The 144179-nt window shown below is 34.4% G+C and overlaps 7 protein-coding genes, 3 long non-coding RNA genes and 2 pseudogenes across 11 annotated transcripts in view; 10 read left to right on the forward strand and 2 right to left on the reverse strand.

The window, feature by feature from the left end:
* Positions 1 to 8498: 8498 nt before the first annotated feature.
* Positions 8499 to 9187, forward strand: LOC131602556 (ABA-responsive protein ABR18-like; annotated as a pseudogene).
* A 2992-nt stretch (positions 9188 to 12179) lies between these two features.
* Positions 12180 to 16456, forward strand: LOC131602565 (ABA-responsive protein ABR18-like). Its single transcript, XM_058874714.1, has 2 exons — positions 12180 to 12256; positions 15814 to 16456. The coding sequence occupies exons 1-2, from the start codon at positions 12229 to 12231 to the stop codon at positions 16260 to 16262; spliced, it is 477 nt and encodes a 158-aa protein (XP_058730697.1). The 5' UTR covers positions 12180 to 12228; the 3' UTR covers positions 16263 to 16456.
* Positions 16457 to 39672: 23216 nt separating this feature from the next.
* Positions 39673 to 40997, forward strand: LOC131602575 (UPF0235 protein At5g63440-like; annotated as a pseudogene).
* Positions 40998 to 54939: 13942 nt separating this feature from the next.
* On the forward strand, positions 54940 to 55709 carry LOC131602584 (ABA-responsive protein ABR18-like). Its single transcript, XM_058874738.1, has one exon. The coding sequence runs from the start codon at positions 55029 to 55031 to the stop codon at positions 55503 to 55505; it is 477 nt and encodes a 158-aa protein (XP_058730721.1). The 5' UTR covers positions 54940 to 55028; the 3' UTR covers positions 55506 to 55709.
* Positions 55710 to 60320: 4611 nt separating this feature from the next.
* LOC131602594 (ABA-responsive protein ABR18-like) lies at positions 60321 to 61097 on the forward strand. Its single transcript, XM_058874749.1, has one exon. The coding sequence runs from the start codon at positions 60410 to 60412 to the stop codon at positions 60884 to 60886; it is 477 nt and encodes a 158-aa protein (XP_058730732.1). The 5' UTR covers positions 60321 to 60409; the 3' UTR covers positions 60887 to 61097.
* Positions 61098 to 71659: 10562 nt separating this feature from the next.
* LOC131602602 (ABA-responsive protein ABR18-like) lies at positions 71660 to 72431 on the forward strand. Its single transcript, XM_058874761.1, has one exon. It carries the CDS (start codon positions 71763 to 71765, stop codon positions 72237 to 72239), a length of 477 nt encoding a protein of 158 aa, XP_058730744.1. The 5' UTR covers positions 71660 to 71762; the 3' UTR covers positions 72240 to 72431.
* A 6878-nt stretch (positions 72432 to 79309) lies between these two features.
* LOC131602611 (ABA-responsive protein ABR18-like) lies at positions 79310 to 80161 on the forward strand. Its single transcript, XM_058874772.1, has one exon. It carries the CDS (start codon positions 79410 to 79412, stop codon positions 79884 to 79886), a length of 477 nt encoding a protein of 158 aa, XP_058730755.1. The 5' UTR covers positions 79310 to 79409; the 3' UTR covers positions 79887 to 80161.
* A 9028-nt stretch (positions 80162 to 89189) lies between these two features.
* Positions 89190 to 89730, forward strand: LOC131602623 (uncharacterized). The gene is made up of 3 exons (XR_009284117.1): positions 89190 to 89282; positions 89372 to 89467; positions 89553 to 89730. It is a non-coding gene; the product is annotated as an uncharacterized LOC131602623 (long non-coding RNA).
* A 3043-nt stretch (positions 89731 to 92773) lies between these two features.
* On the forward strand, positions 92774 to 93588 carry LOC131602629 (ABA-responsive protein ABR18). The gene has a single exon (XM_058874788.1). It carries the CDS (start codon positions 92859 to 92861, stop codon positions 93333 to 93335), a length of 477 nt encoding a protein of 158 aa, XP_058730771.1. The 5' UTR covers positions 92774 to 92858; the 3' UTR covers positions 93336 to 93588.
* Positions 93589 to 116319: 22731 nt separating this feature from the next.
* Positions 116320 to 117038, reverse strand: LOC131602635 (ABA-responsive protein ABR18-like). Its single transcript, XM_058874801.1, has one exon. The coding sequence runs from the start codon at positions 116965 to 116967 to the stop codon at positions 116491 to 116493; it is 477 nt and encodes a 158-aa protein (XP_058730784.1). The 5' UTR covers positions 116968 to 117038; the 3' UTR covers positions 116320 to 116490.
* A 21395-nt stretch (positions 117039 to 138433) lies between these two features.
* LOC131602643 (uncharacterized) lies at positions 138434 to 140228 on the reverse strand. The gene is made up of 3 exons (XR_009284119.1): positions 140104 to 140228; positions 138959 to 139036; positions 138434 to 138877 (listed from the first exon to the last, which is right to left on the reverse strand). It is a non-coding gene; the product is annotated as an uncharacterized LOC131602643 (long non-coding RNA).
* Positions 140229 to 141376: 1148 nt separating this feature from the next.
* Positions 141377 to 144179, forward strand: part of LOC131602650 (uncharacterized) — a 4609-nt gene continuing 1806 nt past the window's right edge. Inside the window, exons 1-3 of one of the 2 annotated variants that reach the window (XR_009284121.1) lie at positions 141377 to 142118; positions 142203 to 142312; positions 142579 to 142747. This is a non-coding gene — a long non-coding RNA (uncharacterized LOC131602650). Of the gene's footprint in view, positions 142313 to 142578; positions 142748 to 144179 lie in introns of both variants that reach the window. The other variant, XR_009284120.1, reaches the window with a different exon arrangement.

Here is a 144179-nt window from a genome sequence, read left to right on the forward strand (position 1 = left end):
TGAATGTTTTTTTTTACATTTATTAGACTTTAGGCCCTGAGCCTACCCTTGTCGATGAACACCAGAAATCTTCCAAAGATAGGGAACTTTTGATAATTATTGCTCCATTTTTGTGAAAAAATTATTGTTTTTTAAGTTATTTAAAGGGGGTTTAAAACCCCCGCAATCTATCTCTTTTTCTTTAAAGTTAACTTTAACTGACGTGGCGTGACACGTGGCATACCACATAAGCCTCCGTTAGTGGAATCTAACGGGAGGGACCAAAAATAGGGATGGAAAATTTTGCGAGGACCATTGTTTGAAGAAAATTTTTGTAGGGACTAAAATTGAAAGTTGCCATATTTATAGGGACTAAAAACATATTTAACCCTATTATATATAGATAAATATGTATTAATCATTGATGAGGTTGTTCCCGTTAAAATTTTAAATTTTATAAATGTCAAAAAAATTGTATGATTAATAAAAAATATCATACAATTTTGATACTATTTATTCATACATTACTTATGTTTCATTCAATTAGTATTTATATTGAAGTTCATTTCATTCATTTAGATTATATGCTTATTTTGTACCAAAAAATATGCGATTTTACTATCAACTTATAGATTGAAAACTCTATACACTATTTTATAATAGTAATAAATTATCTTGTTCCCGTTCATAAATATATAATTATTTGTTATGCGATTCTCATATTTAATATTTCATTGTCCTTTCATTGTGAAAATATCTTTCTTCTTAATTTAAACCAAGTCATAATCTCATATAAAATTATAGGCTATATTAAAACTGGAAATCAATATATTTGATTAAGATATATTGAATTATTTAAAGTTATTTAAAAAAATTATTCTATATTTATAATTTTAAATAAAAGGATATATTGTTGAAGTAATTGATTCAACTAATAACATGAATATTTTTCTGTTTTTGTTTTTTCACAGTATCAGTAAAATATTTTCACCCATAATACTCAGCTCTAATTATAATTAGAGAAGTTAAATAATTATTATTCAAGTTAAATTAAAATAATAAAATAATTTCTAATATTAAATATAATTATTATAATTAGTTTTTATTGTATTGTAATTAATCCATTATAGTTAGAGAAGTTGAATAAATATTTTGTGTAATGTTTTATCCAATTTTCTCCTTTTTTTTTAAATACTACTCGCAATTTGTTAATAGTTGCGGATAAAGAGCTTTGTTAATAATGGCAGATAAAGAGCACTAAACCTGTTTAATTTGCGGATTTATGCGTAACAATTAAACAGAGCGCGCAGATTAGCCAGCATAGTCAACTCTAAATATATTTAGAGAAGTTAGATAATTATGTTTCAAGTTAAAATAAAATAATATGTGCTATAATAAAGTCCATAAATTATAACGTGGATTTATTTAAATTTATCACCAATATATTTAGAGAATTCATATCATTAGTCAAGTAATATTTAAATAATAAAATAATTTATAAAATTAATCTTTATTAGTTATGTATATTTATTTCTATTCATATTATAAATAAAATGTAATTGACATTAAAATATAATCATGATTTATTATAGCTCATTAAATATTTATATAAATTTTAAAAATTTATATTTAATTATTAATTAATAATTTTTTGTTATGTATATTTGTTTCTATTCATATCACAAATCACAAATAAAATAGCAATAAACTAAAAATAGTTATACTAACTATCAAGAATAGTTATTTATCCAAGATTTCTAATATATAAAATCATTCAAATTTAAAATATTTCATATATAGATTTCTCCAAAATAGCATTTCATTATATATACTTATAATTTTTATTATAAAACATAAAATATTATATTTGTATGATATATTCATGTAAATGTCATAAATATACATTCAATACTATTTATTTTCATTATTTATATCACCTATTTATATCATAAATATACATTCAATCCTATTTATTTTCATTATAATGTTATCAATTATAATAGTGTTAAAAATTTATTTTCATTTATCAAATTATCATCAATTGCATTAAATGCATGTAGCCACAATCTCAAAATCATAAAACAAACATTTTTGTAGATATCATCGGGTGAGATAACATTTCTTGCATTTGAAAGTTCACTATAGAAAATAACTTGTGCAGTGTGTTTCAAGTCAAGTAACTGGAACCCAAATGAAGGAAGTAGAATTCCAAAGAAGCTTACAACAGAAGGTGCACAACAAATGAGATTTTTTTTCATTTCATCATCATGTATATCTATGTATCTATGGAAGGAGGATTGTTGCAGGAATTTTCTTCATCATCATTGTCATCAACTTTGGAGGCTTAACATTGATTTTGAGACAATCATCAAGGTGTGGACACATACCGCTATCAGCATCGTCGCTATCAATATGAAGTACTTCGTTTTTTTGAACACAATAGAGTTTAAAAGAAATATGTGCAATCAGACCTGTTGCACCATACATGCACTGCTAAGCTTTCAACAAACCACTTTCGAAACGGGACGCCACGCAGCAACGCCAAAACCTACACGATTGACACAAATGCGATTCGAGAATCATAGTTTCTTTTATAGTGAAATCTCAATATATATATATATATATATAATAATCAATTTAGATCAAAGGATAAATAGAAAGTAAAAACAAATTTATAATGATTGTTTATTAATCCTTGTAACAATTTCTACATTTGTAACTCAAAATCAACATCTGTGTGTGGATGTTTGTAGATGAAGTTTTGAATGTCTTGTTAAATAGGAACAATAATTAGAACAAAGACATTTGTAGATGAAGTTTTGAATGTGTTGTTAAATAGGAACAATAATTAGAACAAAGACATTCCATGTATAAAGGAGTGCTTTAAAGAATTAAAATAAAGCACAATTAACCTAAAATCAAATAGTATCCAGGCTAATAATGATTAATCATTTCACAGGTGATAAAATGTTATTATAATTACTCTTTTGGTATGTAACTAAATCTAAATGATATTTCAATGGCAGGTGTTTCATTGTAGATTCGATTTCTCCCATGTTTCATTGTGTTCAATGCTGCCCAAATAACAGTGAGGCCAATATACATACACAATAATAGCCAAAGTGCTATAACACTTCTATAGTTGCAACAACAGATTGTACCAAATCATATATCACGAAACAATAGCAGTCTGTTAAAATTCCACTACATTGAAGTCGCTAGCCGATAAAACTGCGTCAAACATAAACTAAACAACCTAACATCTCAGAACATAAAAATGACTCTTAATATAAAACATTGCACCTGTTAATAAAATTGGTTACTCGATTAAGTAAAACGAAATAAATACGAATAACAGAAGAAAAACATATATACCGAATTCGGTAAGAACATAGTCCCTTCGTCGAGAGCCCGAACTTCATCTTCCAACTTGGATACCAATTTTTCTATGTCATCCTATATATAGCTCAACAAAATTTATTCAATCAGTACACCATAATCGTAACAAAAGGATCAAGATTTACAATATGGAGTAGAAAGGGATGGATTAAGAAACTATCTTAAAACTATTAGCAGCAGTGTAAAAAAAAAAGGGCAACATGAAATGTAAGCATTATTAACGATACCTGTTACTGCCTCTGTATCAACAGCAGTGCCCGCTCCACAACAACTTGTCTTATACCGGATGAAATAAAATTTCAGCACCACACTTTTTCTGCAGTTGATGCTTCCATATCTTCCATTTGAAATAAAAAAAGTTGACAAATTACAAAGGAAAAGCTAAGAAAAATCGAAATAAAAAAACAAAAACAAACAAACAAAGAGATTGAATTGTCATACCATCCTTGCAACAAATTGAAAAACATCGAAATTGCAGAAAGAATCGTAATGAGGTTTGCAAAAAATTGAAAAAGTCACACATCAACCATATCGAACTCGAGACCACCAAACTCGCCACCGAAAACGCACCATAATTGATCTACCACCGGAAAATCGCACCCTTCTGTAAAACCGATGAAAACGTCAGATCCGCTGTAACGTCAAAAACCCCAGATTCGTCGCCGTATCAGATATTTTGGTTGGTACCTTGTTTCTCCTTTTTTGATATCGCAGATTCTCCTTTTGAAACGATTTTGAAACTGTTACTTCAATTGCATGAATATAGGGAAGATTAGAAGTGGAAAAGGGAAAACAATAAATCATAATGATTTGGGTGGAAGCGGTTTGGAACGTGGATAGGCAGAGAGAGTAAAGAATGTGTAACGGCAAGATCATGAGAGGTTGAGAAGTTGAATGCAGAGAAGTTCAATGATCAAGGAAGAAACTGCCGCAGCCCACAATTAAAACTAATGATCAAAAGGCAAAAATTGGAAGAAATGATGTGGATTATTGTGGGAAGAGATGCTGATGTGGCATAGCTTAGAGATGAGCAAATGGTAGACTCTTCTTATATGATAGATTAGGAAATGAAAATAAATATGATAGGCATTTACTTTCTTAGTAGATTTAAAAGTAAAATATACTAAGAATAGCTCATGAATGGTGAAAAGGATTCTGGAATTGCGGGATCAGGTGCAGTACATCCAGCCTATATGGGATCGTATTTTGTTAATAAATAATAATATTAAAAATATTTATTTCATTTATATAACTTCAAATAAAAAATTTGGTATAAATAATAAATATATATTATATAGTTATTGTTAAAAAGTATATATATATATATATATATATATATATATATATATATATATATATATATATATATATATATATATATATATATATATATATATATATCTTATATTTATATATATAAGATATATAAATTAAATAGTCTCGACCATAAAAAATTTAATAACCATGTTTTCGATTAACCTATTTTTTCAATTAATTTCGTTATCAAAATTTATACGAATATATTTGATATAATTTGGTAATTGCTATTAAACCAAATATACAGTGGAAAAACATGTTTGCCCCGTCGGATATGCCTATAATTTTTATAATTATAATTGATTATAATTTTAATTTTACAATTTCTATTAACAAACATTATAAAATAAAACATATAATACAAAAAAAAAAACATATAGGTTTAGTAACAAATTAAAATTGATAATAATTTGATTAGATTTAATGAATTGAATAATATTATGTTTGTTAAATTTGTGTAGTAATTTAGAAGTTACATGCTATAGTAATTTAGAAATCGTTTAACATATGAATATATGATCTCTAACATTTGTTCAAATTAAGTAAGTATTTTATCATAAATTATGAATATATTACTATAAATTAAAATTTAATATTTTTTTTGAATTTGCTTCCATATTTCCCTTTCTCCCGTGTTTGTTGGAATTTTGATCAATTATATACCAATTATAAACATTATTATAATAATGAGCGTACATTATAAATGTTACAAAAAATAATATTACAATCCTCTCATAAATTAAAAATATTAATATATTTTGGTACAAATTAAAATATTAATATTAATCTCATTATACTAAATTTAAAATTTAAATATTATTTAAATAGGGTAACAATTAAAATGAGAAAAAATAATTTCCTCAAGTGTTTACTCACATTTAAAAAGTAATGAGGATTTACAAATTATTATAGTATGTTATATTTTATTATTATTATAGTATGTTATCATGATGATAGAGGTTTCAATCTTGTAAGACACTGTTTCTCTTTCAGTTGGTTCATTTTGTAACAAATAAAGAGAATTATTTGTTAGGTATGAAATAAGAACTCTAATTTGATTTAGTTTAGGTTAATGAAGCAATTTTGATACTATCCCGATACAATAAATTCATTCCATTAGTGTTAGACCAAAATTGAAATCCTCATTTATTTTAGGTGGGAAATAATCAAACAATTATACATTATCTCTTCATCTACTTTTAAAATTATTTGAAGCGGAATATTCTAGAAAATTTACTATTAAATAATTATGGCAATAATTTATTTATGGCAATTAATTTCAAAATAAATAAATAGAGATGGGAATTAATTTCAAAATAAATAAATAGAGATGGGAAAGATAATATTTAAATAATTTTGATAAAAACAAAATAAAAAATATTTATTATTAGTCACCTCAACATATAATCAATTTTGAATTAATAGTTGATGATAATACATAAAATTATTTTTAAAATAACTTGTGAGATTGAACATTTTAAAAATAATAAGTTGTGCTTTGAAATAATTTTAATGTTTAAAGTAAATTCATAAAATGATTGTTTGATAAATAATTTATTATTATAGTAATTTTAAAGCATTTAAATTTATACTATCTTGATTATTTTAAAATAATTTGATTTGAAAATTAAGATAGATCGAATTTGAATATAAAAAAATAAAAAAACTAAATGAAGTTGATAAGGAGACAAATTAAATATATCAATAAAAAACATGAAGTTAAGAGTTATGAAGAGTTTTCAAAGAAGGTATATGTAGAAGGAATGGATGATGATTATGAAAGATAATGAAAACATTGTAAAGTGAAAATTTTTTCTCCCAATAACGGCTACATAAATATGAAATAAAACATTATGTTTTTGGAATACGTAACGTACAAAGCCAAGTAGTTGTATAAGGTTTACGGAAGGTTGAATATGGTAATTTTATTAAATAATAAATTAGTGTGATAAATTAATATTGTCATAAAAATGTAATTACTCATAAATTTAGATAATCAAGATAATAGTAATGACAAATTTACCACAAATTAAAAAAGGCAATGACATATTCCTACATATATTTTTTTAAAACTGTGTGAAGTATAATTTTTTTAAGACAAATACGTATATGAACATTTTTTTAAGATAACATAATATTTCTAAACAAAGTAGCATGGTCTGTCTTCAAATTTATACGTAAGAATTAAATTATTAAATAATAATGCCAAAACTTTCGTATAAGAAATATGTTAATATAATTAAAAATTATTTATTATTTCAATTCTTGTACCTCAAGGATTTCTCAAAATTTGAAATTGATTATGAGGCATTCTTTTGGAAGATACACTTGATCTAATAATTAGGTTTTTCTAGGTACTATAAGTTGTAAATTAAAATTTAAATAAAAAATATTTAAAAAATAGTAATTATAAATATGAAAAATAATAACAACAAAAATAATAACAAAAATAATACCTTTTGAACTGAAAATATGATTTGACGTATGACAGTAGCTAGCAAGGACTGAAACTAATTGCAGTAGGATCAAAGAAAGGAAAGTACGTTACATTTCAAACAATTTACATTAGGTTAATAAACACGATTCTTTAAAAAACTAAATGGTTCAAGGGGTATGCATAAAATATGGATGAGGATTAAACTAAATGGTTCGGCTCATTTTCTGCATAAAATGACATGAATGACCAATTTCCAGAAACATATAACTAATTTAAAGAGTTTACATCTAAATGGATTTGTATTTTATGTTGGACAGTTTTTTGGAAATTTCGTATGGGTATGGAACATGATGAAGATGCAGAACAACATTACCATAATGCTTTTTTGGTTGAGGATGATGTGTGAGTCCGTGGACATAAGGGCAATTAAAGGGTTTTGCATAATTCAAAGAAGAGGAAGACTGAGAGGCTCCAAATGATAAATGTTGAGTTTCAATGTAGATTTTTAAAAAAGGACTCAAATTTATTTTTTCATGGAGGTTGTTTTGCTGTATTCCAAGGAATTTTGCACAATTCCAAAAAAGTTTTACATGTTAGTAATGATGGAAAAATATAAATGGATTAATAAAAGTTACCAAATGATTAAAAAATTTATTTATTAATTAAAGTATTAAAGGAGATGCAATTACATCTATGTCCCTGTTTATCACCCTCAAATTAGTGATTAGACTTAGAGGGATAATGATAGAATTTTATATGTCATCTACTTTATTATATTAAAAGTAGATAAACGGTGCCTCGCATTAATACTTTCTTTTGAGGCATTAAATTCACAACACTCTCAATGCCAAAGTACGCCATTGTTGAATTTCTTTCTCGAACTTCTTTGAATTATTTAACAATAAACTATTTAGTTTTCCAGTAAAAAAATATTGTAGAATAATTTTAGAATTTGTAGAATTTTTTTGTTTTAATAATCTATCATTTCTAAAGTTCAATCCGTTATTAATTAGAGAATTATCATTGATATTTTCAGTTATTATAATAAAATATAAAATAAAATATTAAGTGATTAAGAATATTAAAGTAAAAGAAAATAGTATAAAACACAATAAATCTTATTAATGATTTTGGAAGTGTGACATGTAAAAAGGAAAAGAAGGAATAATAAAATATAATAGCTTGTAACTGATCGTACATATTATATATTGGTTGGGAATAAAGTTTAGCAAAGAAAACGTTTTCTTAAAATAAGTAAAATAGTCAACAAACTCACACTAGCGGCCGCGGCATAAATTGAGTTCGGCAGATAAGGCAGTGCCTATAAATAGAAAACCATCCAATGCTAATAAGTCACACAAACACACCAACAAACATACATACATACATACATACTATCTTCTTTTACAACTTCATCTAATCAATAAGCATTATGGGTATTTTCACATATGAGAATGATACCACTTCTACCGTTGCACCTGCTAAGTTATTCAAAGCTGTGGTGTATGATGCTGATGTCATTGTTCCTAAGGTTGTTGATTCCATCAAAACTGTTGAAATCGTTGAAGGAAATGGTGGTCCTGGCACCGTCAAGAAGATCACTTTCGTTGAAGGAGGACAAACCTTGTATGTGTTGCACAAAATTGAAGCTATTGATGATACAAAGTTTGAATATAATTACAGTATAGTTGGAGGATTTGGTATATCGGACATAGTTGAAAAGATATCATTTGAGGCAAAATTGTTTGAATGAAGGTCCAAATGGAGGATCTGTTGGGAAGATGAGTGTTAAATATCATACCAAAGGAGATGCTAAGCCCATTGAAAAGGTAGTTGAAGAAGGCAAGGCTAAGAGTGATGCTCTTTTCAAGGCCATTGAAGGTTACGTTTTGGCCAATCCTAATTACAATTGATGATCATGATGCTATATCATATCATCACTGTCCTTGCTATCTAGCTTTGTTGGTGTCTTCTTAATACAAGTTATCTTCCAATGTAATAAAGTATTCTAATGTCTTGTTTGTTGCTTTTAATTATCAAATTTGAGGTTTGTTATCTTTGTATCTCACGTTATCAATAACTTATAATACAAATGAAAACATATATATCTAAGCATTCTATTCGTACACCATATTATACATCTACACCTAATTTACTGGTAACACAAAATTGATTAATTGAGTGTATAAAGTTGGTTAATATAATTTATTGTTTGGTTAATAACAACTCAAATATTAAAAATAAATTTTTATTTTTAGTAGTAAAACAAAGTTAGTTAATAAAGTATAAAATATTGGTTAATGTAGTAGTGAAGTTGGTTAATAAGCACTCACATATTAGAAATAATTTTTAGTAATAAAATAAATTTGATTAATGAAGTAATTAAGTTGGTTCATCAAACCGTTTTTATATCAGTCTTCTTTAATCCAAATAGCATTTTTTAATAAACACTCTAAATACGGTGTAGTGTATATTTTGAGTGTATGAATAGCATTTTTCATATCTATAATAGTTTTGTTGTTAAATTTAATAACTAAAAAAGTTTATGACCATTAGTCTAACTTTACAAAAAAAAATATTCTACCCGTCCCAAAATAAATGTCATATTTTAAAAAATTATTTGTCCCAAAATATTTGCACTACAACAAATAACGTTTTTCATGACGAAACTTTCACAACGTACAAAACAAAACCACACGTACATGTGAACGGAGCGAATTATTTTATTTAAAAATATTAATAAAACTGTTACCTCTAATATTTATAAATCCGACATAAATATATCAATAAAACTATTACCTCTAGTATTTATAAATCTCAACTCCTAATATTTAATGTTATATATGGAATAAAAAAGGTGCCATTATGTTTTCTAGATTTTATGTCGGATATGTTACCTCAGTTTTTTTTAAAACTAAGATAAATACTCCTTAATTTTGTATTCTTTTGACGATCGAAAAGACACATTTTTTATATATATTTGACGCCGACAATCTACCTCAGTTTTTTAAGTTTAACCGAGATAAATTTTCTTTTAATTTTGACACTCGGGTCCATTTAATTCAATTTTTGATCCTTAACGAAAGAACACTTCTTCAGGAGCTTAGCCAACGAAAAAACACTTCTTCTCCAATGAGCTTAGCCAACGAAAGAACACTTCTTCTCCAAGAAGCTCCGTGGTATGTTCTTGTTGTTCTCCAATATTGTTGTTCTTGTTGTTCTCCATTACTGTTGTTCTTGTTGTTCTCCGCGCATTATTTTATTGTTGTTGTTGTTGTTGAGAAGCTATATATTTATACTCTTTTTTTTTTAATTTTATTTTCAGAGGCTTTATTTGATTATGGATCGTATTTGGATGAAAGCAAATAGATTAAGTAGCGAGTATGAGAAATAATTGTTACAATTTCTTGATTTCCTAGAAAAAAACTTCATAACAACAATAAGATTTTTTGGTGACCTTGTATGAATTGCTATAATATGAGAAAACATCCAAGGGATGTTATATTCAATCATTGTGGTTGTGATGAAATTATAAAGAAAGTAGTGTTCAAAATCATGCATTTCACTCAAGTAACTCGTTTCTCACTTCTTCGCTTGGGTACTTTGAGTATGTGAGTTTTTGTAATGAATTTGACACCCTGGAACTCTAACACTAGAACTCCTATTTATACTAATATAAGAGTAATTGCCTGCAACGACTTTTTTCCTAAAAGTCGACACATGTTTGCTACATCCTTTTCCCTTCGAATCGGCTTCCACATGTTCCTTTGGATAAAACCAAAAGACAGTTATTTGCTATTTTTCGCGCCAATTGCTGTTGTAGAAATCTTGTGCTAACTTCTGATGTCGAAATCTTGAATAAATAATCTTGAGTCAAACTAAGTCTCAACTTCCATCATACACTTGAGACTTCGACTTCTTAAGTTGAAAGGACCATGTCAAAATGTTCTTCCAAACTTTTAAATTTTACTAAAATTTTCTCTAAACTTTCCTTTCACACGTTGAGGACGTGGAAAATTCAGACTAAGACAAACATAATTGAATGTGAACCATCTAAATCTTAAATATATCATAATTCATCTTTATCGAAAAGAAAAGAACGTAAACTTAAAAAATAAAAACATATTAAGGGCCCATTTGTTTTGGCTTTTTTTAAAAATGATTTTTATAGTGTTACCAAATTTTGTGAAAAAAATCTTTACAAAGAAACTTTTTATAAAAGCTTCAAATTAAAATTTTGTTTGAATAGTTATTCTTAAAATGTGATTTTAGGTATTTCATCTATTTATGGGAAAAAAATTTGGATATCAAAATTTCAAAAAATCACTTAATTTTTGAAGCTACTTCAAATAGATTTTCATAAAAATCATTTTTGAAATACAACTTTTTGAAAAAATTATGATTTTACTAAATTTTGGTCTTCAATTATGTATGTTTATGTTATAAGATGTCAAATTAAGTGTTTCATTTTAGAAAAAGCGAATATAAAAAAACTTATAATATTTTGAAAAACGGTTTTAGAAAATCTATTTTCAAAAATACAAAGAAAAAATCTATTTTTTTAAAGCTGAAACAAACTGGCCCTAAATCTAAAATTTAAAAAATAAAAAGTCTTTTTCTAGAAAGGAATCATTAATTTTAGTCCACATTACACGGCATGAATATATACGTATCACTTCTTGTGCTCTTTTTATTTAATTATTACATTTGGCTTTTTTTCTATAATAAAAAATTCATAACATTTGCTGTAAACAAACAGTACACAATTGTTGAATTTGATCCGTCGAACTTGATTGAATTTGAATGCAACGTGTATGAAGTTAGCGGTATTATCTTTTTATTATTATTATCATCACTTTATTATACCAATTTATGTAGCAGCATGAATGTTGATAAAAGAAAAGTATATAGATAATGGTTTGTGACAGAGAGTCAACAAAGTGACACTAACAGCGGGGTCATAAATTGAGGTTGGCAAAGAAGGCAGAGTGCCTATAAATACAAACCTTTCCTATGCTCATATTCACTCAGACCAACATACATTCATACTATCTTCTCTTCTTCTCAAACTCCTCTTTACTTTACAACTTCGCATTATGGGTATTTTCACATATGAGAATGATACCACACTAGTACAAAAATGTTAATTTACACCCGTTTTTTATTAAATTTATACCCATTATTTTTAATAAAAATCGGGTGTATATCCACAGGGTGAGAAATGTCTAACGAATTTACACCCGTTTTATTTTAAAATTATCGGGTGTAATTGGGCGTAATTACATTTTTAATTACACCCTGTTTTAATAAAAATCGGGTGTAATTGGGCGTAATTAGGTTTTTAATTACACCCTGTTTTAAAAAAAATAGGGTGTAATTGAGCGTAATTACGTTTTTAATTACACCCTATTTTAATAAAAATCGGGTGTAATTTGGCGTAATTACGTTTTAATTACACCCTGTTTTAATAAAAATCGGGTGTAATTTGGCGTAATTACGTTTTAATTACACCCATTTTAATAAAAATCGGGTGTAATTGGGCGTAATTACATTTTAATTACACCCTATTTTAATAAAAATCGGGTGTAAATATGTTCTTAATTACACCCTATTTTAATAAAAATCGGGTGTAAATACGCCATTTATGAATGAACAATTATATCTATTTACACCCTATTTTATATACACCATTTAGTTATATTTCATTTTCAGTCATAATATTGCAAATACTATAAAAATCATACACATAAAAATCATATTTTAACTAAGTCAAAATATTTTTCATATTAACCAAAAAAATATACAAAATCATGTACAGTCATAATATTTCAAGTATTATAAAATCATACACATAAAAATTATATTTTAACTAAGTCATAACACTTTCTTCATATATAATTTTACGCCATGCTTGACGGTTAATTTCGGTGTTCTCTAGTTCAATTGAATCCAACCGCTTTCCACATGTAGCATTGGATTCATCCATGGCCAAAATACCACGCCTTGGAGATGCAATTGTTTTCTGTATGCAAAAAAACAAGACACAAAAAATTATTACAAGAAAGTGTTATTACAATAAAGAGTCACATGTATCAATGGTATATAGCTCAGATGTGCATTTTAACACGCTAATGCTTTGCAACAAATATGAAGGTTTATTCATTTTTTCAAATTATTACTGATGTTAGCATGTCAGTGTCGGTGTCATGTCATTATGTTTGATGCATTTTAACACGCTAATGCTAATGCTTTGCAACAAATATGAAGGTTTATTCATTTTTTCAAATTAAAATGCAGAGATTGTTAATAGTAAAGAATCAAATTGAGAGGTGGACTACATGGAAAATATAACAAATATTGAGTAGTAATTTCAAAACCGTCCTTCATAATAATTGTAGTTTCAGTTCTAAGCTGTTAAGTGCCAAATGAACATGGGTTCTAAATTCTAATCATTTATTAGTTTATACCTGAAGGTCCAAGAGAGAAGGAACAAGGGGTTCCTCCATATTTGCTGCTAAAGATAAACATGCAAATGATAGAAGTTGCAGAGACCATCCATTTGATTCCTGTTTAACAATGTAATCATTGTTCAATTAAAAGTAGAAATTCACTAATTCTTTTCAAACTTTAAGGCACAAAAAAACTAGAACCAAGAAAACAATTATCTTATCTAAGCTTTGGCCAGTTTGATAGGAGAGATAACCATTCAAGTTTGCCTTATGACGTCACCACCGTATCACATTATCAATTAATCTAATAATAATGACTGGGTCTTCAATTACCTGGTAAAATCAACAGAAATGAGTAAAGTACAAAAAACTCACACTTTAAAATAGGATAGAACAAAAAAAACAACAGCAATGTAGAAAAAACAGCTTGATGATTTGAAAATTCCCACTTTCACAATGATGGGAAGTTGGGTATCATGGCATTTCTTTGTGCCGCATCGAGTAGTATGAGATGCTCAGTAAAGTAGCTAAGTGGTTTGATTCTTCCCCATTAATAGTGACCTTTGTAGGCTTTGTTTGGAAGTTGAGGAAAAGGGAAGGATTTGCCAAAAAAGAGGAAGGAAAAGGGATATAGCCCCCTTAAAGACTTTTTGAAGTAATTAAACATGAAGATGCAATGTCCAATGAGAGAGCCAGGGGTGGCAAACAACTGAACAAACATAGTTTGGTTTATAAAGACAAAATGAAAACAACAGCAGTTAAAATTTCATACCGTAGCATGTCCAGGGCCAAGTTGTGGAGGTGGTCCATACTAAACAACCTGAGTATCAATACCCATTAATAGTGACCTTTGTAGGCTTCAGATATTACATTTTGCACTCTTTTGGGGCCAGAGAATAGATCAAAGTCATCGGTTTAAGAAAAAATATATCAGAGGTATAACCTGGAGACACTGATAGATATATGAAGAAACATCTTGACCATAAAGAAGAAGGTTAAAAGAAACATAAAGTTTCCAAAGAAGACATCCATCATCACCTGCCAATGAAAACCATAAAACATTAATCAAAGTTAGCATAAAATTCAGAACCAAGTAATTAACGAAAAGGTGATTTTAACGTTCATATAACTTAACTTTGCAACACATTGACACTAGTGAGGAGTAGCTCATTGATGAACTCGATTTACTTTTGCTGCTTTCCAAGATCAAATATCTGTCTTCAACAAATTGTACAAAATTGATTTGTCATTACCTGAAGAGCTTTGTCATGTCTTCTATACTTTCTCAACTCCTTGGCAATTCTACAAAGATCCTATTTTGTAAGAGGTTTACCTTCATTCTCCCACTGATTCAACACAGGACAGAAGCAGAACCCAATTTAGGGTTTTTCATCATCGAGATTCTCTTGTAAAGAACACCCCATTTACTAGAAGGTCTTCGCTCAAAATCAACTGTACCATAGTTGTGGACTTTTGAAATGGAACAAGTCAACGAGAGTCTTCCTCTTCTCTGGTAAATGTAGCGGACAAAGTTCTCAACATGCTAATAGTAGACATAAGTGTCATGTATAAGTTGAGTACAAGCATTAGCTTCGTGAAAGGAACTGAGAGCTTCGTTGTCGTCACCATTGCTGAGTTTCGTTGGGTTTCGTTGATTGTTCAGAGAGTGGATTGAAAAATGGGTTTCGCTGGGTTTCGCTGAGTTCCGTGAAATACATGCATAATGGGTTTCGTTGGGTTTGGTTAATATTTTGTTCAGAGAGAAAAATGGTTGATAAATTATTGAACATAATTCTTTAACGGGTGGATTGAAACAATAGGAATAATCAATAACTCCACCGAAAAATGGTTGATAAATTATTGAACATTAATACTTTAACGGGTGGATTGAAACAATAGGAATAAAACATATTAAATTCAAAAAGAAAAAAAGTTTAATTAAAATATTTTTTGGCATTTTTTATATAAAAAGAAAATCCAATTAATCTAAAATATATTTTTAAGTCTATTTAAATTTACGCCCGATTTTTAATTTAACGGGAGTAATAGATATTTAAATATAATAATATTTTTAATTTACACCCATTTTTAAAAAATAGGGTGTATATTTCCACACGATCAATCATAAACTAACACTTTATTTACAAAAGTGCCACCGTGTTTCTTATTTACACCCGTTTTTATTATATTGGGTGTAAATTTTAAAATTATATTGTTCATTTTGCACTAGTGCCACCTCTACCGTTGCACCTGCTAAGTTATTCAAAGCTGTCGTGCATGATGGTGATTTCATCGTTCCTAAGGTTGTCGATTCTATCAAAACCGTTGAAATCGTTGAAGGAAATGGTGGCCCTGGAACCGTCAAAAAGATCACTTTCGTTGAAGGAGGACAAACCTTGTACGTGTTGCACAAAGTTGAAGCCATTGATGATGCAAAGTTGGAATATAATTACAGTATAGTCGGAGGTTTCGGTATATCAGACGCTGTTGAGAAGATATCATTTGAGGCCAAATTGGTTGAAGGTCCAAGTGGTGGATCAGTTGGGAAGACGATTGTTAAATATCACACCAAAGGAGATGCTAAGCCTATTGAAAAGGAAGTTGAGGAAGGCAAGGCTAAGGGAGATGCTCTTTTTAAAGCCATTGAAGGTTATGTTTTGGCAAATCCTAATTATAATTGATGATACTAGCATATCATCACTGTCCTTGCAAGCAAGCTTTGTTGGTGTCTTCTTAATATTAGTTATCTTCCAATGTAATAATAAAGGGTTCGATCTCTTGTTGTCTGTTCCTTTTGCTTGTGAACTGTGAGGCTTGATATCTTTGTATCCCGGCCACTTTATCAATAATCAACAACTTAATACAAATGAAAACATATCTATAATAGTTTTGTTGTTAAATTTAGTAACTAATACAAATTTATTATCTTAATTCCAACTTTAAAATTTTTGATGTAAGTTCAAACAATGCTTCAACCTTGATCTTGATAATGATTTGTTGAACATATTTGCTATAACCTAGAAATCTACCACGTCGGATTTGGAAGAATCTCAAGAACAGATTCACAAGATTATGATCACTCTCTCTTCAAAACATGTTCAGAAACTCAAAAAGATTTGAGGTGATTTGGTATATTTGAATAAAAATGGGAGTGAGATAGATATCCATGCTAGTACAAGTTGCTTAATCATTTTAACGCTATGTTCCAAAGGTTTGACAGAGGAAACTCTTGACGGAAGCAGTTAGGAGATTTGAAAGACGATTTGAAACAACAAAAACAATTCAAAATAGCTCAAATGTTGAAGACACGTGGGAGCAGACTAGAAGGATGAAGCCCACGTATGGGATTACATGTCAATTTCTGCGAATTTTTGTTTATGATCTTTAGTCCAACTTTACAAAAAAAAAGTTATTTATATTATAGATTCAACAAACATATACTTTTGCCGATATGTGATAAACACATGTGACACTTTTAATTAAAATAGTGGTGAAAATAAATACAAACGATAATTGTGGAAAAAGAAACAACCAGATAAATGACGTCAAATAATAAGTAAGTGAAAATATAATGAATTTATTTATGCAGTTCGATTAAAGTGATCTTTGTATCGAAGAGAGTAACTCTATGATTCACTATACCTCGAAAGTTATTATAAGAGATTATAGTAAGAGTTACAAGAAAATAAACTTTGGGATTCTCAAACTAACCCGTATTTTAAAACCAAGTGTTTTCCAATCTCTTTAACTCTTAATAAAAGAATTATAGAAACCCAGAATATTTCTCAAATCCCATTGATAATTAATGGTTATTTTAACAAGTGTACTAAAATGTCTCTAAGTAGTAAAATCTAAATTTTTTCCATATTGATTGTGCGATTTCAACACTGCAATTTGAAAGTATTAAAATTGTTAACTTTGACGAAAGTGATGACTATGATAAAAAATTCCTAAAAAATAGGAGATAGGTTTATTCGTCCAACGGTATAACAGATTCCTCAAGAGAAACAAGCTCAAACGTTCTGACAAAGATTTGATACATTTCAGAAACATTCACCCGCTCAAGAAGGAACACAAGAAAAAGGACGGTGACATTACGTGTTACGAGTGTGATAAATCAGGACACTATATAACTACCTGTCCAAGTCTCATCAAACATCATAAGAAGAAAGCTAAGGAAGTCTACAAGAAGAAAGGAAAGAATTCCAAAGTTCGTAGAGCCTATATTGTGTGGGAAGAAGATGATGGGAGCTCCTCCTCAGAAATTTGCTCAAGTTCAGATGATGAGTGTGCCAACCTTTGTCTGTTGGCACGTAAGAAAGGTGAAACGTAAAAGGTATATAATTTTGCAGTATGCAATGATGAGAGACTAATATGTTATTTTTAATAAAAACTAACACACTAAACTAATGTGCTTTTACACACAGACTCATTACACAAGCTAACTTAGGGAACAAGTTAACTTAAACAATTAGACTTAACAAACAAGACCAATTTGACATGCACTCCTAGCATTTCGACTACTGCATACTTGAGCATACTTCGACTACAACATTTGAACAAACTTCGCCGACATGCTAAAATCCTGTCGAATTGTCGAACCAATAAGCTACCCTTCGACCATACTAGAGTTCGATCCAATATATCATAAATCTCCACCTTGAAAAAAACTCTATAACATCAAGGGACAAACAATCTTTCTTCTTGCAGCTTTTTCAACTGCATACAGTGAAAAAATTTGCAACATGACAAAGTCTTGGTGATCATATCAGCAACATTGTGATCTGTATAAACCTCCAACACTTGGACTTCTCCATGCTTACCGCACCAATTTGTTGTGAAATAAATGCTAAGAACAAAGTATTGTATGTTTCTTTTATTGGCAAGAAACCCACAAGGGTAGAAAAGAGGGAAGCAAGAAGAACACAATGAAATTGGTTATACACTATTATTCTTTACTTTCTCTTTGAAACATGATTACAAATGTTACAGAATAACAAATAACCTATCTCACTATAATTAGGATTTGCAGTATGCAATGATGAGAGACTAGTATGGTATTTACAATAAAAACTAACACACTGATAAGTGACTGTTTACGGTGATTTCCGGTAAACAACCGCTAGTCTTCCAAACTATAATAAATATGATTTGGTTACTCGCAGGATCGACTAGATTGATCCTAGAACATAGTCAAAAAGGTTGTTATTCATGATAGTTCAAATCATGTCTTTGATTGGCTTGTCTCGAAATAAGAAATGTTTAATCAAAGAAATAAAGATTAACAATCACCTTGTTATACACGTAAATACAACATCAGCGAAAGATAAAATAAAGATAAGATATAAGACAAAACTGTAAAGTGCAAGAATCTTAAAGTACAGAAACTTAAACGCTTCGAAATCAAATAAAACGAAAACAAAGAGTGCAGGAATGTAAATGGCAGGAAGTAAACGAAATGCAATAATATCAAAAGATACTTGAATAAAGGAAAATGCAAATGTATTTAAATTGATGGTGGTGTCATACGTACATTTCTCAGCGAAACTTGTTCTCTTAACACTTGATACTTGAGCAATATGTGAGTAATTTGTACAAAATGAACACACGGAATCCTAACATTAAGACCCTTATTTATACTAGTTTCGACCCTAACGGTCCTACGCTAATCTAATACCACGTTGCCCATAGAAAATCCAAGGATGCCATCTGTCTTCGTGCGGTTACATAAAACTACTTCGAAATTCAAATCATCCCGCCTGAATCTTCTTTCGACGCGTGGCAACATGATCAGAATCAAGAATACCACAGAAATACGCTAAGCATCAGTACTATGCATATTTCGTAAAAAACATCTAAGTCCCCAAAGAAAATTCCTTTCGAATTTAGCTTCAGTGCTAACTGTCTCCGCTCCAACTTAAACCATCACTTTCGAACATGGCCATCAGTAGCCATTTTTGATCTCAAAAGATGGTCATCAGTAACCATCTTCTTACGAATTTCAACCTTCGAAAGATATTCTTCCCAAACGAAATCTTCAGCTAACAAATTTCCCCCAATAAATGCCTGTTTCGAAAACAAGAGAAATAGGCGTTTCTTGTTATAATAAGATTTCCTTTTACTTACTTCTTGGAGTTCCAAGACTATTGACTGACGTCACAATCATTTATGACTCTGTTTCCAAAACGTCTTGTCATTTTCAAAGATGTCTTCTCATAACTTACATTCCCATGTTCTGGTCTTACTTCATGATCATTACTCCTATATACTAGGAGTAAAGCTAATAATTATTCGACCGCCGTTGGATTAAATCAACACCTTCCGCGTGTCTCTTGGCTTTTACCCAAAAGATTTGAAAGGGTTTCCGTTAAACCTTTAAATACTTGAACTTCCACCTTCATATAACTTTCACTTCTATCTCCTCATTCTCTTCACAGAAAAGAACATCTTCGGTTACATTCAAACCCATTTCCAAAATCAAATTTACCCATGGCGTCTTCTTCAAATGTTCTTCAACCTGTTCTAAAACTTCAAAATCCTATGAAGACAGGGGATCAAGAACACATACCAAATCCAAATAATGCAGAGGCGTGCGCCATCTATGCTTCTCAGGTAATCATTCCCTTTGAAATTTCTGGAAAAACTCATGCCTTCATGGGTCCTTTACCAGGAGAAAATAACTCTGCTTTGAACAAATTCTTTCCTGCTTATTATAAGACTAGGCCTTTAGTTAGCAAGAATAGGATAGATGATGAAGGCCACCCAGTCTCAGCAAACCCTGATAATCCAACAGAGACCTCAATTGAAACCCCTCTGGCCTTAGAAAAAATTAGGTTAAACTATGTAACCAATTTTGTGAAAGTCTTTAGGTCAATCCCGTTAGCAAAGGATCCTGACCTGTATTACGCTTGGCTAACGAAGGTAGAAAAGCAAAAAGCGCCTTTCTGGAAACAGCTAGGGATTTACGATTTAATCCAATTATCCAAAACAGGTTTAGAATATAACCAAACCATGTTAGTAGCGTCAGTTTACTTCTGGGATGCTTCTCACAATACTTTTCACCTTCCTTGCAGGATGGTTACCCCTACCCTCTTCGATGTAGCTGCTATTACAGGGCTTCGACCAACTGGGGAAACCTTCGACCCTAATTTCATGGATACTGACACCATTAATTTTAACGAAGCCACAGTCACCTATACTGCCTTCATTCAACAATACCATAATGAAACGGACCCAAACGTTTCTGACGAAGAACACATAGCTTTTCTAGCACTTTGGCCCTCGAGGTGTGTCTTTTACTCTAGGTCCATACAAGTAGAAAAAAGATATCTTTGCATGGCTAACCAGCTAAATGCTGGGATAAAGTTAAACCTAGGCCAGTTAATCCTAGGATTTCATTATGAGAATCTTGGTGAGGCAACGGACCTTGTTAAGAACTACAAAACAGGGCCTCTTCTTTTTGCTGGTCCTTTCTGGCTGTTGCAACTATGGCTTAATGCCACTTTCGAGGCTCACCTCCCATATAAAAATGTCGTTGATGAAGAAAGTGAAACCATAAAGGATCGAACAGTAGAAGGAACCAGATTGGCTTACCTAACTCCGAAGGAAGAAAGTGGCAAACTTCGTGAAACTTTCCTGGCATTCATGATGATGTTCGCTGAACGTCATCAATTCACTCCTTCGATGGCTCCATTCGTACAACTTAAGGTGGGTTCCGAATGGTTTACTCGAGAATTTCCAACCACTTCTCCTGATCAACAAGCTGAATCTATGACCATCTGGGTCGATGCTGTGTTGTCTCGCATCGATTTCACTCGTTAGTTCCTCAGGTTGAGAACGTTGTTGTGAGAGTTGATTGTGTTATTTCAGATTATGATTCGAATTCTGCTTTTGCTTCGTCTTATAAATCTCATGGTCCGTTCTGTAATCTTTTGAGGTTGGTTTTTGGTGGGATTGCTAAACCGATTCAAACTATCTGTCAGTTTTTGGGTCCCAAGAGAGGTTCGTCTTCAACGAATTTGGGGAATTCGTCTTCTTCGTCTTTGCCACTTGCTGTCGGTAGTGAGGATGATGGAGATAGTGGTGTTACGCATCACTCACCTACTCAAGATTTGAATAATTTTAATGAGATTCGGTTGCTTAGGATCTAGCTTCCCAATGGGGAGTTAGGGATAGAGGATGGGGTTTTGTTGAAATGGAGAACGTATTGGTTTTTGTGGATATAGCAACTAAGGGTATTAATATCATTGTATTGGCTGAATATATGATGTGGAAATTCAATTTATTAAAAAGTTACAAAAACACTGTCACATCATACTTTTTGATGATGTGGCCTGATAAAGGGCCAAAATGAAATTTTTGAAATTTGTTGAGGTCATTCTTGCAACTTTTTTTTTTGACATGGGATTTTTCAAACCGACTCCATATGGCAGGGGTGAAAATAGGTATTAACCCTTTTTCATATTTATAATAGTTTTGTTGTTAAATTTAGTAACTTAAAAAAGTTTATGACCATTAGTCTAACTTTACAAAAAAAGTACTATATCCGTCCCAAAATAAGTGTCATATTTAGAAAAATTATTTGTCCTAAAATACTTGCACTACAACAAATAACGTTTTTCATGATGAAACTTTCACAACGTACAAAACAAAACCGCAGGTACATGAGAGCGGGGCGAATTATTTTATTTTAAAAAAAAATTAGTAAAACTGTTACCTCGAATATCTTTTGCCCTTGTTCGCATTTCTTTTAAAGTTTAGGCACAATTAATTGTTGTGGTGAGTTATGATATCCCACAATGTTGATATTGATTGATATGATGGAACCTTTTCCACTTGAGAGAGTTAGTGGCATACTTGTTGATTTTATCCAAGTTTGAGCCCTTCTTTCATTGATGATGCAAAGGATTCATCTGTGCTCATGTTTAAGATCAATGGCTGAGTATTCTCTCCTATGATGATAAAGTGTTTATTCCTTTTAAAAATTTCCCTTTTAAGTGGAACTACATTAGCTCTGACTTCTCCATTGCACTAAGGAGGTATGTAGGCACAAGACGAAATGTCTTGCCGAACTTACTTTAAAATCAATAAACCTTTTCTTTTTGCACACAATATCTTTTTAAACACAAATTTTCAAAAAAGGTTCCTGTGGAGTAACACATATATGAGGGGTGCTTACAACCTTCCCCTTGTATAATCAACATTCGTACCTAAGATCTCTTTTTGTTGTTTTTGTTTTAAAAACTTCTTTTTAGGTTTATTTATCTCTTTTCCCATTTCCTCTGGAAACAATAAAGCGCGGTGGCGACTTTCACTGAAATAATGAGTCAAGTCAATCTAATGGCTTCGATATCAAATTTTCCGCCGCTACACATGCATACACAATGTTGAGAGAATTTTATGCATGAAGTTATAAAAGAACATGCAATGGGTCATACTGCGCGTGCCCAATTTGTTTACTGTGAATTTCGGTAAACAAACACTAGTCTTTAAAAGCGTTACTTCCAAGATCGATTAGTTAATCCTAGGACATATGTACATAAACTCTTGTAAATTAATTTGAATGCTTAGTGTGAAATAGAAAACTCCTCTAACTCCTATGAAGACTTTAATGTAAAATTGCATAAAGTAAGGAATTTCGTCGTAGTCGAATTGTTGGTAAAAGTAATGCATAGGAGGTAAAGGAATTGCTGTAAAGAGAAAAGTGGAAGTAAAGGGATTTTGCTTAAATATAAAGAAAGTGGTGTTCAGAATCATGCATTTCACTCAAGTAACTTGTTTCTCACTTCTTCGCTCGGGTACTTTGAGTATGTGAGTTTTTGTAATAAATTTGACACCCCGAGCTCTAACACTAGAACTCCTATTTATACTAATATAAGAGTAACTGTTTGCAATGAATTTTTCCTAAAAGTCGATGTAACACCCCATATTTTCTAATTTTAATTTAATCGGAAATTAAATTATTTTTAGAATTAATTGGTATTTTCATCGAACTAATTGGAAGAATTATGGAGTATTGGTCTTTGGGCCAAGTGGGGGTAATTAGTAATGAGGGGGGTGTTAAGTGTTGAGCCCATTACTAAGTTATGCCATGTTTTAATAAAACAAGGAAATAAGAGAAAATTGAGAAATAGAGAAGGAAAACCTAGGAGGGAGAGAAGGAGAGTTCATGGAGAAAAGAGATTTTCGCATTCATGGTGCAGCCCTCACAAAATGGGTCATAACTTTCTCCTCGTAACTCCAAATCAGGTAATTCTAGAAGATTCGGATTCTACACGAAATTTCCTTCGATTTGATATATTAACTCGTATCACGGAAGTTCTCAGTGAGGGAGATAAGCGGGTTTGAAGATTGGAGATTCTTACTGAAAGTGATGAAAAGAGGCTTACGGGTTTGATGGAGAAGAAGGAGAAAAGTCCAGATTCTTGGCTAAGGTAAGGGGGGACTCTTTCGGTTAATTTCTATTATGTGATTATGGGTAATAGGATTGACTAATGTATGATTCGGTTCGATTGGGTATATTGGGATTTGATATTGTTAGGTATGTCATAATTTGGGATAATTGATGAATTTGTATAGATTGTTGGTTATTGATGTGTTGTTTTGATGTATAATGATGTGTGATGAGAAATTCGATGTTTGTATGCCTGTATATGATGTGTGGAATCGTTTTTGGGTGAAAAGGATGTGAAATCGCAGGGTCTGTCGCAGACTTGGGATTTGCTGAAATCGCAGGTCCGCTGAGCGGAGGTCCCAATGTAGTTCGCTTCTGTTTGACGTTGCTAGTGGTCCACTGAGCGGAGGTCTGAAGGATTTCGCTTCTGCCTTGCTTCGCTGAGCGAACCTTGCTGAGCGAGAATTTTCTAAAACTTTAAAATAACGTATCTTTTGATCCGTGAATCATTTCTTAGTGTCGTTTTGGGCGTTGTGCAAGTAATTAAATGTTTTATATGATGAATATGGGCAGTAGCCGACTTTATTTATTTAAAACTCGATTTAATTACTTGATGAGAATTGAACATTGTGTGCATATGAGATAGGTGTGACAATGTATTTGATGTGATGATGAATTGGTTGTGATTATTATTATGATTGTGATGAATGCATGACTATTTGAATGATGTTGAAAACATATACATACTTATTCGGTGATGTGGTGTTGAGATGAATTGTTCATCGTGATTCGGTGATGTTTTTAAGTATGTTATGTGTGATTCATTCATTCATATGCATTTGATGTTGGATCCCGGTGATGTTTGGATCGTTGGTGGACATATTTCCCATTGTGCGGAAATTGTGTCGGTGGGCCGTATCTCGATGGGGTGTAGATCGGTTAGGTGGATTGATTCCACGGTTTATTGGTACCACATGCATAGTGTCAGTTGTGTCATATGCATTTTGTCATAACATGATTGTATGGATTTCTGTGTTTTATGTTGTAATCTATTATTGTATGAATTGATGAATAATAGATGTGAATCTGAATATATGACAAATTGGGTGAATGATATATTATGATGTTTTGTTGCTTATGAATGCATAACATTGATTAATTGAGAATGAGACTCACCCTTACTTGTTATTATTTTCAGATTGAGGAGTAGCGACATTAGTGCTTGGTGAGGATGACTCGTAGAGTTTATCCGTTATGTTGGGTCGTGTCGGTCATGCTCTGATCTGTAACACTGGGGAACGATAGTTTTAGAGTTTTTATGAGATTACTCTATTTTATTTGGTGTTGGATTATATTTCCTTTTGGTTGTATTTGATGATGTTTCGTATTCCGCTGTGATTAACATGATTATGTTTTGGTGAACCGTTTCCTAATGAAGCATGACTTTGAACTTAGTGGAATTATCTGTTTTAAATAATTGTGGAACCCTTGTGTGTATGTTTTACTCTGATTATTTTTTTAAAATTGCCGTGGGGTTTAGAAGGGTGTTGCAATAGTGGTATTAGAGCATAGTCATTCATGTGACTAGAGTCTTGTTGTTAATTTTTCCTTTCGGTATGCGACATGTGTGTGAAACACTGTTGGTACTCAGTGTGTTCTAACTGTTTGCCTGCAGAAGTGGGATTGAGACTAGTGGGGGAGAAGCTATGCTTCTCGGATATGTCTCAGATGCAAGGTGTTAACGTGATGCAGAGGGCAGCAGTACTAGAGTGTGAAGTTATTGTTTTCTGAAGTGAAGGTGACATGGGCTGTAGACTGTGGTTGTTATTTCAGTTAGAGTGCCTCGGAGTAGACGATGGTTATTTCTGGAAAATGGAATTTTGAAGTTGTGATGCTTCAAGTGCTACTGATGGACTGTGATGTTGTCGTATGAGTAGCCCTATGTGAAAGGTCGTTGTTGAAGCGATGATTAAATAAAGTATTGTCGTAAACCTTGCCGTAGGATTACTAGTAAGTAATTGAGATGATGGTAGAGGTTATCGATGTTGTTGAGAATGTTTTGACGCGCGAGTAATGCGAAGAGACGAGTATGATCTCAAGGATAAGAAGGTTGATGATGGCGTACATGAATTTGGTTTCGTGATGTTGCAGAAGACGAAATTTGGCGATGGGATGTGCTGCTCAAGTTATAAGAATGTTTGGAAGTGAAGAGATATGATAAGGAGCTGTTTAGAATGTGATTGATTTGGAGATGATGAGTTTTAGAGCGGAATTTCTGTAAGAGAAACGTAGGACAGTTGTTGAATCGTTATGAAACTTTGAAAATTCATAACTGGAGTTCTAGACATCCGATTTGAGTTCCTTTTGAAGTGTCGGAAAGCTAACGAGATGAACTTCGTTATAAAAATGGTTGCAGCAGCTGTAACATATTTAATTGTGACAGGATGATGTTGGAAAGAGGTGAAGTTGCGGTTATGCCTGTTCTTAGAACTAGACGTGTTTGTTGGTACGGCACGGAATATCAGTGTCAGAGTTGAACAAATTGAAGGAATAAGTAGAAGGTTTGTTGGGAAGCAATTTTAGGAGTTAAATGTACCATTTGAGGAGTTGTGGAGATATCACTTAGAGTGTCGCTGCAAGATGTCGATGTTGCATTTTGGATGACGTTGGAAAATTCATATCTTGAGTTCCGAGCGGGATTAATGTGCTGTTTGAACCTATGAAGAGGAGAGGTTGTAACACCCCTTTTTACCCCATAAATAATAAGCATATAATCAGAGAATAAGCATGCATATAATTAAAAAGGGCGTCACATCGACGTTTTCAAAAACTAAAAGCTTTTAAAAACCGACAACATTTATCCACAAAATACAATACACCTGGTCATTTCAAATAACACCTGACATATAATCATAATTCATCCAGAATATGCATTAACAGCGGAAAGTAATACTCGTGTGTTTCATATAAATGATACATGTCCCATACCATGATCATATCTCCATAAACAACTCATAAAATAACCATAATCATAATAGTTGGCCCAATGCCTCTCAACAACAAGTAACCAATTAAACAGGTTCACAAGTTATAACAAAATACATAAACAATTAGAACATGAATTCAACGTCTAAGCTACCCAGTGTTACATGACCAGAGCATTGACTCGCTACTTAATTACCAAGCAAACTCAGAAGAAGCTCCGACTAGGTCACACGCAAGCTACTAATCGTTAAACCTGCATTTGGTGGTGACGTCATTCGGTCTCTAACCTATACTTCATTTCCATTTCATTTTCATAAGTATATGAACACATGAGTATTCATTTCCAGTATTAATTTTGGTTTAAACTCCCAATTTTTCTACAGATTTCAATATACTAAACAGAAATTAAAACACATTTTTTTTATAAGATTCAACTATGAACAAATATAAATATGTTAATCTACCAATTGCCCCATTATACTAACCCACAATGATTAGAGATTCTCCCCCTTACCTCTTGATTTCTCCTCCAAAACCCTAGCTCCTCTTCTTGTTCCTCTCCTCCACTTCTATTCTTTAAACCAGAAAATGAAAAATGATGCTTCTCCCCCTTATTTCCTCTCTTACTATCTTTATTTATTATATTGGGCTTCAAATGAATAACACCTCCTAATTGCTTATAAACCCCAACAAATAGGCCTAATTGATAAAATAGAGTAGTCAAATAAATAATTATGCTCCAACAAATAATATTATTACCCTAAATATTATTTCCCGATTAATCCAATTAACTCCGACTTTATCTCAATTAAATAAAATTCCAATAATAATATTATTTCTAATATTATTTCTAATATTATTTCTCTACATATTCCACGTTATTAATTCTTCGATTAACCAATTAAATTCCAACTTCACTTAATAATCCGAACACGTTTCTCAACAACACCGACAATCTAATTAATTATCAAACTTCGTCCAAATTAAGTAAATAAATATTTATTTAATTTAATTAGCCAAATAATAAAATTCGGGCTGTTACAGAGGTTATGTTCTACCTTATGGGAGAGTTATAAATACAGTAGAGTGATCCTATAAAGAGAGATTTTGAAGTTGGTTAAGGAAGTGTGAAACTTGTTGAATAGGAATGCCTACTACCGCGATTGTTTGAAACGAAGTTGAGTAGTATATGTTGTTGATGAATAAGTTGATGAGATGTTCGGTAATAAAGATGATTTGAGTGCCGATAGATTTTAAGTGAGGGGTGGATTAGTAGAAAAGGTGAAATAAACTTTAGAACCGTTTGTGGTATATTGTGATGCGTCACTGATGAGTTTGGGTGGTGTATTGATGCAAAATCAACAAGTAGTAGCTTATGCGTTGAGTAAGAAGTCTTTAAATATGTTGGTGCTGATGGTGAAAGAGTTGGATTTAATTGGACAATTTAGATATTTGAGATTGATATGTGAAGGTACTCCTAATAGTGTTAGATTGGGTATACTAAAGCTGACTAGTGGTATTCTTGACGAGATTAGAGGAGGTTAGACAACTGATGTTGAGTTGATCGATAAGATGACTTTAATTATAGAGGTAAAGGCGGTGGATTCAGAATCGACGAGCATAGTATAATGTGGTTTGGTGATCGGGTTTGTGTTCTTGATGTTTTGAGCTTTGAAAGAATATTCCAGAAGAAGGACACCGTAGTAAATTATTGGACTATGACGATGTTAATGAGTTGAGTGCAAACTCAGAAGGGACACTATTATGTAGTAACGACAATTTATGCTGAAATGTGGTTGTCAGCTATCTATTGACAAATTGAGGACTTGATCACCCTTAATCTCTTGTTGATAGTAGGCGAAATCATATAAATAGAATGAACTTGTTTTGTTACCTTAATGGTATAAGATGTGATGGATACTAAGCCGTAAAGAATAAATCACTCACCATGTTGTATGAACTTATGAAGAAGTGAATATGAAAGAGTGCAATATATTGGATGATGACCTAAGACGGGTAATCAGAGTCGTGCAGCGAAAGTGTGATGTGAAGTTGTGTTGTGAGTACTACTCATGGGCAGTGAGGAATTAATATGTCGGGAGCCTACGTAGAGAACATGTATTAATCTATATGTTTGATTTATAATCTAGTGGATGTAAATGAAGGATAGAAAAACACTTAGAAAGGGGGGGATTGAATAAGTGTGACTTTAAATCTTGGACGATAAAAATAAATTGCACAATTATTTTTATCCTGGTTCGCTGTTAACGAAGCTACTCCAGTCCACCCCCGCAGAGATGATTTACCTCAACCTGAGGATTTAATCCACTAATCGCACGGATTACAATGGTTTTCCACTTAGTCCACGACTAAGTCTTCTAGAGTATTCTGATCACAACTTGATCACTCCAGGAACAACTGCTTAGACAACTTCTAAGACTTTTCTAGAGTCTACTGATCAACCTGATCACTCTAGTTACAAACTGCTCAGCCAACTGCTAAGACTTCCTAGAGTATACTGATCACACGATCACTCTAGTTCCTTACAACTTAATGTAATCTATTCAAGAGTTTACAAATGCTTCTTAAAAGCTATAATCACAAACTGTGATATTTCTCTTATCGTTTAAGCTTAATCTCACTAAGATATTACAACAGCAATGTAGTGAGTTGATGAAGATTCTGAGCTTTGATTGAATAGCGTTTCAGCAAGTTTATTTTCGTTCAGAGTTGTTAAGAATGGGTAACCTTGCTTCTCATCAGAACTTCATATTTATAGGCGTTGAGAAGATGACCGTTGAGTGCATTTAATGCTTTGCGTGTTCCGTACAGCATTGCATTTAATGTTATACGCTTTTGTCAACTACCTCGAGCCTTGTTCACGCTGTGTCTACTGACGTTGCCTTTAGTAGCTTTAACGTTCCTTTTGTCAGTCAGCGTAGTCTGCCACCTGTACTTCCTTCTGATCTGATGTTTGCGAATACGACGTTTGAATATCATCAGAGTCAAACAGCTTGGTGCATAGCATCTTCTGATCTTCTGATCTTGAAGTGCTTCTGTTGCGTGATACCATCTTCTGATCTTCAGTGCTTCTGATCTCATGTTCTTCTGATGCTTCCATAGACCCATGTTCTGATTCTGCTTCGACCATCTTCTGATGTCTTGCCAGACCATGTTCTGATGTTGCATGCTGAACCATTTGAGACACAACTTCTGAGCGCTGAATTATGCGTACTCTTTATATATATTTCCTGAAAGGGAAATTGCATTGGATTAGAGTACCATATTATCTTAAGCAAAATTCATATTATTGTTATCATCAAAACTAAGATAATTGATAAGAACAAATCTTGTTCTAACAATCTCCCCCTTTTTGATGATGACAAAAACATATATAAATGATATGAATTTGCGATCAGAAAGAGTAGACGGCAAAAGACAAATTACACAGCTATAGCATAAGCATATGAATATGTCTCCCCCTGAGATTAACAATCTCCCCCTGAGATAAATAATCTCCCCCTGAAATAAATACTCGAAGAACTTTGATAAAAGACTTCCCTGATTATTTCGGTAGAGACGATCATATAAGCTTCTGCCTTCAGAGAATTCATAGCTTCTGACTTCTGCTTCCATTGGACAGCTTCAGAACTTGAATTTCTTTAGATCCTTAGAACACTCACAGCTTCTGATTCCTGCTTCCATCGTGGACAGCTTCAGAACTTGAATTTCTTTGATCTTCAGAACATTCACAGCTTCTGACTTCTGCTTCCATTCAGGACAGCTTCAGAACTTGAATTTCTTTGATCTTCAGAACATTCACAGCTTCTGATTTCTGCTTCCATTCAGGACAGCTTCAGAACTTGAGTTTTCTGGATCTTTTAGAACATTCACATCTTCTGATTTCTGCTTCCCTCGGATAGCTTCAGAACTTTGAATGTCTACCAATCATCACTTCATGCTAGATTTGTATCAGAACATTGTTGAATGTACCAGAGCATCATCAGAGCATCTCTACATCCTGAAATGTTACAGAACAAAAACTAAACGACAAAAGTCAGCATGAACGAGTTAGAACATAAAATGTATGTTTGAACACATTATATGTATCAGAGCCATAACATTATATGTATCAGAGCAAATAGAATTTTGTCAGAACAGGATAGACAATGATATTCAAATTCTATTATCAGTGCTTCTGATTCATTCTTCTTTCTTGCTTCTGATCTCTGAAGCTTGACAGCACTCAGCTTGCTTCAGTTTCCAGGAGCTTATTCCTTTTACAGAATAACGCTTCTTATGGTTTTGCTTCTAGTGTTTGCTTCTGAAGATTCACTTCACTTCTCTGTACCTGCAAAACACTTAAACCATATAGAACTTGCAGTTCTTGTTAGTGAATGTGTGGGAGCCTCTTTACCCAGCAACTGATAGATTAATCAAATCATTTATCATTTATCTTCTCCCCCTTTTTGTCATATCATCAAAAAATAGAAAAGATTCAGATGAATAAAACAGAACACATGGAGGAAGAAGATGATTTCATTAAGGTTCAACCATTGGGTACAGAAGTACAAAATGAAAAGGTCAGATGCACAGAAACAAAACAGATGCAAAGAAGAGAAAGAAACAGCATAGACTCAATCTAAGATGGCCCTAGTCTTGACAAGATCTTGGCCAGCATCTCTTTCATCTCGTTGTTGTGTCCTTCTTGCCTCTCAATGAAAGCATCATACTTGTCATTGCGTGAGCTTTGCTCATCCTGTCTCCTCTGAATTTCTTCTAGCGTTTTTGAAAGACGAGAAGGTTCATCAGAAGAAGCTTCACAGCTTTGATCTACAGGAATGACAACTTGATCTGCAGCTTCCATAGAAGTATCATTTGCTGGGATATCCTCAACAGGGTCTGATTCAGCAACATGATCTTCAGCATCTGCTTCTTGCATAGAAGCATCTCCATATTCTGCAGCAGGAATTTCCGAGTCTCCATTCTCAAGTGCCTGAAGAATGACAGCTAGATTCCTTGGAGCAGAAGGACCTTCAACTTCTGGTGGGTCAACAACTTCTGGAATGACCAAGTTTGGATCTTTCTCAGACGGGTTTTCCCTCAGATAGTCAAAGAGAGTCTTGAAATCTCCTAGCAGAACAGGATACTCAGGAATCCAGATAACCATGTCCCTGCATGGGTTTGCTTCCATTGCAGCAGCCAGTCTCAACTGTTCCATCTCATCCACAAAGGGCTTCTCCTCAGTAGCAACACAATTTCTGAGAGGATGGTAGTATATACCATTATCTCCCTCCAGAAGGTAACCAGGGTAACCAGGGGCAGCAGCCACTAGTCTTTTCTGTACTGCTATTGCTTCTACTTGAAAATCCTTGCGAAATCTTCTCCAGAGATTTCTTGTAGAAACATCATCCAGACCATTTAGGAATGCATCCTTCAGAAGATCTAGACTGCTAATCACCTCAAGTCTGAAAAGTTCCAGGTAGGTATAGGGTTCAGGTTCAGGCGGATTGAAGGTGAATTTGTAGTCAGGATAGAGAAGACAGTAAGGTTCGGAATTTTCGATAGGTAAGGGATGAGATATAGAAGTTGGAAGTACGGTGGATGAGGAAGAAGGGATATCTGAGAGAATGATTGATGAGGATGGAATATCAGAAATGATGGATTGAGACGAGGATGGAGTGTTTGTAAAGGGAATTGGTGAGAGAGATTTATCAGAAGGAGTTGGGGGAAGAATACTTAAAGGTGTGGGGTTTAGAATGGGAGAGGAGGAGGATGATGGAGAAGGATTTGGTAGAGTGAAGTTTACTTTTGGTTCAGATGGAGGTGATTGGAAAGATGGTTTAGGGACAGAAGGAGGTGGAGTAAAGACATTTCTGGAGATTTGTACAGAAGAAGAAGAAGATCTGGTTCTGCGAAAGGAATCTCTGATCCTTTTATCTCTTCGTTCTTTAGAGTCCACCTTGTCAGGATCATAGGTGACCCTCAACTTCTTGGCTCTCTCAGCCTCATTTTCTTGTGCCTTTCTTTTTAGCCTTGCCTGACGTTCCTTTTTATCCTTCTTCAGAATATCATCTTTGGATGGAAGTACTCTGCCACGGATCCAAGCAGGATCAACGTCTGATTGCTTCCTCACACAATCTTCCAAGTAAAACTTGACAACTTGATCAAGTTCTTTATGATACAAAGATATGAATCCTTCAACAGCAATTCTTCTTGACAGAATGTCAGGAAAGCTTGTGCACATAACAGGTACATTCTTAATGACTTCCAGTCCGAACAGATCAACACCATTGAAGATGGGACCTTGAGTTACTCCAAGAAAATGCGAGGCATTACAATTTCTGATGGAGTCCACCACTTTGCTTTCAATCAGAATGTCTGAAATCATCCTTCCGAAAGGAATGGTTGTTCTTGGAATATGAGGGTACTTCGCCCTTTCATCTTCTCTTGAATCAAAGATAGAGGTTTTCAGATTCTCAAATAGAATATGAGAGATGTTGATCTCTATCTTTTTTCCAATGCAGAAAAGAGTATACTTGTGAGTCGGACTGATGTAGGAGGAGCAGCGCATCTTTTTTCTATGGTGAAGAGAACCCAGAATAATCTCAGCCCATACTTTATAAAAAGGCTTTAAGTTGCCCGTAAAATGAGAATCAGTTCCAACAACCGTAGAGATTTGTTTTTCAACTAAAGTCCAGTCAACTGTATGGGGTTGAAACTCAGACCAACCTTCTTCATCATCAAGATTGTACAGCTTTCTGATGAGTTTCTCAGTGATAGTCACTTCATGCCCTAGCACGAATGAAATGATGGCAGTTGGGGTAACTGTTGCATGTACCCAAAACTCCTTTACAAGTTCAGGATAAATTGGACCAACCAATCTATCAAGATATTTAGACCATTCTTGCTCAAAGATTCTTGCATCACACTGAAAGCCATTTGCTTTAAGGTTGTTGACGTCCACAGCCGATTCACATAGAACTTCCAGTTCTTTCGTGGGTATTAAGCATGTTTTCAACGGAGCATCATTTTTGCTTAAACGGTTCTGTGTGGAAGTGATACTATCTTTAGAGATTGATGAACGAGAAGATGGATTCATTATGATAATGCTTTGAGATCAAATCAAGAACTAGGGTTTGAAGAGAGATGCAACGAGGTGAATGCACAAAAGAGAGAGAAAGAGAGAAAAAGTGGGAATGAAGATGAAGCGGGTTATTTAAAAGATTTAAAAAGAAATCATTATGCATTTAATGAGAAATGACATTAGGAGAGAGAACACAGTAAATGAAATGATTTAATACAGTTACCTAGGTCGGCGTCTTTTCAACTGCACGTTTTGTACAAACCGTACAGACACGTGTTCATCATCAGATAATAGATGACAGCTGTAAATATCAGAGAGATTTTACGCCTTCAAATTCTGATTACTGCTTCTGAAATGATCTAATTTCTCTTCTGGAAATACTCCTTCTGAAGTGCTGATATAAGTCTGAATGATCTTCTGATCCATTACTTCTGATGTACACAGCTTCTGGAGGTTCACTTCTTTGTTCTGCAGCTTCTGATAAGACAAAACTGTATCTGCAGAAATTCTTAAGCTCTTTGATTCATCAGAAACAAGTTTATCATCAAAACAGATGTTTATTGATTTGTCCACAATCAATGTTTCAATGTTGTATATTCTGTAGCATTTAGAGCATTCAGAATACTCAAGAAAGAAACATCAAAGCCTTAGAGGCAAACATCATAGATGGTTCCAAGACTAATAAGCTTCTTTTCTGAATTCCTACAAACATAGTTTCTTCAACAGATTTAAGAACCAGAACTTGGAAGACAATCTTTCTTCCCTTCAAGTGTTGAGAGCAACTTGAGTCCAGGTGTCATGTCATGTTGAATGTTGTCTTCTTTGTTATCAAGAGAATCTGCAAAAGAAATAATCTTTTTCTTTGGTACCCACATCTTCTTGGGTCCTTTCTTGTTAGATTTTCTCAAGTTCTGATTGAACTTGGGTTTGACATTATAAGCAATAAGAGGAACAGCATGATAATTTTTAATATGAGTTTCATGATATTTCCTGGGTTGTGTCACATGCTTCTTGGTGTGTGTTATGTGAAAACTTTGTGCATGTGAAGTGTGCCTAATATCATGAGAGTGGCCATACTTGAACTGATCATACAATGGCTTGTATGTGAGTTTCATTTCATCAACAGGTTCAAGTTTGTATGGGGTTTCACCCTCATAACCAATGCCAACTCTTTTGTTTCCAGATACGGCATATATCATAGAAGCTAGCTGACTTCTGCCAATACTTCTAGATAAGAACTTCCTGAAACTTAAATCATATTCTTTCAGAATATGGTTTAGACTAGGAGTGGATTTTTCTGAATTAGAAGGAGATCCAACATCATTGGATAATTTTAAAAGTTTATCTTTCAATTCAGAATTTTCCAATTCAAGCCTTTTTGTTTCAAATTCAAATAGCTTTTTCAGCTTTTTGTATTTAATACAAATCTGAGACTTGGATTCCAGAAGTTCAGTTAATCCGGAAACTAACTCATCTCTAGTAAGTTCAGAAAATACCTCTTCAGAATCTGATTCTGATGTAGATTCTGATCCGTCATCTTCTGTCGCCATCAGCGCACAGTTAGCCTGCTCATCTTCTGAATCATCTTCTGACTCATCCCAGGTTGCCATAAGACCTTTCTTCTTATGAAACTTCTTCTTGGGATTCTCCTTCTGAAGATTTGGACATTCATTCCTGAAGTGTCCTGGTTCATTGCATTCATAGCACATGACCTTCTTCTTGTCAGATCTTCTGTCATCAGAAGATTCTCCATGTTCAAATCTCTTTGAACTTCTGAAGCCTCTGAACTTCCTTTGCTTGCTCTTCCAGAGTTGATTTACCCTTCTGGAAATCATGGACAGTTCATCTTCTTCTTCAGATTCTGATTCTTCAGGATCTTCTTCTTTGGCCTGAAAAGCGTTTGTGATTATAGCTATAATCACAAACTGTGATATTTCTCTTATCGTTTAAGCTTAATCTCACTAAGATATTACAACAGCAATGTAGTGAGTTGATGAAGATTCCGAGCTTTGATTGAATAGCGTTTCAGCAAGTTTATTTTCGTTCAGAGTTGTTAAGAATGGGTAACCTTGCTTCTCATCAGAACTTCATATTTATAGGCGTTGAGAAGATGACCGTTGAGTGCATTTAATGCTTTGCGTGTTCCGTACAGCATTGCATTTAATGTTATACGCTTTTGTCAACTACCTCGAGCCTTGTTCACGCTGTGTCTACTGACGTTGCCTTTAGTAGCTTTAACGTTCCTTTTGTCAGTCAGCGTAGTCTGCCACCTGTACTTCCTTCTGATCTGATGTTTGCGAATACGACGTTTGAATATCATCAGAGTCAAACAGCTTGGTGCATAGCATCTTCTGATCTTCTGATCTTGAAGTGCTTCTGTTGCGTGATACCATCTTCTGATCTTCAGTGCTTCTGATCTCATGTTCTTCTGATGCTTCCATAGACCCATGTTCTGATTCTGCTTCGACCATCTTCTGATGTCTTGCCAGACCATGTTCTGATGTTGCATGCTGAACCATTTGAGACACAACTTCTGAGCGCTGAATTATGCGTACTCTTTATATATATTTCCTGAAAGGGAAATTGCATTGGATTAGAGTACCATATTATCTTAAGCAAAATTCATATTATTGTTATCATCAAAACTAAGATAATTGATAAGAACAAATCTTGTTCTAACAGTAAAGATGTTGTGCCGAGGAATTAGAACTCTTTTAAATAATTTCCGAGATGATGAACATATTATTATGGTTGTACGTGGTTGACGAGTATGCATTCGGAGAAGTTAAGACGATGAGTTGATACTATATGATGCTATAATAATTTTGTGTTGTTGAAAGGTGTTATTGTAGATTTATAAATATAATGAGGAATTATACTCTATGAAGGAAGAAGTTGATTTAATCCTTAGAGAAGGGCGAGACTCAATTCGAGCTATTTTGTAAGCAATGGTATATTGAGGCTGATGAGTGTGATTATGATTACTTGTGTGTACTCGTTCTGATGGTTAGGATGTTTAAATGGAGGGAGTAAATCAAGGATTTGTTTTTGGATGCGAGCAAGCATTGCTGAGTGGTAAATTAGTACCATGGATGGTAAAGAATGATTTTTAAACGAATGAGTAAAGAGAATTGGAATTGGGAAAAACTAAGAAATCTAATTGGGGATGATGATTGTAATGAGTAATAAGGATAGTGCAGCAAAAGCGGAATGTAACGTGTTGGATAATTGCTGGTGTGACTTGAGAGGAGTCCGATAGTTGAAATTCAATGATAGAGGAATATTGTTATCGAGTTTCTTGAAGGAAGCGGTTAGTGAAAAGTGTAAGTATTATTTTATCGCTCAGATGGAAAAGTGTGTCTAAGGTTGGTGAGTTCGGTAGATGGTATGCATTACTGCAGTGTTGATCAGGTGTGATCATACCATGGATTGAGTAATTATATTATTCAGTTATTGGGCGTATTGTATGGGTCGGACCTCGATGTTTCATTGTCGTTAACCTTTTCGAGATACAGTGAGTGGTACGCCTTTAGGTGGTCGAATGCGACGTAAGAGCTGAGATTGAATGCATGAGACATGCTTTCTGTTGGTTATGTCAGATGAATCTTGAAGATCGACTAGGGAAATATTACTTGGGAACTGGAGAGTCAGATGAAGGACTCCTATCCGAGACTTTTCACTTGAAGTATGTTTTCAAGGACGAAAACTCTTTTAGTGGGGGAGAGTTGTAACACCCCATATTTTCTAATTTTAATTTAATCGGAAATTAAATTATTTTTAGAATTAATTGGTATTTTCATCGAACTAATTGGAAGAATTATGGAGTATTGGTCTTTGGGCCAAGTGGGGTATTTAGTAATGAGGGGGGTGTTAAGTGTTGAGCCCATTACTAAATTATGCCATGTTTTAATAAAACAAGGAAATAATAGAAAATTGAGAAATAGAGAAGGAAAACCTAGGAGTAAGGGTGGAAATAGGCTAGGCTAGGCTAGGCTTTAGAAGGCCTGAGCCTGGCCTACGATAAACTTAAAAGGCCTAAGCCTGGCCTAAGGCCTATCATAGGCTCAGTTTTTTAGCCTGGCCTGGCCTTTTTAAAAGCCTGTCTTGGCCTGAAAGCCTATTTAAAAAGCCTGTATCTTATTAAAGTTTTCAATTAATCTGTATAACTTAAGAAGTCTTGTAGGTCGACCTATATATACATATATAAGTGAACCTATTTAGCATTTGTTTTATATATATATATATATATATATATATATATATATATATATATATATATATATATATATATATAAGGTAGCCTATTTAGCTTTTTCTTCCTAATATATTTGCATACATGAACCAACTTATTTAACATACCTCTAATATATATGAAAATATAGGCCGGCCTATAAGGCTTCATAGACTTTTTTAATAGCCTAAGCCTGGCCTATTAAATAAAATAGGCTTTTAAAAAAGCCTAAGCCTGGCCTCTTTATTAAATAGGCCTGGCCTGGCCTAGGCCTATGTAGGCTGGGCCGTAGGCCCCTGTAGGCCGGCCTGGCCTATTCCCACCCCTACCTAGGAGGGAGAGAAGGAGAGTTCATGGAGAAAAGAGATTTTCGTATTCATGGTGCAGCCCTCACAAAATGGGTCATAACTTTCTGCTCGTAACTCCAAATCAGGTAATTCTTGAAGATTCGGATTCTACACGAAATTTCCTTCGATTTGATATATTAATTCGTGTCAGGGAAGTTCTCGGTGAGGGAGATAAGCGAATTTGAAGATTGGAGATTCTTGCTGAAAGTGATGAAAAGAGGCTTACGGGTTTGATGGAGAAGAAGGAGAAAAGTCCAGATTCTTGGCTAAGGTAAGGGGGAATCTTCCGGTTAATTTCTACACTACTAGAAATTTGGCCTACGGCCACGCTAAAATTTTCCACAGCTCAGAAACTGTGGCCACATATATGATTTGGCCATGGTTTTAAAAGCGTAGAATTATGTTATAAAATATTGGATCCAGAGTATGAAACTGTGGCCTTTACTTCAATTGGCACAGTTATACAACTGCGGATATTTTAAGCCACAAAGGAAAACTGCGGCTTTATAATTTTGACTAAAAACTATGACCCAAATCCAAAAAATTAGTCCCCGCCATTTTTTCCCTCTTTTCTTTTCGTTTCCCTCTTCTTAATAAATTTTTTTTATAATATTTTTTAATTAAAAAAAGTATTAAAAATATAAATACAAGTTCTCATTTAACCCTAATTTTTCCTCTCCCCCCTCTCAAGCCTCAATCGCCGTCTCCATCATCTCATTCTGACTTTCTCTCTTCATCTTGTTCACGACCAAAAGAAAATTTAAACTCTCTCCTTCCTTAAACCGGTTCTCTCTCTCACGATTTCGAATCTTTCTTTTCTCTAAATCCACTTCCTTCAAGTCGGAAGAAGAAGAACTCTGTTATCCACATAGTCGCTGCTGGAAGAACCCTAACTGTGATACCTCAGAAACTGTTGCAGCCATGGTGAAAACTTTTCTCTCTCTTTGAATTTGCATTGTCGAATCATTCACTCCATTGTTAGATGATTTATTCCGTTAATTTTGCAGGAAGATGTTGAACCCTAGGTCGCCGCACAAGAGAAGAGAGAATGCCGAAGAGGACGACGCATACATACTCAAGCGAGGATGCGGCTCCTGAAGGCCCTAACTCCGATCTCTTTGTTTATTACTGCAAACACTGCGCTTCCCATGTCCTCATCACTGGTTTGTTCCTTTCTTTTTCTTCTTCAATCCAATCTCTCTTATAATATCCAATTTATTTGATTGCAAAAAAAAAAAACTAACCTAGAAACTGAAAAGACACACAATTGCAAAAAATGCCTAGAAGAAACACTGACAGAGCATACGTATTAGACAAGACCAAACATCTTGCTAGATTCACTATTCACGAAGCTGGTTAAAGCAAGGGGAAGGCAAAGTCGAGAAACAATTCTGTATGAATTGTATTGGCTGTGGTCTCTTTGTTTGCTATCGTTCTCAACAGGATTTGGATTCTTCCACTTTTATTTATGTACTTGACAAAGCACTCAGTACTGTTGCTGCTGAAACCAACCCCCAGGATGCACTTGTTCCGCCTTGTATTTCGAATCTTGAAGGTGGACTTGTTCAACTTGCTATTGAAGTCGAGGATCGTGCTCCCCGCTCCACTATCACAAGTATAACTAACTAACAACTTTAATGCAAATATGTTTTGTTGCTTGTTTTTGTAATTGGTAAACATCTCATGTTAGTTACAAGACTGTTTTTGTTTCAAAGTCTCTAACAGCTTCACATCATTGGATACATCTATTTGAAGTGCTAATGGTTCATTGCTTTCTTACTAAAACCATTATGGATATTTATAATCAACTTTTCTGTGTTAGGAGTAAATGTCGATGATGTCTGAGTCTCTGTTGCTGCTCCTGCTGCATGTGGAGAAGCTAACAATGAACTTTTGGAGTTTATGGGAAAAGTATATATCTCTACCCTCTTTCTTAATGACAACAAGATTTCCTACACATGATCATTCTTGAACTCTCTCTTTCCTTAGAATGGCATTTATTAGTTAGTTACCATTGACAACATATGACTAAATTTTTGTTTATATAGGTTTTGGGTTTAAGATTGAGTCAAATGAGTCTTCAGAGAGGATGGAATAATAAGTCAAAGCTTCTTGTGGTGAGTTAAATTACTATCAATTATATCACCTTCAAGTAAAGTATATCTTGCATTTGAGCATTTTCTTTCTCAAAGAAACATATATGTTATACTGATCCTCAGACACAATTGATTTCTAATAGACAAGTCATTTGATTAATTTTGACCATTTGACAATCATTTAAGGTGGAGGATTTGACTGCTAGGCAAGTTTATGAGAAACTTTTGGAAGCTGTACAACCTTGATGTTGTTTCTGTGCACATTTCATACTAGGTGTTGTATCTCTTTTTTCAACAAAAACAAGTTTGGGTTTTGAACTTCAGTTGTATTTATTTAATTTTAGCAAGAGACATCCATTAGTGTATTGATGCTGTAACACTGAATTAACATGCTTGTCTTCGATTTGAACTGCTCAAATGAATTCAATTTTGTCTTAGATGTGTGCTTATTTCGACTGGTGACTTGGTAATGAACTCATATGAAGTAGTTATATCTCTGGGCATTTGGTTTTTCATGGGGATTGAATTCAAACAGTCAGATTTCCACTCTTTTTCTGTATTGACATACTGTCTTGTGTTGTATATGGCTGAATGTGTTTGAATTGGGATGTTCTGATTTTGAGTGAATGTATGTGTGGGCCTTTTGTGAATGTATGTAGGATCTTTGTCTTGGTTTTCCTTTGAAGTATAAATTTTAATGGATTTGCTAGAGTATTTCCTGGTAAGCTTCTATATTGTGATTGCACTTTAATGTAGTAATCATGTATCATGTGGCTGTTTGCTTATATTAAATGTTTTAAGTATTTGGCCAAAGCATAAGTATGAGATTGTGAAACACTTGCAAGCTAGGAAACGCATTTGCAGAATAACCGGTGATGGAGTGAATGATTCATACTTGAGTATTAATAAGCAATGTTTACTGCATACTTGAGTATTAATTGGCGATGCTTGTTCACGGATATACAACTATGCTTCATTGTGTTCTTGCTTCTTTTGTGTTCTTCAACTCTATCAGAGATGGGTGTGCAAAGAAAGGGATCAGTAGCTCAACAAGTATGTCTTACAAAAATATCAATCAATTTATTATTTATTATTCCTTTATATGATATCCAGGATATGTTTTGAATTTTGATTGATCTATTTGTTAGGTGCATATCACACAAGGTGATTATGAAAGAAGAGCAGTAATCGTCTCATGGGTGACCTCGAATGAACCAGGGTCCAGCCATGTACAATTTGGCACATCACAGAAAGAGTATCAAACTAGTGTAAAAGGTGCAGTTTCAAATTACACTCTCAGCTAATACAATTCTAGTTACATTCATCATTGTCTTGTTGAAGGCCTTAAGGTACTTGTTTCAAATTAGGAGAGTAGAATTATCATCTGTGTTTTTTTTGCTTGTAGATTTAATGATAAGGAAGTTCAGAGACATGAAGCTTGTTCCTTACAAGATTGTCAACAAGGATGGAAAACCATACATTCAGGTCAGAGTAAAGGATGGTGAGACCAAGGTCTTCAGTCCTGAGGAAGTCAGTGCTATGATTCTGACTAAGATGAAGGAAACTGCTGAAGCATTCCTCGGAAAGACAATTCGTGATGCCGTTGTTACTGTCCCAAGTGAATAAGCCAACTACAATGTTCCTCATGTAATCTTGATTATTTTCTTTCACCTGTTGTTTTTATTCTAATGTTTATTGTTTTCTTTTGAAATGTACAGCTTATTTCAATGTACAGCTTGTCTTTGATCTTGGAGGTGGTACTTTTGATGTCAGTGTCTTGACAATTGACAATGGTGTTTTTGAGGTTCTTGCTACAAATGGAGATACCCATCTTGGAGGTTAGTTTTTGCTATATAATAGAAGAATAAGACAATTTTTACTTTTTATGAAACTTTATTCTACTGTTAATGCTTGCTAACTCTGTTCCATTGTTTACTAGGTGAGGACTTTGATCAGAGAATAATGGAGTACTTCATTAAGTTGATCAAGAAAAAGCATGGAAAGGATATTAGCAAGGACAATATAGCACTTGGCAAACTGAGGAGGGAGAGTGAGCGTGCCAAGAGAGCTCTCAGTAGCCAGCACCAGATCCGTGTGGAAATTGAATCACTTTTTGATGGAGTTGATTTCTCCGAGCCACTTCCCATGAAAATATCTGCTGTTTAGTGTCTTATCTCAATGAAATTTTGATTCTGCCTGACCTAAATAATGTATTAACTGTTAGTTTGCGGGTTATATTTTCCCGTGTCAATAGAAAACACATTATTGAATTTGGGATGACTCTTTTTTGAGAGAAACTTGTGTTTAATTTAGCTCTTGTTTTGTAATTAATTAGATTCTAATCATCAATATTATTGTTATATATATGTATATATATATATATATATATATATATATATATATATAATGACATATTTATGTAATGATACAGAAATAAACCGTGGCAAGATAAATGGTTTAGAAAGCATAACATATAACAACGGTTTTAAATAGGTGGTCATAACCAAACCGTGGCTATATCTTGAACTAATACTGTGTCGTAAACGTTAAAATGAAACCGTGGCTTTACAATATAGCCACAGTTATTAAGTCATGGCAAATACAAACCGCGGCCTTAATCAAGTTACCTAAACCGTGGCCTAAAAATGCCACGGTTGTAAAAATGGCGTGGTCTATACCAAAAAACCGTGGACTTTACTTTTGGCCACGGCCGTATACTCCACCGTTGGATTTCCGTGGCCGAATCGTGGCCTCAGCGTTACGCCACGGTTATTTTGCATAAAGCCTCGGTTTTCTGGGCGTGGTAGGAGGCCTTTTTTTCTGTAGTGCTATTATGTGATTATGGGTAATAGGATGGATTAATGTATGATTTGATTCGATTGGGTATATTGGGATTTGATATTGTTAGGTATGTCATAATTTGGGATAATTGATGAATTTGTATAGATTGTTGGTTATTGATGTGTTGTTTTGATGTATAATGATGTGTGATGAGAAATTCGATGTTTGTATGCCTGTATATGATGTCTGAAATCGTTTTTGGGTGAAAAGGATGTGAAATCGCAGGGTCTGTCGCAGACTTAGGATTTACTGAAATCGCAGGTCCGCTGAGCGGAGGTCCCAATGTAGTTCGCTTCTGTTTGACGTCGCTAGTGGTCCGCTGAGCGGAGGTCTGAAGGATTTTGCTTCTGTCTTGCTTCGCTGAGCGAACCTTGCTGAGCGAGAATTTTCTAAAACTTTAAAATAACGTATCTTTTGATCCGTGAAGCATTTCTTAGTGTCGTTTTGGGCGTTGTGCAAGTAATTAAATGTTTTATATGATGAATGATGAATATGGGCAGTAGCCGACTTTATTTCTTTAAAACTCGATTTAATTACTTGATGAGAATTGAACATTGTGTGCATATGAGATAGGTGTGACAATGTATTTGATGTGATGATGAATTGGTTGTGATTATTATTATGATTGTGATGAATGCATGACTATTTGAATGATGTTGAAAACATATACATACTTATTCGGTGATGTGGTGTTGAGATGAATTGTTCATCGTGATTCGGTGATGTTTTTAAGTATGTTATGTGTGATTCATTCATTCATATGCATTTGATGTTGGATCCCGGTGATGTTTGGATCGTTGGTGGACATATTTCCCATTGTGCGGAAATTGTGTCGGTGGGCCGTATCTCGATGGGGTGTAGATCGGTTAAGTGGATTGATTCCACGGTTTATTGGTACCACATGCATAGTGTCAGTTGTGTCATATGCATTTTGTCATAACATGATTGTATGGATTTCTGTGTTTGTGTTGTAATCTATTATTGTATGAATTGATGAATAATAGATGTGAATCTGAATATATGACAAATTGGGTGAATGATATATTATGATGTTTTGTTGCTTATGAATGCATAACATTGATTAATTGAGAATGAGACTCACCCTTACTTGTTATTATTTTCAGATTGAGGAGTAGCGGCATTAGTGCTTGGTGAGGATGACTCGTAGAGTTTATCCGTTATGTTGGGTCGTGTCGGTCATGCTCTGATCTGTAACACTGGGGAACGATAGTTTTAGAGTTTTTATGAGATTACTCTATTTTATTTGGTGTTGGATTATATTTCTTTTTGGTTGTATTTGATGATGTTTCGTATTCCGCTGTGATTAACATGATTATGTTTTGGTGAACCGTTTCCTAATGAAGCATGACTTTGACCTTAGTGGAAGTATCTGTTTTAAATAATTGTGGCACCCTTGTGTGTATGTTTTACTCTGATTATTTTTTTTAAATTGCCGCGGGGTTTAGAAGGGTGTTACAGTCGACACATGTTTGCTACATCCTTTTCGTCTTCAAATTGGCTTCCACGTGTTTAGGGTCGGTTCTTTGAATTTGGGTGCCCTGGGCGAATCAAAAGAGTGGTGCCCCAAATTTTTTTTAACAATATATACATAAGGATAAAAGAAATAATTGGATAAAAACACATTTTTATTTGACATTGTGCAAAAAGAATACAAGTATGGATCTTTGAATCAATATTTATACTACATCAAAATATAAATTACTATAAAGAGGCTTATTCTTCTTTTTCTTCTTGATCCAAACTTTTTTCCTATAATTTTTTTTACCAAACCTTCAAAATTATTTAAATATCATTCTCTTAGCTTTTTTTGTTACAAAATCATTAATAATATGTTCATAATCAAGGTTCTTCAAAAAATTATTTTCAATTGGAATCAACGCAATACTGTTTAATCTATCTTGTGACATAGTAGATCTCAAATAAGATTTTAATAATTTTAATTTAAAAAACTCCTTTCAGCAGATGCAACACTGATAAGAATAGTCAATATTATTCTATAAGCTATGCGTGCATTAGGAAAACAATTAAAAGTATTTAAAGAACTTAATATCATATAGCTTGATTTTGATTCAACTGTTAAAACTTCTCTAATAACTTTCAGTTTTTCAAACAAAATTTCACTATCAAGATCAAGATAATCGTCATGTTTTAAACAAGTTTCAATATGTTTACAACATGTTTCCAAGTCTCTATCAAATAATGATCTAAACCTTTCAATACTAAATAAGAATCCAAAAATATTTTCATATGTGCTATATTGCTCAAATCTTCTATCAAGTGAGCTGTCATACCCCAAAATTTGCCCTCTTGATTTTATTTCTACGGGTTTACGCTTTGCATATTATTGGCGTAACTGTGCATTTATTCATACGTACAAAAAGAAGAAGCCCAATCTTACCTTCAAGAAAGCCCATGACCTCAAGGGAAGCCTTAATCCCATTGCTTTATATATTTATTTTTATGATTTTTATTAGTATTGATTTGAATTTTTTTTATTTATTCATTTCAAATATTAAATAAATTATAAAAATATGGAATATTTGGATTAAACCACAAATTATGTTTTGGAACCACTTTAGAAGCCAATAAAATCTGATTTCCAAGGGCAAGAAACGTGTGGGATTGATTAGGATTTGGTTGATTGAAGAACTAAAAGAGAAATTTTCAATCTTCATTAAAAATCAAATTGCAATCATCCAATTAAAAAAGATTTGATGCAGTTCTTTGACCTAAAAACATTGTGTATAAGTATCACAATTGGTCCAAGGCATGGGATTTTTTCAGAGGCACAAGGATTGCAGGCCAGAAGATACGTACTGAACCAAGCCACGTTACAACCCTTTAAAGTCCTAATTGAAGCATGGTTAGTTCGAAAGCATACTGTCACCAAAAGGTATCCTGACTCCTTAAGGTTTACCACAAATGCTGAGTTGATATCCTGTTCTTTACAAACATCACGTTTTATAAATATCACGCTTTTACATCTCTTGTTTTAATGTTTTTCAAAAACTCAAGACAAACGTATGCATTGCATCTCATGAATTCATTATCAAACAAATTTTGCTACATAATTTCAAATGTTAGAAACAGAAAGAATTTGCACAGGGTACAACTAATGACTGAAAGTTATCCCGACAGACAATATTACTCCAAAAAGCAATGTCCCCTACGTATACAAGGGGCATGACACGTTTTTCCCAATCAATCTGGGGCAATCAAGTCAAGATTCCAAGAATCTCTCAAAAGCCAAACAGTCAGGGGCATCACCCTAAGTTTACGATTACTAGGGGCATGTCACCTACAATATACACTTCATAAAGTCCTCACTAGCAGGGGCAGATCTATGCAAGTCCAGTTCAACATCTTGATCAATACTCAGTGGCGTGTCCTGAATCGAGTAGTAAGTTACTATGATACTGGGGGCAACTTTCAAGACACCCACATCTCCACACAAAGCCAGGTTCATAAGATCATATCCCCACAAAGTAGTCATTAAGAAGATGTCTTCAAAAGTTCTCGTCCCGACACAGATATGGGTCCCCAACAGAGTTTACATCTTCAACACTGTCGTTTCTCCAACACTTTGCTCTTCACCAACATGGTTTATTAATGTCTTTATTCCCAATCAGGGTACATCAAGTTACTGATCATCCCCAAGCAAGAATCATAAATCCCCAGCTGTACTTCTTCAAGACAAAATCAAACGACAAAATCACAATGATACAGAGATTTATTTTCTCAAGATACTCCAAATAGCATAAATCACTTTCATACATCATGTGTCATAGTAAATTCATACATAACATACATACGCCTCATTGCCTATGCATAACACTTTCATTCATAAACATTACAATACATGCATCACAACATTGCATAAAACTAATGTTCCTTTTTCAGCCTACTTCTACAATCAAATAAACATTGTCTTCTAGATATAGTGCAGAGATAATCAAATCAAAGATTTAATTCTGACGCTCATTCAAGATGGAGATTTAGTTCTGATACGTAATTTTGGATATCTTCCAAAGATAGCTCAGAGATAATCAACACATATATCTAAATTCTGATACTTAGTTCCGGATATTCTCCAGAGATAGTTCAGAAATGATCAAGACGAAGATTTAATTTTGACACTTAATTTTGGGTATCCTCCAAAGATAGTTCAGAGATAATCAAGACAAAGATTTAATTCTGATACTTAACAGTTCAGAGATAATCAAGATAGTTATTTAATTCTGACACTTAATTTTGGGTATCCTCCAAAGATGGTTCAGAGATAATCAAGATAGTTATTTAATTCTGACACTTAATTTTGGGTATCCTCCAAAGATAGTTCAGAGATAATCAAGATAGTTATTTAATTCTGACACTTAATTTTGGGTATCCTCCAAAGATAGTTCAGAGATAATCAAGATAGAGATTTAATTCTGATACTTAACAGTTCAGAGATAATCAAGATAGTTATTTAATTCTGACGCTTAATTTTGGGTATCCTCTAAAGATAGTTCAGAGATAATCAAGATAGAGATTTAATTGTGACAATTATTTCGAAAATAGTTCAGAGATAATCAAGACATCGATTTAGTTCTGATACTTAGTTTCGAGCATCCTCCATGAATAACTTAGATCTAATTCAGTTACTACGAACGGTGCTGACATGATCAATCTCCAATAAACTTTCTCTCAAGGCTTCGATGGCATCTTTAAGCCCATCTCCAACAAAAGTCCCTACTTCAGTTAGGGCAAATTTCTTGGTATTCTAGTGTTCAATCATCTTCCACCTTCAGATATCGACTGGTGCACAAACCACTCTACATCTTCAGGTTTAAGATAATTGAACAGGGGCAGCTGTCATACCCCAAAATTTGCCCTCTTGATTTTATTTCTACGGGTTTACGCTTTGCATATTATTGGCGTAACTGTGCATTTATTCATACGTACAAAAAGAAGAAGCCCAATCTTACCTTCAAGAAAGCCCATGACCTCAAGGGAAGCCTTAATCCCATTGCTTTATATATTTATTTTTATGATTTTTATTAGTATTGATTTGAATTTTTTTTATTTATTCATTTCAAATATTAAATAAATTATAAAAATATGGAATATTTGGATTAAACCACAAATTATGTTTTGGAACCACTTTAGAAGCCAATAAAATCTGATTTCCAAGGGCAAGAAACGTGTGGGATTGATTAGGATTTGGTTGATTGAAGAACTAAAAGAGAAATTTTCAATCTTCATTAAAAATCAAATTGCAATCATCCAATTAAAAAAGATTTGATGCAGTTCTTTGACCTAAAAACATTCTGTATAAGTATCACAATTGGTCCAAGGCATGGGATTTTTTCAGAGGCACAAGGATTGCAGGCCAGAAGATACGTATCGAACCCAAACAAATTCAAGAAAAGCTTAAAATCAGTCTGAGAATTTGAGGGAGATTCAAGGACTTCTGAAGATCGAAACAGGTTCCTGGAGTGTTGGTGATTATCTCCCAATCGAAATCGAAGTCCAATACCCTTGGAAGAAGCATCCACGAATTCACGGTTTGCTCTTGCATCTTTCAACTTTCGATTTTAATGTTTGTGCATCATAAACGAATTTCAATTATATATGTGTGTTTAGATTAATGTTTGGATGCTTCCTGTATAGTTTGATTTTGTTTTCGACATAAATTAGAGGAATCACCATTATTAGGGTTCATAGTTATCAAAAGAGGGATTTTTGTGTAGAGACAATTATCGGCCAAATTAATGGGCTCATTGAATTCGTGATGTTTCGTATACTCGATCTGGGTTGTTGCTTTGTGCTTGTGGGTGTTAATTTGCAGGATTGGGAGAACGAGACCTATGGCTATGGCAGAAAACCGTGGCTAAAAGTCTGGTTTTTTGACAAAACAAAGGTTGAAGATGAACAGTAATTGGCGCTGTGTCTTTAAAATTTATTAGCGTCACTTTTTCTGTTATATTGATCACGCTCCAATCTAGTATCAACGAGCAACAATTGGCTCAGTGGTGCAGGCGCGTCCAAGTTGCGCGTGATGTCGCGGGTTCGATCCTCGTCCAAAACATATTTTTTCTAATGAATTAACCACACAGATCCCATGTATGCCAGCAACGACAGCCTACCATACACCCTCGGTCTATAGCCATCAGATCATCTTAGCCCCAAATCCAACGCACCTGATCCTGCAGGTGCACCATAGGCCATCATAGAGGCGCCACACCCAATCCTGAGCTAAGTTTCCTCTTTTTATTTATTTTCTATTTATTTAATAACTAGTTTGTATATATATTATTTATTTATTTAATAAGTTGTCTTTTAAATATTCTTTAAAACAAAACTTCCTTTGAATTTTATTTTTTCCTTTTCACAAAAATATTAAAAAATAAAAATATTTATTAATTTAATTATTAAATAATTTTTATTTGATTAAATGTTTAAATTAATTTAAATATCTTTATTAAATGATAAAAAATACATTAGAGTTAGGTAATTTAATCGCAATTCGATTTTTACCGATTTAATTGATGGGGTTGAAAACCAACAATTAATTTATTTTGATTCTATTAACCATGGCTAACTTGTGCCCTAATCAGGGTTTGCCACGATCATTCCCTACACTGAAATCTTTCCTTTGTGCATTTTTCAGGGTTTGCTTTTCGAAATTCTCCGACTACGCGCTAAACCAATCAAAAAGCTAAGTTTCAATCTTTATTTTATTTATTTATTTAAATATTATTTTACTTTTAATTCATGCTTTATAGATTAAATTAGGATTTATTCTTAAATGCCAATGAATTGTCCATACACTCACTTCCTATTATCTTCTTGCTAATTCCCAGATGTTCAGAGTCAATGCTTCAGGCAACCCCCGACCATAAACCTTCATCAATCGAAGCTAAGTGTCTTTACCCTTTTCTTGTATTTTTACTTTTATTGATTAGGGTTAGCTTCGTTCGCTTCCGAACCGATAATGCACTCACCCTATTTTTGCTTTATGTTTTTGCCACTTTTTCAGGGTTTGTCAATTGCCAAAGCTACGAGTATCGGTAACCCTAAACCTTATCCTCAATTATTACTTGTGTTAAACCTTCTGCTTTTAATTATATCCACTGGTTTCATTGTCCCCTCCCCCATATTACTGTTGTTATTGCCTTATATTATCTGCGTGGTTAGTAAAATAGGGAGTGACAACCATTAAATTGAATTAGCCTCACTAATTTACAAGATAATATAATTGAATATAATCACGTGATTGGTGCACACACGCACGCTTTTGGGTAACCCTCTCTGTTGCCTTGTTGCCTGTTGCCTGCCTTGTTGCCTTGTGTTTTTGCAGAATAGCCAGTCCCTCGAATATGAGGATACCTCAGCCATGTTGCCTCGATAAAAGGTCATGAGACCCTAAAAATGATGCTGCCTTCGATACACTAACATGACCTCGACCCTCGAAAGTTGCCCACGAATAAGGCTGAGGTATCTTCTGGTTGCCTACGAAAGGCTATTCTGATCTTTCCCCTTAGACTACCTGCCCCTCTATGGCATGGGTCAGTCTTTGGGCGAACGATATCTCGATGACCCTTCAACCTCCAAACGAAAGGCTTCCTGCCCTCTTATGGCAAGGACTGACCCTTTCATTCTGAAAGGCTAAAAAGAGACCTATCATCTGAGTTTAAGGTAATTGCCCCTAATTGCCTTGCCATGCTCTATTTTCTATATTCTTTCTCAAAATTCTTCAAAAACTGGCTACGCTCATTTTACGAGCTAAAGTCCATTTTTTCTTCTTTCATCTACATTTTCTGAAAACGAGCAAGCAAAGTAATTAAGAGCCCATGGCAAACCATGGATGCAAAGGGTGCCTTACACCTTCCCTTTGCATAAATTACCCCCCGAACTTAGATTTCTTTAAAAGGTTTTTTTTCTGTTTCTTTTTGCCTTTCTGAATTTGTTTGGATAAAATAAAAGTCGGTGGCGACTCATGCTTAACCGCACATTTCGATTATAAAAGTCAGTTCATCGTATTACATGAGCCAATTGTTTGATCTATAATGTATAAGAAATAGTGATTTCGGAAAGACTCTTTAGCAGACTCAAGATTCAGTTGTGTGGGTTGATATGGATTTTCATCATAGTGTTGTTTTATACGAATTTTACGTTTTTGAATAAAAACACATTCACTCTCCATTTCATTCCCAATCTTTTCAGCACTAGCCTTAACATTTACAAATCCATATTCTCTATATTTTTTCAAATATTTGATTAAACCTTTTACTATTTCTATAGCCCCATCAATACGCATGTCTTTTTTTTACAAACTTTTGCTAATATCATTAACAACTGTTAACAATTCAAACCGAATAATCATAACTACTGAAAATTTAAAGTTTTCAATTCCATGAGTTGCTAAAGATTTGGCTTCACTCTTAATTTTGAGATCATTATCTCGTTCAGCTAGTTTAAGTAGTGCTTCTTTTTCCTCTGAAGTTTGAGATTTAATTGCATATACACTATTCACACGACTTTCCCAACATGTTTGTGAATAGTTTAATAGTTAAACCTTTCATATTGTCTCTAAGAATTTACCAACATTTTGTCGAATGAGAAAATACAGTATAAATACGTTATAACACTCCAAAAATATAGTATAAATACAGTATAAATACATTAGCAGTTTAAATTAATACGTTGCATATACTACTTATCTCACGTATGCTACTTAATCTTATCTCACTTAATTGCCCTAAAAAATATTTAATAAAACCTTTTCAAAATTTATAATATAGTTTGAATCCTAAATTGGCACGATTAGAAGATTTCTAACCTATCAAATAACATTATCAATAATTTAAAATATTCTTTATAATATTAATTGATTTTATTCTACTTTATATTTTATTTATGGGTGGTTACATTCTTTTATTAATTTTGACTTTATAGTGCCCCCATAATTTTGTTAGTCAGTATTTTTAAAAAATAAAATTCTAACAAGTAATTTTATATTAAAATTTTTCTTTTAATATATAGGGGTAAAAACATTTCTTTGGTGCCCATAAAATTATGGGGCCTTGCGCCCCGCGAGCCCGTGTTCAAGGCCACCCCTGCATGTGTTCCTTTGAATAAAACCAAATGACAGTTATTTGCTATTCTTCGCGCCAACGGTTGTTGTAGAAATCTTGTGCTAACTTCTAATTTCGAAATCTTGGATGTGTTGTTGACGTCGAAATCTTAAATAAATAATCTTGAGAGTCAAACTAAGTCCCAACTTCCATCATACACTTGAGACTCCGACTTCTTGAGTTGAAAGGACCATAAATGTTCTTCCAAACTTTGAAATTTTACTTAATTTTTCTCTGAACTTTCCTTTCACACGTTGATCTCAGTGATGTCGAAAATTCAGACTAACACAAACATAGTTGAATGTGAACCATCTAAATCTTAAATATATCGTAATTCTTCTTTATCGAAAAGAAAAGAACGGAAACTTAAAAAATAGAAACATATTAAATCCAATTTGGATCTCGACAACATGTTAAATGGCAGTCAATTTTGCAACCTATTAATGGCCATTAGATTCATCAAACAACTTATTATAACAAATATACTAATTGTTTTGCAAATTGCTAAATATATTAATCAAAAAGAAAATAATTATTATGAAATCAAATATTCTATCTCTCAATAATTAATTAATTAGTGATTGATAATTCAATTATATATATTTTTTATCCTTTTAAATACAACAACTTTTATTTTAAATTCATCGATAAAATCAATCAATTTTTAATTTAAGATTCCTTTTAAATTGTAGTTTATATATATTTTTTTAACTCATTTAAAAATTTCTTTTAAATTTTAGTTCATATAAATTTTCAATACTAATTTTAGTTCCATTTTAATAATTTAATTTATATTAATTTATTTGTAATTTTAAAATGAAAATTAAATTGATAAATTAAATATTAATTATTTAAATTTAAAACAACATAAATATACTAAAAATTAAATAATTAAAATTATAATTTAAAAATTAATTTAAAGATTAAATAATTAAATATAAAAAGTTCAATGGTAATACCTAATTAAGTTTTTTTTAAAGAAAAAAAATACCTAATTAATTAAAAACCAAAAACAATTAATTAGAGGTCGTGACAAGTTGACAACCTATAAATAGTGAAAAATATGTATCAAATTGCACCTAATATAATAATTAAAAGCTAATCAAATAGTCTTGAAAGCAAAAAAATTGTATCCAACGTTCACAAGTTGATCATAATTGATAGCATCTCATCACTTCATTATAGTTGTGAATTGGTCAATGGGCCATTATCAAATTGTGCCTATAATTATTTAGGTATTACTATTGAACTTTTTATATTTAATCATTTAATCTTTAATTTAATTTTTAAATTATTATTTTAATTATTTAATTTTTAATATAATAATGTCGTTTTTAATTTAAATAATAAATATTTAATTTATCAATTTAATATGCATTTTAAAATTACAAATAAATTAGTATAAATTAAACTATTAAAATGGAACTAAAATTAGTAATGAAAATTTATATGAACTAAAGTTTATAAGAAATTTTTAAATGAGTTAAAAACAAAATATATAAACTACAATTTAATGGGAATCTTAAATTGATTTTATCTATGAATTTAAAATAAAAGTTAGTGTATTTAAAAGGATAAAATATATATTTTAAAAAAATATAAAATTGAATTATCAATCACTAATTAATTAATTAATTATTGAGAGATAGAATATTTTATTTCATAATAATATTTTTTTAATTAATACATTTATCAATTTGCAAGGCAATTAGTGTATTTATTATAATTACTTGTTTGATGAATTTATTGGCTATTAATAGACTGCAAAATTGGCTTCCATCTAACATGCTGCTGAGGATCCAAATTGTATTAAATCTTAAATTCAAAAAATAAAAAATCTTTTTCTAAAAGGGCATCATTAGTTTTAGTCCACATTAGACACAAGAAATTCTACCTTTGATTCATTATTTAATTCACAACATTTGATGTAAACAAACAGTACACAATTGTTGAATTTGATCCGTCGAACTTCATTGAATTTGAATGCAACGTGTATGAAGTTAGCGGTATTATCTTTTTATTATTATATACATCACTTTATTATACCAATTTATGTAGCAGCATGAATGTTGATAAAAGAAAAAGTATATAGATAATGGTTTGAACAGAAAAATAATATCAATGGGCCAACAAATTGTCATGTTTGTGACTGAGAGTCAACAAATTGACACCAACAGCCGGGTCATAAATTGAGGTCGGCAAAGAAGGCAGAGTGCCTATAAATACAAAGCTATCCAGTGTTCATAAGTCACACAACCAACATACATTCATACATAATATCTTCTTCTTCTCAAACTCCTCTTTACAACTTCAAATCAATAAGCATTATGGGTGTTTTCACATATGAGAATGATACCACTTCAACTGTCGCTCCTGCCAAGCTATTCAAAGCTGTGGTGCATGATGCTGATGTCATCGTTCCAAAGGTTGTTGATTCAATCAAGACTGTTGAAATCGTTGAAGGAAATGGTGGTCCAGGCACTGTCAAGAAGATCACTTTCGTTGAAGGAGGACAAACCTTATATGTGTTGCACAAAATTGAAGCTATTGATGATACAAAGTTTGAATATAAATACAGTATAGTTGGAGGATTCGGTATATCCGACATAGTTGAGAAGATATCGTTTGAGGCCAAATTGGTTGAAGGTCCAAATGGAGGATCCGTTGGGAAGATGACTGTTAAATATCATACCAAAGGAGATGCTAAGCCCATTGAAAAGGAGGTTGAGGAAGGCAAAGCTAAGAGTGACGCCCTTTTCAAAGCTATTGAAGGTTACGTTTTGGCCAATCCTAATTACAACTGATGATACTATCACTGTCCATGCTGCCTTTGTTGCTGTCTTCTTAATACATGTTATCTTCCAAATGTAATAATAAAGTGTTCGATCTCTTGTTGGCAATTCCTTTTGCGTGTCTGAGGCTTGGTATCTTTGTATCTCAGTTTATCAATAACTTATAAGTTATCATACAAATGAAAGCATATCTATAATAGTATTATTGCTGTTAAATTTAGTAACCAAAAAAAGTTTATGGCATATACTTGTTTAATATATATTTTTTCTGTAACGGAGAATTTGTAGATACAACCAACATATAATTGTGGATATGGAGACAAACACATGTCACACTGAAAAAGAAGTACAAATGATGTTTATGGCAAAATAGAGAAATGTTAGCAACACTCTCTTTTCAACACTCTTAATAACACTAACTTTTTTATTGGTTGAAACATGTGTGGATTCTACTACTTTATGTGGGATTTATTTCCAAAGTGAAAGACCCACACATTTTTTAACCAATAGGAAAATAAGTAGAATGTTGAAAAGAGAGTGTTGCTAGCACTCCTCGGCAAAATAACAATGACAACTATTTTTCTAGAAAGGCATTCTCACATTACTTCAAAAATTGTTATAAGAAATTACAGCACGAGTTAATAAAAAAGTCTTTTAGAGTTTTCAAACTAAACCTTATTTTATAATCAAAATGTTTCTTAATTTGTTCAACTCTTAATATAAAAATTATTTATATTTAGATGCAACAAACATATACTTCTGCCGGTATGAGATAAATACATGAGACACTGACAAATGACATCAAAAAGTAAATGAAAATATAAAGAATTTATTTAAGCAATTCCATTCAAAACTATCTTCTTATGAGAAAAATGGTAATTCTCTAATTCACCTATACCTCAAAAGTTGTTATAAGAGATAAGAGTTACAATAAAATAAACTAGGTTACTGTTAAAGTGTTGTACAAGAAACCTAGAAATTGGGAGAGTTGACGAACTTTACCTATACGTGGTTTTTCCTTACGCAAAAACAGCTAAACTAGGTAAATTTATTTTGGATCAAATGAATGTGTGCATGAATACTCTGAAGCGTCCCCTTTTTCTACACCTCTTTTTTGCAATACCTCCTTAACGCTAATAACATTCGTCATGTTCTTGATGATATGCTGGAAGGTACTAAATTATTTGATTCATTTGTTGATAAATTGATGAGGTACTACAAGGATAAAAAATGATGGTACTATTAGGCTGTCCATGGAAAGTCTTATGATGACAAGTTTGTTGCAAATGAAGATGCTCTGGAAGGTTGTGTTCTCGGAAGGCCCTCTGCTCCTTCTACTTTATTTGCCCAACTTGTTATTGCACTAGATGCATTGCCTCCTATTGTGAAGGCCTATATGGATGTTGGTGTTGATAGATTTCAGACTTCGGCCCGTCTAAAACAGGATCGCCTCATTGCCTATCTTGATGCTGAAGTTAATGAAGCTAGAGCTGTAGAAGACCATATGGTTACTAGAGAAGACCATATGATCACCTTGGTTACAAGAATCAAGTAAGTTGTTGAGTCCCTTAAGGGTTCAGAATTTAACCTTGATCTTGATTTTGACCATGCTCCTTATTCTTTCCCATCCAACCTTCTATAGCCTAGCCTAGCATACCATATTATATCATATCATCATTTGCATCATTATCACTTATAATTATTTATGTTTTTTTTTCCAACTTTCATGTATATGTTGATCATTGTTATTATTTTCGTACTTTTTGGATATTGATATTATATGGCTGTTTTGGATAGTGTTTTGTATGGCATAATTTGTCTATTATTCTAGTTTGGTTGATGTTCTATCTATATTGTTGTATGCTAGTTTATTGCGTATCTTGTTTTTTTTCCTGAAAGTGTGTTGATTGTGCATTAATAAGTTCAAGTATACTATTTCTATATTAAATTAGTTTTTTATTGTATGACATTTTGTATAGGCTAGTACCTCATTTTGGATTCATCTCTGTGAGTCGTGTCTGTTTTTGACCTTATCTATTTTTGATATTTGTCTAAGGGGAGAAAGGATAGCGATATTATCTTGATATTTACGCGCATTAAGTGTTTAATGCAGGGGAATTATATAACTTAAGATTCCATGTGTGTAATATCAATTGTTGTATGCTGTTTAAAAAGTCCTGAGTCAATTTCATCTTGGAACACAAATTTCAAAGTTCAACTATCACTCAAATAAAATAAAATAATATCCCAAGTTTTCCAAACTTCAAAAAAGGGAAGATTAAAATTGCATTGTAGCCGGTATCATTATTTTGATGTTTCGTCAATTATTTATTCTATGTGTGTTTGTAATTTTCTTTATCGCACTTGTTTTATTTGTTTGTAATTTGCATGTACCATTTATTGGACAAGTGGCTTCAAGCACAAGAGGAGAGGGTGAATTGTGGTATTCCAAATTCGCAATTACTTTTGTGATTTTTGAAAATGTACTTAAAATTGTGTTAGTAGTTTCTTAAAGGTAGAGTATAATAGCTAAAAGTAAAGAACAATAAGTAAATAGCGAAAATTAAAGAGGACATGGGATAGAGAGATTACACCATATATTTATACAGGTTCAGCCGAACATTGGCTTACTCCTGCCCCCAAGAGATCTTTTGGAGATCTTGACTATAAACTTTAAACTTTTACAGGTTATATCCACAAACCTTAATACAATATGATCTTGCAATTTTACAGGATTATCCCCTACACAGGATAGCTTTTACCCAAGGCTAATCTAACAAACCTTTAAAGATTTTCAGGCTTACCTCAACAATTAAACAAAAATTTTCTTACAAAGCTCAAGAAACCAAGATAGAGATTATATGACTAATTTATCTCACAAACTAAACTTAGTCTCTCAAAAGTATCACACTCTTAAAAATTAAACAAACAACATGACCACTTACAAACTCTTCCTTATAAGTAAAATTTCACTCAAAAGCACTTAGGAAACTTAAGTGACAAAGAAATATTTCTAGGTAGAGAAGAGATAAAAATAGAGAGAAAAATTCGAAAGAAAATATAAAGGTTTGGATAGTGACGTGAAATGTAGAGGAGGCAAGCCTCCTTTATATAGGTAATGAAAAATTAGAAAAGAAAATGATCCATGGGCAGAATTAATGATTCAATCGATTGGCATAACGCTCCAATCAATTGGAAGCCCTAAAATTAATTGATTATGATTTATGAAAAGAAAGAAATGATTCATAGTCGTTGCAATTCATTAAGGTGTTGTCCTAGTCGTTTGGTTAAACGTTTGGCCCTTCTCTAATCGATTGGCTTAATGCTTCAATCGAGTGATTAGCTCAGAAAAGTTTTCCCAATCGATTGGCTTAAGTCCCTAATAGATTGGTTAGTTCCAAAAATATTTTAAAAAATAGGGAACAATTCCTTAATCACTTGGCTCTTTTTTTTTTTTTTTAAATTAAGATGTAAAATGGTTAGAAAATGACTTTGTGTGGGTGTAGCTTGCCTTAGAAATTAGCGGCTACTCCCTTATTTTTACAAAATTCTAGCTACTCAGAAAGACATAGCCTGACAAGCTTTCATACTTTCTCTCTTCCATTCCTATTAGGCTACAAGATTCTTTGGCAGATGTATTTATCATATAGACACTTCAATATTGTGTCTTTTCTTGATGTGGCTTTAGATGTTTTTTTAGTTGGGTCACCATCAGAGTTGAAAGTTATTTTTATCTACTATAAGAAGAAGATTTGATTCTGCATCTGGCCTTATGTTTTGATGATAACATTACATGATATCTTAGAGAAACAATTTAGTACTCTAACAGTTTCTGTCTAATGTGTAGCTTTTGCTAACAGGTTCGGACTCTGAAAAAAAGGTGTGTGACGTCATCAGGTTCTGAACTCAAATTGAAATAATTTGACTTATAAGAAATTTACAACCGTATATGCTCGCCTAACTAGATGGAGTTAGTAAGGTGCCCTATTTTTCCCTATTTTTGGCCTCTCTCTAGTTAGGCGAGCCTATGGTCTCGCCTAGAGGCCTGCCTCAATATTTTATTTTTACGGATATATTATATATTTTTTTGGAGTCCCTTTAATAAATTTATCATAAATTTTAAATATCAGAATTCACTCCCGCTTCCTCACTCTTGTATTTGAAGTCATTTAATAAAACATATAACCAGCCTGAACCATAATATTAAAAAAATCTGGACTTTTAAATTCAATGAAAAAAATTAATGAAAATCTCATGAGAAAAAAATTATTGATAAAGGAGTTTATTGAAGGGAGTAAAGTATTTTAGTTATGTGTCTTGTGATTATTATTGAATTCACAACATTCAAGGCAACCAAACTCTAAATATAAGAACCAAAAGATAGAGGAGTTGATTGAAGTATTTTTATCATGGTTATTATTTCTCTCTGTTTACATGAATTTTTTTAGCATTTTTTTTCATCAAATTAAAACTCCCAATCAAACAGTATTTTTTTAGCATTTTTTATCATGGTTATTATTATAAGTTAGAACGCCAAATCTAAACTTATATTATTATATAATTTAATTCACAGTATTCGATGCAAACAAACAGTACACAGATGTTGAAAATGATCCATTATCAAAATTGATTATCTAGAATGTTGATAAAATGTTGAAAATGATCCATTATTAAAATTGATTATCTAGAATGTTGATAAAATAAAAGTGATAATGTATTTTTGGCCTGTGTGAATTTGTTTGTGATGGTGAGTCAACAAATTCATGCTAACAGCTGAAGAATAAATTGAGTAGGCAAAGAAGGCAGAGTGCTTATAAATAGAAACCTTTCCCATGCTCATCATACACACCAACATACACACTATCTTCTTCTCAAACTCCTCTTTATTTAACAACTTCATCTAATCAATAAGCATTATGGGTATTTTCACATATGAGAATGATACCACTTCTACCGTTGCACCTGCTAAGTTATTCAAAGCTGTCGTGCATGATGCAGATGTCATCGTTCCAAAGGTTGTTGATTCCATCAAAACGGTTGAAATCGTTGAAGGAAATGGTGGTCCTGGAACCGTCAAGAAGATCACTTTCGTCGAAGGAGGACAAACCTTGTATGTGTTGCACAAAGTTGAAGCCATTGATGATGCAAAGTTGGAATATAATTACAGTATAGTCGGAGGTTTTGGTATATCAGACGATGTTGAGAAGATATCATTTGAGGCCAAATTGGTTGAAGGTCCAAATGGAGGATCAGTTGGGAAGACGATTGTTAAATATCATACCAAAGGAGATGCTAAGCCCATTGAGAAGGAAGTTGAGGAAGGAAAGGCTAAGGGAGATGCTCTTTTCAAAGCCATTGAAGGTTATGTTTTGGCAAATCCTAATTATAATTGATGATAGCTAGCATATCATCACTGTCCTTGCAAGCAAGCTTTGTTGGTGTCTTCTTAATATAAGTTATCTTCCAATGTAATAATAAAGAGTTTGATCTCTTGTTGTCTGTTCCTTTTGCTTGTGAACTGCGAGGCTTGATATCTTTGTATTCCGGCCACTTTATCAATAATCAACAACTTAATACAAATGAAAAGCATATTCCATATAACAATTTATTATCTTAATTCCAACTTTAAATTTTTTGATCTAGTCCAAACAATGTTTCAACCTTGATCTTGATAATGATTTGTTAAACATGTTTGCTATAACCTAGAAATCTACCACGTCTGGTTTGGAAAAATCTCAAGAACAAATCCACAAGATTATGATCTCTCTCTTCAAAACATGTTCAGAATCTCAAAAAGTTTTGTGGTGATTTGGTATATTTGAATAAAAATGGGAGTGAGATGGATATATAGGTTAAGTACAAGTTGCTTAATCATTTCAACACTATGTTCCAAAGATTTGATAAAGGAAACTCTCAACGGAAGCAGTTAGAAGATTTGAAAGACGGTAAAACATTAAAAGCAATTCAAAATAGTTTAAATGTCGAAGACACATGGAAGAAGACTAGAAGGTTGAAGCCCACATAAGGGAGTACATGTCAATTTCTGGAGAAAAAAATTTATGATCTTTAGCCCATTTTTTAAAAAAAAAACTTATTTATATTATAGATACAACAAACATAAACTTTTTCCGATATAGGATAAACACAGGTGACACTTTTATTTAAAATTGTGGTGAAAATAAATACAAACGATAATTGTGGAAAAAGAAACAACCAGATAAACGACGTCATATTATAAAAATAAAAATAAGTGAAAATATAATGAATTTATTTATGCAATTCGATCAGAATGATCTTTGCATGGAAAAGAGTAACTCTCTGATTCACTATACCTCAAAAGTTATTATAAGATTATAGTAAGAGTTACAAGAAAATGAACTTTGTGGTTTTCAAACTAACCCGTATTTTGAAATTAAGTGTTTCCCAATCTCTTTTACTCTTAATAAAAAAATTATAGAAACTCAAAAGGTTTCTCAAATCCCATTTGTAGATTCTCTGTTTGTATGGTTGACATTAATTTTAGTAAAACAAATTAGACAGCAACATGTTGAATATAATGTTTCAACATTGCAAAAAATATATGTTGAACATGATATTCTATTTAGTGCAACTGGTATAACATGTCAAAAAGATGTTCTATGCAGGATCATCCGACATCGTGACTAAGTGTTAAGTTGGGCTTCTGGATTTTGTTTAAATTGTTAGAGATGCAGAATATTTGGAGAATATTATGCAATCCAATACAACACTTAACCTAAGGATAAAAGATTTTGTTGTGAATTCAATGCCAAGAACAAAGTATAAAACAAGGAAGAATAAAGGACAAGGAAGAAGAGGAACACAATAATTGGTTATAACTGCTATTCTTTCACTTTCTCTTAAAACAAGATTACAAGTTTACAAGAATAACAAATAACCTCTCTCACCCTAAATTAGGATTTGCAGCTTAGTAATGATGAGAGACTAGTATGCTATTTATAATAAAACCTAACATACTAACTAATGGGCTTTTTCAGCAAGGCCCATTACACAAGCCAACTTAATAAACAAGCTAACTTAACAAATTAGGGTTTAAACACTAAAACCTAATTTAACATGCTAACAACCCTAGCATCTTCGACATCTGCATGCTAGACCCATCTTCGACTACAGCATGCACACTTCGACACCAGCATGTGAACAATCCTTCGACTTCATGCTTAACCCTGTCGAACTGTCGAACCAAGAAGCTACCCTTCGACAATACTAGAGTTTGATCCAATATCTCACAAATCTCCACCTTGGACCTAACTCTACAACGTCAAGGAACAAACTAGCTTTCTTTATGCAGCTTTATCAACTGCATACAGTGGAAAAACTTGCAACTCGGCAATGTCTTGGTGATCATATCAGCAGCATTGTCTTCAGTCGAAACCTTCAGCACTTGGACTTCTCCACGCTCGATTACTCCTCTGACGAAATGCAGCCTCACATCAATGTGCTTAATTCGCTCATGATAGGCTGAATTCTTCGACAGGTGTATTGCACTTTGACTATCACATTTAACAGTGATACCTCGACCTTGAAGTTTCAGCTCCTTCGCAAAACCTTCAAGCCACAATGCTTCTTTCACAGCTTCAGTTAGGGCAATATACTCCGCTTCAGTGGTTGATAGAGCAACAACCTTCTGAAGTGTTGCTTTCCAACTAATTGCAGTGCCAAACATAGTGAAAACATATCCAGAAATAGATTTTCTGGAATCCATACAACCTGCATAATCAGAGTCGACATATCCTTCGATTACTGCTTTACCATCTTCACCCAAGGCTCCACCATAAATTAGGACTCTATTCAGAGACCCATTTATGTACCTTAAAATCCACTTCAATGCTTGCCAGTGAGCCTTTCCAGGATTCGCCATGTACCTGCTTACAAGACTTACTGCGTATGCTATGTCGGGTCTAGTACAAACCATAGCATACATCAAAGAACCAACTATATTAGCATACGGAATGCTATTCATATAGGCTCTTTCGACATCAGTACTGGGACACTGATCAATACTCAGCTTGAATTGAGGGTTTGTTGGAGTCACAACTGGCTTCGAATTCGACATACCAAACTTTTCAAGAATCTTCCGTAGATATGCCTCTTGAGATAGGCATAACTTCGACTTCTTTCTATCTCTTCGAATGTCAATTCCAAGAATCCTGGAAGCAGCTCCCAGATCCTTCATATCGAACTCCTTATTGAGTTCAGCCTTCACCCTCATCACATCTTCAACATTGTTGCTTGCTATGAGAATATCATCCACATAAAGCAACAAAATAACAAATGAATTACTAGGTCGAAATCTGAAGTAAACGCAGTGGTCGAACTGACTTCTAATGAAACTTATGCGTGCCATGAACTTGTCGAATCTCCTATTCCACTGTCGAGGAGATTGTTTCAGCCCATACAAAGATCTCTTTAACTTGCACACATAATCTTCCTTCCCCTTTTCGATATACCCTTCAGGTTGCCTCATCAGGATCGTTTCATCTAGATCACCATACAAGAATGCAGTCTTCACATCCATCTGTTCCAGTTCAAGATCGAACTGTGCCACCATGGCAAGCAACATTCGAATGGACCTATGCTTCACAACAGGAGAAAACACATCATTGAAGTCGACACCTTCTTTCTGAGTGAAACCCCTTGCAACTAACCTTGCCTTGTATCTTTTCGACGTCACTCCTTCAATTCCTTCCTTAACTTTGAAAATCCATTTACAGCTGACTAACCTTGCCCCAGCAGGTTTCTTGATCAGTTCCCAGGTATGATTATCATGAAGAGATTTTATCTCATCATCCATGGCCTTCAGCCATTCAGTATTATTTCGACTCCTCATAACTTCCTTATAGTCTCTAGGTTCTTCGTCTAGAACCTCACTTGCAGAGATTAAGGCATAAGCTATAAGATCTGCATATCCAAGTCTCTGAGGTGGCTTGATGACTCTTCTCGACCTATCTCTCGACAATAGGTAGTCATCGTCAGTTTCCTCAACTTCAGCATCTTCTGCTTCTTCTTCGACTTCATCTGGGATATGCAATTCAGCATCAACATGCTCCACCTCAACAGGAATCTCTACCTGTTCCAGCTCTTCTGCACTTCGATCATCATCATCAGTTTTCTTAAAAGCCATTTCAGCTTCATTGAAAACTACATCTCGACTGGTGATACACCTCCTGTGACCTGGCTCTAGGCACCATAGCCTATAAGCTTTGACTCCTTCAGGGTATCCCATGAACATGCATTTCAGAGCTCTAGGTTCGACCTTGTCTTGCCTAATGTGAGCATAGGCTATGCAGCCAAATACTCTCAGTTTGTCGAGATCTGGTGGATGTCCCGACCAAACTTCTTCAGGTGTCTTCATATCTAACGCTGTCGAAGGACATCTGTTTATCAGATATGTTGCTGTCGAAACAGCCTCAGCCCAGAACACCTTCTTTAAACCGGCACTAGTCAACATGCATCTGACTCTCTCCAAAATAGTTCGATTAAACCTTTCAGCCAAACCATTTTGCTGTGGAGTACCTGCAGTAGTTCTATGCCTTGCAATACCAGAGGCAGCACAAAAACTGTCGAATGCCTCATTGCAAAATTCAAGGCCATTGTCGGTTCTCAACCTCTTGACCTTTCTGCCAGTCTGATTTTCAACCAGAGTCTTCCAACTTTTGAAATTCTCAAAAGTTTCATCCTTAGTCTTCTGGATGAATACCCATAATTTTCTGGAATAATCATCTACTATGGATAGAAAATACCTTGCTCCTGAATGTGATGCACACCTTGCAGGCCCCCAAAGATCAGCATGGATGTAATCAAGGGATCCATGTGTTCTTTGTTTGCCTTTGTTGAACTTCACTCTGCAAGATTTTCCAAGTACACAGGGTTCACAAAACTTCAGCTTTTCGATTTTGTCTCCACCAAGCAGATTTTGTTTCCCTAATTCGACCAGACCCCTTTCACTGACATGGCCCAATCTCATGTGCCAGATTTCTGTTTTCGACAAAGGTTTCGTGGATGCAACATTTGTCGAACCACTTACAACTTCAGCCTCAAGGGTATACAAGCCTTGTTTCTTCACGCCTCTCAAGACTTCCTTCGAACCCTTCATGACTCTTAGGATACTTTTCTCTCCTTGGAAAACATATCCTTTCTTGTCGAATTCACCAAGAGAAAGCAGATTTCTCTTCAAATCAGGAACATACCTGACTTCAGTCAATAACCTTATTGACTCATCATGGATCTTGAATCTCACAGATCCAACACCTGCAATCTTGCAAGCCTTGTTGTTTCCCAGCAATACTGATCCACCATCTTGATCACATAATTCCTCGAACAAGTCTTTGTTTGGAGTCATGTGCCAAGTGCAACCTGAATCCATAATCCACTCCTTCTTAGAGTCACTGCTTGAAACCACAAGAACATCAGATGATTCGAAATCATCTTGAACAATGGCAGCGTTGCCATTATCCTTACCTCCATGATATTTCAAGCGTTCAGGGCACACCTTTCTTGTGTGACCCTCCTTCTTACAATGGTAGCATCGAATGCCAGATGCTTCGCCACTGTAAGTCTTCGACTGGCTTTTGCCTTTCTTCTTGTCGAACTTACCATCCTTTCGTAAGAGTTTTCCTTTAACGGCCAAACCTTCGCCAACAGTCGAAGGTTTATGCTCCTTTCGTTCATTCAAGTCCTTAGAGTACAAGGCTGATTGAACTTCTTCAAACGTCAGGGACTCCCTTCCATACAAGAGAGTTTCTTTGAAGTGAGCATGTGATCGAGGCAAAGAACACAATAGTAACAGCGCTTGATCTTCATCATCGATCTTCACATCAATATTTTCAAGATCAAGGATCAACTTGTTGAACATATCCAACTGCTCAGCCAATACTTTGTCTTCAATCATCTTGAATGAATACAAAGCTTGCTTCAGGTAGAGTCGATTTACCAGCGATTTGGTCATATACAAACTTTCAAGTTTCACCCATAACCCTGATGCCGTCGTCTCCTTTGATACCTGCCGGAGAACCTTATCACCAAGGCTCAACAAAATTGCGATGTGTGCTTTCTCGATCATATTCGTCTTCTCCACTGCCGTCAATTCTGCATTCATGGCTGCCTCTCCCTTCAACGCTTCCAAACAACCCTGCTGAACCAGTAGAGCTTTCATCTTCAAGCGCCACAGACCGAAATCATTCACTCCGGTGAACTTTTCAATCTCATACTTTGTTGAAGGCATCTTCTCCACGCTCACCGCACTAATTTGTTGTGAATTCAATGCCAAGAACAAAGTATAAAACAAGGAAGAATAAAGGACAAGGAAGAAGAGGAACACAATAATTGGTTATAACTGCTATTCTTTCACTTTCTCTTAAAACAAGATTACGAGTTTACAAGAATAACAAATAACCTCTCTCACCCTAAATTAGGATTTGCAGCTTAGTAATGATGAGAGACTAGTATGCTATTTATAATAAAACCTAACATACTAACTAATGGGCTTTTTCAGCAAGGCCCATTACACAAGCCAACTTAATAAACAAGCTAACTTAACAAATTAGGGTTTAAACACTAAAACCTAATTTAACATGCTAACAACCCTAGCATCTTCGACATCTGCATGCTAGACCCATCTTCGACTACAGCATGCACACTTCGACACTAGCATGTGAACAATCCTTCGACTTCATGCTTAACCCTGTCGAACTGTCGAACCAAGAAGCTACCCTTCGACAATACTAGAGTTCGATCCAATATCTCACAGATTTTATCTGTTTAAAGAGATTTGGTTGGCTTTTAAATTTGGATAATATTTAGGAAACTAATGATTGAATATCTATTTTCATGGAGAATATCTCGCAGATCTCTAGCAGTCTCCCTACTATGTTTTGAAGCCCGAGTCCAGACCAGATGTGTGATATTAATAGCAAGCTACAACCCTTTTGAAGAGCAGAACTTACAGGATTAGGTTAGAGTTTTTCCTTTTAATGTGAGTCTCTCTAATATCATGTTGATATAAGAGTAGGACTGTTTATGGTTGTAAGTTCTGTCATGCATTCATAAGCTGTTAAGTATTGAATGTATGTGTGTCACTTAGGTATCATTGATACAGTTATCTAAGTGCGTGTTGCTTGTGTTTTAAGTTATTGTTCTTGATCAAAGCTTTTAAGAAAGGTAAAGTATTTGTTGATTAAGGGAGTTTTAATCGTGTATTGTTTGTAATTGACAATTGTTGTCCAGGGCCGTCAATATCAGTACCTCGTGTAGTTATTGTGAGACATCATTGTGGTGATTTGAAGTGGGAGGGATTTCTCTTTTATAGGAAGTTCTTAGGTAGAAGTTGCACTAGGAAGGGATTAAGTGAGAAGTAAGTAAACCGGAGGTTGTTTGCATAGTACTTTGAATTGATACTACTAATAGTGAATTTCCTTCCTGGCTTGGTAGCCCTCAGAGTATGTGTTATTGTACACTGAATTGGGTTAACAATTATTTGTGTTCAGTTGCTTTCTAGCATTATTTTTCATTCATGTATATCTGTTTGTTGTATGCTGTGTCAGATCAAATGTCCTAACAAGTCGTAAGACATCTTGAGTCTTAAGGCCGGAATATGATTATTTTAGCAAGTGTACTAAAATATCTCTAAGTAGTAAAATCTATTTTTTTTTCATATTGATTGTGCAATTTCAACACCGCAATTTAAAAGTATTAAAATTGTTAACTTTGAAGAAAATGATGACTTTGACAAAAAAAAAAACTCCTAAAAAAGAGAAGATGAGTTTATTCGTCCAAACGGTACAATAGACACCTCAAGATAAACAAGCTCAAACATTCTGATAAAGGTTTGATACATTTCAGAAATATTCACTCGCTCAAGAAGGAACACAAGAAAAAGGATGATGCGATTACGTGTTACGAGTGTGATAAATTAGAACACTATAGAACTACCTGTCCAAGTCTCACCAAACATCCTAAGAAGAAAGCTAAGGAAGTCTACAAGAAGAAAGGAACGAATTCCAAAGGTCGTAGAGCCTATATTGTGTGGGAAGAAGATGATGAGAGATCCTCCTCAGAAACTTGCTCTAGTTCAGATGATGAGTGTGCCAACCATTGTCTGTTGGCACGTAAGAAATGTTAAACGTCAAAGGTATATAATTTTGATTTTGATAAATATTCTTATAGCGAATTCTCACAAGCTTTTTGTTGTGAAATCGATGCCAAGAACAAAGTATAATAGGTTTCTTTTCTTGGCAAAAAACCCACAAGGGTAAGAACATGGGAAGCAAGAGGAACACACTAAAATTGATTTTAAACTGTTATTGTTTACTTTCTCTTTGAAACAAGATTACAAGTGTTACATAATAATAAATAGCACCTCTCACCATAATTAGGATTTGCAGTATGCAATGATGAGATACTAATATGCTATTTATAATAAAACTAACACACTAAACTAATGAGCTTTTACACACAGACTCATTACTCAAGCTAACTTAGGGAACAAGCTAACTTAAACAATTGGGCTTAACAAACAGGCCCAATTTGACATGCAATCCTAGCATTTCGACTACTGTATACTCGAGTATACTTCGACTATAACATGTGAATAAACTTCGACGACATGCTAAAATCCTGTCAAATTGTCGAACCAAAAAGCTACCCTTCGACCATACTAGAGTTTGATCCAATATCTCACAAATCTTCACCTTGGAACAAACATTATTACATCAAGGGAACAAACTAGATTTTTTTTCTGCAGTTTTATCAATTGCATACAATGGAAAAACTTGTAACTTGGCAAGGTCTTGGTGATCATATAAGCAGTATTGTAATATTTCGAAACCTTCAACACTTGGACTTCTCCAAGCTCACTGCATCAATTTATTGTGAAATCAATGTCAAGAACAAAATATAATAAGTTTCTTTTCTTGGAAAGAAACTCATGAGGGTAGGAAAGAGGGAAGTAAGAAGAACACAATGAAATTGATTATAAACTATTATTATTTACTTTCTCTATGAAACAAGATTACAAATGTTATAGAATAACAAATAACCTCTCTCACCCTAATTAAGATTTGCAGTATGCAATGATGAGAGACTAGTATGTTATTTATAGTAAAACTAACACACTAAATTAATGGGTTTTTACACACAAACACATTACACAAGCTAACTTAGGGAACAATCTAACTTAAACAATTGGGTTTAACAAATAGACCCAATTTGACATGCAATCCTAGCATTTCGACTACTGCATATTTGAGCATACTTTGACTACAACATTTCAGGACTTCAACTACATCATGTGCACACACTTCGACGACATGCTAAAATTCTATTGAATTTTTGAACCAAGAAGTTACCTTTCGACCATACTAGAGATCGATCCAATATCTCAAAATTTTAATGATATGAATTCGGATTCTATAAATGCTTTTAAGAAGATTTCTCTCAAAAAAAATTATTATGACACTTGAACAGGAGATAAATAACCTTAATCCACTTTAGATTATTTTAAAGACACACATATATCTCTAGTTGATGAGCATTATAACGTTTCTAACACTTTAGTTGAAAAGCTGGAAAAAGAAGAATGTGTTAAATGTCCAATTTTAAAACTTGAAATGGAAAATCTCACGGATAATTAACTCATGCAACTTCACTATCTTGTTCTTGTTCTAGCTCTTCAAGTGATAGAGGAATGATTTTCATAAAAAACCTTCGTGTCACTAAGATAAATAGAAGAAGCATTTCATCTAGAGCTATTTATCATTATTGTGGTGATAAGGGACAGATTAGGCCTCAATGCCGCATTAGGAACTTCCAAGTTCCAAATGGTAAAATGGTATGGGTTCCTAAGTGTACCTCAACTAACCCTAAAGGATCCACTAGTTTCGAACTTAGATTGCCTATTTGATTGTTATATCAAATTCTTGTATCCGCAAAAAGATTATAATTTCTAGATAGCAGTTGTTCACGACACATGACGGGAGATGCTACCATGATCATCAAGTTTGATGAGAAGGAAAGCAATAATGTCATGTATTTGGGCAACGCAAGAGATAAAATATTAGGAAAATGTATTGTGAAAAATTCCTCCACAATCATCATTAAACATTGAAAATGTGCTTTTAGTGAAATGACTTAAACACAACCTACTTAGCATTAGCCAATTATGCGACAAAAGGTACACTGTTATTTTTTATACTCTTAGTTGTTTAATTGAGCATAAGACAATTAAGGATCTTGTGTTTAAGGTTTCTAAGATTTGATAATGTCTATATGCTTGATCTAGATGACATGTTAATGCATGAAATGATTGTGCATTTTGACTTATTAAATAAAATAGCATCAAAGAATCTAGTGATTGATCTTCATAAAATGAAATATTTAAAAGACAAATTATGTGATGTTTGTCAAATGGAAAAGCTAACGAGAGTGTCGTTTAAATCAAAAAAAGTTGTTTCCACATCAAAATCTCTCGAGTTTCTCCATCTAAACTTGTTTGGTCCTTCGCGAACAAGAAGTTTAGGAGGAAAATATTACGGATATGTAATTGCTGATTACTACTCTAGAATTAATTGGACATTATTTTTGGCTCATAAGGATGAAACTTTTAAAACATTCGTTAATTTTGCTAAGTTTGTCTAAAATGTTTTTAATTTAAAAATTATCACTCTGAGTAATGATCAGGGTGATGAATTTATTAACTATTAATTTCAAAATTATCTCTATAAATATCTCTATAAACGCTCTTTGAGTGTTGCCGTGATCAGATCCTAATGAGCTCTCCGAGTCCACATTAAACAGCATGAATTTATAACATTTAATGTAAACAAAAAGTACACAATTGTTGAATTTCATCCGTCGAACTTCATTGAATTTGAATGCAACGTGTATGAAGTTAGCGGTATTATCTTTTTATTATTATATCTATATACATCACTTTATTATACCAATTTATGTAGCAGCATGAATGTTGATAAAGAAAAGTATATAGATAATGGTTTGAATAGAAAAATAATATCAATGGGCCAACAAATTGTCATGTTTGTGACAGAGAGTCAACAAATTGACACCAACAGCCCGGTCATAAATTGAGGTCGGCAAAGAAGGCAGAGTGCCTATAAGTAGAAAGCTATCCAATGCTCATAACTCACACAATCAACATACATACATACTATCTTCTTCTTCTTCTTCTCAAACTCCTCTTTACAACTTCATTATCATATTACCAAATCAATAAGTATGGGTGTTTTCACATATGAGAATGACACCACTTATACCGTTGCACCTGCTAAGTTATTCAAAGCTGTGGTTCATGATGCTGATGTCATCGTTCCTAAGGTTGTTGATTCTATCAAAACTGTTGAAACCGTTGAAGGAAATGGTGGTCCTGGAACCGTCAAGAAGATCACTTTCATTGAAGGAGGACAAACTTTGTATGTGTTGCACAAAATTGAAGCCATTGATGACGCAAAGTTTGAATATAATTACAGTATAGTTGGAGGATTCGGTATATCGGACATTGTTGAGAAGATATCATTTGAGGCCAAATTAGTTGAAGGTCCAAATGGAGGATCCGTTGGGAAGATGACTGTTAAATATCATACCAAAGGAGATGCTAAGCCCATTGAGAAGGAAGTTGAGGAAGGCAAGGCTAAGAGTGATGCTCTTTTCAAAGCCATTGAAGGTTATGTTTTGGCAAATCCTAATTACAACTGATGATGCTATCACTGTCCTTGCTGGCTTTGTTGCTGTCTTCTTAATACATATTATCTTCCAATGTAATAATAAAGTGTTCGATCTCTTGTTCTCAATTCCCTTTGCGTGTCAACTCTGAGGATTGGTATCTTTGTATCTTAGTTTTTCAATAACTTATAATACAAATGAAAGCAATTTTTTTTTTGTTGATAAGCAATGATTTTATATCAAAGAGCACTAAAGGTACTCAAAACAGAATTACACACATAATAGAATATCCCACTAAAGCACTATTAGAGTTACTTTACAGTTGCATACACGCTATTGGAAAATTGAACCATTCATAGAAAGAGCATCCTAGTTTCTTTTTACTTTCAATAGACATCCACCACCAAGTAAACACCTTAACATTGTGTATAATTTCATCCACATCTCCCACTGCATTATTGAAAATTATATGATTCCTTTGTTTCCAAATGCACCAGCACACTGCAACCCATATAACTCCAGCCCTCTTAGCAGATATATTTTGCTGTAAAGCTTCACACCATTTCAAGTACTTACTACAGCAATCTGCTCCACCATCTATTGAAATTTAGTAACAAAAAAAAGTTTATGGCATATACTTGTTTAATTTATATTTTTTCAGGAGAATTTGTAGATACAACCAACATATACTTGTGGGTATGGAGACAAACACATGTGACACTGAAAAGAAGTACAAATGATGTTTCTGGCAAAATAGAGAAATGTTAGCAACATTCTCTTTTCAACACTCTCTCTAACACTCACTTTCTTATTGGTTGAAACATGTGTGAATCCTACCACTTTATGTGGGATCCATTTCCAAAGTGAAGGGCCCACACATGTTTTAACCAATAAGAAAGTAAGTGTTAGAGAGTGTTGCTAGCACTCTTCGGCAAAATAACAATGACAACTAAACAAAATGCTTCAAGTAATAAAAATAATAATAAATGAAAATACAAAGAATTTGATTATCGTATTTGACTAAATCAATCTATTTCTCTAGAGAGGCATTCTCACATTACTTCAAAAATTGTTATAAGGAATTACAGTACGAGTTAAAAAAAATAGTCTTTAGAGTTTCCAAACTAAACCTTATTTTATAACCAAATGTTTCTTAATTTGTTCAACTCTTAATATAAAAATTATTTATATTTAGATACAAAAAACGTATACTTCTGCCGGTATGAGATAAACACATGAGAAACTGACAAATGACGTCAAATAATAAAAATGAAAGTAAGTGAAAATATAAAGAATTTATTTAAGAAATTCCATCAAAACAATCTTCGTATGAGAAAAATGGTAATTCTCTGATTCACCTATACCTCAAAAGTTGTTATAAGAGATAAGAGTTACAATAAAATAGACTAGGTTACTATTAAAGTGTTGTACAAGAAACCTAGAAATTGGGAGAGTTGATGAGCTTTACCTGTACGTGGTTTTTCCTTATCCAAAAACAATTCAATTAGGTAAATTTATTTTGGATCAAACGAATGTGTGCATGAATACTCTGAAGTGCCCCCTTTTTCTACACCTCTTTTCTGCAATACCTCCTTAACGCCAATAACATTCGTCATGTTCTTGATGATATGCTGGAAGGTACTAAATTATTTGATTCATTTGTTGATAAATTGATGAGGTACTACAAGGATAAAAAATGATGGTATTATTAGGCTGTCCATGGAAAGTCCTATGATGACAAGTTTGTTGCAAATGAAGATGCTCTGGAAGGTTGTGTTCTCGGAAGGCCCTCTGCTCCTTCTACTTTATTTTCCCGACTTGCTATTGCATTAGATGCATTGCCTCCTATTGTGAAGGCCTATATGGATGTTGGTGTTGATAGATTTCAGACTTCGGCCTGTCTAAAAGAGGATCGCCTCATTGCCTATCTTGATGCTGAAGTTAATGAAGCTAGAGCTGTAGAAGACCATATGATCACCTTGGTTACAAGAATCAAGGAAGTTGTTGAGTCCCTTAAGGGTTCAGAATTTAACCTTGATCTTGATTTTAACCATGCCCCTTATCCTTTCCCATCCAACCTTCCATAGCCTAGTCTAGTCTAGCATACCATATTATATCATATCATCATTTGCATCATTATCACTTATAATTATTTATGTTTTTTTTTCCAACTTTCATATATATGTTGATCATTATTATTATTTTCGTACTTTTTGAATATTGATATTATATGGCTGTTTTGGATAGTATTTTGTATGGCATAATTTGTCCATTATTCTAGTTTGGTTGATGTTCTATCTATATTGTTGTATGCTAGTTTATTGCGTATCTTGTTTTTCTCCTGAAAGTGTGTTGATTGTGCGTTAATAAGTTCAAGTACATTATTTCTATAATAAATTAGTTTGTTATTGTATGACATTTCGTATAGGCTAGTACCTCATTTTGGATTCATCTCTGTGAGTCGTGTGTGTTTTTGCCTTTATCTCTTTTTGATATTTGTCTAAGGGGAGAAAGGATTGCCTTTATCTTCTTGAAAAAATCATGAATTCTAATATATATATATATATATATATATATATATATATATATATATATATATATATATATATATATATATATATATATATATATATATATATATATATATATATATATATATATATATATGTAAAGTATGTAAATGACAAAATTATTCTGCAAGAACATATATTAAATTTGATAAAAAATAAAATTAGTATTTATATTTTTAAAATTTTAATAATTATTTTATTTTTAAATATTCTAATTTTTTATTTTATTAAATTAATTATTAAGATTTTTAATTTAATATCAAATTAATTTTTATTTATATTTTGTCATATTTAATTTTTTATTTTAAATTATATTTTATAGGGGGACAATTAGTAAATTATTTTCTTATCCTATCCTGCCGGATTCTAACCCAACTCATATTCAGGATAACAATTTGAACTAGTGAGGCAGGATATGATAAGTTTCAGGATTAACTTATCCTATCTTGTTGTGTCAACAAACACTGGATTCAGATAGGATATGATACAAATATCATATCCTGTCTTTTATCCTGCGCACCAAACGGGTCATAAGTGTTTAATGCAAGGGAAGTAGATAACTTAAGATTCTACGTGTGTAATATCAATTGTTGTGTGATGTTCAAAAAGTCCTGAGTCAATTTCATCTTGGAACACAAATTACAAAGTTCAACTATCACTCAAATAAAATAACAATAATATCCCAAGTTTTCCAAACTTCAAAAAAGGGAAGATTAAAATTGCATTGTAGCCTATAATGATGTTTGTAATTTTCTTTATCGCACTTGTATTATTTGTTTGTAATTTGCATGTACCATTTATTGGACAAGTGGCTTCAAGCACAAGAGGAGAGGATGAATTATGGTATTCCAAATTCGTAATTACTTTTGTGATTTTTGAAAATGTACTTAAAATTGTGTTAGTAGTTTCTTAAAGGCAAAGTATAATAGCTAAAAGTAAAGAACAATAAGTAAATAGCGGAAATTAAAGAGGACATGAGATAGAGAGATTGCACCATATATTTATACAGGTTCGGCCGAACATTGGCTTACTCCTGCCACAAGAGATCTTTTGGAGATCTTGACTATAAACTTTAAGCTTTTACAAGTTATATCCACGAACCTTAATACAATCTGATCTTGCGAGTTTACAGGATTATCCCCAACATAGGATAGCTTTTACACAAGGTTAATCTAACAAACCTTTAAAGATTTTCAGGCTTACCTCAATAATTAAACAAAAATTTTCTTACAAAGCTCAAGAAACCAAGATAGAGATTATATGACTAATTTATCTCACAAACCAAACTTAGTCTCTCAAAAGTATCACACTCTCAAAAATTAAACAAACAACATGACCACTTACAAACTCTTCCTCATAAGTAAAGTTTCACTCAAAAGCACTAAGGAAAATTAAGTGACAAAGAAATATTTCTAGGTAGAGAAGAGAGAAAAATTCCAAAGAAAATATAAAGGTTTGGATAGTGGCGTGAAATATATAGGAGGCGAGCCTCCTTTATATATGTGATGAAAAAATTAGAAAAGGAAATGATCCATTAGCAGAATTGATGATTCAATCGATTGGCATAACGCTCCAATCAATTGGAAGCCCTAAAATTAATTGATTATGATTTATGAAAAGAAAGGATTCTTAGCCGATGCAATTCATTAAGGTGTTGTCCTAGTCGTTTGGTTAAACGTTTGGCCCTTCTCTAATCGATTGGTTTAATGCTTCAATCGAATGACTAACTCAGAAAATTTTTCCCAATCGATTGGCTTAAGTCCCTTATAGATTGGTTAGTTCCAAAAATCTTTTAAAAAATAGGGAACAATTCCTTAATCACTTGGCTCATTTTTTTTTTTTTTATAAATTAAGATGTAAAATGGTTAGAAAATGACTTTTTGTGTATGTGTGTAGCTTGCCTTAGAAATTAGCGGCTACTCCCTTACTTTTACAAAATTCTAGCTACTCAGAAAGACGTAGTCTGACGAGCTTTCATACTTCCTCTCTTTCATTCCTATTAGGCAACAAGATTCTTTGCCAGAAGTATCTATCATATAGACACCTCAATATTATGTCTTTTCTTGATGGCTTTAGATGTTTTTTTAGTTGGGTTACCATCATCAGAGAGTTGAAAGTTATTTTCATCTACTATAAGAAAAAGATTTGATTATGCATCTGACCTTATGTTTTGATGATAACATTACATGATATCTTAGAGAAACAATTTAGTACTCTAACAGTTTCTGTCTAGTGTGTAGCTTTTGCTAATAGGTTCGGACTCTGAAAAAAAGGTGTGTGATATCATCAGGTTCTGAACTCAACTTGAAGTAATTTGACTTATAAGAAATCTACAACCGTATATGCTCGCCTAACTAGATGGAGTTAGTAAGGTGCCATATTTTTCCCTATTTTTGGCCTCTCTCTAGTTAGGCGAGCCTCTGGTCTCGCCTAGAGGCTGCCTAACGAGTTTTTTGTTATCGTCTTGTGGAATTTGTGCTTTCTTTGAGGATTTCAACTATACCCATGATATCACAAGTAGAATGTTCAAACTTGTGTTTATCTTATTTTTATGATAAATTTATTTGATTTTCACGTGATTTCTTGTATTTTAAGTTAATAAGTGCTTATGATAAATGACTAAATTTGAAACTTATCAAAATATTTAGTTGTCGTATAGTGCAAGCTTTGTTGAAACTCCCTGGATATAGTTGCTTTGGTGGTATTTGTGTGGAATGATCGCATAACATCCTTCTAACAAGTTTAATATTTTATTTTTCCGGATATATTGTATATTTGTTTGGAGTCCCTTTAATAAATTTATCATAAATTTTAAGGTGGCCTCTAGGGTGAACCATCAAGTAAGTGATTCACGGTGGACCATTAATATGAATGGTCAAATTAAATAGTTGCACTATTATCTTACAATATACCACCTACATATGATTTTTCTTCTTCTCTTTCTCATTTTATTCTTCTCTCTTGTTCATCTCTCAACTGCAATTCTCTCAAATCAGCATCATATTTTTTCCAGTAAAAAGTTACCAATAAGATTTTAAATAATCAACAAAACATTATTAAAAGAATCAACAAAACCTTTGCAGTAGTGTATCTTTCATCTATGTTCAAAAAAGTCTTGTTAATGTTATTTTGATTTTCTCTACTGTCATAACTTACTCTTTGTTCATAGTTTATGGTGCATCTGAGTTTTATGAAAGAGTAGTCTATTTTAACAAAATTCCCTTTCAATGGATAATTTTAAATCGGCATTTCTTTGTCTGTATTAAGAAAGTAAATTATTGGTTTCCGAGTCATGTTTTTCAATTTCTATTTTGATAACTTTTGTTATATTTTTTCTATCTCGTCAATTTTTAATTGATTTTTCTAATGGATATAACCGTGGCTGACATAATCTACTATGATAATGGTTAAGAAAATTTTACTATTACTATGATAATGGTTTAATTGAGGACTCTTGAAGTCACTCAAAATTGTTTGAAAGTATTTTGCAGCACTGCTTTTAATGGAGGTTGAATATGATTGATTAAAAATGAGTTTTTGAATTCAACTTTCAAAACAAACTAGTCTTATCATGCAGTGATTGAAAAATAACACTAAATACACGTTTTCATTTAAGAAACACAAGAAAAAGAATTGGGGGCGGTGAGAAGAAATAAATCAGTTAAGTTGATTAATTGAATTCAGACGATTGTAAGTTTTATTTATGAATACCACTGCTTGATTTCCAGCTTTTAATTTGAAAGTTAAAGAGGATAAGTTTAACTTTAAACAAAAATTTGGGTTCAACTACCATCATGATTGTGTGTGAAGAAGTGTAGGTATTCATTTTCTTTATTAATAATTTTAAACCGTTAAATCTAAAGGTATTTTTATCATGATTCACCGGTGAGGGATTTAATTCATCCCTCACTCTAGACATCACCAAAATTTTAAATATAAAAATTCACTCTCCGCTTCTCCACTCTTTTATTTAAAGTCATTTAATAAACACATATAACCAGCCTGAACCATAATATTAAAAAATTTGGACATTTAAATTCAATGAAAAAAAAAATGAAAATCTCATGAGAAAAAAATTATAGATAAAGGAGTTTATTGAATGGAGTAAAGTATTTTAGTTATGTGTCTCGTGATTATTATTGAATTCACAACATTCAAGGCAAACAAACTCTAAATCTAAACATAAGAACCAAAAGATAGAGGAGCTGATTGAAGTATTATAAGTTAGAACGCCAAAACTAAACTGATATTAATATATCATTTAATTCACAATATTCGATGCAAACAAACAGTACACAGATGTTGAAAATGATCCATTATCAAAATTGATTATCTAGAATGTTTGATAAAATGTTGAAAATGATCCATTATTAAAATTGATTATCTAGAATGTTGATAAAATAAAAGTGATAACGTGTTTTTGGCCTGTGTGAATTTGTTTGTGACGGTGAGTCAACAAATGCATGCTAACAGCTGGGGAATAAATTGAGTAGGCAAGAAGGTAGAGTGCTTATAAATAGAAACCTTTCCTATGCTCATTATAAGTCACATACTAATACTTTACTTTCTTCTTCTCAAACTCCTCTTTACTTTACAACTTCATCATTATCATATTATCGAATCAATAAGCATTATGGGTATTTTCACATATGAGAATGATATCACCTCTACCGTTGCACCTGCTAAGTTATTTAAAGCAGTGGTGCATGATGCTGATGTCATCGTTCCAAAGGTTGTTGATTCCATCAAGACTGTTGAAATTGTTGAAGGAAATGGTGGCCCTGGAACCGTCAAGAAGATCACTTTCGTTGAAGGAGGACAAACCTTGTACGTGTTGCACAAAATTGAAGCCATTGATGACGCAAAGTTTGAATATAATTACAGTATAGTTGGAGGTTTCGGTATATCAGACGCTGTTGAGAAGATATCATTTGAGGCCAAATTGGTTGAAGGTCCAAATGGAGGATCAGTTGGGAAGACGATTGTTAAATATCACACCAAAGGAGATGCTAAGCCAATTGAAAAGGAAGTTGAGGAAGGCAAGGCTAAGGGAGATGCTCTTTTCAAAGCCATTGAAGGTTACGTTTTGGCAAATCCTAATTATAATTGATGATACTATAGCATATATCATCACTGTCCTTGCAAGCAAGCTTTGTTGGTGTCTTCTTAATATATAAGTTATCTTTCAATGTAATAATAAAGGGTTCGATCTCTTGTTGTCTGTTCCGTTTGCCTGTGAATTGTGAGGCTTGATATCTTTGTATCCCGGCCACTTTATCAATAATCAACAACTTAATACAAATGAAAAGCATATTCCATATAACAGTACTTCTAAATACATGTTAGCTTCCAATGTAATAAAGTGTTCTATTGTCTTGTTTGTTCTTTTTGGTTCTGAACTTTGAAGTTTGATATCTTTCTATCTCACTTTTATCAATAACTTATAATACAAATGAAAACATATCTAAAATAGTTTTGTTGTTAAATTTAGTAACTAATACAAATTTATTATCTTAATTCCAACTTTAAATTTTTTTTAAGTCCAAACAATGCTTCAACCTTAATCTTGATAATGATTTGTTGAACATATTTACTATAACCTAGAAATCTACCATGTCGGATTTGGAAGAATCCCAAGAGCAGATCCACAAGATTATGATCACTCTCTCTTTAAAACATGTTCAGAATCTCAAAAAGATTTATGGTGATTTGGTATATTTGAATAAAAATGGGAGTGAGATAGATATACATGCTAGTACAAGTTGCTTAATCATTTCAATGCTATGCTCCAAAGGTTTGACAGAGGAAACTCTTGACGGAAGCAATTAGGAGATTTGATAGACGATTTGAAACAACAAAAACAATTCAAAATAGCTCAAATGTCGAAGACACGTGGGAGCAAACTAAAAGGATGAAGCCCATATATGGGATTACATGTCAATTTCTGCGAATTTTTATTTATGATCTTTAGTCCAACTTTACAAAAAAAGTTATTTATATTATAGATTCAACAAACATATACTTTTGCCGATATGGGATAAACACATGTGACACTTTTAGTTAAAATAGTGGTGAAAATAAATACAAACAATAATTGTGGAAAAAGAAACAACCAGATAAATGACGTCAAATAATAAGAATAAAAGTAAGTGAAAATATAATGAATTTATTTATGCAGTTCGATTAAAATGATCTTTGTATGGAAGAGAGTAACTCTATGATTCACTATACCTCAAAAGTTATTATAAGAGTTATAGTTTATAAGAAAATAAACTTTGAGATTTTCAAACTAACCCGTATTTTAAAATCAAGTGTTTTCCAATCTCTTTAACTCTTAATAAAAGAATTATAAAAACCCAAAGTGTTTCTCAAATCCCATTGATAATTAATGATTATTTTAACAAGTGTACTAAAATATCTCTATGTAGTAAAATCTAAATTTTTTCCACATTGATTGTGCGATTTCAACACTGCAATTTGAAAGTATTAAAATTGTTAACTTTGACGAAAGTGATGACTCTAAGAAAAAAAACTCCTAAAAAATAGGAGATAGGTTTATTCGTCCAACGTACAATAGATACCTCAAGAGAAACAAGCTCAAACGTTCTGACAAAGATTTGATACAATTCAAAAACATTCACCCGCTCAAGAAGGGACACAAGAAAAAGGACGATGACATTACGTGTTACGAGTGTGATAAATCAGGACACTATATAACTACCAGTCCAAGTCTCATCAAACATCATAAGAAGAAAGTTAAGGAACTCTACAAGAAGAAAGGAAAGAATTCCAAAGTTCGTAGAGCCTATATTGTGTGGGAAAAAGATGATGAGAGCTCCTCCTTGGAAACTTGCTCAAGTTCAGATGATGAGTGTGCCAACCTTTGTTTGTTGGCACGTAAGAAAGGTGAAACGTCAAAGGTATATAATTTTGCAGTATGCAATAATGAGAGACTAGTATGCTATTTATAATAAAAACTAACACACTATACTAATAGGCTTTTACACACAGACTCATTACACAAGCTAACTTAGGGAACAAGCTAACTTAAACAATTAGGCTTAACAAACAAGACCAATTTGACATGCACTCCTAGCATTTCGACTATTATATACTTGAGCATACTTCGACTACAACATATGAACAAACTTCGCCAACATGCTAAAATCCTGTCGAATTGTCGAACCAAGAAGCTACCCTTTGACCATACTAGTGTTCGATCTAATATCTCATAAATCTCCACCTTGTAAAAAACTCTATAACATCAAGGGACAAACTAGCTTTCTTCTTGCAGCTTTATCAACTGCATACAGTGAAAAAACTTCCCACATGACAAAGTCTTGGTGATCATATCAGCAACATTGTGATCTGTCTAAACCTCTAGCACTTGGACTTCTCCATGCTTACCGCACCAATTTTTTATGAAATAAATGCCAAGAACAAAGTATAATATGTTTCTTTTATTGGTAAGAAACCCACAAGGGTAGAAAAGAGGGAAGCAAGAAGAACACAATGAAATTGGTTATACACTATTATTCTTTATTTTCTCTTTGAAACAAGATTAGAAGTGTTACAAAATAAAAAATAACCTATCTCACCATAATTAGGATTTGCAGTATGCAATGATGAGAGACTAGTATGCTATTTATAGTAAAAACTAACACATTGGCAAGTGCCAAAATGTAGTTATTTTGTGTATGTAAATAGTGGCACTTATCGATACTTTTTGTTAATACCGTTTGAATAATTCCCCATTTTCCTGTAATTTTGTATACTTTGTGTTTAGTTACATTTTCGTATAAATGTACCGTTTGATAAATTTAATGTGTTTTTGTAGGTATTGTTGCGTATTTGGAGCATGAGCAATAAATTGTCAAAGACACGGCTTCAAATGCGCGTTTTTGGAAGGAATAAAGTTTTGGTATAGAGCGCATCGCGCGGCCTGGGAGAAAAATAATAAATTCTAGCAGTCTCGAGGGCGCGTCGCACGCTCTTAGGGCGCATCGCGCGCTCTAGAGCAGTTTGGTACATAAGTTAGAGGGTGCATCGCGCGCTCTACGATTTCATTTTTTCTATAAATAGTTTAGAACAAATTTTTTACGGTTCTTATCATCTCTTCTTTGACAAAGTTGAGCTCTGATCCATTCTTTGTAGTTTAGAGGTTCAAGCAACATCGTTGGGTGGCTCATAATGTCGATAGAGCTCGAGTGGTCTCCGATAGTGCCGACAACACGATAAGTTTCCATTTGTTGTTCTTCTTCTTCTTCTTCCCTGTGACCCATTCCAATGGTGGGGTTTGTATGTATATTTTTTCTCTCTTGTATGTACATTTGTTGATCTTGGGATTGTATTATATATATATATATATATATATATATATATATATATATATATATATATATATATATATATATATATATATATATTTGCTTTACAAATCATTATTGATATTGTTCTTGATCTTTTTGCTTAAATGCTTTGGATTTGTGTTGTTGTAGAAATAGACATCATAGATCTTGATTGAGGATGATATCTATTAGTTTCTAAACTCTAGACATAGATTTAGGGATAATAATCATAATGGGTATCAGATTTTAATGCCTCCGTGTTGTTTGTGTCGGTGGAGAAATCGTCGATGTGAGCAATACGGTTGAATTCTCGTCGGTGTTGCAGAAATAAGCACTGATGTGGTACGTCTCGAATGATGCCCGATGATTTTGATGAGTATTGTAGGTGTAGTGCGATCACTACGCCAAATTTGGCTTTTAACAGCACACCTACGAAAGCGCTTTTGCCCAAAAGCGCTCTGGTAGGTTTGGCTAAAAACAAAATTAAAAATCACGCTAGAAAAGCGCTCTTATAGGGGGTAATGAAAGCGCTTTCTAAAAGCGCTCTTATAGGGGGTGGGTATGAAAGCGCTTTCTAAAAGCGCTCTTATAGGGGGTGGGTATGAAAGCGCTTTCTAAAAGCGCTCTTATAGGGGGTGGGTATGAAAGCGCTTTTGAAAGCGCTCTTATAGGGGGTGGGTACGAAAGCGCTTTTAGTAATAAAACGCTGGTATAAAGGGGCATATGAAAGCGCTTCTGAAAAGCGCTCTGGTAGTCCTTTTTAAAATTTTCATAAAATTAAAACATGCTATTTTATTCAGAAACCCAAAACTCCTCCGTACATCTTCTTCTTCTTCCTCGCTCACGTATACTCTCTGCTTCCTCGCTCTCACTCCCTCTGTCGTGGTCTCAGCCCCTCCTCCGTCCCTCCGTCGTCGTCTCAACTAGCCGCCGTCGTCGTCTTCTTGCTGCTTCTCTCAGAATCAAAGTCTTGTGGGATTTTAGGGTTTTTCTTGGTCAAAATCAAAGTCCAGTTCTGCTTCTGTTCAGGTAAAGTCTTCCCACTATTTTAAGAGCAAATTGTGAGAATACTTTGAAACATTTATGAGAGATAATGGTATAGTTTACTCTAAAAGTATGATATCAAGCAAATAGTTTCTGGTTCTGCTTCTGTTCATAATTTCTGTAATGTAGAAATTTGTTTTTGTGTTGCTATCTTATTTGATCCTGAAGTGATAATGGTATAGTTTACTCTAAAAGTATGATAGCAAGCAAATAGTTTTTTCTATGTATCTTTGGCTTATGATTCATCATAATGGTATAGTTTACCATGTACAATGTTTGACAAGTCTAATATATCTTATCAACAAATAATCATAGCCTGATATATCTTTGCCATTATATCCAAATCAAATCCCACTCTCCTTTGATTGTAAGTCAGTTCCTTCACTATGCTTCTATTGCTTGCTTCTTCTTCTGGATACAGGCTCAACTCTCCATCACTCACATAAGTTAATTCTTCCGATTTCTCTAAATAACACGATATCACGATAGAGGACGGTTATTGTATTTTGAAAGTTAAAGAAGATGTTTGTGTTATTTAGCTAAATCTAAAGGGAGTTGAGTGTATTTTCCTCTTTATTTTGTTAGACATCAATGCTGCCCCGTTATGAAAATACATGCTAAATTGTTGTTTTCTCATGAGATATAATTGCTCCACCTTGATTTCTCCATTTGTATGACTCGACTATGATTTGTGGTCGTTTTCACGACGTTGTTTTGACATGCGTAGTTGCTGCCCCGGTTTCTAAGTAGTTGTTAAACTTTGATTTACCTTGCGGTACTATGTATCTAGAATTGCTATAACATCTGGGTTATGATTATTTTTCAGGGGATATTAAAGATTTTTTAAAAGAATATTACTAGAGACATCAGATTAGCTTACGGTGTGTGGTTCCAGAAGTTTCTGAATTTCTCTGAAGGTAATTAGTTATTCTTTTGCTAATATAAAAATGTATGTCAAAATAATATTAATCTATTCTTAATCATTGTAGTTTGTGCTACAGTTTGCATATAGTTCCTTCACTTTTATGATATTTGTATTTAACTGCATCGTGTGTGTGTGTCTAATTTTACAGTTACTTTGAAGTCTCTGGTTTCTACTTGTACAACGCCGATTCAAACCTACCCATCTCCCACATAAAGTCTAACTCAGGTTACTATCCCTTTCTTCTTGCTTATAGTTTGTTATTTTCTGCTTATAGTTTATTGTTTATGGTTCTATTTAATATCAATTTAGTGTCTCTCAACCAGTTTTTTGGTTTGTGGACTTATATTACCTTGAAATAAGGTAATGTCTTCTTTAAGAAATCGGGTATTCTGATTAGGTATTCTGATTAGGTATTCTATTATGATGATAGCTATTTATTATCTTGACAGAATTCCTTAGTACCTGATAGAGAAACCAAGAAGCATTTGTTTAGCTTAATTAAGACATGGATAAGACATGGATGAATTCAAACCGATTGTCGAAAGAGTACGAGAAAGGGGTATGGGAATTCGTTGAGTTTGCGGTTGCGCACTCCGAAGACCCGCTTCGAATGCCGTGTCCTTGCCTGGGTTGCTGTTATGGGGGTAAGGTTGACGGGAATAAGTTGGCATCCCATTTACTACGGTTTGGAATTGATAGAAGTTATACATGTTGGACAATGCATGGTGAGAAAAGTAACGGGAATGCTGAGTCGAGTTGTAATAGGAAGTATGCTTCAAACGACGATTGCACAGACACATACGATTGCGATCGAGTCAAAGAGATTGCAGAAGCGCTTGAAGAAGATCTTGCGGATTGTCCCAAAATGTTTGAGAGGTTGGTAAGCGATGCAGAGAAACTGTTGTATGAGGGTTATACAAAATTCACAAGATTGTATGCGGTGTTAAAGTTGTACAACTTAAAGGCGGACAATGGATGGTCGGATAAAAGTTTCACAGAGTTATTAGCCCTTATGAAAGATATGCTACCAGATGATAATGTTCTTCCCAATCGAACGTATGAGGCCAAAAAGATGTTGTCCTCTATTGGCATGAGCTATGATAAGATACATGCATGTCCAAACGATTGCGTTTTGTTTCGAAACGAGTATGCAGCGTTGAATGAGTGTCCTAAATGTGGTGCCCCTCGATATAAGAAAAAGTTGTCTCCTGCTAAAGTCTTATGGTATTTTCCTATAATTCCGAGATTTAGACGCATGTATCGTAGTGAGACCGATTCAAGACACATGACTTGGCATACAGATGAAAGAATTATTGATGGAAAGTTGCGACATCCGGCGGACTCACCACAATGGTCGAAAGTTGATACTGATTATCCTGAATTTGGAAAAGAAGCAAGAAACCTTCGGTTGTCATTGTCTACTGATGGAATGAACCCGCATGGTATTCAAAGTATCTCGCATAGCACATGGCCTGTGATTCTTATGATTTATAACCTACCTCCGTGGCTATGTATGAAGCGTAAGTACATGATGTTATCTATGCTAATTTCTGGGCCTAAACAACCAGGGAATGACATAGACGTATACTTGGCACCCTTAATCGAAGATTTAAAGTTTTTGTGGGAGAACGGTGTGGAGGTTTACGATGGGTATAGGAAGGAAAGTTTCAACTTGAGGGCGGTTGTTTGGAAAAATTAATGATTTTCCAGCATACGGAAATCTATCCGGGTACAGCAATAAAGGTCAAAAGGCGTGTCCTGTTTGTGAAGACGAAACCGATACGACACGATTGGAGCTTTGTCAGAAGAATGTCTTTCTCGGCCATCGTAGATTCTTAAATTCTAATCATCACTACCGTGGGTGGAGAAAAGCATTCAATGGAAAGGCCGAACATCGTACAGCCCCGCCTTTTTTGTCAGGTGATCAAATTTTTGAAAAGGTGAAAGATATGAGCACTCAGTTTGGCAAGCCTTTTGCACATTCACTTGTCAAGGGTGGGTGGAAGAAGAAGTCAATTTTTTTTGAACTTCCATATTGGAAGTCGTTGTACGTAAGACATTTCCTGGATGTTATGCATATTGAAAAAAATGTATTTGACAGCGTCATAGGTACGTTACTCAATATACAAGGAAAGTCTAAGGATGGCCTCAACATAAGGAAGGACATGGTAAACATGGGAATGAGAACTGAATTGGGACCCGTGACGAAAGGAAAACGGACATATCTGCCACCTGCTGTTTACACTCTATCTAGAAAGGAGAAGAAAACATTGTGTAAGTTCCTCAGTGAAGTTAAAGTTCCAGAAGGCTACTCTTCAGATATTAGAAGACTTGTGTCCATGAAAGACCTCAAGTTAAAGAGTTTGAAGACGCATGATTACCATATTATAATGGAACACTTTTTACCAATAGGTATACGTTCTATTCTGCTAGAAAAAGTAAGAAGCGCAATAACTAAGTTGTGTTTCTTCTTTATGTGATCTTGAAATGTATTTTCCTCCCTCGTTTTTTGACATAATGGTTCATCTAGTCGTTCATCTTGTGAAAGAGACACAATTGTGCGGACCAGCTTATATGAGATGGATGTACCCTGCTGAAAGTTATATGAAAATATTAAAAGGGTACGTGAAAAACAGAAGTCGACCGGACTGTTGTATTGCCGAACGATAAATTTTTTTCCTTACAAATTGTTCTATTTTATTAATGATAATGACTTTATATTTACTATTGGTTTAGGGCATTTCATCTTGCCAACTATACTTATCGTCACCGAATTATCGACTAGTTGGCAAGGGAAAAGTGCACAACACTTTGGGAGATTTACTTCACCATAGACCGCTCCCGGATGGACACCTGAAAGTATCGGTGGATGTTGTATTAGATCATGATGCGATGCTACCGGTACCTGACATGGTCTTAGAGACGACATTGCTGCGAGATGCAATAGGATCATTTGTTGCATGGCCCTCGGAGCTCATTACCATTAGTGATGAGGTATATTGAAAACGACTATGAATCATTTAGTTTTCGAATGTCAATTCTAAACCGTTTATTAATTATTTTTTACATTTAAATTTTAGACTGCTCCTATAAAACCCGCAATTAAGGGTAAAGGGATTTTACAGGAGGAGGAGTCTGTTGCATCACTAAAAGAGGTACATTTAAAGTGTTAATATATAATCTGAATCTAAATCTGCATGATTTTATATTTTACCTAACTTATATGATTTTTAGGCATCCGCTCGGGAGTCACAACAAGTGACGCAGCAAGTTCGTAGCGTACCACCCACTGGTCCTCCGAAGATAGCGGCAAAAAAAGGCGGTGCTTTTGTGCCTCGATACCGGACGACGCTCGCAACAATGGTTGATATGTCCGATTTGAAGGATGGTGCTTTACGTGAAATCAATATGGATGAAAGTGTCTTCGGTATTGAATTCAAGTCACATATTGCAATTGATGACTTGGAAGAGATTTTTACGCATGAACAACTAGGCGTCGGTAATATGCACTCATACATCCGGTAATATTCACTCATCCGATATATTATTTAATTAGTCCCACAATATAATTTATTTACACATTTCAATGAAAATAATCTAATGTTTATTATGTTTTTATTTAAGGTTGTTGTATGACAGAGTGTTGCGCGGGACTGTATTGTCTAACAGATTCCGTTTCATGTCTTCCGCCCATTGCAGCGGAATGGCAATTGATTCGGAACCGGAATCAGTTAGACAGCTCTTAGTCGATAGATTCATGTCCACCGGCAATTCAGAAAGTCTGCATCTTTGGGCGTATAATACCCGACCAGTAGGGTTAGTTCTCATTCTTGGTTCATCTAATCTCTGTTTCTTTTGTGTATAGCAAAATTTTCATATAACCTATTGTTTTAATTTATAGAGCACACTGGTTGTTGCTTGCTATCAACCCTATAAGAGAAGTCGTGTATTATCTGAATTCGGTAAATGGTGACTGGACCAATTATCCGGCTATGAAGGAAATCATTGATTTGTAAGTGGGATCGTTCTAAATATTCGTGTATATTTATATATTTACTTATTTGTGGGATTGATCTAAACATATGCTTTTATATATTTGTTAATTAGATCAATACAAGTGTTCCGAAGTCAACGGGACGCACAGGTATCCCGGACTAAATCAAACAACATTACTTGGATCAAAGTGCAGGTACATTATTTTTCACAATTTTGCTTATAATATTTATGCTACTTGATAAAACAAGACAACTATAAAATCTTATTTGTTTTTCTATGTAGTGTCCGCAACAGCGAAACAGTTCAGATTGCGGATACTTTGTTTTGAGGTTTATGAAAGAAATCCTTCAGGCGAATCAATTAGAGATTCCGCTCACGGTATGAATTTATAACTTAAGATAATTTCATATAATTTATTACATTTAACTAAATATATCATTCATATTATGTTTTTGTTTTGTAGTACCTTGACGAATTCCGTGCTGCTGGGTACCCGAGACTTAAGTTGGAAGAAATCAAAGAGGATTTGTGTCACTTTTATATTAAGCAATTTTTCATGTAGGATTTGTGTCGATTTGAACTATAATATTATTGATGTTGTAATGATGTATATATATAATTTTGGATATTATAATGGTATTATATTAGTATATATATTGTCTTACTGATGGCTGAAATTATATCGTCGAAAATATATTACAGGTCGAAAATATTACAGGTTGAAAACATATTACAGGTCGAAAATATTACAGGTCGACTGGGAGGACTAAATTACAGGCTGCACATTAAAATACCTCATTTAGCAACGACAATGCTTTTAAAAAGCGCTCTTAAAGGTCCACCTACAAAAGCGCTTCTTAGTAAAAGCGCTGCCAAAGAATAATAAAAAAGCATAAAAAAAAAACGCAACATACGAAAGCGCTTTTGGAAAAGCGCTCTTATAGGGGGGGCTTCCAGAGCGCTTTTTCCAGGAAAGCGCTCTTATAGGGGGGCCTACCAGAGCGCTTTTTCCAGAAAAACGCTCTTATAGGGGGGGCCTACCAGAGCGCTTTTTCCAGAAAAGCGCTCTTATAGGGGGGGCCTACCAGAGCGCTTTCTGAAGCGCTTTTGTTACCTACGCCAGCGCTGGCTTTCACAGCGCTTTTAAAGCCCATAAAAAGCGCTTTTAAAGCCCCAGCGTGTTGTAGTGCGATAGATCTTCAAATTTAAATATTCGACGGGTTGAATGAAATACGATTCCAGAATGAATTCTTTTCAGCTGCAATAGATTGTTTATTTGCGTTTATTTACTTTTCCGCATTTACCTTCCGCAAACCCAATCATGAAACTTAGAATACGAGAACGTTGAACTGCAGTTTTTCTCTACCAATCTCTGTAGACTACGATACGACATAACCTATATCACCCGATAATAATATACCTATTACTTTTTGCTTGCCGCTTTACCGCTGCAACACACACTAAACTAATGGGCTTTTACACACAGACTCATTACACAAGCTAACTTAGGGAACAAGCTAACTTAAACAATTTGGTTTAACAAACAGACCCAGTTTGACATGAAATTCTAGCATTTCGACTACTGCATATTTGAACATACTTTGACTACAACATTACAGGGCTTCAACTACATCATGTGAACAGATTTTGACGACATGCTAAAGTCCTGTCTAATTTTCGAACAAAGAAGCTACCCTTCGACGATACTAGAGATCGATCCAATATCTCACACTTTTAATGATATGAATTCGGATTCTATAAATGCTTTTTAAGAAAATTGCTCTCCAAAAAGAAATTATTATGACACTTGAACAGGAGATAGATAACCTTAATCCACTTGTGATTGTCTTAAAGACGCACATACATCTCTAGTTGATGAGGGTTATAACGTTTCTGACACTTTATTGAAAAGGTGGAAAAAGAATAATGTGTTAAATGTCCAATTTTAAAACTTGAAATGAAAATTCTCACGGACAATTAACTCATGCTACTTCACTATCTTGTTCATGTTCTAGCTCTTCAAGTGATAGATAGAAGGATGGTTTTCATGAAAAATTGTCACTAGGATAAATAGAAGAAGCATTTCATCTAAAGTTATTTGTCATTATTGTGGTGATAAGAGACATATTAGGCCTCAATGCCACGTTAGGAACTTCCAAGTTCCAAATGGTAAAATGGTATGGGTTTCTAAGTGTACTTCAACTAACCCTAAATGACCCATTGGTTTGGGACCTAAATTGCCTATTTGATTGTTACATGAACTTCTTGTATCCGCAAAAATATTATAGTTTCTAGATAACAGATGTTCAAGACACATGACGGGAGATGCTACCATGTTCATCAAGTTTGATGAAAAGGAAATCAATCATGTCATGTATTTGGGTAACACAAGAGATAAAATACTAGGAGAATGTATTGTGAAAAATCCATCCACAATCACCATTGAAAATGTGCTTTAAGTGAAATGGCTTAAACACAACCTACTTAGCATTAATCAATTATGCGACAAAGGGTACACCATTATTTTTTATACTCTAGTTGTTTAGTTGAGCATAAGGAAATTAAGGACCCTGTGTTTAAGGGTTTTAGGTTTGATAATATCTATATGCTTGATCTAGATGACATGCTAATGCATGAAACTAAATGTTTAGTAGCCAAGGGTGAAGATTCTTAGTTATGGCATAGACGTTTAAGTCACGTGCATTTTGACTTGTTAAATAAAATAGTATTAAAGAATCTAGTAATTGGTCTTCATAAAATGAAATACTACGTATTTAAAAGACAAATTATGTGATGCTTGCCAAATGGTCAAGCAAACGAGAGTGTCGTTTAAATTGAAAAAAGTTGTTTCCACATCAAAATCACTAGAGTTTCTCCATCTAAAGTTTGGCCCTTCGCGAACCAGAAATTTAGGAGGCAAATATTACGGATATGTACTTGTTGATTACTCCTCTAGATTTAATTGGACGTTATTTTTGGCCCATAAAGATGAAACTTTTGAAACTTTCGTTAATTTTACTAAGCTTGTCCAAAAAAATTTTAGTTTAAAAATTATCACTCTGTGTAATGATCATGGTGCTGAATTTATCAACCATTAATTTCAAAACTATCTCTATAAATATATCTATAAGCGCTTTTTGAGTGTTGCGGTCAGTTCTGATCTTATATGAGCCCTCACAGTCCAACTTACTTAAACTTTTTTAAAAAAAAAATCTAAAATATATCTTAAGTTAGGCAAGAACCTAAACTTTGTAAAAAATAAAAACATATTAAATCATAAATTAAAAACTAAATAAAAAATTTAAAAAGTCCTTTTCTAGAAGGGCATCATTAGTTTTAGACTTTAGTCCACATTAAACATCATGAATTTATAACATTTAATGTAAACACACAGTACACAATTGTTGAATTTGATCCGTCGAACTTCATTGAATTTGAATGCAACGTGTATGAAGTTAGCGGTATTGTCTTGTTATTATTATATACTACATCACTTTATTATACCAATTTATGTAGCAGCAGCATGAATGTTGATAAAAGGAATGAACAGAAAAATAATATCAATTGGCCAACAAATTGTCATGTTTGTGACAGAGAGTCAACAAATTGACACCAACAGCCGGGTCATAAATTGAGGTCGGCAAAGAAGGCAGTGTGCCTATAAATACAAAGCTATCCGATGCTCATAACTCACACAACCAACATACATTCATACATACTATCTTCTTCTTCACAAACTCCTCTTTACAACTTCATATCAATAAGCATTATGGGTGTTTTCACATATGAGAATGATACCACTTCCACCGTCGCTCCTGCCAAGCTATTCAAAGCTGTGGTGCATGATGCTGATGTCATCGTTCCAAAGGTTGTTGATTCAATCAAAACTGTTGAAATTGTTGAAGGAAATGGTGGTCCTGGCACTGTCAAGAAGATTACTTTTGTTGAAGGAGGACAAACTTTGTACGTGTTGCACAAAATTGAAGCTATTGATGATGCAAAGTTTGAATATAATTACAGTATAGTTGGAGGTGTCGGTATATCTGACATTGTTGAGAAGATATCATTTGAGGCAAAATTGGTTGAAGGTCCAAATGGAGGATCTGTTGGAAAGATGATTGTTAAATATCACACTAAAGGAGATGCTAAGCCAATTGAAAAGGAAGTTGAGGAAGGCAAGGCTAAGAGTGATGCTCTTTTCAAAGCCATTGAAGGTTACGTTTTGGCCAATCCTAATTACAACTGAGACTTCATCATTGCCTTGCTGGGTTTGTTGGTGTCTTATTCTTAATACATGTTATCTTCCAATGTAATACTAATAAAGTGTTGGATCTCTTGTTGTCAATTCCTTTTGCGTGTCAACTGTGAGGCTTGGTATCTTTGTATCTCAGTTTATCAATAATTTTATTTCAAATGAAAGCATATCTATAATACTTTTGTGGTTAAATTTGATAACCAGAAAAAGTCTCTAAGTAATAAAATCTAATATTTGTCTTCCACATTGATTGTGCATTTTCAACACCACAATTCGAAACTATTAAATTTGTTAACTTTGGAGATTTTTTTTGAAAAATTAGTTATGTGAAAAAAAAGTATAAATAGTTGAAGATATTTAGAGAATAAATACGATCATGTCTTTTTTCGAATCTGTTAATTCTCACTGTTGGTAACTGCGCATATTCATTTAAAATGAATTTATAGATTTATCTATTTCATTGATGTATAATTCACTCTTTTAACAACCCCAAATTTCTTAGGTTAGTTCGAATTCAAAAAAGGAAATAACACTCGTTAATTTCTATATCAGAACTATAATGATAATTTCCTAGATTAATTACTACACTATGAACAATTAATATATTTCAAGTTTCAAGAATTATAGTTAGTAATCATTTTCAACCTAATTTCAATTTATATGCTGGTCAACACACAAATAGTATTAAGATTATTTGGTGAGGATATGATCACAAAGAGGTCTAGAAGAGGGGTTGAATAGACCTATCCACTAAAAGAAAATTTCAAAATAAATTTAGGTCCCATAAACGAAATCAAAGATTTTAAGAAACACAAAAACATTACACACCTGTTAGCTGAAGATTTCGTTTTATGTTGTTTATCCTTCGAAGGAGTTGAGAATCGAAGGAAAGATGGTTACTGATGGCCATCCCTTAAAAAGTAAAAGAATGGCTACTGATGGTCATGCTTCGAAAAATAAAGACTTCTAAGTTCGATGAAGATAAGTGAACGCTGAAAGATTAATGAAAGCATATGTCTTCGGGACTTAGACAAAATTCATAGAATATGTATTCAAGTATTACTACTTAGCGTGTTTTTTAGTAGTGTTTGTTTAATACACTGCCACGCGTCGAAGATGGACTCAGGCGGGAAGATTTGAAATTCGAAGACGGTTTCGTAACCGTTCAACAACAGATGGCTTCGCTGGAAGTTCTGATGAGAAACGTGGCAGCAGATTAGTATAGGACCGTTAAGGTCGAAACTAGTATAAATAGGAGTCTTAGTGTTAGGATTCTGTGTGTTCATTTTGTACAAATCACTCACATATTTACTCAAGTATCAAGCGTTAAGAGAAAGAGTTCGCTGAGAAAATGTACGTATGACACCACCATTTTAATACATGTGTATTATCTTTTTGTTTTTATCTTTCAGAATTACTGCATTTCGTTTACTTCTTGCCATTTACGTTTCTGCATCTTTACTTTAACGTCATTTACTTTCGAATTACTTTCATGCTATTTACTTTTAAAGTCTTTTATATTTCTGCAGTTTAAGATTCTTTACGTTTCAATTGTCCTTTTAATTTTTTATGTCGTGTCACTTCGTTGAAGTCACATTTATATGTAACAAAGTGATTGTCAAGACTATTTGTTCTGTTAATCGAACAACGCTTATTGAAGAAGACAAATAATGAATATGGTTCGAACAAACATTGATAACAATCTTCTTGACTATGTGTCCTAGGATCAATCTAGTCGATCCTGCAAGTAACCAAATCATATTTATTATAGTTTGGAAGACTAGCGGTTGTTTACCGGAAATCACCGTAAACAAATTGGCACGCCCAGTGGGACAAATGATTTTGACTCTGATGGAGTGTCATCTATAAACTTGAATTGCAATGTTGTCTCGGTACTCCCTCACGAGTTTAATCAGGAAACTGAAGTAGAAGACTGTGAAGAGGCTGATATCGAAGAAATGGCAAAACACAGACCCGTGTGTTACTATGTGCTGAATAACGGTGCAGTAGAAGAACAGAATGCTTTCTTCGAAAGGCCTCATGAGGGTATGCGAAATCATTTGAAGCCACTCTATATCAGGGCTAAGATTGAGAACGTGGGCATAAATAAAGTCCTAGTTGATGGGGGAGCAGCAGTGAACCTAATGCCTCAATACATGCTAAAAAGAATTGGTATGTTCGATACGGATATAAGGCCACATAACATGGTTTTATCTAACTACGAAGGCAAAATAGGACAAACTCTGGGAGTTGTTCAAGTCAATTTGACAGTAGGCTCAGTTACCAGGCCAACCGTGTTCATGGTTATACCAGCAAAAGCAAACTACAACCTTTTGCTTGGTAGGGAATGGATTCATAGAGTAGCAGCTGTACCCTCAACCATGCATCAGAGGGTGACAATTTGGAGAGAAGATGGTATAGTGGAGAATATCGAAGGTGATCAGAGTTATTACATGGCTGAGGTCAACCAGGTGAACAAAAACAACTTCGACAGGAACTTGGCAAACATAGGCCCTTGTCATGCTGCTGAAGAGATGTATACCCCAAACAAAAATGCAATGTACTATTTGACTTTACACCCAAATGGATTCCAATGGGATAGGGAGATCATGGATGGTCCACCAGATCCAGCAACATCGGAGAATTATCCAGCAGTACGGCCAACGGGCTGGGACGATGACATTAATCATGTCTGAGTCTGCGTTCTTCGAAAAGATTTCGGCCTATGTGGCCGAGAACAAAAGAAAAACGGCTCTCGAAGCCGAACTATCAAATACAAAGATAGATACAGTCCTAACTAAAGAAGGAATATCAGAATTGGAAATACGTACGAGTTTCGAACTCCCTGAAGATACGGGTCCAGTTGAAGAGATCATAGGAGAAGAACCAAGTCAAAGGTTAGATGCAATATACGACGAAGAACCGTTGGGATTTGAAAAAGACCCGATGGCGTCGAACATAAAGATGTTGGCCCAAGATCCACTTGAAGAAGTCAATCTTGGAGACAATGATCAAAAGAGAATAACATATATCAGCGCGAAACTAGAACCAGAATTGAAAGCAACGGTCATCAAAATGTTGAAAGACAATAGAGATTGTTTTGCTTGGGATTATGATGAGATGCCTGGTCTCGAAAGAGACTTAGTCGAATTGAAATTACCAATAAAAGAAGGGAAGAAGCCAATAAAACAAACTCCCAGAAGATTCGCGCCAGAGATTCACTCGAAGATTAAAGCAGAGGTCGAAAGACTCTTACGGTGCAAATTTATCCGAACTACAAGGTATGTTGAGTGGATTGCTAATATAGTACCTGTAATTAAAAAGAATGGCTCATTAAGAGTATGCATAGACTTTCGCGACCTTAATGCAGCTACTCCGAAAGACGAGTATCCCATGCCTATAGCAGAAATGCTAGTAGACTCGGCCGCAGGTTTTGAGTATTTGAGCATGTTGGATGGATATTCGGGATACAATCAAATTTTTATAGCAGAAGATGATGTATCCAAGACAGCATTTCGTTGCCCAGGAGCAATAGGCACTTACGAATGGGTTGTGATGCCTTTTGGTTTAAAAAACGCAGGGGCAACTTATCAAAGAGCAATGAATTCTATATTTCACGACTTCATAGAAACATTCATGCAAGTGTATATAGATGACATTGTGGTAAAATCTACCTCGGGTATGAGTCATCTCGATCATCTGAGCCAATCATTCGAAAGAATGAGGAAATATGGCTTGAAGATGAACCCCCTTAAATGTGCTTTCTTTGTGCAGGCAGGCGATTTCTTGGGTTTCGTAGTCCACAAAAAAGGGATAGAAATCAACCAAAACAAGACAAAAGCCATTATGGAGACCAAGTCTCCCTCCACGAAGAAAGAATTACAATCATTGTTGGGTAAGATAAATTTCTTAAGAAGATTTATCTCTAACTTAAGTGGACGCACGCAAGCTTTCTCACCTCTACTTCGGCTTAAGCAAGGAAAATTCGAATGGCGTGCTGAACATCAAGAGGCTTTCGATCAGATAAAGCAATACTTGACTTGTCCACCGATTCTATCTTCCCCAAATGGGAAGAAGCACATGCGCCTATATATTTCAGCATCAGATAAAACAATAGGCAGCATGCTTGCCCAGGAGGATGAGAATGGCATCGAAAGAGCCATTTATTATTTAAGTAGAGTACTCAATGATGCAGAGACTAGATATACTGATATAGAAAAACTCTGCCTTTGTTTGTATTTCTCCTGTATCAAACTCAAGTATTATATAAAGCCAGTTGATGTTTACGTTTCATCTCATTATGATGTTATTAAACATATGTTATCTAAGCCAATACTACATAGTCGAATTGGCAAATGGGCTTTAGCCCTTACTGAATATTCATTAATATTTCAGCCTCTCAAGGCAATGAAAGGTCAGATTGTGTCAGACTTCATTGTCGACCATGCGGTGGTTGAGAATCATCAGCATTATGTAGATTTGAAACCTTGGAAGTTATATTTCGATGGTTCAACGCATAGAGAGGGAACTGGTATTGGAATGTTGATAATTTCTCCTGATGGAATTCCAACAAAGCTCAAGTATAAAATCGAAGGTCCATCATGCTCCAATAATGAAGCTGAATACGAGGCTTTAATCGCTGGACTTGAGGCTTTGTTAGAATTGGGGGCAACCAGAGTCGAAATTAAAGGAGACTCCGAATTGGTCATCAAACAATTGACAAAGGAGTACAAGTGCATCAAAGAGAATTTGATCATGTATTTTATCATCGCAAATAGGTTGCTCAAGAAATTCGAATACGTGGAATTCAAACATGTACCAAGGGTGAATAACCAGGAAGCAAACGACTTGGCTCAATTAGCTTCGGGATATAAAGTATCAAAAGAAAAGTTGGAAGAGTTGATTGAAGTAAGAGGAAGAGCAATGTTTACTAAACTTTCGCCAAGTGATCTGGAAGATTCACAATTGGGTTATGCCAATAAAGAACAATTCGAGGTACTAAATATAGATTCATTGGCTGACACAGACTGGAGGAATCCAATTATTAACTATCTGAAGAATCCTTCGACGGATACAGACAGAAAAATCAAGTATAGAGCCCTGTCATATTTTCTGATGGGAAATGAATTGTTCAAGAAAACTCCTGAAGGGGTATTGTTGAAATGCTTGGGAGAAGCAGAAGCATACTTGGCTCTATCGAACGTACATAGTGGGGCATGTGGTGCACATCAAGCAGGGCACAAAATGAAATGGCTCTTGTTTCGTTATGGGATGTATTGGCCTTCGATGCTAAAGGATTGCATAGAGTTCGCGAAAGGGTGCCAAGAGTGCCAAGAACATGCAGGTATCCAACACGCTCCAGCAAACGAACTAAGTACAATAGTAAAACCATGGCCTTTCAGGGGATGGGCACTAGATTTGATTGGAGAGATTCACCCCAAGTCATCCAAAGGGCAAAGATACATTTTGGTGGGAATAGATTATTTCACAAAATGGATTGAAGCAATACCACTGGCAAATGTGGATCAAGAGGCGGTGATTGAGTTTATTCAGAAACACATTATATATAGATTTGGAATCCCAGAAAGTATAACAACTGATCAGGGATCAGTCTTTACTGGACGAAAAATGCAAGATTTTGCCAGAGAAATAGGTTTCAAGTTATTTACTTCTACACCTTATTATGCCCAAGCAAATGGACAGGTTGAAGCAGCAAACAAAATAATAATTGGCCTTATCAAGAAGCATGTAGGAAAGAGACCCAAGAATTGGCATAAGACTTTAGATCAAGCACTTTGGGCTTGTCGAACATCTCCAAAAGAAGCTACGAATACAACTCCTTTCTAGTTGACGTTTGGACATGACGCAGTACTTCCAATTGAGATATGTTTGCAATCAGTAAGGATACAAAGACAAGCAGACATTCCTCCCAACGTATACTGGGAGTTAATGATGAATGAGTTAGTAGATTTGGACGAAGACAGACTTCGAGCACTGGAAATGATAAAAAGGCAAAAGGAAAGAGTGTCCAGAGCTTATAATAAAAAGGTGAAAGGTAAAACTTTTGTTAATAATGACTTAGTCTGGAAAGTTATTTTACCTATAGATCGAAAGAATCAGGCACTTGGTAAATGGTCCCCACATTGGGAAGGACCCTTTCGAATCTTAAAAGTATTCTCGAACAATGCTTATGAAATTGAAGAATTAGCGGAAGATCATAGGATCTTGAGAGTAAACGGGAAATATTTGAAGAGATATAAACCAAGTATGCACGAAGTAAGGATTGCAAAGACGTAGATACCCAGGGTACTACGAAAAGCCAAAATGGTCAGGCACCAAAATGGCTTCACAATCAGGAAGAATTATGGAAAGAAAAATCAAAGAAGACACCAAAATATTCTTTTTCATTTCAAGCATGGGAATACATTCATTACAAAAAGATCCAAAGAATAGGATCTGAAGTTACAAAAAGAAGGAAGGCATAAATATATATAAAAAGATTAAACCTAAGGTAAAAACTTGCTAGTCAATCCTTTGGTTTAAATTGTCCAAAGACAACACGGGAGAAGGTTCAGCCTCGAACATATCCATGGCTCCAGAATTACGCATCCTTCTCACTACGCCTTTCTTAAGAAAAATGTAGCTAAGGAGTCTCCCGTACGGAAGACAAGTCACAACCCCTCGACGGTCAACACCGGCAGAGACAGCTTTAACAAGTCCCTTGAAGATCATCAAAGGGATGTTAATTTTCTTCCCTCGAAGACCACAGAGGATAAACTCCAAGTCTTCAACCATGATGTTGTTTTCGTCAATCCGCCAAGGTTGGAAGTTCCCCACGAGCATCTGGTGCCAGATCCTGATGACTTTGGCACTAAAGCGGTCATTGTCCATAAGAGTTCTCAGCATGAGATGAGTAGTCATGCTGAAACTGTTGTCATCAAAAGTTTCACCAGAGTTATTGCATCTTATCAGATTGGCAATAGTGGTGGGAGTAATGCTGAGACGAGCGTGTCGAATAACAGAATCAATGGTGGTCCTACCTTCAGGATCTATGCGTAAAGACGCATTCATCCAGAATTCTGCCACCATGTTGGGGTAAATAGCACCCTCCAGGACTTCCTCAAAATAGAAGTCTAGTTTCTGGTTAACAAACAGGGTTTCGATGGTGATGAAATGGCGAACAAGTTCATCCTCAGAGAGTCTGAACTCGCCTCTAATGAGGGCTTTGATGTCGTTAAAGAAGAGAGGTTCAGCCATTGTAAGGTAAGAAAGTTGTTCTGAAAGAGAAGTTGTGTGTTTTCTTTTTTCTGTGTTTAGTTTGGAGAGAAAACGCATGAATGAGAAATAAAGGTGATATTGGACCCTTTATATAGAAGGGGAATACTGAAGGGTGGGTTTTAATTGCCAATGAGTGATTGGACTGCGGTTGGTTTTCCAAAGAAAGAAGTTATGGCTTCCGCCGTTTCCCGCCCTTGGAAGTTGAGAAGTAATCATTAAACTGATGCACGCACGTCTGAAAACCGACGTTTTGGAGAAAGTGACGTCACTTTTAATAATGATTATGGCTAGAAGAAGTGGAAACGTCAAGTCTAGAGGCAAGAGTGCTGCGAAGGATGTTCAGGTTCTACATGTTGCATTTAATAAAAGCACTGTAGGAAATCTAAAGATATATCTTGACAAGAAATTGAAAGATTTGCTAAATCAACAATGGCAAATATGATAGAGATAAAAGGGAGTCAAGCGTACAAATATTATATGTCTACAGTGGCCTCGATTACAAAATAAAGGTGCAATAAGTAACAAGATCGACAACATTTAGTTGAAATCTTCAGGGAGATCCTTTTTGATCTTCAAATATTGAGTCTCCCATGAAGACATGCGAAGTTCAATTAGTGCCCGGTGTTTCTTCAACCTTTTGATTTCTGGCACTAACTTTTGTGCAGTCTCGAAATGTTTCATTCCTGACTGCACCACTTCGAGCAAGTCTTGTTGATTAGACTTTTGTAGGACTGCTTGACAACTTTCAGCCTCCTTTATCTTGCCCTCGAGTACTTTGATTTCTTGTTTCCAAGAGCCGATTTTCTTCTCATAATCATCAATGGCCTTCTGATTTTCTGAATGTTTGAGCCTGAGGGCCTCACCTTGTTTCGTTGCATCCATAGCAAAATTCCATGAAGAGTCATGAGAGGCCTTTGTCTCAGATAACTCTTTTTCGACATTTTGCCTTCGAAGGATGTTAGCTTGGAGTTGCTCGAGTAGAGAGCCCAGCAGAACAATTACCTCTGAAACTTCTGTGGAAACTTGAAGCAAATCTACTTTCTTTAGAAGTTGATTTAAGTTGTGGCTCTTAATAGGGTCCCGGTTGAGAACATCTACAAGATTGACCCCAAAGAATCTTTCTTTTATTTGTCGAAGAAGACTGGGAATATCTTCCTTGTCACTAGAGTCTGCAGTAACAGCTGTTGAGACATTAAGCTCCGGAGGCGAAGGAGTATTCACATTCATAATGGCCTTTAAGAAACTGAGAGGATCAGTTTGCTTAAGTTGTTCAAGCTCTGAAGGAGTAAGCTTTGCAGGGGCAGGCGTCGAAGTTGTCTCAGGAATGGTTTTTGCGTCAAGAGTTGAAGTTCCATGAGAAACTGGTTTTTCAGGCTGAGAAATCTCTTCCATAGCATCTTTCTCCGACGCGGAATCTTCGTTGTCATGTGATTGCTGGTTCACATTATCGCTGCCTGAGAATGGATGATCCTCTTCCAAATTTTTGCCTTGATGGGTAGGTGGGGATTCGTCAGTAGAGTGGCTTTCTTCGACTGGTTCATTAGGCAATATGGTAGCAATTGGCCTAACGTCTTCAAAGACTGGTGAAAGAACACGAGTTTGATTTTGAGAGGTACCTATGTTAAACAGAGCAAAGTTATTCAAAAAAAAAAAATAATAAAATAAACTTTTGAGGAGTTTAGTTAACGAAAGTTAAAGTTTGACAACTACCATAAAGTTTGTCAACATCAATGGTGAGGCCAGGGTCTTTAAAACCGGAAGTAGCAGTGCCAGCATCATCCTGCAATAACAAGGTAAAGTGTCAGTACAATTATTTAGTTAAAATCACAAGATAATATGTGGGACAAACCCAAAGTACCTTGGGTGGAATATTGTCTGGACTTGAATTATGGCTTTCCACAACGAAAGCATTACTAGCAGCTTTCAAAGGAGACTCTTCAGAGGACGCTTTATCACCAGGAGAAACAGATTTGGAAGGACTTGCCTTTCTCCCTTTTCTCGAAGGGGTAACAGCTTTGCATTTTTTCTTCTGTCCTTGTCTAGTTTGAGGAGGGGATTTATCTTCGCCATCCGAACCAGTGGTCGAAGAAGCTTTACGCTTCGAACCCGTTGGGGGTTTCGAACTCTGGCAAGTCGAAAATGAGAAAGATGAGTACTAATCACATATTGTACAAGATTGAGAGTATGAGATAAGTATGTACCGTGGGCTTCTTATCAGTGACGAGGGAGTCACTCCCACTTGGTTTATTGCTTTTAGATGTCCCAGAGTCTTTTGGGGCAGAAGCTTCCTTAATCTTCCTCCTTCGTGCAACAGCTGTAGTTGAGACTGAAATCAGTATATCAATAATGAAAAGATAAGTCAGTCGAAAAGATTGCCTTAATCCAGACCTTCAGGTATTGGAGTCAGGACACGAACATGTTTAAGATCTATATGAAGATGTCCTTTGAAAGTATCCAAGGTATGCTTAGTCGGAACCACTCGTTCAGCGCGTTTTTTGGTACTCTCTTGAAGAATTTTGAGAGCATTCCCACACACGAACCAGTCTGGGAAAGGAGGACTTAGAGCCACACCAAAATCAGCACTTGGTAGTGGGGGGAATTTTGGAGGATTGAGTTTGAAAGCCACTTCATAACGTAGTTCTGGTCGAACATACGAGGGCAATTTCAACTTATTTAGTTTGGCGGAAAACTTTTCGCGCAAAGTAACTGCAGCCTCACGAACAGTCCGACTAAGATCATCGGGCCTATAGATAGTTTCAAAGAATTTTTGAAAAGCTTGGATTTCTTTAATATGAGTGGAAGTACCTTTTTGGAAGTTCTCCTGCACATCATTGAAAGCTGCAGTTAGTTCCTGAGCAAGGCTATCAGCATCAAAAATTTGAGAGCTATAATACTCTGTCCACCATTGATGAAAATCTGGTGTAGAGTAAAAAGAAGGTTCAAAAGGAATAGGAGAAAGATTGGTGACGTCAACGTATTTGTCGATTTTTTGTTCACATTCCTCTTCAGTCAAATACAAAGTGTGGAAACACATATGGTTCCTTTTCTCATATAAGCACTTGGGTGTTATTTGAGTTAGCCCAAATTGTCTTGAGACCAAATTCGGTTGATAACACATGAGGATACATTGACCCTTTGATGGTCGAAGACGGTGGGAAAACAATCTTGGAGTCAGAAAGGCTTCCCAAATTTCCATAGATTCAGTTTGTTGATCCTGAGATGTTGGTGGAAATTTTTGAGTAAACCATTCAGGACCTATTGTTCTGTGTACAAATGGGGCCATAGAAGGATCGAACTGGTCACGCCGAGCAAACATCATCGAATACGCCAGGAAATGTTCATGAAGCTTTCCCATTTCTTCTTTTGGAGTTAGGTAATCTAACCTGGTCCCCTCTATAGTTCGATTTTTGATTATGCTATCCTCCTCATTGACATCTCCTCGAAAGGGAAGATGAGTTTCGAATGTAGCATTAAGCCACAGTTGCAATAGCCAGAAAGGACCGGCGTAAAGTAAACTACCAGATTTGAAATTCTTGGTAAGGTTTGCAGCTTCACTAAGGTTTTCATAAAGAGACCCTAGAAGTAGTTGGCTGAGGTTGAGCTTTTTCCCAGCATGCAATTGATTAGCCATGCAAAGGTACCTTTTCGCAACTTGAATAGACCTTGAACAGAAGGCACATCGTGAAAGCCATAATGCTAGAAAAGCAATATGCTCCTCATCAGATACTGTCGCTTCAGTGGTAATATGATGCTTCTGGATGAATGCCGTATAAGTGACTTGCGAATCGTTAAAACCAATAGTGTCATTATCCATTTCATTGGGGTCGAAGGTTTCACCAGTTGGTCGAAGTCCTGTAATAGCGGCCACGTCGAAAAGCGTGGGGGTAACCATTCCACATGGGAGATGGAAGGTGTTGTGAGAAGCATCCCAAAAATGAACCGCTGCTACTAACATGGGTTGGTTGTATTCTAAACCCGTTCTTGACAGTTGAATCAAATCGTATATTCCTAATGTTTTCCAGAAGGATCCTTTTTGTTTCTCTACCCTTTCTAGCCAGGCATAGTACAAGTCAGGATCTTTGGCTAAAGGGATTGACCTAAACACTTTTACAGAATTGGTCATATAGTTTAACCTAATTTTGTTTAAAGCTAAAGGGATTGCGGTTGAAGTTTCCTCAATATTAGCAGATTTGCCTAAAGGAGAGCGACCGTCTTCATCTATCTTAACTTTGCTAACTAATGGTCTAGTCTTGTAGTAAGCAGGAAAAAACTTATTCATAGATTGGATACTTTCACTCGGTAACGGACCCATAAAGGCAAGAGTTTTTCCAGAGAGTTCAAAGGGAATGATTACCTGGGAAGCGTAAATAGCGCGTATTTCTTCAGTGTTAGGGTTTGGAACGAACTCTCGTTCCCCAGAACGTGTTGTTGATTGGAGCTTCAAAGCGGGTTGAAGAACATTTGAAGATGAAGCCATGAAGAAATTTTTTGATTAAAAGAACAAGATTCTAAAAAGAGTGAAGATGTTTCAATTTTTTGGTGAAGAAGATGAATGAAAGGCGGTATAGAGACACAAGATCAAGTATTTAAAGGTTTAACGGAAACCTTTTTAAATCTTTTGGGTAAAGCCCGAGAGACACGTGGCGGCTGGTGATTTAATCCAACGGCGGTCGAATGAGTTAGCTTCACTCCTAGTATGTAGGAGTAATGATCAGGAAGTAAGGTTAAAACGTGGGAATGTAAGTTATGAGAAGACATCTTTGAAAATGACAAGACGTTTCGGAAACAGTGTTATCAGTGATTATGACGCTAGTCAGCAGTCTTGGAACTTTCAAGGATCATAAAAACGAAATCTTATAATGACAAGAAACGCCTATTTCTGTTGATTCTCGAAACAGGCATTTATTGGGGGCAATTTGTTAGCTGAAGATTTCGTTTTATGTTGTTTATCCTTCGAAGGAGTTGAGAATCGAAGGAAAGATGGTTACTGATGGCCATCCCTTAAAAAGTAAAAGAATGGCTACTGATGGTCATGCTTCGAAAAATAAAGACTTCTAAGTTCGATGAAGATAAGTGAACGCTGAAAGATTAATGAAAGCATATGTCTTCGGGACTTAGACAAAATTCATAGAATATGTATTCAAGTATTACTACTTAGCGTGTTTTTTTTTAGTAGTGTTTGTTTAATACACTGCCACGCGTCGAAGATGGACTCAGGCGGGAAGATTTGAAATTCGAAGACGGTTTCGTAACCGTTCAACAACAGATGGCTTCGCTGGAAGTTCTGATGAGAAACGTGGCAGCAGATTAGTATAGGACCGTTAAGGTCGAAACTAGTATAAATAGGAGTCTTAGTGTTAGGATTCTGTGTGTTCATTTTGTACAAATCACTCACATATTTACTCAAGTATCAAGCGTTAAGAGAAAGAGTTCGCTGAGAAAATGTACGTATGACACCACCATTTTAATACATGTGTATTATCTTTTTGTTTTTATCTTTCAGAATTACTGCATTTCGTTTACTTCTTGCCATTTACGTTTCTGCATCTTTACTTTAACGTCATTTACTTTCGAATTACTTTCATGCTATTTACTTTCAAAGTCTTTTATATTTCTGCAGTTTAAGATTCTTTACGTTTCAATTGTCCTTTTAATTTTTTATGTTATGTCACTTCAATGAAGTCACATTTATATGTAACAAAGTGATTGTCAAGACTATTTGTTCTGTTAATCGAACAACGCTTATTGAAGAAGACAAATAATGAATATGGTTCGAACAAACATTGATAACAATCTTCTTGACTATGTGTCCTAGGATCAATCTAGTCGATCCTGCAAGTAACCAAATCATATTTATTATAGTTTGGAAGACTAGCGGTTGTTTACCGGAAATCACCGTAAACAAATTGGCACGCCCAGTGGGACAGTGTCAAGCAGATTGTTTTAATCAATTGCTTTATTTTTGTCTAGACAATATCAAGATCTTGTATGAACCTTAGGAACGGTAAATTAAAGAACAGTGCACAACCGATTCCCAAACGAAGGTACAACAGGAAAATGGTCGTTACGGCCAGTGCAGGGGGTAATCAAGATCCCCCACAAGGTTCAGGATCAGGAGCGGCAAATTCGACTTCTACTCAAGAAACACGAGATGCAACGGGTCCAAATGGATCGAGACCTGCAGATAATTCCCAGACTATGCCTGAAAATAATACAGCACCCTCAGGGACTGTTCCAGTTTCAGTGTCGACAACCGCACCCTCATCCACAAGCGCAGAGGACGTATTGTTTGCCTCGACAAATGCTGCAAACAATTTATTTGGTCAAGGCACGAACTCCGCTTTCGAATGGAGACCAAATAATCCATACGGAATGCCATACCCATATGGAACAGGCGTACGAGGGGCAGGACATATATATGCCCCAACTAACAATGCGACATTTTCACCAAATGTTAGTTCAGTGGGTCGAAGTGCACATAACACTGGTTTCTCTACCCAGATGCCTCACTTTACCACAAATAACCAAGCAGCATTTCGACAAGAAATGGATGCAAGCAACCATGATATGGTAGGGGTTTTGGCCAGAGAATTGACTTCAGTTTTAAGCCCACTAATGGCAAATGTTACTACTACAAATAGAGAAAACATGGAGACTTTCCAAAAGATATCATCTCAGATGAATCGAATGGCAGAATTCATGGGAGTAACGCCACCTAAAAGGAAAGACAAACAGCCTTCGAATCAAGAAGAGAGGCCCATTTTAGAACGTGTACAAGACATAGTTCCATCATCTAGGACGGCTACTAGGGATGTAGGCTCCTCACGAAGAACAGAGGTGTTCGAAGGAACTCCAATAATTAACTTAGAAGCTTCAAATCAAAGAACTATCCCCGTCCGACAAGAAACGGAGGAGGAGCAACCCAGATTAAGGATTGTGGGTAGGAACGAACACCCATATGAGATTGTTCAAAGAGTCAGAAGAGAAAATCTGGCTACAGAAAATAACTTAACTGCCATGATAGAAAGGGTTATGGCCAACAATGGCCTTAGTACTGGACTTAGACGTCCAAACTATACATCCCCTATATCAGATTATATCATGCAAACAGAATTGCCTAGGGGCACTAAGGTACCCAAATTTACAAAATTTTCAGGCGAAACGAACGAGTCAACGGTGGAACATATTGCTAGATATTTGACGGAAGCAGGAGACTTAGCAGGAAACGAGGATTTAAGGATCAAATATTTCCCTAGTTCACTGACAAAAAATGCCTTCATTTGGTTTACTACTTTGCCACCAAATTCGATAGATGCATGGGCATACTTGGAAAGACTTTTCCATGAGCAATTCTACATGGGCCAAACTAAGATAAGTTTGAAAGAATTGGCCAGTGTTAAAAGAAAATTCACAGAAACAATTGATGATTATTTAAATAGGTTCCGTCTGTTGAAATCAAGGTGTTTTACAACAGTCCCAGAGCATGAACTTGTTGAAATGGCTGCAGGTGGTCTAGATTATTCAATAAGAAAGAAACTAGATACCCAATACCTTAGGGACATGGCCCAATTAGCAGATAGGGTTCGACAAGTCGAACGCCTGAAGGCAGAAAAAGCTAGGGCAAATAAAAGTTATAAGAAAGAAAGAGTGGCATACGTCGAAGCCAAGGATGCTGAGAATGAGTTTTTCGATGACTCATATAGCCCTGAAGAAGTCGAAATAGACTTGGCTGAATTGAAAGAAGCACCACCTTATGCTTGCAAACTGCTAAATCCTGCCAATGGAAAAAATCCAGTAGAAAACGATAAGAATGATAGGTTCCCTAAGAAAACTTATACATTCGACATTACCAAGTGTGATGAAATATTTGATTTATTGGTAAAAGATGGCCAAATGATACTACCTCCAAATTCAAAAATTCCTCCGTTGGAACAACGGAAGAAAAGAGGTTTTTGTAAATATCATGGGTTTTTAGGCCATAAAACTTCTCAATGTTTTCTTTTCAGGGATCTAATTCAAAATGCTCTCAATGATGGAAGGTTGAAGTTTGCTGACAAGACCAAGAGTCATATGAGGGTCGATACCAATCCCCTAAACATTGCTGACGCCAGCCTCTGCGAGGTAGAAGATATCAACATGGTGGAGGTTTCTGAAATCGAGGTTGTGGAGACTAAAGCAATGTTCAATGGAAAGCAGGCTACTGAAAGCCTAAATAGTGACATAATCTTCAATACTGATGTTGAAGAATCTTCCAAGGCAGAAATAACTGAAGCCTCGAAGGAAGAAAACAGCGAGGCCACTGAAGACCTCAGGATGAAACTCCAGAAAATCCAGATCTCTGAAGTTCCTCCAGCAGCGGTTAACATGGTTAGCGCCAGACGACCAGTGTCTGAATTTGGCGAACTAGAGACATGGCTGACGAGGAAAAATGGGGGCATCGAAGTTCCTCCAAGAACCGAAAGCCTCAAAGAATATCTCTGGAATTGCCACGAGAGAAATGGTGGTAAGCAATGGATGTGTCCAAGGTGTTCGATCATGCTGAATCAAAGGGTCGAAGCCAACTTCGAAAGGGTTCGACGCGAAAGGTGGGAACACCCAGGAAGAGAGCCAAATCCCCTACTACAACTGTACCCAAAGATGGAGGAAAGCTTGGTAGGATTTTTGGTCAGATGCCACAAAGAAAACACTGAAGTTGCTCTCTGCCCAAGATGTGGGGCAGTCTATGACGAAATGCTAGCACGATCATTCGAACGTGTGTATTGCTACATGAGTCAAGAAACTCAGGGGTTGCGTCCCAACCTGTACGGTTTCGACATTTGGACTCCAACAAAGAGGCCTGATAGCCCACATCCTAGGACTCGAAGGGTGACGTTCAAAGTCCCTGCAAATGCACCCAGGGATAGGTGGGTACAAGCTGATGCAAGAACCAACAAATGGCGAAGTTGGGACCAAGGTGGTAGAACTGCAATGGCATATAGGAAACAATTTCAAAGATCAAATCGAGAGGTGTATCGGTTGGAGAATTATAAAGGAAAAAATCCTATGTCTCGGTCCCAGTGGAGAAGGCATCAGAGAATAAAAAAGGCTCAGAAGGAATACAGGCCAAGAGAAGCTGGAGACTCTAGTAGCAACCAAGTCCCATACCAGGGGGCAAAGTCGAACAAACCTCCGGTGGAACGCAGACTATTCAAAGCTGAAAAACTCTTGGATGAAGAAGACAAGATGCGTTCAAATTTTTGGTGAAGAAGATGAATGAAAGGCGGTATAGAGACACAAGATCAAGTATTTAAAGGTTTAACGGAAACCTTTTTAAATCTTTTGGGTAAAGCCCGAGAGACACGTGGCGGCTGGTGATTTAATCCAACGGCGGTCGAATGAGCTAGCTTCACTCCTAGTATGTAGGAGTAATGATCAGGAAGTAAGGTTAAAACGTGGGAATGTAAGTTATGAGAAGACATCTTTGAAAATGACAAGACGTTTCGGAAACAGTGTTATCAGTGATTATGACGCTAGTCAGCAGTCTTGGAACTTTCAAGGATCATAAAAACGAAATCTTATAATGACAAGAAACGCCTATTTCTGTTGATTCTCGAAACAGGCATTTATTGGGGGCAATTTGTTAGCTGAAGATTTCGTTTTATGTTGTTTATCCTTCGAAGGAGTTGAGAATCGAAGGAAAGATGGTTACTGATGGCCATCCCTTAAAAAGTAAAAGAATGGCTACTGATGGTCATGCTTCGAAAAATAAAGACTTCTAAGTTCGATGAAGATAAGTGAACGCTGAAAGATTAATGAAAGCATATGTCTTCGGGACTTAGACAAAATTCATAGAACATGTATTCAAGTATTACTACTTAGCGTGTTTTTTAGTAGTGTTTGTTTAATACACTGCCACGCGTCGAAGATGGACTCAGGCGGGAAGATTTGAAATTCGAAGACGGTTTCGTAACCGTTCAACAACAGATGGCTTCGCTGGAAGTTCTGATGAGAAACGTGGCAGCAGATTAGTATAGGACCGTTAAGGTCGAAACTAGTATAAATAGGAGTCTTAGTGTTAGGATTCTGTGTGTTCATTTTGTACAAATCACTCACATATTTACTCAAGTATCAAGCGTTAAGAGAAAGAGTTCGCTGAGAAAATGTACGTATGACACCACCATTTTAATACATGTGTATTATCTTTTTGTTTTTATCTTTCAGAATTACTGCATTTCGTTTACTTCTTGCCATTTACGTTTCTGCATCTTTACTTTAACGTCATTTACTTTCGAATTACTTTCATGCTATTTACTTTCAAAGTCTTTTATATTTCTGCAGTTTAAGATTCTTTACGTTTCAATTGTCCTTTTAATTTTTTATGTCGTGTCACTTCGTTGAAGTCCCATTTATATGTAACAAAGTGATTGTCAAGACTATTTGTTCTGTTAATCGAACAACGCTTATTGAAGAAGACAAATAATGAATATGGTTCGAACAAACATTGATAACAATCTTCTTGACTATGTGTCCTAGGATCAATCTAGTCGATCCTGCAAGTAACCAAATCATATTTATTATAGTTTGGAAGACTAGCGGTTGTTTACCGGAAATCACCGTAAACAACACCACTAAGAGAGTTTGGAAGCATCTCAATGAATTAAACCAATTGAATTAATACTACAAGATATTACTAAGGACTTGATTATGAAAGTGCAATTACGTTATCATATGGTATCGTTTACTTATTTTGAGGTTATTGCTTATTTGAGTGTATGAGATATAGTTTGTTCGCGTATTTGTAATTTGCTTATCATTTAATATTTGTGTTCTTGTACTTTATTCGCATTTGAGTTATATTGTAATCACTTCGGTTATTGTGTTGTTGTACCATTGAGACCCATCATTACTCAATAAATTAAGAGTGTTTGATCCTTTATAATGTTTCTTTTTTAGCCTAGCAAATTTTCATTTCCCATTTCATCAAACGTATCTGTTTACCATGAAAATTGGTAAACAAGCGCTAGTCTTCCAAAAGTAAAAAGCTTTTGGTTACTTATAGGATCGACTAGATTGATCCTAGGACATGAGCTTTATATTTCAAATATTCTCATAGAAAGTAAAGAACAATTCGACATAAATTACGTTCTCGTTTTGGAATTTTATTTAATCTACACAGATTTAGTTTAAGATATCATTGTAACTTGTCAAATAAACAATGTAAAGGCAATTGAAGGATAAGTTGCATTAATGTTAATGACGAGAATATAGAATTCTGGAAATGTAAAAGCTGTATAAAAATGTAAAAAAAGAATATAAAAGTGGTGTCTTTATGTTGGGAAAATAACAAACATAGAGAAAAAGAGGAACACAATCACAACACAAGAACATAACGTGGAAACTCCAAAACCGGAGAAAAAACCACGACCGTTGTCAATAGACAACTAGAGAATAACACTATGTAAAAATTGTTCCAACACATAATATACCCTAAAATACCCAAGCCCCTAGTACACTCACACCCTCCAAAACAATTATTTAACTACATCTCACAACACTCTAATACAAGAGCATAAGAGAACAAAGAAAGTCAAATACAAGCTTAAAGTGCTTTTGACTGATGCATTTTATAACGAAGAACTTGAATCCTTTATAAATTCTTGGACTCTCTCTTCCTTCACAAAACTAAGCAATGTGAGACTTCTTCAACATATATATTTTCAACCAAACCCAACAATCTCCACCTTGATTGAAAATAATACATTAACTTTCATTTTCTTACCTATAATCATACTCCACCATAAAGAGTATCAACATGTATATTTTTAATCAATCTTAATAATCTCCACCTTGATTAAAAATAATACATCAACTTTCATTGTCTTGACCGGCAATCATAGTCTTAAAAACTATCATACTCTCTCATGAAGAATATATTTCACTTGAAGCTAAACCACTCCAAGAATTTCGCATTGTCATCACCGACAATCATATACTTTATCATGAAAAATAAATTTCACTTGAAGCTAAATCGCTCCAAGAATTTTCACATACCGAAAACCAGGTTGAAAATTTATGGTGTAACTTCCTTGTTGGCAGGAAGCTCTTCAACCACCGACACAATCTTCCACCTTGTGTAATCTTGATTGTATCAACACATCTTTTACTTGAACTTTCCACAAGTCAAAAAATAATTCTTCCATCAATTTTCTCTAACCCAAACTGCACAGCGGAAGTTGAGACTGCAACTCAATAACTATTTCACAACACCACCCTTCTTTTCTGACGTGGAAGATCAAACAAAGCTACAATCACATAGCAATACTCGGAACTCCTATCCCTGGATCGAACCAGACTCGGATACCAGTTGTTGGGAAAATAACAAACATAGAGAAAAAGTGGAACACGAGAGCATAACGTGGAAACTCCAAAACTGGAGAAAAAACCACAATTGTTGCCAATAGACAACCAGAGAATAACACTATGTGAAAATTGTTACAACATATAATATATCCTCAAATACCCAGGCCCCCAGTACACCCACACCCTCCAAAACAAATATTTAACTACATCTCACACCACTCTAATACAAGAGCATAAGAGAACAAAGAAAGTCAAATACAAGCTTAAAGTGATTTTGACTGGTGCATTTTGTAACGAAGAACTTGAATATTTTATATATCCTTGGACTCTCTCTTCCTTCACAAAACTAAGCAATGTGGGACTTCTTAGTATTGTGTTTTGTTAGACTTGAGACTTCACACACAAGAGGGGGATAAATTGTGTATTTTGGAAAAAAACTAGGTTTTGAAAACTTTTGGGAAGTAAAATCAGAGTTTAAAATCGTTATTAAAAATTAGGCAACATAAAGAATAAATGCTGAAAATAAAAGTTAAGAGAAAAGAGGAACACCAAGAACTATAGAGGTTCGGTCAAATCAAATGGACCTACTCCTCTGTGCAAGAATTGATATTAAGAAGTTTCCAATAATAGTTGAGAGCTTTTAGTAGGAAAGACTCACGAACCCCCTTATACAAGAAAATGACGGTTGATCTTCAATCAAATATTACAAGACAATGGACGTGGGCGTTTGCATCTTTTCCTTAACATATTGTTGGGAGTGAAGTGACCAATCTTCCTTCCCAAAGGTGGATTAAAGTGGTTAGTCTTCTTTCCAGGAACCAGACCTTGGAGCGATTAGTCTTCAAGTTCCAAAAAATCTAAGCTCAATACCTTGGTTTTAATTGAGCTAACCAAAAACCAGTGAGATTTAAACCTGGATGATCTCAAACCTATGAAGCTTTTAATACTTGGTCGACTTCAATCTATCTTGGTTTTAACTAGGATGACCAAGAACTTGTGAAGATTTTAACACTAACTAATCTTCAACCAAACCTAGGACTGATCACACAATCCCCAAATATAAGTTTTTTATAGGATGAGCTTAAAATCCAAATAAATCTCTAAATGGACAGGATTCAACCAAGGTGTATACAAAAGATCTCCTTAGTAAATTTTATAATTCTACCCTTTTAAGAATTACAGTAATATCCTCACTCACAAAGAAACTTTTCTCACAAAGGCATTTGACTAACATATTTAGTGAGCGAAAGTAAAATAAAACTTTGGAGAGAGAGAGAGAGAGTGTGTGAGAGAGATAAATGTGTCAAAACACGATTCTAAATGGTTTGGAGTAAGAAAAGGAGCCTCTATTTATAGGCTTGAGGTTTGCTTAAAATGGAATATACAATCAATGCATTTTTCTGTTATCTAATCTATTAGAACATGTTGATAGTGTATTAGATAGTGCAAATATATGTTTGTAAGTTCTCAAAATGGAAGGTTAAGATATCTAGCCGTTGCAAAGAATCAAGGCGCGTTTAAACTAGCTTATGCCTTATGTTTGTGCATTTCTAATCGATTGGGCATATGGTCTAATTGATTAGAAAAGTCAACATTTTTTAACTGCTTTCAATTCATCTGATACAACTTCCAGATGTTTTTTCAAAGTATTTTCTTTTGGTAAATCATTTTGAAAAAAAAAATTTAGTGCGTGCGTGTTTTAGCCTTGTGCTTTTACGAAAAAATCCCATTTGCTTTACATATGTTTACTCACTTACTAAATTAGGAGATTACTCCTTTATACAAGTCTTTACCAGATTCTACACTTTATGTTAACACTGCTTGAGATCTCTTTATATGAGGCTTTAAATTATTTCTATTTAATTTGTCTCATTGGATAGTCAAGTTCATCAAACCATAATACTTAAATTTGCATCCTTAACCGCATGATCGTTCATGCTTGACTTATCATAGTTGTCATTATAGTAGTTAGCATTGTAGAAGTTGTCATCGTGGTAGTTGTCATCATCAAAAGAAAATGTTTTTACTCTGAGCGTTTTACCTACAAAACAAGGTTCCACATGTTTTGCTTCTATGATTTTTAAAATCTCTGATTTCATTTATGGGACCTAATTTTTTTTGAAATTGTCTTTTAGGGGATAGATTTATTCAAGCCCCATCTAGAACTCTTTGTATCCATATTATGACCAAACATATTACTTATAATCCAAGGCAATTACAAGATGATCAAAGTCACTTTAAATAAAGTGATTTTAAAACACTTTACATACATATTCATTCAAGACATAATTTGATTTATGATGATCCATTAAGATTGATGTATCGCAGACCTAAGCTTACACATTAAATCTATATAAGCACGATTTAACCTAAAGACATACAAATGATGCAATGATACACTAACGCAATATCAATATTAATAATGCTGAAAATTAAAGGAGGTAAGGGTAGAGAGAAAACGACGACACGTTTGGCAGTTATCATCAAGAGTTCGTGGGAAATTTTGAAGCAGTTATTGCAATGTGGGTTGTAAACAAGCAGGAGTTCGTAGGTGACAATTGTATGCACTGGTGAAAGCTTGAAGGTTGGACGTGGGATGAAATGCAGCACTCCCTTAGTGTTTAGAACTATCATCGATTATTAATTGTAAATAGAATAAATAGGTGACTAATACATTGTAAAAGGGATCGTAAAATTTCATACATTCTCTCCATACAACTGGAGTACCCGAGTCAAATAGAGAAACAATTCGCAAAAAATATGTATGTGTTTGCATCCAGTCTTTTCATTGTTTTCTTATTTTCTTAAATGAAACATTTACTTTTTTTGTCTTAGATTTCACATTTATTTAACGTCACTTACTACTCTTTATCTTCTTGTCATTTATTAAAAAAATTTGTCTTTAAACTATGTCTTTGGGTCGTCTTCGTACAAATTATCACATTAAAATCACACCCACATATTTTCATACAAATCATTTGCACAAATATTTTGGAGATTTTTCAAATTAATCTCACTGACTTATTCAAAGTCGTGAGATTGATTACCAAAAACAGCGGTAAACACCTCCATAATTATTTAGTGCGCTTTTTGACATAGTTTATAATGACAAAATAGGGGGACTAAAGTTGTAATTAAGCCATTTTATTTTATCAAATCGTTTAATCCAATTCTCGTTAAAAACTGCTTTTTATTATTTATTAATTTGATTGTATATACTTATAGGTGAATAATTAAACATCTATTATATATATACCTCACTATATACCTACCCACCCACAAATATAAATAACTCATTTTGTTTTTGTTTTTTTTTGTAAACTTGTACTAATGATTATAAAATTTTCAATGTAACTAATTTAATAACAAAAGTATTGTATTATTGATAAAGTGATATACAAAGATACCATAGCTCAAAGTTCAGAAGCAAAGGGAACAAACAAGACAGCATAACATTTTATTACATTGGAAGCTAACTTATATTAAGAAGACAGCGACAGAGCTAAAAAGGACAGTGATGATTGTATCATCAATTGTAATTAGGATTGGCCAAAACGTAACCTTCAATGGCCTTGAAAAGAGCATCACGCTTTGCCTTGCCTTCCTCAACTTCCTTTTCAATAGGCTTAGCATCTCCTTTGGTATGATATTTGACAGTCAACTTCCCAACAGATCCTCCATTTGGACCTTCAAACAATTTGGCCTCAAATGATATCTTCTCAACTATATCTGATATACCGACACCTCCAACTATACTGTAACTATATTCAAACTTTGCATCATCAATAGCTTCAATTTTATGCAACACATACAAGGTTTGTCCTCCTTCAACAAAAGTGATCTTCTTGACAGTGCCTGGACCACCATTTCCTTCAACGATTTCAACAGTCTTGAGTGAATCAATAACCTTTGGAACAATGACATCTGCATCATGCACTACTGCTTTGAATAACTTAGCAGGAGGCACAGTTGAGGTGTTATCATTCTCATATGTGAAAACACCCATGCTTATTGATTTGATAAATATGGTAATGAAGTTCTAAAAAGGAGTCTGAGAAGAAGGGATGTATGTGACTTATGAGCATAGGAAAGCTTTACATTTATAGGCACTTTGCCTTCTTTGCCGACCTCAATTTATGACCCGGCTGTTGGTGTGACATTGTTGACTAACTCTCACAGACATGACACGTTGTTGGCCCATTGTTTTCATTTTTCTATTAACAACCATTATCTTTATACTTTTCATTTATTAACATTCATGCTGCAATAATATATCATTAGTTTTCAATTATTTTAATAATGCACCAAATCACATTTTAACATGTAAAATAAACTTTTTTTAAAAATTTATATAATAAAGTGATGATAATAATAATAAAAAGATATATAATACCGCTAACTTCTTACACGCTGCATTCCAATTCAATGAAGTTCGACGGATCAAATTCAACAACTGTGTACTGTTTGTTTACATCAAATTTTGTGAATTACATGATGAATCAGAGGTATAAATTCTTGTTGTCTAATGTGGACTAAAGCTAATGCTCTAGAAAAATGATTTTTTATTTTTAAATTATTTTTGAGTGAAGATCCATTTTGTGTTAAAGTGAAAATTGATAATTTGACTGTAGAAATCGGTTACCACGAGTGTATAATCGGTTACAAGCATGTGAAAAGTCAAATAAGCTGAGAAAAAGGGATTATGGCTTTGGTGTAATCAATTACGCATTCGCAATAACCGTTACCATTGTTAGTATTTTTAGAGTTTTTATCGCCCTTATCGATTACACATTTTGTGTAACTGGTTAGAGGCATGCAAATTTAATTTATCAGTTATTTGACTTGTTGTTTGTGTTCTAATCCCCTTGAAATTGTTTAAATATCTTGGAGGTGTTATTGTCAATGCTAATGAAAATATACATTCTCTCTCTCTCTCTCTCTCTCTCTCTCTCTCTCTCTCTCTCTCCACCTTCAAACTCTCAATTTTTACCAATCAAGTGATTTCAAGTTCTAACATTTTACATCAAGAGTCTGGTTTGATTCACCAAACACCAAGTGCTTAACATGAATTTTGTCTCCAACGAAAGAGTTCCTAAAAACCTACTCGTCTTTAATGCGAAGAACTATGACAAATTATGCACGCAAATGAAAGTGTTGTTTGGCTACTAAGATGTTCATGAAGTGATCAAGAACGGGGTGAATCCTGTTGTCCAAGGTGAAACATATGCACGACGAGCACCACATAAGGAAGAGAAGAAGAAAGCTTTTAAGGTGTTGTTTTTAATCCATCAATGTGTGGATGGTGACAACTTTGAGAGAGTTGGTTATTGCGAATCGTCAAAGCAAGCGTGGGAAATCATGAAAAAGACATATGCAGGGATGACAAGTCGAAGGTGGTGAGGTTAAAAACTCCCATACGTCAACTTGAATTAATTCAGATGGAGGAAAAGGAGACAATCAAGTATTACGCACCGAGAATTACTCGGTTGGTGAACCAATTAAAAACATGTAGAGAAATTGTTACAGAGTAGTATGTTGTCGCGAAAATCTTGCAATCTTTGACAACAAGATTTGATAACATAGTCGTAGCGATTGAGGAATCAAAGGATCTTGCGACTATGAGTAAAGAGGAGCTACAAAACTCTCTTGAAGCTCATGAGCAAAGGATGGAGGAAAGAAGTAGTGACAAGGCAAAGGCGGAGATCACTTTGCAAGCTCGTTTCAATGAGAACGACAAGAAGTTGAAAGAAAAATGGCCCATGAAAATTAAAGTGGAAGAGAATTTGGCTTGTCAAAAGGATGAGAGTAGTTGCAACAAAAAATGGCGGTCAAGAAAACTTTAGAGGTGAAAAGAGAAGGATAGACAAAAGTAAGATAAAATGTTTTAACTGTCAAAAGTTCAACCATGAAAAAGAAAGAACCTCAAGGGGATAAAGCAAAGGTTGCAAAACAAGAGTTTGATACGGAGAACACACTCTTGGTCATGATCACAGAAGGGAAATACAAAAGCAACAGGTTGCAGGACAACATCAACAATAGTTGTGGGAAAGATGCAAAAGCATGTTGTAACTAGTTACGTAAAAGCTGTAACTGGTAACAACCAATAGAAAACATTATGATGAGTATGAAAAAGGGAATTCAGTGCAACGAGGAATGGTACTTGGGATCTGGATGTTCTACTCATATGACGTGGAGGAAGGATTGGTTTGTCAAAATCAATCTTGCCATGAAGAACAAAGTGAATTTCAGGGATGATACCACGCTAGAGGCGGAACACTCGGTGATGTATCAATCAATATAAGGGATGGTAGAAATTCTTTGATAAAGGATGTGTTGTATATTCTTGAAATCAAGTGTAACCGTTTAAGTTTTGGTCAATTACTTGAGAAGGATTACAATATTCACAAAGAGAACAAGGCGATATGCATTATGGATGCAAACAAGGTTTTTATATTTAAAGCTCCTAGGGCTGCCAATATAACTTTCACGGTTGATTTAAAGGTTATGGAGCATAGGCATCTTGCTACAACGACTAGTCGAGAAAATGGATATGTCATTATCGTCTTGTGGATCTCAATGTTAAAAATCTGAATGCATTGCAAAAGAACAAAACGGTAACGAGGTTTCCATTCGTCAGCATACCGATTAAAATTTATGAAAAATGTGTGCAAGCGAAGCAACATAAGGGTAAACTCAGCAAGGATACGGGTTGTAGAGTAAATCTTCACCTTGAGGTGGTGCATTTGGATGTATGTGGACTGATGCAAGTTGATTCGTTTGGTGGCAATAGATATTTTGTCACATTCATTAACAATTATAGTATAAAGTTATCGAAATACTCAATCAAGAGAAAATATAAGGTATTATAAGTGTTTAAGAAGTTCAAATCCATGGTTGAGCGGCAAAGCAGACACAAGCTCAAAGTTCTCAAAACGGACGGTGGAGGCGAATATGTTTAAAATGACTTTGTAACATCAAATATTTTATTTTTCCATCTGACACTAAAACATTGAATATATCATCACAGTTTGTAACATCAAAAGTATAAGTTTTAGCAACAAATTTCTCATTCTTAGATTCGACAGGATTTTTCCCGATCGAGGGTTTTAAAACCTTACACGTATACAGAGGACTTGGCTTTAATTCTGCCATGTTGAGCTCACTTTCTTCTACATACTCATTAGCCCAATTTGAGGGATATTCCTCAATGTTAGAACAAGATTTGTTCTGATCAATATTCTAGTTTTGATGATAACAATGTATATGAATTTTGTATAAGACAATGTGGTACTCTAATCCTTTACATTTTCCATATCAGGAATTATATAAGGAGTACGCACAATTCAGTGCCAGAAGCACTGACTCAGAAGGTTCAAGTATGCCACATCAGAACATGCTCTCGCAAGACATCAGAAGATGGTCAAGCAGAATCAGAACATGGTCTATGAAGCATCATAAGAACACGAGATCAGAAGCAGAAGCACTGAAGTTCTTATGGTATCACGCTAAAGCACTTCAAAGTCAGAAGACAAGAAGATGCTCTGCACCAAGCTGTTTGACTCTGATTATTCAAACGTTGTATCTACAAAGATCAGATCAGAAGCAAGTACAAGATGACAGGTTATGCTGACAGACAAAAGGAACGTTAGAGGCTACAAAAGGCAAAGTCAGTGGAAGCAGTAAAAGCAAGGCTCGAGGTAGTTGACAAAAGAGTGAAACATTAAATGCAGAGCTGTACGGAACACGCAACGCATTAAATGCTCCCAACGGTCATCTTCTCAAACGCCTATAAATAGAAATTCTGATGAGAAGCTGAATACACAACTCTTGCGCAAAAATACAGAAACACTGTCAAATTCAAAAGCTCTCAAACTTCATCTTCAACCTCACTTCACTTGTAATATCTTAGTGAGATTTAAGCTTAGAACTTAAGAGAAATATCACAGTTGTGATTATAGCTTTTTAAGAAGCATTTGAATACTCTTGTAAACATTTATTTTACATTGATTTGTAAAAGGCTCCTAGAGTGATCAAGTTGTGATCAGTAGACTCTAGAAGACTTAGAAGTTTCTAAGTGGTGTATTCCTAGAGTGATCAAGGTGTGATCAGTATACTCTAGAAGACTTAGAAGTTGTCTAAGCGGAAAATCATTGTAATCAAGATTGATTAGTGGATTAAATCCTCAGTTGAGGTAAATCACTCTAAGGGGGTGGACTGGAGTAGTTTCGTTAACAACGAACCAGGATAAAAATATTGTGTTCATTGTTTTTATCTTAAGAGTTTTTAAAGTCACACTTATTCAAACCCCCCTTTCTAAGTGTTTTTCTATCCTTCACTCAGGGTCGACATATGCAACTTTCTCTTTTATATAGGCTTTTGAAGTTTTAGCTTTCTTAGTTTTTAAGTGTTCGACCTGGCAAACCCTATCAACCAATTACGCCATATTCCAAAGGAGCTAGGTGTCTAGCTTTTTTCGGATGGAATAATTCAACCCCGACCTCTATTTTGACAAACTCATGTTTAGGGACTCGACTAAAGCATTTAGCCTTAAAAAGTATAAACTTGTAGAGGAACTCATCTATTGATTCAGTCGTTTTCCGCTTAACGTTGGATAACTCTTTTAGACTTATTTTTTACTGACCCATGTAAAATTGTTCATGAAAATTTTGCTTAAGTTGATCCCAAGTTCGTATGAAATTTGGGGTAAGGGTTGTGAACCAAGTGAACGTGTTCTTGGTTAATGAATTGGGAAAGTACCTCATTTTTAAACCTTTGTCATAGATGTGTCGCAAGCCTCGGTTTCGAACCTGGCTATGTGTTCAACAATTGATTCGTTGGTATCACCAATGAACTTGTAAACTTGGGAATTTTTCATCCAATAGGTAATTCAGCTTGATGAATGTAGTAAGGAAAATGGGACATATAATTAGGCCTGTGAAGGCCAACATTTAGGGCACTCTGGGCCGAGACCTCTTTGACCACATTTGCAATATTATTGTGCCACACAAGGTGATTTTGATTGGCGTTCCTGATAACGCGATCCACATCTTGGTTTCTTCGTACCAATACTGTCCAGGGATCATATTATTCTATATACCCCGCTTCCTCGTTAGGAATATGTTCTTGTAGTCGAAACCTTGCAGGTTGTTCAGAGTTTACTAGGGACTCCTCATCGTCAAGCGTTTTGACCTGCCTCATGTTTGACCTTAAGAGTTTGGGTCGAGGCTGAACCGGATGAACTCCAAATGACTCAATCATTCGACTTATTTCATCAACCATGGGATCAAAGATGACACCTATTTGCTGAGTTAGATTATTCAACGATGGCGTCGTTTGGGAGATATATTTGATCCCCCTTAGTCGAACGCTATGGTTTGTAGTCCTAGCAGAAATATGTTGATGACTAAATGGTGGCTCAGTGGCCAACACATTATTAGCATACGTTGACATGTTCGGTTGGAGCCCAACCATTATCGACTGAGGCATACCATACTAATACTGCCCTATAGGGGGCATCGACCCTACTTGAAATAATGCCTAGAAGGGTTAGAAGGAGACCCTCTGGATTATCCTGGTACCGACGAATCCGTTATTGTCGAACCAGTGGCGGCATATGCCCTTACAGGAGACAAAACTATCGCATTTTGGGTTGTGGTACCAACTGGTATGACATTTCAGACAATCGTTTTCCACTTCTCAAGTTCATACATAAAAAACATCAGTCTTATGAAAATAAACTACATAACACGTAAGTACAAAACACTTGAAAATTATTATCACAAGTCCCACCGGGTGTGCTAATTTGTTTACCGTGAAAATTGGTAAACAACCTTAGTCTCTTATTAAAGTTTTCTTTGCGAGATCGACTAGTGAATATGAGAGCATGTGCTTAGATTTTTCAAATATAGTAAGAATAATGAGTGTTTGGATGATTTCGAAAGTGGTCGAAAAAAAGTCGTTAGTTTTGGAAAAAAAGTAACAGTAAAGGTTAAGTGGAAAACATAATTGTCATACCCCAAAATTTGCCCATCTCATTTCTCTTATTCAAGCTCATACCAAAGTACAATGCTCAAAGACACACTCTCCTAGATAATGGCTCAAGGAACTAGGGTGTTGGTTTCTCTGAAGAAAATCAATGAACCAAAGTCTCCAAAGGATTCCATATGGCCTATGATGCTTCAAAATATCTCAATGATAAAATTCAAGCTTCAATTCCAAGGATTTCCCAGTCAATTGCTCAGAAAGTCAACAGTCGACTAGTTTGACCTAAAGGTCAACTGTGGTCAAAGTACAGTCAAAACTCCTAATTTTTTGTCAACAACCTTATTTTGAAGTATCATTCATTATTTGATCAAGGATTGATCATGATTCATCAAGAAAAGTTCAGAAATCAACAAAACCCAAAAGTTTCTAAATTAGGGTTTCATGGGAGAAAGTCAACAGAACTTTGACCAGCCATAACTTCCACATGGAACATCAGAAATTCCCCATCCAAATCTCATTTTGAAAGAAATTGAATTCTCTACAACTTTGTATCACAAGCCAAGTCCAAAAATGCTTTATTTGAGAGATATGAATCAAAACATTATAGGTCCTTTTGGAAAGTCTAAGAATGTTGTCTCTTCCTCTAGGCCGCTAGAACTTCTGCATATTGATCTGTTTGGCCCAGACAAAATAGCATCTATCAGAGGGAAGAAATATGGATTAGTCATCGTAGATGATTATAGCCGTTGGACATGGGTAAAGTTCTTGAAACACAAGGATGAGTCTCATACAGTGTTCTTTGACTTTTGCACTTAGATTCAATCTGAGAAAGAATGTAAAATCATAAAGGTCAGAAGTGATCATGGTGGCGAATTTGAGAACAGATTATTTGAGATTTATTTCAAAGAAAATGGTATTGCCCATGATTTCTCTTACCCTAGAACTCCACAGCAAAATGGAGTTGTAGAGCGAAAGAATAGGACTCTACAAGAAATGACCAGAACCATGATCAATGAAACCAATATGGCTAAGCATTTCTGGGTAGAAGCAATAAACATTGCATATTATATTCAGAATAGAATCTCTATCAGACCTGTTCTTAATAAGACTCCTTATGAATTGTGGAAGAACAGAAAGCCCAACATTTCTTATTTCCATCCATTTGGATGTGTATGTTATATTCTGAACACTAAAGATCATCTGAATAAGTTTGATTCTAAGGCTCAGAAGTGTTTCCTTCTTGGATATTCTGAACGCTCAAAAGGCTACAGAGTATGCAATACTGAAACATTGGTTGTTGAAGAATCAATCAATATCATATTTGATGATAAGCTTGGTCTTGAAAAGCCAAAGCAGTTTGAGAATTTTGCAAATATTGAAATCTCTAACTCAGAAGTTGAAGAACCCAGAAGCAAAGTGTCGGAAGATCAAGTTGCTGCTTCACTAGAGAATCTTAGAATTTCTGAAGAGCCAACTATTAGAAGATCTTCTAGACTCAACTCTGCTCACTCAGAAGATGTTATCATTGGAAAGAAGGAAGATCCTATCAGAACAAGAGCATTCCTTAAGAACAATGCAGAATGTCAATTTGGTCTTGTATCTCTTATTGAGCCAACTTCTGTTGATTAAGCTCTAGAGGATGTTGATGGATAATTGCCATGCAAGAAGAACTAAATCAATTTACAAGGAATGATGTGTGGGATCTTGTTCCAAGACCAAAAGGATTTAACATCATTGGAACGAAGTGGGTCTTCAGAAACAAGCTAAGCGAAAAAGGAGAAGTTGTAAGAAACAAAGCCTGACTAGTTGCTCAGGGCTATAGTCAGCAAGAAGGCATAGACTATACAGAAACCTTTGCACCAATGGCTAGGTTAGAATCTATTCGCTTATTGATTTCTTTTGCCACTCAACATAACATCACTCTGTATCAGATGTATGTTAAGAGTGCCTTCTTAAATGGCTATATAGATGAGGAAGTTTATGTCCACCAACCTCCTGGTTTTGAAGACTCTAAGTCTCCAGAACATGTTTTTAAACTAAAGAAGTCACTATACGGATTGAAGCAAGCTCCTAGAGCTTAGTATGAAAGATTAAGTTCTTTCCTTCTAGATAATGGTTTCACTAGAGGAAAATTGGATACTACTCTCTTTTGTAAAACCTTTAAAAAGGATATTTTGATTTTCCAAATTTATGTTGATGATATTATCTTTGGAACATCTAATGCTACACTTGGAAAGGAGTTTGCTAAGTCTATGAAGGCTGAGTTTGAAATGAGCATGATGGGAGAACTCAAGTATTTCCTTGGTGTCATACCCCAAAATTTGCCCATCTCATTTCTCCTTTCAAGCTCATACCAGAGTTCAAAACTCAAAGGCACACTCTCTTAGACAAAGACCTCCTGAACTAGGGTTTTGAATTCTCTGAAGGAAATGAATGAATCAAGATCCCCTATGGATTTCATATGGCCTATGATGCTTCAAACTATCTGAAGGACAAAATTCAAGTTTCAATTCCAAGGATTGACCACTCAATTGCTCAAAAAGTCAACAGTCGACTAGTTTAATCTAAAAGTCAACTGTGGTCAAAGTACAATCAAAACTCCTGATTTTTTGTCAACAACCTTATTTTGAAGTATCATTCATCATTTAATCAAGGATTGATCATGATTCATCAAGAAAAGATCAGAAATCAACAAAACCAAAAGTTTCTAAATTAGGGTTTTCATAGGAGAAAGTCAACTGAACTTTGACCAGCCATAACTCCTACATGGAACATCATAAATTTCCCATCCAAAGCTCATTTTGAAGGAAATTGAATTCCCTACAATTTTGTCTCTCATAAGCCAAGTCCAAAAATGCTTCATTTGAGAGATATTGATCAAAAGATTACAGGTCCTTCTAGAAGCTCGCAAAAAGCTGTTTTTTGTCAGGAGCCATATCATCAAGATAAAATCTCCAAATGAAAAATATGTTCCAAAGTGGCTTGTAGGGGACGTCTTGAGGTTTCCAAAAAGTCCTAGAACTCCTCCATACCTTAAAAATTGAAGGAGATATGCCTTTTCAAAGTTGGTCGATTATTTGGAAAAAATGTGAAGCAAATGATGCTCAAAATGGATTCCCTTGCAAATGGGCCTAAGGTTTTATGATCCAATATTTGTCCTCATGATATTTAGGGCCTCATATCCAAGGCCACGAATTTTTGGGTTAATATTCATATTTTTATTGGATTTAATTCATGAAAAATATAATATAAATTAAATAATGAGGAAAATATTAAGAGGATTTTTTTATTCTATTTCCACTTGATTCCAATCAGCAATTATACCCCACAATCATTCAAAATTTGTGAAAATTGGAATGGGAGAAGTTGAATCAAGTATTGGCCAATTTTAGAAACTTTTAAAACATATTTTCAATCAAAACTCAATTAAAGATTCAAAGAAGATTGGATGTAATTTTGTTACCCTAGTCCACTCACTTATAAATAGTGATCAGTTCACAACATTAAGGGGGGATTTTTCGCAAGGATTCGCAGTCTCGAGAACTCTTGGAGACCTCCCCTCTAAAGAACAAGCAATCAAGGATTTGGATCATTCCAAGCCAAGAAAAGTGTGCCAATCGATTCCTTGAAGCTTCCTGATCAATCCCAGCCATTCGCAACACATCAACCCGCTCTGAATCGTAATATCACCATTCACGTTTTATGTTGTTTTTTTAATTTTCGATCTCATACATTCATGCGTCTTTAACGTGTTTTGATGATATATCTATGATTGTGATGAAGTTTGCAAGCTATCTGGATAGTCTAATTTTGTTTAAGCGCAGGTATATGAATACACCATGGCCAGGGTTTGGAATTTCAAAATTAGAGCTTCACGAAATAACCAAAATTAGACTAAGGCAAGGAAGCCACTGAATTCGGGAGACGATTTATAACTGAACCATGTCCACGAATGCAATTTATCCATTGTTTCTGTTGAGTTAAAATGTTTCAGGTCATGGCTACGAACCAACTCGTACCAAAAGCTTCGCACAACCGTAGCATAAATTTCCAGAAAAAAGACAGCAAGTGGAGAAGACGACATGACCTGGGCGCGAAGGGATGTTGTTTTAAATTTTTTTAGTTTTCTGTTTTTATTATATTATGGTCAGTTTGTTTTTATATCAATTAACCACAGTAGCACGAATGGAAAAGGCGTAGTGGGCAATGTCAAAAACCTGGGTTCGAGTCCCCCAGGCTACACTAATTTTTACCATATTGTTTCTTATAGATCCGGTGCGACTACCTTATGCGCGGCTACGATACATCCTCACACCAGGGCCCTTGGATTACCATCAAGATGGATCTGGCGCTCTAGCACTCATCAGCTCCATCATGGACCCTCACTAGCAGACCATACACGATCCAAGCTAAGTTATTTTTTTAATTTCTTTTTATTTTAATTACATAAACCTTTTTTTTATTTTATTTTATTTTACTATAATCCTTTTTTTCTTATTTAATTTACAACTTAGTATTTATATATTCGTTTCTATAATAATTACTTATATTTAATCGAAAAACATACTTTTATCGATTTAATTAATTAGGTTGAAAACCAATAATTAATTAATTTAGTTTTTATTTTATTGTATTAACCATGGTTAACTTGTGCCCTAATCAGGGTTGCGAGGTTTGTCGTTAGATCATTCATGCACTAAAATCTCTTTTCTTGGTGCAAATTTTCAGGGTTACCCCAGGATCCTTCAGACACGCGTCATACCAATCGAAAAGCTAAGTTCTAATTCTTTTCTTATTTAAATATCATTTTACTGTTATTTTTGCCTTATGACTTAAATTAGGGTTTGCTTCAACCGTCAATGAATTACTCCTACACTCACCCCTTTTATTTTTTCTTCACTGATTTTCAGGGTTAACCAACCGATTAAAGCTCAAACCTTTGGTAACCCTAAACTCGTTCTTATTTAATTTCTCCGATATTATTACTTGTGTTAAACCTATTGCTTTATTGGGTCATATTATTGCTTCTTCCCCTTCCCCATGGCTGATATTTTGTAACTGCTTCTGGTTTGTATTGTTTGGCCTTGAAGGCACTTAAACTGTTATTATAACTGCGTGGTTAGTAATTCTAGGGAGTGCAACCTCGAACTGAATTTAGAATAACTAATTTACAAGATAATTATCTGAATTGAATCACGTGATTGTGCACCCACACACCTTTTATGGTAACCTCTTTTGTTGCCTGTTGCCTGTTGCCTTGTTGCCTTTTCAGTGCAGAATAGTCAAGTCCCTCGGATACGAGGATGCCTCAGCAAATGTTTCCCCCATTTCATCACTAAAGATCATAAGTCCCTATGATGCTGATTTCGGTTCGGTTATATGATCTCATCCCTCGAGGTTGCCTACAATATGATGTGATAGTCCCTTTCGATTGCTGAGGTGTCCTCTTGGTTGCCTAATAATGACTATTCGTATCCTTCCCTTAGACTACCTGCCCTCTTCATGGCAGGGACAGTCTTATGGCGAACGATAACTACGACGACCCTTCAACCTCCAAATAAAAGGACTTCCTACCCTCCTATGGTATGGATAGCCCTGAAAGGCTAAAAGAACTCTTTTACAATGTTAAGGTAATTAGCTCCTAATTGCTTTCTCTGGTTTAAATCCTTTTCTACTCTTTTCTCAAAAAACCTTCAAAAAGGCTACACTTATTTTACGAGCTAAAGTCCTTATTCAAATCTTTTTCTGCAAACATTTTCAAAACATATCAAAGTGAGCTAAGCAATTAAGAGCCCATGGAAAACCATGGATGCAAAGGGTGCCTTACACCTTCCCTTTGTATAAATTACCCCCCCGAACTCAAAAATTTCTTTTAAAAGGTTTTTTTCTGTTCTTTTAGCCTTTCTATAATTTTGATAAAATAAAAGTCGGTGGCGACTCTTGCTTACCGCAACATTTCAAAAAGTCAGTTCTCCCACCGTATTACACTTGGGATCCAGATCAATCAAACTTCTGAAGGAACTTACGTTCATCAGACCAAGTGTGTGAAAGAACTTTTGAAGAAGTTTAATCTTTCTGAAAGCAAAAAAGCAAAAACTCCTATGCATCCAGCGTGTGTTCTAGGTAAGGATGAGGTAAGTAAGAAGGTAGATCAGAAGCTCTACAGATGTATGATTGGATCTCTTCTATATCTTACTGCTTCTAGACCTGATATTTTATTTAGTGTTTGTCTGTGTGCAAGATTCCAATCAGATCCTAGAGAATCTCACTTAACAGCTTTTAAGAGAATTCTGAGGTATCTGAAAGGTACTACTAATGTTGGTTTAGTCTACAGAAGATCTAAAGAATACAACTTAGTAGGATTTTGTGATGCTGATTACGCTGGAGATAGAGTTGAAAGGAAAAGTACTTCTGGAAGTTGTCAATTTCTTGGAAGTCACCTGATCTCCTGGTACAGCAAGAAGCAAGCTACAATTTCCCTCTCTACAACAGAAGCAGAATATGTTGTTGCTGCTGGATGTAGTACACAGATGCTCTGGATAAAGAGTCAGCTTGAAGATTATCAGATATATGAGAGTAACATTCCTATCTTCTGTGATAATACTTCTGCTATCTGTTTATCTAAGAATCCAATCTTACATTCCAAAGCTAAACATATTGAGATTAAACATCATTTCATTAGGGACTATGTTCAGAAGGGTGTTCTTTCTTTAAACTTCGTTGATACAGACCATCAATGGGCTGATATCTTTACAAAACCCCTTGCTGAAGATAGGTTTAAGTTCATTCTGAAGAATATCAGTATGGATTTATGCCCAGAATGAAAGGATGAGAAGTTCTGATATATGGATTAGATTTGAAATGATCTATTTTATAAGAATTTCTGATGTTGATCAGTTAGATATTCTGATTCTGTTATTGCTAACGCTTCATATGTCTAAGTTGATTCAGAATCTCTTTTAAAGAAAAACAGTTGTCACCAGCTATTCCAGATGTTGAACACGTGTTCACTCTATTTGGACAAGCACACGTGCAGTTGAGGAGACGCCGCCCTAGGTAACTGTGCAAATCATTTCAAATATCACGTTATCCCACCTAACGTCACTCTTTAATAAATGCATTTGATTTTTTGTATCTTGTAACTGTTCATTATCAGAATTTAATTGCATTTGTTTTTCAAATCCGTATCTATTTATACCATCTTCATCATCTCATTCTCTTTTTTACGCACTCTTTCTATTCACTGTATATGCACTTCTGCAATCTTTGTGCCCTATTTTCATACCCTAAAAAGAAAACCAAGAATCCCAGTAAAGTGTCAATGGCTGCTTCTTCATCACAAATTGCTGGTTCTGCATCTCAACAACAACATCAAGAACAAGAACAAGAACTCGTTCCTATGGTTACCTGCTCGATTCCTCAAGACCAGTTGGAAGTGATTTGTGAACTCATGGTTGATGTTGATAATCTGGAAGAACATCAAGTTCGTATCAAAGATAACATGTTTTTTCAAAGATGGCAATCTTTGTTTCTTGAGTTCTGTAGACCGGTTTATCCAGACCTTGTGAAGGAGTTCTGGGTTCATGATTTCGTCATCCCTAAAGCAATTATTTATTTTGTTCATAGAAGATTCTTCTCCATCACTGAAAACACATTGAGAATGTTGTTTGATTTGATGAAAGATGAAGGAGATACTGAAGCAAATTTCAGAACTGATTGGGATAAAGTTTATTCTGAAATCTTTACTGATGGAAAGAAATCAACAAAAGTTAAGGATCTGAAGAACATATACAAGATATGGACGAAGATTCTTTTAGGTTGTTTCTACCACAGAAAATCAACTAGTTCTTCTAACTTCATCAACAGCAATCAACAATACATCATGTATTGTATTGGTACTCAGAAGAAGGTTGATGTTACCTACATCATTTTCAATCATCTATGGAATGTTGTAAAGGACTCTCGAGATGAAAGAAAATCAAAGAAGAAAGGACCTGTTATTCCTTTTGGAAGGATTATTACCAATCTTCTGGTTCAAACCAAGATTGTTTAAAATTTGGAAAATGCTGGAATAATCAAAGATCTCTATACAATCAATGGAAGTGTCTTGAACGCTACTTCTTTGAAGAAAATGGGTCTTATTCAAGTTATTGGTACTGCTCCCAAACCAGATCCAAATGTCAGAAACAGAAGAGGTTCAGTTCTTGCTGAATTTGAGATGTTCTTTCTGAATGAACAACCAGATGTTAAGGTTCACTATCTTAACGTTCTCAAGGAAGGTGGTGCTATAGATGCTCCTACTGGGATTAGTCGCCAGAGGCTTTAAACTTCCAAGGTTGGAGTATCAGAAGTTATTCCAAAAGTTATCGCCAACAAAGAAAGAAGGACAAATCCTAAGTTTGATCTTCTTTATGTCAATAAGGAGAAGAGCACTGAAGAAAAAGTTGCTGAAGAAGAGATTGTTGCTGAAGTTAATAAAGAAGTTTTAGTTGAAAACGAGAATAAAGAATAAGAAGATGCTATGAAGAGAAAGAAGCATAAAAAGTCTGAAAAAGAAAATAAGAAAGATGATGAGAAGAATGATGAGAAGGATGTAGAGAAGAAGAAGAAAAAGAAAGATAAGAAGAAGAAGAAGAAGAAGAAAAAGAAGGTTGTTGAAGAAGCAAAGGAAAATAATGAAGAAGTAAATCAAGAAGAAGAAGAGAATAAGGAAGCAGAAAAGAAGAGAGAAATTGCTCTAGGCAAGCTGAAGGTTGTGTATGAGAAGAAGAAGCGAAAAAGACTTGAAGCTGATTCTGAAAAGTCTCAGAAGAAATCTAAAGGTGTGTCAATTTCTGAACTTGTTTCTGTTACTTTTGATAGTTCAAAATCTATACCAACAGAAGTTCTGAAACCATCCCAACCAGAATCTCAACCAGAAAAAGCCTCCACTAAATCACCTTCTCCCACCAAAGTTCTCACCCCTCCTTCTTCACCCAAAACCAATCCTGCTTCTGACCATCCCATTGATGAACTTATTCTTGATATTGCACCCCTTCAAACCCTCTTTCCCCCTCACACAAATATCTCCACTTCTCAACCTCCTCCTCATGCTAATTATGAACCTATTGCCTTCCCCTGCACAAAATAATCCTCCTGCATCAGAATCTCAAAATTCTGATTCCTTAAAAGAATTATTCCGTGCATGTAACTTCACTCCCAAACCTCGTCCTGACCCTCCCTTTGTTAACCTAGAATCTGAGGATGAAGCATAATCTTTGCTCTCTCTTGATAGAGAACCTGAACCCTACTTCATTATGAACCTAGATTCTTCTTCCACCCGTTTCAAAACCCCCAACCCTCAACTTTCTGTTGGTGTAAGTTTTGAATTTCTGAAGCTAAAGGTACAGACAGAACTGGAAGCCTTGAGAGTTGCACATTATGCCAGGACGGATTATGTGGCAACTAGGAGCCTATTTAGGGCTTTCAAAAGAGAGTTCTTCTCTGATCTTCTGAAGCTCCGGAAAGTTGTTGAAGCAGAAGCTCCTGGAACTTTGGGATTTTTGAGAGACTATGAAGATTTCTACTTCTATCCCATCAGAAATTGCAAATCTCTTGAGGAGAAGAAGTTTGTTGATGAGCTAGAGGAAGTGCATCCACTTGCTATGGTTGTGTGGAAGCCCCACGATAGTGTTCTGACTGGAGACTTTCAGTCAATACTCAACTGGTTAAGGGAGAATCCCTCTGCTAAGGCACCAGATATGGTATATCCAGAAGTTGAATACCCTTCAGAACCTTCTGCTCCTACACCTCCAAAGAATTTGGTTGAAATTCTTAAGGCTCTTGAGAATTCAGAAGTTGCACTCCCTGCTCCTGTTTATGTTGAAGCTGATGCTGAGAATCAAGTTGCTGAGAATCATCCTACTGAGAAACTTCCTGTTCAGGAAAATCAAGATGATGTTCTCATGATTGATGCTGCTGTTGAGAATCCTAACAATGAATTATCTTAATACTCCATCCAAACAAAATAATTTAAAAATGAATGGATTTGAATTGAATCATTTGAATTGCTTTGAATTTTAAATTCCTTTAAAATTTCTAATTACCTCATCCAAACACACTCTTAGGGTGTTATGCAAGTCATTAATTATATTTTCTAAAAGTTTGAATTTTTTTTTATGTGGTGTGGTATGTACTATTTTTTATTTTTAAAGAGAATCTATTATCTATTATATATATTAAAACAGAACCCCACCACATTTCCCATATCATTTAAATTTTGCCACATAATTTTGCCACATAAATTAGTTTTTGCCATGTCAACAATTGCCCCTTTGCCACCCCTGCAAGCAATTTTTAACACCAAAATGTCCTACACAACTATGGAACGTGACCTAAGGGAAACAAATATTAAAAAAATACACCATTTTATTGAGAATCGAAATTGCAGTTTTGGTTCTCAAGTTTTTTAATCGTACGATTATGATTTCAAAGTTTCCTAAACGAGTGATTTTGACCTCATATTTCAAATGAGCGATTTTGGTTCCATATTGCATTTCATGATCATCTTGACTATTTTGATAAAGATTTGCTGACATAAAAATTTTTAACGCATGTTTTAATTATATTTGATAAATTAAAAAGTATTTTTTTCAAATATAAAAAATAGACAGAAGATTGTGTGATTTTAAATAGTTTTTGAGGTGCTGATCGGTGTCTTCTTTTTTTTACAGAAATTTGATGATGATAATAACATTCTCATATTTTTTTTTTGACACCTCATTAAATTAAGGTAGCTTGTATAAACCGCTATTGGTTTGATACCCATAATGGAAGTCGTTTCAGTATATTAAGGTTACATATGTACCCTCGATTGATGTTCTATATTATTTATTAGAATCTTTTTCATAACATATCTGATATCTGATATGTGAAATATATATATATATATATATATATATATATATATATATATATATATATATATATATATATATATATATATATATATATATATATACAAAAAAATACAATGTGCACACGCATTTTGGGGTTGATACGAATTCAATGATGTATCCATTAGATACAAAAAATACAAAACTAAATCAACAAAATTTTCTTATTTTTTTTATTTTTTTGAAATATACAAGACATTTGAAAAATAAAGAAATAAATAAACCTAAACGAACAGGAAGGAGATTAGAATTCTAATGATCAATCAATTTGTGCGTCGAATAGTGCCTGAATTCAACAGGCGGTACACTGACCTACATATTTTGTAACACCCTCAATAGGTGCAGACGTTATTATCATGATAATTTTGCACTGATCATTCACCGGTGGAAGTTACTTCAAAAATCTATATGAAGATACTTTTTGTCAATATTTGCACTGATCTTCCACCAAGTGAAAGTTACTTAAAAAATTTGTTTAAAAATACTTTTTGTCAGTTTTTGCACTAACTTACTTTAAAATTCTGTCTTAGGAACGTTTTCTCATTTTTTGCAATGATCTTCCACTAGTGGAAGTTACCCTTAAAATCTGCCTAAAAATTCTTTTGGTCAATTTTTGCCATGATGTTTTAAAAAAATGTTTGAAAATACTTTGTCAGTTTTTGCACTGAACTTCCACTAGTGGAAGTTACCTTTAAAATCTGCCTGAAAATACTTTCGGTCAATTTTTGCCATGAAATTTTGAACCATGTTTTCAATATCGTCCATGTTTAAGTAATACTTTGACTTGTCGATGATAGTTTGAACTTGTGACCTTAATCCATGATTAAGTAATGCTTTGACTTATTCATGTTTTGTGTTGAATTTTATCCATGTTTAAGTAATGCTTTAGTTTCTTGGAGGTGGTTGGAGATAGGTCGTAGGATGAAGGTTATAGGATTTGTCCCTTTTTTCGATTGGATGTTTCATCTTTTTTATTTTTGTTTATTTTAGGGACATATCCTCTAATTTTTATTTTTATCTCTATTTGTTAAGCTTTTTGTATTGGGTTGGAGAACCCTTTTTTATCCTCTTATCAATCAATATTGCTTATAAAAAAGAACATAATTTGATAGGATCAATCTAATATCTAAATGCAGTAAATAACAAGAACAAGATATTGTAGGAAAGTGTAGCAACCTACTAAAAAATTAGAGCCGCCACCCTTTATTTAAAGGAAAAAGGGTAAAACTTTAAAATTAAAGAAAAATTAAGATTTTGGGTAAGTAGGTTAATTAGGCGAAGGGAAGGTGTTAGGCACCCTTTGCCTCCCTTGTACTCAAGGGGACCCATTTAATCTTTAGGTTTAGGTTTTATAAAAAAGGATTTGACAATTGTTCACTGATAGATTAAAAAAATGTTAGCCTTTGCCCAAAAGGGTAAATCTCAGTTTTGATAAAGGGAGGTATTGTTACCAATTCTAATCGATAGGTTCGATTATCACTAATAACAAATAAATATGTTTTATAGAATTAATTATTTAATTTTTATCGTTATCTCTCGTAATCGATAGATTCGACTATAAATAATAACGAATTTTTAGAGAAAATAGGCTAATCATCGCAACCAATAAGATGGTTGAAACCCTTTAGCCAAATAAACCTTATTTATTTTAATTAATCAAATACTCAAAAGGTTTTGATATGGTCATTATGAGATTGAGACAGCAATGACCATGGCTAAGCCAAAATAATAATTAGTGTAATAATAATATTAGTTAAATAATAATAGTAATTAGATAATAATATTGAATAATAATTATTAGAATAATATTTATGTTAATAAATTAGACTAAGTTAGTTTAATTAAAAGAAAAAAATTAATTAAATAATCAATTAAATTGATATATTAATCTAATAATTTATCAAGAGTTTTTAATTTAACAATTTATAAATAAACCCCTATATTTCGAAAAAAATATGTAAATAAAATGCTAAAATACGAATTAATTTGTTAGTTGTATTTACACAAAATAATAAAAACCTATTAAAAATAAAAAATAATGTGTGCACAAATGATAGAAATGATTTTAGTGGGCCAATATTAAATTGGGTCCACACAAATGTTCTACACCCCTCAATTTGAGAATAGACCCCGTGTAAAATAAATTTGATAAGATGAAGACCCTATTTTAAGAGACCCTCGATTAGGAGAGTGTCTTTTGAATAGTCCCTTGAACTTTGAGTCATTGAAGATGAAATGAGGAGGGCAAATTTTGGGGTATGACAGAAAGTTCTGATTTTTATTGAGATACTAGAGTTCAAATGGGATCTAGTATTACAAACTGAAGCAGAAAACTGTAAAATTGCAGAAAGAGAAATAACAATGAAAGAGGCTCTTAGAGAGGCCTTGACTCTCCCAAGTGGATATTCCACTACTCAATTTCTGCCTACCCTAACCACCAGCAGTTCCAATCATTTATTCTGATTCCTAGGACCCTTCCTCCATTCACAGGCTGCCAGCTGCGAGCCAACTGTAATAACCCATGTGCAGCAAAAAGTATGGTGCCCGCGAGCTTAACCCGCCCCGCCTCACTTTCTTGCGGGGTGGGCCAAGGTTTTAGGCCCGCACTCTCTACTATGACCGCCCCGCCCCATTTTCTTGCGGGCTTTTGCGGGGCGGGCATGTCCGTTTGCCACCCCTAAGCAAAACTAACAATTATCATGTTCTCTTTCCTTCCCTTTTTTTCTTTTCCATACATAGAACTTGTCATATCTACCATAATTTAAATATGTAAATTCACCGGTGGAAGTTACTTCAAAAATCTGTATGAAGATACTTTTTGTCAATTTTTACACTGATCTTCCACCAGTGGAAGTTACTTAAAACATTTGTATGAAAATACTTTTTGTCATTTTTTGCACTAACTCCCACTGGTGGAAGTTAGTTTAAAATTCTGTCTCAGGAACGTTTTTCTCATTTTTTGCACTGATCTTCCAGTAGTGGAAGTTGACTTTAAAATCTGCCTGAAAATTCTTTTGGTCAATTTTTGCCATGATGTTTTGAACCATGTTTTCAATATCATCCATGTTTAAGTAATACTTTGGCTTGTCCATGGTAGTTTGAACTTGTGACCTTAATCCATGATTAAGTAATGCTTTGACTTATTCATGTTTTGTTGTCAGTTTTTGCAAAGATCTCCCACCAGTGGAAGTTACTTTAAAAATATGTATGAAAATACTTTTGTCGGTTTTTGCATTGATCATCCACTAACATCTTGTTCCCGTCTTCATCCTGAAAGAGAGACATAATTAAAACACTACGTGAGGTATATAATTGGATAGTGTTCTTGTTCCCTTCCCTCATGAACATTTTATTGGAACATAACAGGCCCAAATCTTGCAGAAGTTACTATATAAATGTGTTACCAAGTAGATGCTCATATAAGCTTTCGTTCGGAGTATACTCAAACACCACCGTTAGGTGTTATAAACCCTCTAAAACGGGTCCCACCAAATCTCACATTATACACTAAATCTCATAAAAAATAAATGAAAAAGAAGTCATTTAATATCAAAGAGCGTTGTTTTGTTTGGGGACGTTTTTAATATGAGAATGATGAAAGGTAACTTCCACTGGCGGATGTTCAGTGCAAAAATTGACCAAACGTATTTTCAGACAGATTTTAAAGGTAACTTTCCACTGGTGGAAGATCAGTGCAAAAAGTGACAAAACGTTCCTAGACATATTTTTAAAGTAACCTCCACTGGTGGTAGATCAGTGCAAAAACTGACGAAAAATATTTTCACACAGATTTTTTAAGTAATTTCCACCGGTGGAAGATAAGTGCAAAAACTGATAAAAAGTATTTTCACACAGATTTTTAAAGTAACTTCCACTTAATTTCTTTAGTTTTTTCTCCCTCTCATTCATCATGAATCTGATTCGCTTATAGCAGTACATCCAATCAACGGCTGATAAAATGGTGTCTTTAAGTAAGCACACTAAAAATATATGAAATGAGATAATATATTCTGCTATTATCAGTGTAAGTAAGCACAAAGAAATCACAATGAACAAGCTTAAGAGTAAAAACATTAGTTAGCAAAAACTGTTTCGAGCATAAAAGTAAAGTAACCAAGATTGCACATAAATAAGGATAGAACACAGAAAGATAAAACTAACAGAATTCCACATCTTCAATACAACTTCCAGCAAACCAATAAGTTAGGGCTGGGAAAAAAACCCAACCCAAAATTGTACTGAACATAGTTAAAATTTGTTCAAAGAGTGCTAAATTTTTTTTTCATTTTTGCTTGTCACATTTGGTTTCCGTGACCTTGTCGACCTTCTTACAGCTATCTTAGATGGAGGAGGTGGAGCCGATGAAGAAGGCTCAGCAGCAGATGCATCATTCACCGGCGAAGAAGGCTGAGCAGACGCATCATTCAAGCAGAGAGAGCGCACATCATCCACCAAAGAGGAAGCCAAAACTGTCATTCGCCACATCAAGAATAATCGTTACTGATATAAAGCATTTCATCATTCAATTACCATGTTGATCCAGGTAATGCTTAATGTTAAAGAAATCCATGGGTCAAAATAGATTTTGAAAAAGTCAAAAAATAGATTTTGCAAAGGAAATGTGTACCTAGAAATTGATCCTTGGTTCTGTTCTTCTTTTAGAAGACCTAGTAGTGGAGGACTGGTGGCTGGAACATTCGGCTTCAGATCTAGCTTTAAGATCAAGAGTTCTCCGAAAAAAATGGAGTCTTTTTTCAGGAGAAAAATTTGCCAGGGATATATATTGAGCACATTCTGAATTAAAGTTGTGGAGTAACCAAAATCTCTCATCATCAGTAATATCTAGAGCAGCTAAATCTTCACCATATTGCAGTGCTGTAAGCCCCGCAAAACCCTTCTCATTCTTATACTCTTTCATTCCCATTCTATCTGATGTGGAGGGAAGTATCCTTCTCATCTTCTTAAGGGTACTTTTTTTATGCTGCACTGTCGTTGTTCCTTAAGAGACATATAAATGAAAATTAGACAACTTGCAACAACAATAAAAAACAATATGAGAAATTAAATCAATTTTCCAACCTAAACTTGTACACTGAGTAAGGGTGGAACTTAAGGAAAGAGTACAACTACTTTGATCCACGTTCTCCTCCTGCAACTCTGACCAATAGAAATATAAGTGATCCAAATCTCATCTTCCAAAGCTATGTTTCGCACATGCATGTGAAAAAAGCTAAGTTTAATTATGCAGATGCATCAGTGAAATTTGAAATGGAACTTTGCCCAGAAACGCACATACATGTGCAAATTAAATTCCATGTGTATTTTCGCACATTCATGTGAAAACCCGAGTTCAATTATGCACATGCATAAGAGAAATTGTACATTTATCTTACATTTAGGTCTTACCAAGACCTTGTGTCTTAAAGAGAAAGAGAAAGAGATCTCTTGGTGAATATACTGCAAATGTTGAAGAAGTTCAAGGCGTCCTAATTTCTGGGTGATTATACTGCAAATGATAGCTACCTTTTTCGAAATTCTGATCATTGTATTTCGTTTTTCATAATAAAATAAAAAGTGATTAGAGATGAGGAAATGAGGAATGCATTACTTGACTCCTGTGTATAGATATTGTTAGTGTTGCTCATTGCATCTTAGTTGTCGAGAAAGAATCAAGTAAACAAATACTTGTTTTTAAGAAAAAAAGGCAAAAATAAAGAATGTTATTTCCCGACATATTTTCTATTGGAAATACACTCTACATTGAACTTCATCATCCCTGTAAGCCATCAGTGAATGTGACATTTTAAATACATTGGAAAAGGCTACCCAGATAGATTTTGTTTGAATTCTATTTTTGTACAGGGAAAAGGCTACCCAACCTAATAACATTATGCTATTAAAAATCTTTCACTTGCCTAGTTGCTATATGAGTATGTGCAGGGGCAGAGATAAAATAAAACCCCAAAAAAACCTAGGCAAAGATCAAATCAACCTAACCAATTCAAATCAACCTAATAGGAGAATACCGTCAAACCTAATAGTATAACCCAATTCAAATTAACTTTTTTTTCTGGCGGACACAATCAAACCTAATAGTATAACCCAATTCAAGTCAACCTTTTTTTGGGTTGACACAATCAAACCTAATAATATAACCCAACAGATAAGAGATGACCAAAGAAAAAAATTCAACAGAGAAGAGATAAAACACAAAGAACAATCACCTTTTTTTTCCGGTCGCTGTGGTTGTACTGGTAGAGCTGTGATGCGGTTGTGAAGAAGAAGAACAATCACCTTTTTTTTCCGGTCGCTGTGGTTGTACTGGTAGAGCTGTGATGCGGTTGTGAAGAAGAAGAACAATCACCTTTTTTTTCCGGTCGCTGTGGTTGTACTGGTAGAGCTGTGATGCGGTTGTGAAGAAGAAGAACAATCACCTTTTTTTTCCGGTCGCTGTGGTTGTACTGGTAGAGCTGTGATGCGGTTGTGAAGAAGAAGAGCCAATAAATGCAGTTGATAATAAATTGGTGTAATTTCCCATGCTTCTCTAGCTGCTGCTACTCTGAGCTAAGCTCGAATCAAATCAATGACAAGATGTTCTACGATAACTTTTTGACCAATTTTATATTCAACAACCGAAATATAAGTTTTATTGAATTGTTAATATTTTCAATAAGTTTTATTAGGATAAGTTTTATTGAATTGTTAATAATAAATATTATAAATATTTAATTTTATTCTCATATTATAAATTATATTTATATTTTCTTTAACAACTATTTTTTATTTTGTTCTCATAGTTGTCATGAAAAATAGTTAAAAATAAAATAGTTAAAAATGTGTGAAAAATCATCTACTCATGAAAAGTTGAGAAGACAATTTAAATAGGTAACTCATTTTTATAGACAAATATAATAGTGTGATGTAGGTGTGTTTGATGCAACTTATTTGAAAATGTTCATGGATCGGTTAACCCAATTTTTTATTGATGGGTTTAAACAATATATAAAAAATAAAAATAAATAGAGTACTAAAATAATAAATTTAGATATTTTATTCATAAGATTAAACAATATATAATTTATAATAAATATAAGACACTAGTACAAAATTACCTTTTTAGCAGAAGTTGTTAAGTCAGTTCCCCTACCACCTGACTTAAGAAGCGATGCGGTGGCAATTTCGTAAATATTTGTAACTTAGTTATGTCGGGTGCCATTAAAACCGACTTAACAAATATTAATTAAAAAAAATTAATTTGCATTAAATTCTTAAGTCGTATGTGCTTATTAACTGACTTAAAAAATCTATTTATTAAGTCAGTTGTGGCTCACCTGACTTAAGAAAATTTATTTACTTGAAAAAATTAAATACCAAATATGCATTATGAGAGAATCGAACCCGAGAGTCTTCAAAAAATCGTTTTATTTCAAATTAAATTTATAAAACAAAAAAAAAATACAAAAATTATCGATTTTATTTTCCCCTTTTCGCTCGTGAAGTTTTTCCCCTCCCAAAAATTAACTTAGCTCTCTTTTAGGGTTTTCCTTCACTCTCTCTTTCCCTCCACTGCGCCACCATAATTTCTTGTAATTTACTAGGTTCATTCATTCTATTTAAGCATTTTGTAGTTTGTTGAAATGGATTTGCGGATCCCGTCGACACAGGAACATGAGATTGGGATTTTGAGGGAGAGTTTGGAAGGGGGGATGTGGTGTTCTACGTAAAGGCAAGAAATATCAATGTCGTTGGTAGTTAGGAGAGAGATTGTATCGATTTGGAAGAGAGATGAAACTTCGGAGACTTTGAGGCATGTGTCGGAGTGTGTAACCGAGTAAATCGTTGCATGTGTCAGAGTTTATGCATGGTTCAATTGTTTATTTGAGGTTTTGGTGAGAATAAGTGGAAGAGTAATGAGAGGAATATAGTGGTTCTCTGTATTCTTTAGAAGTATGAAGTTGAAGAATTTAGGGTTTTTGATTTGAAGAAGGTTTTGTGAAGTGGGTTTGACGATGTTTAGGTGATAAAGCTTGAAGCTTTATTTTCGCTTCAATGGTGGTTTTCCTAAACAAAAATCAACAGAACTCCTCTTCCCTTTCGCTGTGTGCTGTCCATCTACCTCCGTCAATGGAATTGGGAGCAAATGGACTCGACTCTTGTGCCTCATTTATATTTATATGATTATGCTATTTAGATCCAAAATCTTTTTTATGCATTTTCAGAATACGCCAATCTTGATAATGTTGGTATTTTCTTATCACTTTTATATGACATATGTAGGTGACAGTTTGTGTGATGATTTCTTTATTGGTTTCTTACATCGCAGGTGCACTCTCTTGTTGATGTGTTTCATTTCAAGAGCAATAAGTGGGTAGATATATTTGATACATTAAAAGAAATGGCTTATTCACATTTGGGAGTTGCAACTGATGAGAGGTACATAGATACAGCCTCTGGACAATATGGTCTATAATGTAGAGGACCTATTTTCATTGTGTTTGTCTTAGGCACCAAAACAAAGAAATGAGATACTTTACATTCATTGTCTTTCCCTAGTTACGCCTCTCTGTCTTTGTTTTGCATACTCTTATGCATATATAATTAAAATGCTTTGTTCACTATATACTGTGTTTTATAATTTTATTTATCTGTATCTGCACTTGAATAAGTTAGACTATTTAACCATCAAATCAAATTTTCAGGCATGCTCCCGCAATTCAATTGTGGAGGGGAAGACTCCATGTCATTGGTGGTGGTAAGGAGAATCACCATACAGCTGCCTTAGATCTTGAGTCTAACTGTAAAGGATGGAAAAGCTTTGGAGAAACAATGGCGGACTAAAATTCATATTCCACGAGGTGGACCACATAGGTGACTACACTACCTATATTCTTGTAGTTAGATCTTTATGCATGCTTAATGGTTAACCTTAATGTTTATTCTCATTAAATTCAAGTAATACAAGACACTATAAGTTTGACTTCAAATTATGAATCCAAAGACCTACTTTCTGAATAGTGAAAAGAATCTCATTAACATGAATCAGGATTCATCATCATCTATCGGAACTCAAGCTTAAATTAATGTTTGAAATAGATATACAGTAGGGACTTGTTTCAATTATATATAGTTTTGTATTAAATCAATACATGACTCACATGTATTCTAAGGTACTGTTAACCATGAATGACAATATATAATGGGAAAATTGGTAGAGATTTTGGTTATATACACTTATACCATGGCATCTTCTGAAAATTTTAATAAAATACCACTTTTAAATATTTAAACAGAAATCCATGTTTTAAGAAAACCAAACATGTGTCACTATATAGAGAAGCTTTTAAAGGACTACTCTTTCACTCCTCCACGTGCCATCAATTCTAATTATGGTTTACATTACCATCATTAACTAAAGCATGTTTGTTCTATACCATGTCTCTCATTTGCACCCTTATGTGATCATCCTGTGTTAGAAAAGAAATGGGGCTGGATTGGATGCTTAGGTCTAAATGTAAGAAGCCTGTAGTTTCAAAAACAAATAAGATATTAATTGAGGAAGCTCCAGTTGAGGATGTATGTCTTAGTATAAAATTCAGTTTCCCCTCAGTTGTTCACTTGTCTAACTCTCATGTCTAGTCTATTTTGATATATGTATGTGTCCTCAAAGAAAGCCTCATTGTTATCTGTTTTTTCTTTCTTGATTTTCTAATGAGTTATCTCTTTATATTATTAAAACACATTGGTGTCATTTTTAAGCTATGTCTTAGGAGATATGGAAAAAAAGGTAGAGAGGGGAAAGATAAAAAAATCAGGGAAAGTAAGCATTGACAAACTTTAGAAGTTATATAGGGATCTTAAAATGCACTCACCAAGGGATAGAATACATCCTTTGTAATTGATTGTAACTAACTCTAGAAAGTTGTAACAGAGGTGCCAGCTAACACAACTCTGAATAACTGAAAGAAACTGGAATGAAAATCAGATTTAACTCTTTCAAAATGGAAAAATGATCAAATGTTATCCGAAAACTGAGAAAAAGGTATCCATGTTGGCCTTTTGGGAGCATTAGCCTTCCGAAGTATGATTTGAGTCTATGGCTTTCTTCTGCATGAGAGTCAGTTTATAATCATTTGTCTAATATTATTTATGCCAAGATTTATTTAATATTTTTCATATATATATATATATATATATATATATATATATATATATATATATATATATATATATATATATATATATATATATATATATATATATATATTTGTATGTTTATGTTCGTTTTTATCAGAATATTTTC

Source organism: Vicia villosa, linkage group LG1 (genome assembly GCF_029867415.1).
Source record: "Vicia villosa cultivar HV-30 ecotype Madison, WI linkage group LG1, Vvil1.0, whole genome shotgun sequence".
Lineage (NCBI taxonomy): Eukaryota > Viridiplantae > Streptophyta > Magnoliopsida > Fabales > Fabaceae > Vicia > Vicia villosa.

Excerpts from the sequence above, each read along its gene's own strand:
- LOC131602611 (XM_058874772.1), top strand. The coding sequence starts at position 79,410 with ATGGGTATTTTCACATATGAGAATGATATCACCTCTACCGTTGCACCT.
- LOC131602629 (XM_058874788.1), top strand. The coding sequence starts at position 92,859 with ATGGGTGTTTTCACATATGAGAATGATACCACTTCCACCGTCGCTCCT.
- LOC131602565 (XM_058874714.1), top strand. The coding sequence starts at position 12,229 with ATGGGTATTTTCACATATGAGAATGATA. Across the intron at positions 12,257-15,813 it reads TTTCACATATGAGAATGATA|CCACCTCTACCGTTGCACCT; the intron begins CCACACTAGTAC and ends TTTGCACTAGTG.
- LOC131602635 (XM_058874801.1), bottom strand. The coding sequence starts at position 116,967 with ATGGGTGTTTTCACATATGAGAATGATAACACCTCAACTGTGCCTCCT.
- LOC131602584 (XM_058874738.1), top strand. The coding sequence starts at position 55,029 with ATGGGTGTTTTCACATATGAGAATGATACCACTTCAACTGTCGCTCCT.
- LOC131602594 (XM_058874749.1), top strand. The coding sequence starts at position 60,410 with ATGGGTATTTTCACATATGAGAATGATACCACTTCTACCGTTGCACCT.
- LOC131602602 (XM_058874761.1), top strand. The coding sequence starts at position 71,763 with ATGGGTGTTTTCACATATGAGAATGACACCACTTATACCGTTGCACCT.